At 39.0% G+C, this 138,333-nt stretch overlaps 21 protein-coding genes across 21 annotated transcripts in view; 9 read left to right on the top strand and 12 right to left on the bottom strand.

The window, feature by feature from the left end:
• LOC110061698 (phospholipid phosphatase 1-like) overlaps window positions 1-3,699 on the bottom strand; it is a 9,110-nt gene extending 5,411 nt beyond the window's left edge. Inside the window, exons 1-4 of the mRNA XM_089286249.1 lie at window positions 3,670-3,699; window positions 3,218-3,451; window positions 2,187-2,305; window positions 1,190-1,390 (exon numbers count right to left, since the gene is read on the bottom strand). Of these exons, the coding sequence (XP_089142375.1) occupies window positions 1,190-1,390; window positions 2,187-2,305; window positions 3,218-3,433 (536 nt within the window). The 5' untranslated portion in view covers window positions 3,434-3,451; window positions 3,670-3,699. The remainder of the gene's footprint in view (window positions 1-1,189; window positions 1,391-2,186; window positions 2,306-3,217; window positions 3,452-3,669) is intronic.
• Window positions 3,700-12,351: 8,652 nt separating this feature from the next.
• Window positions 12,352-16,699, bottom strand: LOC110050213 (uncharacterized). Its single transcript, XM_020756101.2, has one exon. It carries the CDS (start codon window positions 15,082-15,084, stop codon window positions 13,546-13,548), a length of 1,539 nt encoding a protein of 512 aa, XP_020611760.2. The 5' UTR covers window positions 15,085-16,699; the 3' UTR covers window positions 12,352-13,545.
• Window positions 16,700-18,302: 1,603 nt separating this feature from the next.
• LOC110050241 (carbohydrate sulfotransferase 3-like) lies at window positions 18,303-21,485 on the bottom strand. The gene is made up of 2 exons (XM_020756145.2): window positions 21,383-21,485; window positions 18,303-20,661 (listed from the first exon to the last, which is right to left on the bottom strand). The coding sequence occupies exon 2, from the start codon at window positions 20,624-20,626 to the stop codon at window positions 19,202-19,204; it is 1,425 nt and encodes a 474-aa protein (XP_020611804.2). The 5' UTR covers window positions 20,627-20,661; window positions 21,383-21,485; the 3' UTR covers window positions 18,303-19,201.
• Window positions 21,486-25,286: 3,801 nt separating this feature from the next.
• LOC110050382 (carbohydrate sulfotransferase 3-like) lies at window positions 25,287-29,437 on the bottom strand. The gene is made up of 2 exons (XM_020756302.2): window positions 29,154-29,437; window positions 25,287-27,665 (listed from the first exon to the last, which is right to left on the bottom strand). The coding sequence occupies exon 2, from the start codon at window positions 27,652-27,654 to the stop codon at window positions 26,434-26,436; it is 1,221 nt and encodes a 406-aa protein (XP_020611961.2). The 5' UTR covers window positions 27,655-27,665; window positions 29,154-29,437; the 3' UTR covers window positions 25,287-26,433.
• Window positions 29,438-30,860: 1,423 nt separating this feature from the next.
• On the bottom strand, window positions 30,861-33,462 carry LOC110050236 (carbohydrate sulfotransferase 3-like). Its single transcript, XM_020756138.2, has 2 exons — window positions 33,350-33,462; window positions 30,861-32,109 (listed from the first exon to the last, which is right to left on the bottom strand). Exon 2 carries the CDS (start codon window positions 32,087-32,089, stop codon window positions 30,893-30,895), a length of 1,197 nt encoding a protein of 398 aa, XP_020611797.2. The 5' UTR covers window positions 32,090-32,109; window positions 33,350-33,462; the 3' UTR covers window positions 30,861-30,892.
• A 12,141-nt stretch (window positions 33,463-45,603) lies between these two features.
• LOC149113682 (uncharacterized) lies at window positions 45,604-50,213 on the top strand. Its single transcript, XM_089286247.1, has one exon. It carries the CDS (start codon window positions 45,656-45,658, stop codon window positions 50,102-50,104), a length of 4,449 nt encoding a protein of 1,482 aa, XP_089142373.1. The 5' UTR covers window positions 45,604-45,655; the 3' UTR covers window positions 50,105-50,213.
• Window positions 50,214-52,036: 1,823 nt separating this feature from the next.
• LOC110050314 (histone H2B.1) lies at window positions 52,037-52,526 on the bottom strand. Its single transcript, XM_020756233.2, has one exon. It carries the CDS (start codon window positions 52,492-52,494, stop codon window positions 52,123-52,125), a length of 372 nt encoding a protein of 123 aa, XP_020611892.2. The 5' UTR covers window positions 52,495-52,526; the 3' UTR covers window positions 52,037-52,122.
• A 266-nt stretch (window positions 52,527-52,792) lies between these two features.
• LOC110050313 (histone H2A) lies at window positions 52,793-53,294 on the top strand. The gene has a single exon (XM_020756232.2). The coding sequence runs from the start codon at window positions 52,830-52,832 to the stop codon at window positions 53,208-53,210; it is 381 nt and encodes a 126-aa protein (XP_020611891.1). The 5' UTR covers window positions 52,793-52,829; the 3' UTR covers window positions 53,211-53,294.
• A 778-nt stretch (window positions 53,295-54,072) lies between these two features.
• On the bottom strand, window positions 54,073-54,622 carry LOC110050349 (histone H4). Its single transcript, XM_089286248.1, has one exon. The coding sequence runs from the start codon at window positions 54,563-54,565 to the stop codon at window positions 54,254-54,256; it is 312 nt and encodes a 103-aa protein (XP_089142374.1). The 5' UTR covers window positions 54,566-54,622; the 3' UTR covers window positions 54,073-54,253.
• Window positions 54,623-55,042: 420 nt separating this feature from the next.
• Window positions 55,043-55,566, top strand: LOC110050312 (histone H3). The gene has a single exon (XM_020756231.2). It carries the CDS (start codon window positions 55,070-55,072, stop codon window positions 55,478-55,480), a length of 411 nt encoding a protein of 136 aa, XP_020611890.2. The 5' UTR covers window positions 55,043-55,069; the 3' UTR covers window positions 55,481-55,566.
• A 1,491-nt stretch (window positions 55,567-57,057) lies between these two features.
• LOC110050259 (histone H1.0-like) lies at window positions 57,058-57,687 on the top strand. Its single transcript, XM_020756163.2, has one exon. It carries the CDS (start codon window positions 57,107-57,109, stop codon window positions 57,665-57,667), a length of 561 nt encoding a protein of 186 aa, XP_020611822.1. The 5' UTR covers window positions 57,058-57,106; the 3' UTR covers window positions 57,668-57,687.
• An 824-nt stretch (window positions 57,688-58,511) lies between these two features.
• On the top strand, window positions 58,512-69,885 carry LOC110050258 (V-type proton ATPase 21 kDa proteolipid subunit c''-like). Its single transcript, XM_020756162.2, has 10 exons — window positions 58,512-58,693; window positions 58,780-58,828; window positions 59,792-59,875; window positions 60,698-60,775; window positions 63,305-63,374; window positions 64,281-64,338; window positions 65,015-65,093; window positions 65,972-66,017; window positions 68,378-68,443; window positions 69,657-69,885. Exons 1-10 carry the CDS (start codon window positions 58,615-58,617, stop codon window positions 69,693-69,695), a joined length of 648 nt encoding a protein of 215 aa, XP_020611821.1. The 5' UTR covers window positions 58,512-58,614; the 3' UTR covers window positions 69,696-69,885.
• Window positions 69,886-71,403: 1,518 nt separating this feature from the next.
• On the bottom strand, window positions 71,404-72,370 carry LOC110050260 (uncharacterized). Its single transcript, XM_020756164.2, has one exon. The coding sequence runs from the start codon at window positions 72,243-72,245 to the stop codon at window positions 71,760-71,762; it is 486 nt and encodes a 161-aa protein (XP_020611823.1). The 5' UTR covers window positions 72,246-72,370; the 3' UTR covers window positions 71,404-71,759.
• A 3,331-nt stretch (window positions 72,371-75,701) lies between these two features.
• On the bottom strand, window positions 75,702-76,830 carry LOC110050348 (uncharacterized). The gene has a single exon (XM_020756265.2). The coding sequence runs from the start codon at window positions 76,644-76,646 to the stop codon at window positions 76,161-76,163; it is 486 nt and encodes a 161-aa protein (XP_020611924.1). The 5' UTR covers window positions 76,647-76,830; the 3' UTR covers window positions 75,702-76,160.
• A 6,685-nt stretch (window positions 76,831-83,515) lies between these two features.
• Window positions 83,516-85,167, top strand: LOC110050376 (uncharacterized). Its single transcript, XM_020756296.2, has one exon. The coding sequence runs from the start codon at window positions 83,826-83,828 to the stop codon at window positions 84,312-84,314; it is 489 nt and encodes a 162-aa protein (XP_020611955.2). The 5' UTR covers window positions 83,516-83,825; the 3' UTR covers window positions 84,315-85,167.
• A 748-nt stretch (window positions 85,168-85,915) lies between these two features.
• LOC110050193 (uncharacterized) lies at window positions 85,916-87,072 on the top strand. The gene has a single exon (XM_020756082.2). It carries the CDS (start codon window positions 86,015-86,017, stop codon window positions 86,501-86,503), a length of 489 nt encoding a protein of 162 aa, XP_020611741.1. The 5' UTR covers window positions 85,916-86,014; the 3' UTR covers window positions 86,504-87,072.
• Window positions 87,073-87,451: 379 nt separating this feature from the next.
• On the bottom strand, window positions 87,452-99,675 carry LOC110050271 (GPI ethanolamine phosphate transferase 2, catalytic subunit-like). The gene is made up of 8 exons (XM_089286244.1): window positions 99,190-99,675; window positions 98,333-98,381; window positions 97,360-97,569; window positions 95,921-96,339; window positions 94,325-94,815; window positions 91,785-92,955; window positions 88,975-89,214; window positions 87,452-88,772 (listed from the first exon to the last, which is right to left on the bottom strand). Exons 1-8 carry the CDS (start codon window positions 99,477-99,479, stop codon window positions 88,529-88,531), a joined length of 3,114 nt encoding a protein of 1,037 aa, XP_089142370.1. The 5' UTR covers window positions 99,480-99,675; the 3' UTR covers window positions 87,452-88,528.
• Window positions 99,676-99,691: 16 nt separating this feature from the next.
• Window positions 99,692-119,428, top strand: LOC110050345 (protein KRI1 homolog). Its single transcript, XM_089286245.1, has 23 exons — window positions 99,692-99,839; window positions 99,991-100,070; window positions 101,993-102,098; window positions 104,796-104,898; window positions 105,508-105,556; window positions 105,989-106,038; window positions 107,076-107,157; window positions 107,371-107,445; window positions 107,760-107,863; window positions 108,240-108,276; window positions 108,453-108,530; window positions 109,364-109,459; window positions 109,901-109,985; window positions 110,613-110,698; window positions 111,285-111,360; window positions 112,089-112,127; window positions 112,591-112,653; window positions 114,791-114,819; window positions 115,767-115,884; window positions 116,833-116,963; window positions 117,482-117,546; window positions 117,994-118,095; window positions 118,325-119,428. The coding sequence occupies exons 1-23, from the start codon at window positions 99,746-99,748 to the stop codon at window positions 118,761-118,763; spliced, it is 2,187 nt and encodes a 728-aa protein (XP_089142371.1). The 5' UTR covers window positions 99,692-99,745; the 3' UTR covers window positions 118,764-119,428.
• Window positions 119,429-119,558: 130 nt separating this feature from the next.
• LOC149113681 (uncharacterized) lies at window positions 119,559-121,124 on the top strand. The gene has a single exon (XM_089286246.1). It carries the CDS (start codon window positions 120,514-120,516, stop codon window positions 121,039-121,041), a length of 528 nt encoding a protein of 175 aa, XP_089142372.1. The 5' UTR covers window positions 119,559-120,513; the 3' UTR covers window positions 121,042-121,124.
• A 1,634-nt stretch (window positions 121,125-122,758) lies between these two features.
• Window positions 122,759-126,655, bottom strand: LOC110050299 (uncharacterized). Its single transcript, XM_020756212.2, has 4 exons — window positions 126,567-126,655; window positions 124,833-125,093; window positions 124,019-124,246; window positions 122,759-123,729 (listed from the first exon to the last, which is right to left on the bottom strand). Exons 2-4 carry the CDS (start codon window positions 124,862-124,864, stop codon window positions 123,633-123,635), a joined length of 357 nt encoding a protein of 118 aa, XP_020611871.2. The 5' UTR covers window positions 124,865-125,093; window positions 126,567-126,655; the 3' UTR covers window positions 122,759-123,632.
• Window positions 126,656-127,754: 1,099 nt separating this feature from the next.
• On the bottom strand, window positions 127,755-132,343 carry LOC110050244 (melanopsin-like). The gene is made up of 2 exons (XM_020756147.2): window positions 132,201-132,343; window positions 127,755-129,046 (listed from the first exon to the last, which is right to left on the bottom strand). Exon 2 carries the CDS (start codon window positions 129,009-129,011, stop codon window positions 128,034-128,036), a length of 978 nt encoding a protein of 325 aa, XP_020611806.2. The 5' UTR covers window positions 129,012-129,046; window positions 132,201-132,343; the 3' UTR covers window positions 127,755-128,033.
• Window positions 132,344-138,333: the final 5,990 nt, after the last annotated feature.

The raw sequence follows: 138,333 nt of genomic DNA, 5'->3' as shown, positions 1-138,333 counted from the left end.
TCAGTCCATGTTAAATAATATGTTGAAAGGATTTTTGGAAGGCAGTAAGAGACTTGTTTTTAAATGCAATTTCTTTTTGTATTTGTAATTTTTCTTCTAGAAGTATGAGAAAACTGTCGAAAGAGAGCTAAAAATAACAATGTTTCAATATAAGATAATACACAACATTCTTGCAACTAAAATGTCTCTTTTTAGAGCCAAAATGTCTGACAACGATGTACGTCCTCAATGCTTGGCTGATACACACTCCCTAGATCATATGTTCTTACGATGCTCTTCCGTTGTAGCCTTTTGGAAGACCTTTCAAAACTGGTGGACAAATAAAACGAAACAGCAACTAGCATTATCAAATAGTATCATTTTATACGTTGTTTTTGACAAAACGGAACATAGATACTCTTTGAACTATGCGCTTCTACTTGCAAAATTTTCTATATACTGCAGCTGCCTGCAAGATGAAAAGCTCTCTTTCGTAAAATACTTTAAATCATCTATAGCCTGTGAGGGCAGATGTATTTCCAGCTCTCAATTGTCACTGCCAAAAATGTCTATGTTTGCAGGCTAAATCATCTATTAAATTAATAAATCCTCCTAGTCTTCAGCTATGTTTTTCCATGTATCTTTAACAGAGCTTTAATACAAGGTCAACTGTCAAGGTTGGGGCTAATTTCAATAGAGACATCAATGTCCAGTAGAGGCACTGTACTCATCACAAATTTAATAAAAAAAACTTTTATTGTTGCCAGGTTCTGTGACATTTTAGGGAGCTTGAAAATTTATACCTTACTAAATCACCTGGACAGCCCTATTTTCAGATAAAGTTTGCTTAAAATTTAACACAGGTAAAAAAAAAATTGAGTTGTAAAGGACAAGCAAATTTGAATATCCTCACATGCAATATAATAATACAATAAATAAATTTATTATTATTTAACAAAATGTATATGTACTTGATGATATGATAAATGGCATGTGGGGAAAGGGACTTTTAGCAAGTAGGTGTTTTGTTTCAGCAAGTGGGTAAAAAATAAATTGGATTGTAAAGGACAAGCAAATTTAAATATTTTCACATGCAATATATACAATAAATAAATTTATTGTTAATTAACAAAATGCATACATAATGATATAATTTGGCATGTGGGAAAGGGACTTCTACCAAGTAGGTGTTTTGTATCAAGCTACAGACCTTGCCTCTAGAATGTCTTTGGGATCCCCAGTACAAATATCCTCAGTTATATAGCCTTGACTACAGTTCAGTAGGGTTTTATTAGGTTTGCAGATTGTAATGAAGTATGGTCGCAGCCTTCCAACGGTTGCTTTACCCATGTCAGTAAACAGATTTGTAACAAGTGCACCAAAGCCAAACATGAAGACACGGAAAATAGTTCTGAAAAATAAGCAGTACACAAAAAAGTTCTCTTTTCAATGTGAATTCACTGTGAATTCACTGTAATGAGCCAAGCCCTTCATCAGTGGAAAAGCCAAGCTGATTTGACTTTTCCACTGATGAAGGGCTAAGCCCGAAATGTTTGGAACTTTTTAAACATTGTGGCAATTAACACTTACGTGCTAGAACTTTAACTCACTTGTCTTGGTTATGAGTACAAGTGCCACAAAGTACATGGGAATTTTTCCGTTAATCAATAATGTTATAGAGAGACAGGTGATGAAAAAAATCATTAACTTATAAATATGATCAAGAAAACAAAAATGTCTGGACTTTTCCCTGACCAAAAATAATCTTGACTAATCATAGCTGTTTTTTGTCAAAAATACATGAAAAACAAAAACAAAAATCATTAAACTTTCAGTTTCTTTTGCCAAAAATAGATATTTTTTTTATTGGGAGGGGACTTTTGTTTTGTTTCAAGCTACTGACCTAACCCTGAAAACTCATATCATTTTAACATCAAAACCTGTCCTAACAATAAAATTTCCAGATCTATTTTCTTCAGTTTTTCACTTGAAGAAATTAGAAAAGACATTTAGAAATATTTCCCCAATGAGATAATAAACTCCCTGGCTTTGGATGAATTTTTTTCACAGGCTTTTTATCTGACTTCTGATGATCCCTTTTCTAATTAATTCTCTACTGTCTTCAAAAATATGTTTAGATCTGGTATATATGTACAGGTAATAAGATAATCTTGATGGCATACAATACATGAGAGAACTATAATCACCTTCTCTGCCATGGTGATGGATTCCATTTTAATGGCCCACATTTGACAGTGATCTTGCTGAGTTCTTTATCAGTTTTTCTTCTCTTGGATCTTGCATTTACTGCTTCACAAATAATCATCTAAAAAATAAATGAATACAGAAACAAATTAAAAAGTAGTTACACAAACAAGATATAAAATAAATAAAAATAAGTTATGTAGTTTTGTGCAATTCAAATATTAGAGTTATGGATCTGAAGTTTAGTAGACAATATCAAATCTTTCTTTCAAATCTTTTAACTCTTTTATAAATTAGATATTGACCAAATAAACAAGTAATTGGCTATTGTGTGCAGTCCATGCCATTCATTCTGTCATAGAATAATGATTTGAATAAATAATCAATATCTCAGTTACAGTGTAAAACTAATAAGCATGTTCCTGACCCTTTTAAAGATAGTAATTATTGTCTGGGGATATTATCTGGGGGGCTTGCAAGTAACTTTAAAACGTATGGAGAGTGTATGGGAGGGAAGAAAAGTTTGGGAGGAGGGTGCATGAACAGTTGTGAGTTTGCACAACAAAAGAAGCTCAGAACTTGTATTGTTTTAATAATGAAAAATACGTTGTCTACTTTAACAAAGAACGTACGATTACCACTTCACTGAACACGGCCCTAAACCTCTCATCTACGATACAAGCTTTCTATATATAAAGCACAACTTGTAGACAAGTAGTAAGAGTTTTCTGTTTTATATTCAAGCAAAATATATACAAACTTAGGCATTAACGCGAATGCCTCACTCGCAATTATTTTTCTTTATCGTGAAACGATTCGTATAGCTTAAGCGTAAATAAATTTCAGCTTAATTACTTCCTGAGGCATGGTTTGTTGAAATACTTTTTAATTTGTTTGTACAGGGCTATAAGCTTTAAATGACTTGGTAACTAGTAGATCTTGTTTCACGGGCTAAGTAAACCCACTTCAGTACGCAAATAGAAAATCAATTGAGCGGAGATCTAGTTAAATAAATTTAAGCTTTCTTTCTTACCACAGGAATCGTCACAAAAAACCCAACAATGATCGTGAGCCATGTTGGAATGGTTTCTTTCTGGAATGGCTTCTGCAAGCTTTTATCGTCACAAAAAAAACCCCTGTGAGATGGTTTTATAGGGATTACGTGAAACAACATGTCTGCAATCCCCAGTACGACAAGGCAAACAATATCCATGATCAAATGCCATCGTATTTGACGTGTGTTTGCCATTTCAAGCAGCGCGATGTACTGAAACAAAGAATTATCACGTTGAAAATTTTTGTGACAAGTCTGACAAGGTCGGACGAATTTGTAAGGTGACGTTCAAATGATTGGATCGTTATCTTTCCGTTTCTGTAGGACTTTAAACCGATGTTCTAAATTCATCCAGACGACTGGTTAAACAAGGATATGCTAATGTCGGACAATATTTGGATATTTTTCCATTTTTATGCAAAAACACTTACCAGCAAATTGCCGCCATTTCGTCTTTTGAAGACTAGTTCTCAAGCTCTTCGCAACTTAGGTTTGTACCCAGTCTTCCTTCTGCTCGAACACGATATTCCTTCTAATTCTTGTGGAAGGTTAGTCGTTTTATTTCCATCTCTAACGTGAGTATTTAATTACCTATATGTCTGTTTTACCCATTCTACTTGTACCATAGAAAAACAAGTGAAACTAGACTTCAAGGTCGATTCAAAAGTTACTCTTTGCATTAAGCCTTTTGACTCAGGAAAACTTGACATTTTGAGGAAACTAGTCCGGAAAAATTCAAATTCTAACACTGCTGATTTAACGGCGTCGACAAAATCTGGATCGGACCGGATCACGGATCGGATCACGGACTGGATCACAGAAAAAAAAAAGTTTTAAAGAAAAAAATCCCCCTAAGAAAATCAAATGAAATCGTTCATAAGATAATAATAAATAAAAAATAAAAGTGGAAAACTAAAATATGTTAAATTAAAATAAGAATCCCGAATTTGACGCAATGACATGTTAATTACAGAGAATGACAAGAGTTCATTTAAAAAGCCACATAAGCGCCTAATTTACGACGAATTTAAATTGTAATGAACAGGCAGATGTAGTTATGTTTGAACGTTAGTTGGCTCGAAGCTTGGGTGAACTCCCATTCTCGTTTTTGAAATTGTTGTTAGTATCAGTCGCTAATTCTCGGCTACATTTTCGTGTCAGATGTGAGCGTTACAGTTGGCGTTACAGTTAATGAGAGAACTTACGTATGGCTTGCTTTAAAGGAGCTACGTCACGATTTGCGTATCTTGAAAAAAAACTAGTCTAGTTTTTCAAGATCCTCATTCCGTTTAATTTGTTCTTGCCTCTTAAGAGCAGCTTCGCCTAAATATCAACTAGACTTGGAAATAGCGAAAAAATCGAATTTCTTCAAACTCGCCCAGAATGAAGCCCTACGGGCACTAGTTACAAAAATATCGTTTTAAGTTCGATAAATCAAAAAAATTTTTTTCCGCAATTTTTTCGTTTCGATGCCCCAAATCGGCCAAAATCCATCGAAAATGAGCGGCATATTCAGAGGCTCGTAAACTCAAAAGCAAAAATCTTCATTACAAACTGATTGCACGTCGTATTTGTACTTCCTTTCTTGTCTATTTAGAGCTAAATGACACCGCGGAAATGCGTTTTTTGGGGGGGCGATACAATATTTTGCTGGTCAGCGGTACACCTTAACAAATCTACAAAATGCCTGCAACTTTTAAATGGTTTTCGCAGCGAGTCTTATTGACAGTCAAAAAGATACAAAACTTAGAGCGCACACTGTAAACTTAGCTTTTAAACTCCGCTCATTTGTTGGATAGTTCTCAGTTAATATTATATATTATGCCAAAGCCAAACTGAACTTGCACACGGTGTGAAATTGTTGTTGTTTCGTGAGAGTTCATGCTCGCAAGCGGCGAGCCAGTGGCAATTTACGTTACGATGTGCGCTAAGGCGAAAACTAGGCAGCTTTTGTGTTGCTGTAACGGTGTTCTGAGGAAATCAACTGCTCAAGTTTGTCGAATTGATGGGCTTGAACCGTATGAATCGGTATGTCAACGGCATTTCGATCAAAATCGTCGGGAAGACATGCTCGTGTTCGTCCTCTTGTTCGATTGGGGGCACTCACGTAAGTAATCACGGTCATCCTGTCCTCACTCGGCATCACCGAATTATAGACCAAGTTGGCCGAAATCGAAGCAGTGCTTCGTATAAATCTTGGACACGTTGGTGTAACAAGTGTAGGACTGAGTCCCCAAAAGGGTTCAAAATCTGGCCTCAACTCGAGGAAGAATTCACCGAGGTATGTTTTCTCATAAAATATCCAATTTTAATTATACTGTACTTCAGAAAGCTTGAGGCTGGCGAAAATAAAATTTTAAATTTTCATGTTTATTATTGTTTCTTTGTTTCTTGTCATAATTTCGAATTGTTGCAGTTCTGTATTTTGCTTTTAGCGCCTCTAAAGTGTGAAAATTATTTTAAACTAGTTGCATAGCTGTTAGAGTTTAGAAAAAAAGCTATTTAGCTATTAAAAAAACCACAAGAAGTACATGACATCTGATTATCTTTAGATGGCAGAAGACATGGAATACAAAGCTGTTAAAAGTGTAATTAAAAATACATGCATACAAGACAATAAAATTATCATAAAATCTGGGTAATAACAACTTTCAGTTAAAACTCAATAAATGAATTTCATTTTTAGTTATAAATAGGCTATCCCCCCTGTATTCAAACAACAATCTTCTGATTATAAGGCCACCCAGATAATTTATGACCACATTACCTTAGACCCTGAGACTCTATAACTTTGTAACATTAATATTTGTTTACATATTACTATTATCTGGATTTCCCAATAGAAAACTTCTTCTATTGTACATTTTTTTCTATTTTGGCTCAGCAAAAATCCTTTTAGATACTGTCCATGGATGATTTCCACAACATCAATGCTGTAAAAACACCAACTGAGAGAACACTGACCAATGCTCTCCATATGGCAACTCCTCTCCTGAACATTCAGCCATCTGTTGATGGTGGGGAGAGGCAGGGGGCGGGAGCCCGGGAGAATAGGGGGTAGGAATCCGGAGAGAAATGCAAAATGCTAATTTTTGTCATTCATTAAGGCTTCAAATACTTTCAAAAACAAGAACTGAAAATGTTACTTGACTTTCATTTAGTGTCTTTAGAGACTTCTAGGCCGACGGGCAAAGAAAAATTCACCCTTGGGCTCAAAATGAGGCTCAAAATGAAACCCTTTGACAGTGGTTACGTCATAGGTCATTCACTTGAAAGACGGGTAAGAGTAGCAAGGCTGAAAACGAAGGAAAAAAGGAAAAGGAAATGCCTGAGGACTATGCAGCTAAATGACTAGGATGTGTTTTGAGTCTCTTAATTTACAGGGGACAGGAGCAGGATGAACAAGGTTGGGAGTCAAGAGATAGAGGTATGGGAAGTGGGAGAACAGGGTATGGGAAGTGGGAGGTTCTGACTCCGCTGTCCCTCCCCCCACTTGATGCAGTACCTTGTCCCTAAGTAAAACGTAAAGTCTGCATAGAGCCAAGTGGCCCATCAGGCCAGGCTTATCTCGGTTTCTGCACCATGAACCGACTAGGAGTATTTCTACTACCTCCTGGATAGGATGCTAGTCTATCACAGGGTTACCCCCAGCATTAAATTCACCAGTACCCATATGTACACCTTTGTGGAGAGAGGCACTGTGAGAGTAAAAGTGTCTTGCTCAAAAACACAACACAATGTCCTTGACCAGGGCTCAAACACGGACCGCTCGATCCATTGCTGAGCGCACTAACCACATGGCCACCGTACCTCCCACCTTGTCCCTTAGGCCTAACCTTAACCCTAAACCTAAAAAAAGGAGTCTGTAGATTTCAGTCAAGTTTACCTCTTATCACTTGCGTATTTGAGACAATTTCTAATTTCCTCGCTTTGCCATTCAGTTTACAGCACCAAAGCCTGACTTTAAGTGATTCGCAACTACTGACGGAACTTGTTTTTGCAACTTACAACTTCAGACTTTGCACAAAATTTCTCACTGGAGAAAAGCAATGTTGTAGAACTAAAGTGATGAACTAAATGCAATAAATATTAATTTGTAAGAAATGTATCTGTTCTTTAATACATGCTTTTGTGTCTAGTATCTGAGTTAGATGTAGCCAAGATATATTACCAATGGTTTGTAGACGACAGTAAGCCAATTCAGAGACACAGTGGCATAAACAAACCCACTTGTTAGCCAATTTATCACAGGAAAAAAATAAATACCTATAATAATATTATACATATATAATTTATTGCCATCAGGTGCTATTATGTCTTGTAATAAAGTGGTTACAAGTTAAGTAAGAATCTTACAGAAGGGAGGATGATACAATACTATTACTAAGGCGATCATAATTAATTTCATATTGTTTCAAAGCATGTGATATGTACATGTATGATTACAATGTAAAAATTATTTTGTAGTGATTGAGCAAAGCTCATCTGAATTAAATTAAATGAAAGGAAAAACAACAACAGTCAATTATTTATGAAAGTTGATACAATGCACATGTAAGATAGGGAAATAGAAATCGAAAAGCTTCAAATGACTGAGTAAACAAAATAAACTAGTGGGTTTCATTGAGGAGTTGATTACTGCCTCTCTGAAATGTTGAATGTCTTTTCAGCATCAAAAGAAGTGAAACATGACCACATCTCATAAGTGGAAGCGGTTTCGTGTAAACAAATACAGGTGTTTGGGCATTTTAAAATATTTAGTTACATGTGCATACATGTACAGGGAAACGGTCTTGAAAATTTCCATGTGCTATCAACATTTAATTGATGGAAACAAAAAAGACCTCAAAAAAGGAAAAATTGTCAATGAACCGAAGATATTGAGCGGTCTTAAATGTTTACAGTATTTCCAGCGTTCGCTGCGGCCAACAAATCATAATATTTTCGATTTCTACTCCCTTCGCAAACGCCACAATTATATAAATGTAGGCTTAAACAATCTTTAATGATAGAGAAATATCTTGTGAATGAAATGAACAAATGTTTTATTCTTACAGCAAACGGCAGGTACAAAAAAAAAATATTTCACCCGTTCCAAAAGGCGCAGAAAGTCAGAAAGGTGATAGACAAGCCAAAACGCCAGTCTTTAAAGACAAATTCTTATCAAAGTTTCTTTGACGCGTTGCATTGAACAAGCACCACATGTCGGCGCAAAGTGAGTGTGAATAAAACGGTCCCGACTTACATGTACCTTAACCATTTCGTGCAAATTACACTTTAAATCCAACCAGTCTTCAAAATCCTTGCAAAAGCTGCACACAGGACAAATTTTCTGCTTTGCTGGATACCCATCGTTGATTTTCACAATTCTGAGGCGAGGGCGGTTGAAGCAACACGATCCACGCTTCGTCCGCTCGAGCTGGCTCGAGTCAGCAAACTACACATTACTCCACACAAAATGACTCCCCTGTACCGCTATTCTTTACGAACATTGCTTGAGTATTAAAAACCCATTTCAGGATGTCAAACTCACCAATAACGAGAACTATCAAGGATATTTTCGACCTTAAAACAAAGCAAAATACCGATCTCAGAGACTGCTCGATCGAAGGACAGCACAGCCCGGTGATGACCACTGACCAGTTACTGTGACGTCAAAAAACGTATTTCCGCGGTGTCGAGCTAAATAGATCGTGATTTGATTACAACTTAAATATTTGACGAATTTTTTAAGTTAACGACCCAAGACAGCTTTACAAGAGGTCTACATTTAGACTATTTTCAAATGCTAAAAAGGCGTTCTGGTACACGGCTTTTCCCGAAATGACTAGTTTGGTTTGAAAGAGCATTGTTTCTTCTTCAAATTACTGAAATAAAATTTTTGGGTAAATAAAATCGTGAGCGCTGAGATAGCGAACTAAATGCAGCACTTCGTCCTGAAAACGTGACCTTTGACCCAAGCGTAACGAAACCAATTACTGCAAGAAAACCCGGAAGAAAAGCAAACGTTCCGTTATTTTGAAACAATTTCTAGTGATATCTCTCCGAAACCATGATTGCAAGAAACTATTTCCAGATATGAAATCTTGCAGGGTCAAAGACGGAGCTAAAGGGCGCATTTTGACACAATAACTTTGTTTGCTGAGAATTGAATTGCAGTCAATTCCAGTGAAATTTGCAAACTTGACGTATGTTAGCCGATACTTACCTGAATATTTATATTAATAGAAGAGTCGTCTTCTTGGATTAACCTTCAAAAGAAGCTGCATCCAGATTTGGAAACCTCTAAAAGAAGAAATGTTTAATGTTCCGTGAGCTGCCCGCTGCTATAAATTAGCTTAAATTCCATGCACATGCCGACCGCAGGTTTATCGTAAAACTCACTTAACTCCACTGACAGTTTCCATGGGCAACCCCAAAATAAACAATCCCCAAAAATGTAAAGTGAAATTGGCTGTCTTCATGAACAGTTAGAAGCTAGAGTCAAGTTCTATTACCTTTAAAAAGTACTTGATTTTATTTGTTTGCGTCGACTTTGTTTACTACTCTCACGTTCTAATGCCGCGAATCATACAATCGGTCACACCAAAACAGTGGAGATCGTGCAGACTGCAGACACTTGTTTGGGCTTTTCATTGTGACTCCTTCTTTTGGGTCTAGTTACAAAATAGTGTTAAATATATCTGAAAGTTTGTCATTTATCCACAGGCTACACAAGCGCAGTATTTGACTTTTGATTCAATAGACAAACGCGTACAAGACTTTGTATGGGAAACTTACTCAGTCTGCACGGTCCGCAGTGTTTTGGCGTGACCGATACTACGCAGTATTCGAACGTGACAGTAACGACTGAGTGAACAAAGGTAATGGAACTTGACTCTAGCATCTAACTGTTCATGAAGACAGCCAATTTCACTTTACATTTTTGGGGATTGTTTATTTTGGGGTTGCCCATGGAAACTGTCAGTGGAGTTCAGTTGGATTTACGACAAACATGCGGTTGGCATGTGCATGGAATCTATAGCATCGGGTAGGTCACGGAATATTAAAAATTTCTTCTTTTTGAGGTGTCCAAATCTGGATGCAGCTTCTTTTGAAGGTTAATCCAAGAAGACGACTCTTCTATTAATATAAATATTCAGGTAAGTATCGGCTAACATACGTCAAGTTTGCAAATTTCACTGGAATTGACTGCAATTCAATTCTCAGCAAACAAAGTTATTGTGTCAAAATGCGCCCTTTAGCTCCGTCTTTGACCCTGCAAGATTTCATATCTGGAAATAGTTTCTTGCAATCATGGTTTCGGAGAGATATCACTAGAAATTGTTTCAAAATAACGGAACGTTTGCTTTTCTTCCGGGTTTTCTTGCAGTAATTGGTTTCGTTACGCTTGGGTCAAAGGTCACGTTTTCAGGACGAAGTGCTGCATTTAGTTCGCTATCTCAGCGCTCACGATTTTATTTACCCAAAAATTTTATTTCAGTAATTTGAAGAAGAAACAATGCTCTTTCAAACCAAACTAGTCATTTCGGGAAAAGCCGTGTACCAGAACGCCTTTTTAGCATTTGAAAATAGGCTAAATGTAGACCTCTTGTAAAGCTGTCTTGGGTCGTTAACTTAAAAAATTCGTCAAATATTTAAGTTGTAATCAAATCACGATCTATTTAGCTCTAAATAGACAAGAAAGGAAGTACAAATACGACGTGCAATCAGTTTGTAATGAAGATTTTTGCTTTTGAGTTTACGAGCCTCTGAATATGCCGCTCATTTTCGATGGATTTTGGCCGATTTGGGGCATCGAAACGAAAAAATTGCGGAAAAAATTTTTTTTTGATTTATCGAACTTAAAACGATATTTTTGTAACTAGTGCCCGTAGGGCTTCATTCTGGGCGAGTTTGAAGAAATTCGATTTTTTCGCTATTTCCAAGTCTAGTTGATATTTAGGCGAAGCTGCTCTTAAGTGTTTTCTATCCTAGAACACGATCATGTTAAGGTTTTACTCTATGTAAAGGTAACTCTTTACGACCCTAAAAATGACTCTAAAAATCGTGACGTAACTCCTAAAATGTTGTTTATTCTCGGGTTGCGTTGTCGTTCACACTCTGGATGTTATTGTTATAATTTTTTGTAAAACAGCTGTATTTCCTTGAAATACAAATGGTTTGTATCGTTTTATTCCAGTGTGAAATGTCGTATTCCAAACTCGCATCTTGTAAAAGTATAGACTTATCTCAAAGACCGAAATTGTTTGAAATCATCAGGTGTTTAATTTGTTTAGTGTTTTTAGTTTTTGTGTTTCGATTCATACGTTCGGCCTATTATTACCATGCTGACTCGTTTTATGACAGTTTACCTTTGATGCAAGTGAATATACGAAATATCATTTATCTGAACTGCGGAGAAAGATATGAAGACATGATTGATCATCGCAATCAAAACCCAACAGCCTGAAAAAAATTCATCTGTGACCAGCTCCCGGTTGGCTTGATATTATAAAAGTATAAAGGAATATCAAGTTCTGCTCACAGTAGTCACTCTAGTGTAATTTGCACAACAAAATTTTGAATTTTGAATCTTCAATTTTGAATTTTGAATTTTTTTCCTTGATCTGATCCGTGATCCGATCCGTGATCCAGTCCGGTCCGGTCCGATCCTGGTTTTGTCAACGTCGGCTGATTTAACAACATTGAGGGCAGGAAGAAACATCTGAGGTCACTATGATCTCATCAGTGTTTTTCTTTCATAATGAAGAAGGCAAATTGTTGGAAACTTATCAGTCTTAAAAGAATGGGTGGAAAAGACAGCTATAACTGACATTTTGCAATTATTATATGCAGTGGCGGATCTAGGGGAGGGGCCCAGGGCCCCCCCCCCTTATTTTTGGTAAAAAAAAAATCACAACAGGAAGAAAAGCCAACAGGGTAAGCAAAAAAAACACCGGCCCCCGCTTAGCTTAAGGTCTGGATCCACCACTGATATGATCTGGGAAATTTTACTTTTATCAGGGAAAAGTCAGGGAATTTGAAAGGTTGTGTCTCTGGCAACCATGCCATGGCTTGTGGTCTTGCACCCAGACTGATTAATCAAGCATTGTTACTGAAATATGATAAAATATTGTAAATTTCCATTTATTTAAGTTACTTCTTTCCAGACATAGTTTTGCTTGATGCTCTTCTCAAAAGCACTTCAGAAAAGTTCTCTTAAGTTAAATAAATTTTCTTACATTATATGCAGTCTTTATTTTTATAGTTTACTCTGTGTTCCAGTTGCTCTTCTTGTTAATTTTTGAAAAATAAATAATTTTCTTCTGAAACTTCCTTCTGTGTTAAAAGCTATTCCCTAAGGAAAAAAATTGAATTATCTAGCAATATTAATATTTTTGTTTCTCTTAATTCTCTACCCTCCCAAGATGGAGGAAAGAAAACATCTAACCCACTGTCCATACCATTAAGAATTTTCGTCTTCTTATAATTTACTTTTCAGCGACCTGACATGAGAAACAGATCTGTATGCAATTTATGCAGTCTGAAATGAAACAAGAAATTTTTAAATTTTTTGTTTGATCCATGATCTAACTAACAATGTTAGTACTTTGTAGCAATGATTGTGTGTTTTATGATAGGCTGCAGCAATATTAAAAGGGATAGCATTTGTAGGGTGGTAATATTCAGGTTCAGACCCTTAAAACCAATAATTAATTTATAACATCCCTGAATATGTGATGAACTTTGGTTTCTCTACTCTAGGATGGATTAAACTAACTCTTGAAGTACAAGTAATAATTTATTATTCTGAACTCAAAACTACCCTTATCATGATACTGGGATCTCTTATGTTGAAAAAGAGTCATATGCTATCAACGGCCCTTTTAAATATGTAAATAATTTGCAGAAAACACAATTATTAATATGAGGGTATTTTTAAGGGAGTAGGTTGATTTTTGGAAGGAAAGTGCTAAATCCTCCAAAAAAACTTTGTTCAGAAGAAGTTAAGTGAAAGTATGAAAATAAGTAAGGAAAATATCGATACTTGTAATTGAACAGGAAAGATATTTAGAAACAACAACCGTAATCGTGTGACTACCATGCATGCTTGCAAAATATTGAATTTTGACTTGACCGAGGTTGCCGAAATAATCTTTGTTTTTGTCCTCTTAGGATTAAGCAATTATTTGACAGTTACGTCTTGTTACTTAGAATGCTGCTTCAAAGTACCCCTTTCTCATCCAACTACACCGACCTAGCCACCTTATTAGCAATATTAAAGTTAGTTATGCTGTTACCATGGTTACAGAATTTTGTAACAATCAGCTAGGGTTGTAGTTGTTATTCATCCTGTCTTCGGCTTTGTGGCAAATCCTTGTGACTGTCCAGTAGTTCTGCTTGTCAACACTCGACTTCTTCTCTATGAAAGCATCAACAATCCACTGTTGAAATGTCCCAGATCCAATAGTCAATAGGTGTGACCCCCCTATTAGGACATTCTTTTCTGTCAGTGCAACAACACCACTATCCATAACCACTGGATCATCTGATTTTGGATTGTATGTAGTGGGTTTTAAACTTTTTGATAAGAACCTCTGCATTTGTTTTATTTTGTTGGTCAGTGTAACGTTCTGCGCCGTTAACGAATGTAAGGTGTCCGAGCCAAAACGAGTAAAATCCGAAGAAAGGAAAACTTGCGTGATTTTGTACTTTTGCTTGAGCACTCCAACCTTTTCCACTAAGGTTTTGAGACATAGTGACAATCTTTCAAAACCATACCACTGTATTTGACGTTCAGAGCGAATATGGACCGAAATAAACTCCTCGCCAATCGAATCAACGATATTCCTAGCTCTTGAAATAACGAGTTCACTTGACGGTAACGAATATACCAACTTCCGGCTGCTCTGATCCACTTCCGGTTTGAAATGGTTTCTGTCCTTGCCAAGTCCTCGCCAATGAATAATAGCTACGCCCTTATCTCCTTTAAGAATTTCAGTTTTAAATAATTGAAGGCTCTTGACTTTCTCGGCATCTATGCAAATTTGCCTCCCAGCTTGAAAATTACCAATTCTGTCAGAAAAATCGAGACCACGATCAATAAAATTGCATTCACACCAACCAGATTTTTTCAAGGCCCCTTCAATCTTTCGATACACCATGGCCGATATCTTGTACCACTTTTTCATTTCGTCTTTTTTGCGATCATTGAACATAAAATGTAACAATGTAGTGTTTGCAACGCTTGATCGACACTCACGTTTAAAAGTTTCCAATTTTACCATCCGTGCATAGTGAGATTTTATGAGCAAATTGTTCATAAATTTTACATCGAAATAAATCGCCAGAGGATAAAATCTTCGGCTCTCAGTCCGTGGTTGTCCTGACCAACCGTAAGGCAAACCACACATTCTAGAATCTCGAACTAAAGGTTCCACAATCACACGGCCAATTTGTTTCGCAACCGCCGCTAACTGGAACAAATTTTCTGTGGTCTTCGTAAGTTGTTCGTAATGGTGTAAGACAAAGAGAAACTTCAGGTTATGTTTTGCTCCATCGGCGGAATAATTGATTATCGGCCGATTACTCAGATAAATATTGTTAGGTGCGCTCGTTGAAGACCGGTTCTTCACTCGACCAAAAAACTGCGAGGCTTTTTCGATGGCGGTACTGTGAAGGTTCGATGCTGGCAGTGATTGAAGCTTCTTTTGTATGATACCAGCTGAAGTTTGGCTGTCTTCAACATGATGTAGCAGATGATACATAATAAAAATACTCAAAACAACACAAATCTTTACGCCAAGCGTAATTCCACATTTCGACACTAGAGGTGACCTTCGCCGTCTCGCACACAGCCACATAAAGACTTCTACTCGGTTAGAATTAAATCGATATAGAACCAGTGTTGTTAATGAAGTTTTAAAGTGACGACAGCCTGATCAGCTCGATGATCGTTGAAAATCGAGTTTCGATTTCACCACACTCTGGACTAATATCACAGCACAATCCAGAAATATTTGACTGATCGTTGCAGCGTTGCATTCGTAAACTATGTTGATTAGTTGAGGCTAGAACACGTTGTTTCCGTTTTACATGTCAAGGATCCGCATTTTTTTTTTTTTTTTTTTATCGAATCGCATATTAATGAAGTTCTTTGGCTAGTTATATGATTGCTTACAGCTGTTGACAGTTTGACGGAACGATAACAAATTCGTTTCAAATTTATTACAAATTTTCCCCCGAACAGCTGCTTTACAGGCTTATGTATTGAGAATTGTTTAAAAATCAGCGAGGCAGGGAGAATATTTGACCTTGTAAATTTGGTATCATATTAAAATTGGTGGCTTGTCTATTTACAGCCCAGTATATTGTACACTGGCAGTATATACAGTGGCACTTTGTTGGGGTTATAGTTATTTGATCTGTTCAGGGAAAAAATTCTCGTACTGATTTTTATCACTAGCTAGATTCTCAGCAATACCAACACCGTAATGAGGTGGGTACGGCGGGGGATCGGTTGTAAGGTTTTGGTCATTTTTAGATTTTTTCAGTTACACTTAAAATATTCCGTTTTCGGTTTTCATGTCTGTTGCGGTTTTCGTTTTTCTCTTTTTTCCTAGTTTATATGCAACTTTTGGGAAAAATCTAGCAATCAACGAGTTTTTTTTTAGAAAAAATGATAAGCTAAAAAGTTTCTTTCTCGCGTGATCAATGTTGTGGTCACGCGATAAAGGAAAAGAACACGTAAGGCGAGACGGATTCAAGTTTGTGAATTTGCAGTTTTAATCATATTATGTCGTTGGCGGTTTCCGATTTTGAGTGGTTTTCCCGATTCATTTTATCGCGGTTTTCCGTTTGTTCCAAAGCCGAAGTTTTGAGCGCGGGTTTTCCGGTTTTCATGTCCGTTACTCCCGGAGGGATACCTGTTACCGCTGCTGGTTAGCAGAAAGCGGAACAAGAATACTCTTTCTAGTCAGTGAATTAAGTCGTAAATAATTTTTTTTTACGTTCAACGCTTGCTTCAATTCTTCTACTAAATTTTAGAATACACTTTCGAGTCAACTTAGCGTCGGGGCTTCAAGGTTAAGTCCTCCCTTCGTTGATCCCAGTCAGTTTCGTGATAAGAAGAAACAGAAAGTGTAGATGTTTGCTCGCGTCTTTCAGATTTTTTTCTTTACCAGAAAAAAAGACATTGCTATTTAACTCTCAATAATTCAATAATCTTTGATTACTACTAGTTCAATATGTTATGTTTCGTTATCATTTTATGACAAAAATGGCGCTCGCTTAAAAGAGTATTTTGACTATCTACCAATGCAGACAATGCGGTTTTCATGGAATCTGTTGTGGGCCAGAGAGTTACCGGGATATCCTGTTCAACCTTTCATATCTTTAACCTTCGTTTCTTATCTCGTACAGTTCTGAAATGGCAAAAATTCCTGGTACGCTTGTCTGATTTGGACATAGCGCTGAGTAAATCAGTTATTTTATTCAGCCATCGTAAAGTCCGCCGCCTGAAATGACGTAAGTATAATTGGAGTCAGAAGGTCACTACGCAGTAAAGGCTCCTGATGCGCATATCGAGTACACTGAACACCCAGCGATATTTGTACTCAAGTAGATTGGCTTGTCCTCTCAATTCCTGACCGCGTGAAAGCGTTTGTTCAAAGCCAGGGTTTGGAGAAAGAAATCGCGCTCAAGACGGTAAGAGTCGTGTAAAAATTCAGCGGGACTACATTTATTATCCTTCTGTGTAAACTAACGAAAAGCGGAGCGGATAAAGAAGGGAACAAATACATATTTTCCGCTGTTCGGAATTCTTTCTCCGATATTGATAAACATGAACGAGATAACAGAACTTGAAAGCCCCTTCTGTTCGAATAACGTTTTAGTGAGTTTCTTATCTCGTTCGATCCTGAAATTCTGAAAATCAAGAAATGCTATAAATTGAGGTAATCGCGGCTTATTGTAAGAAAACTTCTATGAGTTAGCCGGCTTAATGAGCTAATAGGCTTATATCAGTCAAAAATATCCATTAAGAGGTTATTGTTGAGGGACAAAGCTGCTTAGTCAAGTGCCTTCACAGTCTTAAACATATACCACTCAAATGAAATAGTTTTGGGAGTATTATAAACCAAATTTTCCGCGGTCCAAATTTGACCCAAGTTAGAACCCTTTTCATTTTTTTAACGTTTTAATTCTTTTTACATGTGTTTTATTCCTTATTTCGCCTGTATTTCTCTGATCAAGGCCGTTACTTTTCTTTCATTTATTTGAAGACTATTTCATCGTATCAGTGGTTTCGTGATCGCAAAGAGGCGTGCCACCCCACCCCCCCTTCCCCTACCCGGGATTTAACCCACATCCAATTTATTGAATAATTACATGGGCCTCTGATATCAGGAGCCCAAACTTAAGTGGAATGTATTATTTTACCCCTGATAATATTCATGATCATTAAACGACTGTTTAATCCATTTATTGCATTTTTCTCCTTTATCTTGAATGGAAGGACTTTGCGAGCACTACAAAGTTTGACAACCCCGCAAAAGTTTCGAATCAGTACGAGCGACATCTAGTCCCCGTCCACACTACGTTATTTCAACGGTCAGGCCTGCCATCCACACTAATCCGTCATGAAAACAAAAGTTTTCGAAAACGTTCTGCAAACCGGGCGATTTTTAAAACGCCGGCTTTTCGTTTTCGTGTGGACGGAAAAAATTTGACCACGGATCTTTTCGAAAGCGATGACGTCACGATAATCACGTGATTTCCCTGCCCGAGTTTTCCTCAAACACAAACCCAAAATGACCGGTAATTGTTGTGTTTTAAAATTTCTCCGGCGTTGTGTGGATGGAAAACCTTTGATGCGTTTTCAAAGTGAAATGTCCCTTTTCAAATTCCTCCGATCTCGACTTAGTGTAGATGGGGCCTAAGTTTGTTGTCAGGTTCAGGGGTGCCTGTTTCCGACCTGTTGCAAGCTGATAAGGACGAAGGTTCTGAGGACGCCGGCTTAAGCGCGTTGTCTGTGGTTTGCCTATCACAAAATGCAATATAAACTACTCAAGGGACGACTATAAGCAAATCGCAATAAGCGCAAAAAACGCTCTCTTTAATTGTCAACCCTTTATCACGTGACTATGCACTAGCCTATGAGAACATGCATTAGATCTAGTTTAACCATTGGAACTGCATCATTCACTATAACAGATACTGAATTTAACATACACTCCTTTTTTCATAAAAGTATATTTTATAAGAATATCGAGGCTGAAATTTACGAAATTTTAAGAATATTTTAAGAATAAACCCGAGGCTGAGATTTTGAAAAGGACACAATTTTGTGTGTGGAAAATTTGTAAACTGACAGTACAACTACATGTTTTCAATAAAGCGGCGTATAAAATTCTTCCTTTCTCTAAACGGCAGAACTAGCCAAAAAGCGAAAACAAAAAACAGCACTGGCTGTATGTTCAATGCTAATAACATTTCTGCAAGAAGCTATATGTGTGATATCAGGCTTCAGTGCCTGCAGGCTGGCTCCAAAATTATTTGAATACTATTTTGACAACAAATCATTCGAAAACAGAAATGTCATACGCTATAACCTAAGAATACTCGCAAGAATATTTCCAGCCTAGAATCGGCAGAAAAAATAAGAATATTCAGCCTCGGCTGGAAAAATATATTCTTATATATATATAAAAAAGAGTGTATCGTACAAACGTGCACAGCTCTAAAGAAATTGTCGTATATTTTTAACTATCAAAGACGCTTATTGATTAAGTACATTTTGCTCTCCGGTGACGAATATGAGAAAAAAAATATATTTGCGCTCATTGCTATGAAGTCGTTTTTATTCTTATATGTAATTTCCCGCTTAATAACATCCCCACCCCTCATTTCGTGTATCTAAATTCAGTGATGGTAATCCACACGTGAAATCTTCAAATTTTCAGATCAAATTTAATTGTCTATTTATGTCATTTTTGTTAGTCCTAAAAGATCTAGTGCTACTTTACAGTGTTCTTCAATTATCCGAATTCTACCTATTGGCGATTCTTTCTGCCATTTGTCAATATTTGCTGTAGAATTTCGAACAGAAGAAAATATATTTTTCTCTTGTTTCCGCAGTTCTTCCTTGCTTGGTGAAGTATTGCGAATAACCCAGTCACGAATGCTCTCTGGCATTTCAAATCCAGCAAACTTGTACATAGCTTGTGTCGTTTCCAGCGGCTTCCCAGCGAGATCTCTGTAGTGTACTTCGAGATATTTATCCTGCCACTGACCTAAGTTGCGCCCAAATTTGATGTTTTTTGCCAAGTTTGAACAAACTCTTCCAACGTTGTTAGGAAAACTCCAGTGATGAAAATCCACCATCCATCCCAATTTAATTCTTGAATCCATGCTCGCTCTAGGGTCGCGTATAAGCTGGATCACTCTGATATCCGTGTCTAAATTCTCTGTGAAAAGCATCGGGAGAAAAGATGAAATCAGATTGTCCGGTGTCCTAGGTTCACCTATTTTAGTAACACTGTGTTTGTACTTTGTTACGCAGACTTTGTCGGCGTAGTTGGGGTTTCTGGCAAGATCTCTGCATGTTCCGTTGGGGCAAAACGCGGAAGACTGAAACGCGTTGTTCACATACGCTCCACTCCACGTTTTCGTCGTTTGCGAAAGAAATTTTATACCCGCTGGACTCTCGGCGAATTTGCAACTCAAAATTCCTTTAAGAAGATCAAGGACATTTCTCTTCCAATTTTTGATCTGTGAACTGTCTTCTTTGTTCCATCTCTTTGTTATCCATAGTGGTTCATAAACCGTCATCAGCTGTGGATCTGCGGCAAACATTTTAGTTGTGAATGTTGTTCCCGAGCGATCGGCGCCATAGATTAGGAGACTTCGGCGGCGCTCGGCTGGGATCTTCGGTTGAACATCGGGGGACAATTTGGTGGACAAAGCAGCCTGACGTGACTTGGGAAAGGACGGTTTTTCTGTGTCGGGCTTCGGGCTTGAAACTCTTAGTAGCTTGGGTGAGTTTGATTGAATCTCGGGCAAAGATCGGTCTGTCGAGACCAGCTTCGGATTTGAATCCGTTTGAGCTTCGGATGACTTCGTATGAGACTCGGGGGAAGATCGGTCCACCAAGGTCAGCTTTGGCTTGAAATCTGCTTGAACTTCAGTAGACGTTCGTTTAGCCGGAATAGTTACGACAGTCACAAACGCAATTCGGTTTTGAGTCGGCACTGTTGACGTCACGTGATACTTGAGAGTCAGGTTCCTTGTCTCCCAGTTTTTGTAGAGCAGCGTCATTGAGGTAAACAGGCAAAGTACAAAGCAAGGTAAAAACAACTTTTGGCAGAGTTGATAGCTGATGCTAGCTACTGATTCTTTCTTTTTCATCTTTTTGTGGTCAATGGATCAAGAAAGCAATAACTCTGAAGGGCATAAACATGAATTGAGAGAATATATGGAAAATGATCACGAATGAGGTGGATCAACTTTGTGTTGGTTTAAGAAACATTTATATTAAAATTTATATATGCTCAAAAAACTTAGTCCATCTACTGATGTGAATCGCGGACAAAATATACATTTACTATTAAGTCGCTATCTTGAAGTTTTCAGGCACAGACTGAACGAAATTGTTCTCTATATTTGATTTATTCAGAAGAAAACCCTCTCTTTAAAGCTGGTGGTAATCGTTTATTTATCACAAATAAACAAATGGCTGCCAGTTCTAAATAATAAGAGAGTGGTTTTATCCTGAATAAAACAGCTTACTGAAACAGTTTACATTTCAGTCCATGAAATACTTCATCGTCCTATAATAAATAGCATGTGAAAGGGGGATTCAATATTTGCGTTAGGCATAACAAGTATAAACGGAAACTTTACGTCTGTGAGATCAGTCAGACACAAATTAAATATGCCATTCATATGCAATAATCAGCCGATATCGTATTTCATAAAGAAAATGTTCAAAAAAACTTCAGTTAGCTGTTTTAAACCGAGAATGAAACTGTAATCCAGAAACCCGAATCTCCCTTCATCTGCCGTGAAATTTTAATGTGAGGTTTTAAATGGCCTCTCTTCAAGTGCCTCACATTGAGCGCAGGGTGAAATTCAACGAAACAAGAAAACAAGAATAATACTCACCTGTGGTAGAGACAGAGACGTTCTATAATCACACATGAAAGCCTCTTCGAGCAAGAAATCTAAAGGGTTAATGACGCAATCTACGTGTTACAATTGCAATTGATGGTGCGGCTTCAATATGGTGCTAGGAAACGCCACATTGCTTTGAAACATTTGCAATTATGTCGACGCCATCTTGTGTAAACGTCCAGCGATTAATTTTTTCTGTACAGTGTTTTAATCATTTTGTAAGTTGGTCGACTTGAGTTTTTACTTTAACCTGGAAATTAGTGAAAGCCTCAAAGTGGATTTGTCTTTATTGGCTGCCGGCCGGGAGTTCTCCATAGCCATGTTTTTCATTTTCAAGCCAAGCTTGAAATTTGTATAGGTAATCATACGGTTTCGAGTTCAATTTGGAATTAATTTGCACAAGTGAGTTTTTCAAAAAGCTGAAATTGCACGAGCCGCTTCGGCGAGTGTAATTTCAGCTTTTTGAAAAACTCACAAGTGCAAATTAACTCCAAATTGAACGAGAAAAACCGTATGATTACTTATTAATAATATAGACATGAAAAAATTCGCGCGGAGGAAGTCCCGGAAGATCTTTCTTGGAGCCATGTTTTCTTATTTGAGAAAACTTTTTTCAAAGTTTCAACACAAAATTTTCGTCATCATTTTACCTGATATCATTTTCTTAGAAAAATTCCTATTATCTTTCAGTCAATCATAATCCAGAATTTTGATGTGTAATTTGCACTGGTGTTACACTTGAACTGCACTGCTCTTAGCCAATCAGAATCGAGTAATTTTTTCATGTGTATTATTAGTTTAAGTACTGCGATTTGTAATAGATAATTTATAATTTGCAATATCTAAATTGTAATTTGTAGTATGTAATATCAGAAGCATGATATGCTTCTGGTAATATGTAATGGTGGTTTCCATGTGAGCTTCGAAAAGTTATTGAATTTGATTTATTGCGCTACATCGTGACTGTCGTGAAAACTCGCGCCACTTTTCATCCAATCAGGAGTAAAACCAAAACCAATCGAGACTTTTTCACAAGCGTTTTCCCGCGCTTCACGTCAGCCACGTGTTATTACTTGGAGTTTTGATTGGTTCACTGGATTGTCTGTGTCCTTGGTGATTGGCTGAAGTGATGAATTACAGTGGTATTTCTGGTTTGCCTGTGGTCAGTTCACTCTGCAGGAGATTTCACTTGTCCAGTTGTGATTCTCTCTCTCTCTCTCTCTCTCTCTCTCTCTCTCTCTCTCTCTCTCTCTCTCTCTCTCTCTCTCTCTCTCTCTCTCTCTCTCTCTCTCTCTCTCTCTCTCTCTCTCTCTTTTTGCGCATATTGAAAAGTTTAGCCACAATTCTTCCAATTCGTCGTTTGTAATCCGTGTTACTCTTCTTCATCCTTAGCCATCCTTGTTCCTTTATGGTTTATCATTATGTCTTTGATGTTTTTCTATCTTATTAAACTGTTATTATCAGGTTTCCTACCATTTTAAGGTAATTTTGTACGTGGCCAAAATAACTCAAAATACCGTGACTGAGTTCCTTTAAATTACAGCATAATTTATATATAACACGAGTGTTTATTATTTGTTGACTTTGGGAGAGCTGGACCATCGTAGCAATAGCTTCTTAATTATTTTCGAAGTTACAAGTGTATCGCAGGACGGTGGGACTTGTAGGAAAAGGTGAACTTCTTATCAAGTACTGTGTGACAACGGGATGGTGAGACTGCGGGAGCAGAAGAATTTTGCCACGCAATCGTGGAGGGGTGTTGTGAGGAAGTTGTTCCTGCAATCAATCTATTATAAATGCTACTGAAGAACTGAAACTCAAGAATTTTTTTTTTCTTTTTTCTCTATGAAGTTGCGTTGTTCATTATTGTTATAAAAAAAGATTATTATACGTAAACAGAAATCAGGTTTTTCTGCAAATGCATTGAGTTGAAATTGGTACACTTTTCTTTATTGTTCTTATTATATATTGTTGACATGCTGAAAATTCGCACTCCAATGATTATCTGGAACTAATGATGCACAAATGGCAATACAAACTAACGGAAGGCACAAAAACTGAAAACTAAGGAATGTTATGCCAATATGTTAAGCCTGTAAGATTAAAGCTCTCAAAATGCTGGTTCAGTTTGGTCAGTGCGGTGCTGACTAATACATGGAAGGCGTGAACCAAAGCGTGAAAAATCTGATGCACAATTCAGCAAGAAGCAAAGCCGCCGAGCTGCGAAATGTAGCAAGAAGCACATGGCAGCTGCACAAGTGAACGACAAAGTTATCAGAAAAGGTGCTTAAAATATTCATCAAATTTTTGTGAGAATACGTCAAAGGCTGTGCGATTGAAATTGACAAAACGCTAATAAAATATTAGTGTGATTTTTTTTGCAAGACATGTCCGTCCACCAAAAGATCCGAAACTGCGAAAATTATCCAACATATGACAGACGACAATACTATCAGAAACGGCACTTTTAAGCTTACAGTGTAACTTGTTTACGGCGAACTTGACATTATCAACCTGTTTGCCGTAATATATATAATATACGAAAGATTCTGATGAAATCGTCATCATGCACAACAGAAGACTAACAGAGATTCCCCGTCACCTGAATGCCGCGGAGTCGAAAACTACGATGACAGTCCAGTCCGTGTTTTTATTGTTTTTGGTTCAAAGCGAGGCTCGACCAATGCGCAGTGCCTTCAGGTCTCTTGACCAGAAAAATTTGAAAAAGAGACTTGTTTAATTAATTCTAAAAACCCAGATTTTTTATATTTTTAAGATTCTTGTTCTTTGTAAAATATAAGGTTAGTTAAATTTTATTATGGCGGGTCCACGCCAGCCCTAAGGTTGCCATATTCAGACCTGCCTTATCAAAATGTATGTGTCTGTATGTATGTATAAATTTCAGTCAAAAAATCGCATTTGCTATAAAAAGTCTTGAATTACTGCAATTAGTTTGTTTTTTTATCTATCTTAGCAGTAGTTTACGTTTTTCTTTTGTGCCGGATTGGCATATTCATATCCTGGTCTAATTGTTGTTGAGTAATTAGCCGTTTACAACATTTTATCACAAGTTGAAGCCTTCTGTATTTTGCTGTCTGCATTATTTAGACTTTTCCTTTCTTTTATTATGTAATCGATTACATAACCTATCTTGGCACTAGTTTTGTATATACAAGTTTACATCTTGTAATTTCTTATGGCCGTATTTTTAAGTTTTTTACTGTAAAGCTTATTTTAACCCGAAGAAGGCTTCGCCTCATGGGCTATTGACTGCTTTACTGTCTGATGCATAGCTTGTGTGAAAAATGCTGAATTAAGGTTATTTCCCAGTATTGCATTGCGCATCCCTACTGCGCATAATTTCACGCGTGATTAGCGCGCGCATTAAAAAAATGGCGGCTTTTTCTTTACAGCTGGACCTTGCCATAGAGGTAAATCGTCATTTTCTCGCAAACGAGTATGGTGACCTATCATTTTTTTTCTGTTGTTTTGAATTGAGTAATAAATTTCTCTGTGTAAAATAAATTTGGACCAATTCTCAGTGTAGAACAAAAAGCAATCGTCGGAAACGTGAATTTAGCGAGCAATCCTGACTACAATCATGGTGCTATTATAAGGATTTATATAGGTATAACCAAGGTGCTGTTGCTCCTAAACGAACATGGGGACCCCTCATTTTTATTTCAAAATTTAAGTTCCCATAATATAAACAATCAATAGGCAAAGTTTCACAAAAATTTCAGTGCAGGTTCTATTTCAGTGGAATGACCATAAGACATTGAGCCAAAGAGGAAAATTTAAGGTGGTGTTGAACCCCATAAACAGAAAGGGTTTTTAGTAGGTCACACTGTTGCTATGGTAACTTATTGTGTCACGAAAATGATAACAACGTATCTACCAATGATTGGACAGTCTTTTAATACCATAATAGCAGCATCAACTGCTAAAGTGAGGTAACAATGATCCATCCAAATCTAAATCTTGAAAAGTGCTGGAAACTGCTTTGAGCCACCTAAATATAAAATTTCTTGCACAGATTATAGTACCGCAAATAGTTATCACTAGGCTGATTTAGCAAGAGAACGGAAACGTCACTTGACGACAGCGCGTGCACTACAAATACCCAAATATGGTCAAATTAGAACAGAATCCAGGTTATTCCGCGCGCCCCGCAGTCGTCATCTGACGTTCCCGTCCTGTTGCTAAATCAGCCTAATATTAACTGCAAGCGCTGAACTTAGAGTTTATTTTGACGCATCCTGTTTTGAACTTCCGGGCCTTGGATGGAATAGGGTTGAAACATTTCTGCCTTATTGTGCATTTATTACCCTTTTTGTTCCCTCTATATCTCTTCTTCTTATTATTAAGTCACAAAAACTATGTAATTTTTCACTTTACATCTCGACCTCCCGCCACCGAAAAAGAAAGCGGTTTCGCGACAAGTCAGATAATTGCGGCAAAGGCTAACTACATTTGATTAAAAAGTTGTAAAGTTTTCTATTATTATTATTATTATTAATATTGTTATTATTTTTATTACTGCTATCATTATTAGAGTGGTTTTCAATTGAGCGTTCTAAAACCAAAACCGAACCGATTACTTACTAATTACATTAAGATAAATTGAACAAAATAAATAAACAATCTTTATAAGAGGAAGCGCCCGTCACCTAAACACGTGGTTTTCCTGGAGGTCCTCCATAAAATAAAAAGTGCAAAACAAATATTCGGGGGAAAAATTAAAATGCAAATACTGAAAAAGGTACAAGGATAATAGAGATATAACAATGAAGATAAAACCAAGACCAACGTAAATGTTTCGACACTCAACTGAAAACCGCTCTTTTAGAGCTGTTTTCAAATGTGTTCACTGAACCAAAACCAAACCAATTACTTACCAATTCTGAGACTACTCAGCCAATTTCAAACAGTAGTAAACCAAAACCAAAGTAATTGCCTGGTTTCTTTCGACAATTATTATTATTGTTACTGTTACTAGCATCCTAGTTACTCGTCAATTTTCAAAAATATATATCCCCTCATCAGTTTTCAATTCCTAACAGTTGCATTAATTCCTTGCATTCACGTTCAATTATTCTGTTCTGCTCTGCTGGAGCACTGCGCCATTTTTCGACATTTGCAGTAGAATTGCGAACAGAGGAAAAGCTCTTGCCAGATTCCCTAGCCAGTGCCTCTTCACTTGGACTCGTGTTAAAAACAATCCATTTAATCAAATCCTCTGAGATCTGAAACCCGGCAAAGCTGTAGATTCGCATTGCAGTTTTAACAGGGCTCGTAGCTATGTCACGATAATACACTTCCATATATTTGTCTTGGTATTTCTCGGGCAGGTTTCTTCCGTATTTCACATTCTCCGCTATTTTCTCGCACGGATATCGTACCTGACGTACAAACCCGGGGGATGTGTGTTTTGGTAGCCATCCCAGTTGAATCCTGGAATTCAGGCTCCCACGTGGGTCTCTGAGTATTTGAATGACTTTGACGTCAGTATCCAGGTTATCTAAGAACACTTGCGGGACGATACTTGACAGCATCTTGTCAGGCACGCGAACTTGGGCCACCTTAGTGACACTATGTTTGTACATTGTAAGGCAACGTTCCTGGGCGAATTTTGGCATTTGTAAGAGGTTTGGGCACGAGAGTTGACCCGTGTCCGAGACGTTGCAAAAGTTTGCAGTCTGGAACGGGTTCTTAAAACGAGCGGCTGCCCAGTTTCTCGAAGTATGGCCAAGAAATAGTTTTGCCATGGGAAAATCTGGAAAATTGCAGCTAAGGATCCCATTCACCAACTCCAGCTCGCTTTTTGACCAGTCTGTCTCCGGCTCGGCCTTTCTCAATCGCTTGGTCACCCAGAGAGGCTCGTAGATCATGAATACCTGAGGATCTTCGCTAAACATTCGGCTGATAAACGTTGTTCCCGAGCGGTCGGCTCCGTAGATCAGCAAACTTCGTCTGCGATCGGAAGAATCCGACGAGGTCGTCGGTGTCGTTGGGAAATTATCCCGGCGGGTCTCGGTTGTTGAGGGGACATCTAAGTCAATAAAATCATCCTTATCCGAAAGAGGATCACTTTTCGTGGGTTCGTTTCCAGAATTCGATAAAAAGGAAGTTTGAAGAGTCTTGAAGGAATCTGTAACAATGGTTTGTTGTTGGTTTCCGTAAAGCAAATCCGCGACCAAGAAGACTGCGCAAGCAATAACCACGGCAAACAATAACCGCAGAGAGAAGCGAAAATGTCTCATCGTTTGGCACTCTGCAAAAAAGGCAAAGAAAAATTAATTGTTGTTTACCTTCTTCAGTTGAAGGGCTTTTAATTTTCAGATGTCAGAGTTATCAAACTTAAGATCGATGGCCCTTCAAAAACTAAGATTCGAAAGTGACAAAGAGAATAACTTCTGAAATGTAGTCTGGTAAAAACCTTTCATTGAACAATTCAATTCAATATGTTCCCAGGTTCATAGTCCTTTTGGTCAAAGATGTTGCTATGGTACCCTATTTTGTGATACTAGGGTTTTATTACTCGCCAGCGAAATTTGCAAATTGAATGTAAATTGAAAAAATTTTCTATTAGAAAAAAGGGAATATGTAGATGGTAACATGATCGTCGGTTTTTTTCACGTTCTGCTTTGAAAGTGCTGAAAGCATTGACCGCGCGTCTTGTAGGCTCTGCTGCCCAGTTTCACTCTCTCTCTCCCAAGTCTCAATAAATCTCACCAGTCTCTTCCCGGTCTCATTCACGCGCGCTAGCAAAAAATACTGTTTTGTAGTGTAGCGAATATGCGTCAAACGTCCTACTTTGTTTGTAAAGGTACAGGTGATGTACAGTCCTGATCAAAAAAAAGGTCTCTCAGTTGTCAGAAAGCGTACATCGTTAAGTTCCCAGTGGATCAGGCGCCGCTTCTTAGAACGAACGTTAAAAGAACGTCATGGCGACCAAAAAAACCGGAGAAGTCAAAATCCCGCTAGATATTAGCTTCAAAGTTATTCCATTCCGTCACTAACCGTTTAGATTTAAACGTTTGTTGAATTTTCGCGGTAATTGTTCATAAAATATAATCTTATCTAGAAAAATTTTGAGCGTTAATTTATTTGTGTGAATTTCGATGTTCCACATTTTAACCTCTAATAGTCGCTCACTACGCTTTCCAATTTCAACATCAAATACGTTCTACATTTAGTTCCCTGATTACATACTTATGGATACTAAAAGAGAGGATCTGTGATAAAAGCTACTTTAATTTATAGATCTTCTGACTGTCTTTTGTATGAATGATGATGGCGGTCGGCCCCCCCCCCCCCCCCCAGCTTACAATTCGCCTTTAAATTTTGCCAGATGAGAGCGTTCATAGAAAAGCTGATCCGAAAAAAATTTACGCCTATAAGGAGCCGGGAACTGCATGAAAATATTTAACTTTCTAATATCTTATTTTATTTAATTGTATGAAAGATAGTAATATTTACTACCGATGCCTTCAATAATGCTCGAATTTATTTATCATTTATTCATTGAAATGCTCGTCATTTTACCTTCATGTATTTGGTAAAAGTAAGTTTTTAATTAGCCGCATTTTTTTGATGATAGTTTTAAGGATGTTACAACGACAGTGTAAGTTTAAAAGCCAAGGAAATGTCGTTCATTCCTTGTTTCATGACTTCGCACGATGATTAATAACCCATTGATCATTCGAATGTCAAGAATTGACGGGAAACAAATTGGAAATTTACGAAAACTCGGGCTTACCTTTATTCGATATGCTTTCCACTCCGGCTTCAAGTTTACTCCTTCAATTCACAGCCATGGTCGTATAACTATATACCGCAGACCAACCTTTTTATGAAGTCTGAATTACAAACTAGGAAAACAAAACAAGTATCTAACTCAAAAGAATCTAGATCGTAAAATTCCTTAACGAGGAGAAAATTGTTAGCGAACCATTAAACGGAAGCAAGTGCTATTGAACTCTCTATAGGCAAATAGACCGAACTAAAATACACTATGCAGAGCACGAAATTTGTGTAAGAAAATCAATACAGCTGCATTTTTTCATCGATAGCTCCGTAGCTAAGAAACGGTGTCATATTTTGCAATGATAAATTTTTCTTACAGGTGGGAAACATTTTAAAATTAATTTTATTTAGAGCATACGTGTCTCGCTGTACACGAGGGATTTAAATGGCTTCATTTAATCTCGTTCAACTATTTTGAAATCTGTTTCAATATGCTCAATGTTATAAATAAATTATTTTTTAGGTAACTGGTTGTGTTTTCAGTTAGGTACCAAAATAAGACAAAAGAGAGCATATTAGTTGAAATACTGAATAAAGAACAAAACATTATACAATAACCGTCTAATTTCCCGCGCGCTGATTGGCTCATTTTTATCATCAATAAGAGTGCAGACGGATAAAATTTTAATTTATGCAAACTCTGAAGTTCAACTATCAGCTGTAAAACTGTCAACTTTTTAACCAATGAGTTTTTATGGACTTTTTTAAGTAGCCAATCAAAGAGCGAGGAACGCTATTGACAATGTTCGCGTCGTTTTGAATAAAATCCACTTATCTTTGTTTACGGCAAGTTTACGCGTCTTTTCCCCTCATTTATTCCAGGCATTTGACCAGTTTGGGGTCTTGTTATTGTAAAAAACAAATTGAGATCAGTTTTTATGCGTCTGTCCTCTTATTGATGATAAATTCCGTCATAACATTGTCAAAGTGGCTGTGGAACCACCAGTCGCAGGCGAGTGGTTCCGCAGTAAAGACAATGTTATGACGAAATTTATCATCAATAAGAGGACAAACGCATAAAAAAACTGACGTCAATTTGTCAATTCGATATCATTAATCGCACGTGTGCTGCGTGTGTGCCACATTTCGTAATTGATTTTTTCTGGGCTCTGGTACCTCTAGCCAATGTACGTGTGTCAGACTTAATTCTGGCTGGGAGAGACATTTTTTGTGAAGTTTGTTGTCATTCATTGTGGGGTTATGGGGGATTTCATCAGGTGCTCGAGTTTTCTTCATTTGCTAAACGGTCTAACTAGATCAGTCATCGAGCTGGGCTAAGTGAAGAAGGAGTGAATGAGCGTGTGCGTGTGCGTGTGCGTGTGCGTGTGCGTGTGCGTGTGCGTGTGCGTGTGCGTGTTGTGTACAACTGCATGGTCAAGACTATTTTTAGAACAATCATGGTCGCAGCAGCTGACCCGCCTTACTCTCCCCTCGGCCCTCCCCCATCAATATATCTCCTTTTTAGTATAAATCTACTAGTGTTCTATCATGAGTGCCACTCGCTGATTGGCTACTCTACCCACGGTCAATTCTGCTGCAGATAGTGAGTAGCCTAGCAGTGTGTGCTTGTTGACGAACTAGCGTCCGCTTCTTTGCGTTTTGAACTACTAGTAGATTCATACTAAAACAATTAGATTATGAGCTCGAGATTTCTATCGCGTTTAATAGAAAAAGTATCAGTGTTTTGATTTATTAAGTTAGTCTTTCCAGATGAAGAAGATCTAACAATTCGCCGCATTCTTGTTCAATAATGCGAGTCCTTTCTATAGGGGATTCCTGTCGCCATTTTTCAACATTCGCAGTGGAATTTCGAAACGATGAAAACGCTTTTTTGACCTCTTTGTCGAGAGTTTCTTTATTTGGATTTGTTGCGTGTATAATCCATCGAATCAAGCTCTCTTGCATCTCAAATCCAGCAAACTTATAAATCTTCATGGCAGTCAACACAGGCGAGAAAGCGATGTCCTTATATTTGACCAACATGTAGTTGTCCTTCAAGCTTCCTTCAAGACTCGCGCCAAATTTCACGTTCTGTATGATTCCTTGGCATGTGTCCTTTGGCCAGGCAGCGAAATTTTTTGCTTTGTCGACTTCTTTGATCCATCCAAGGTTAATCCTGGAGTTTATGGAACCTCTTGGGTCGCGAACAACGTGTAAAATCTTGATTTCAGTGTCTGGATTGTCATTAATTATCCTCGGAAAGATGTTTGATAGCTTCCTCTCTGGCACGCGAACAATGGCGAGTTTGGTGACACTGTGCTTATAATGACTTGAACAGGCCTCTTCTACACGTCTTGGCACCGTTTCAGGACTTGGGCAAGTTGTTTTTCCTTTCTCAGTCCCGTTACATATTGGAGGAGATTGAAACGGGTTTTTAAATAATCCTGGAGCCCATTTTCTGGAGGTGTGCGCGAGGAATTTCATAGCAGTCGGATTATCCACGAAGTGGCAGCTCATAAGCGCACTAACAACGTCAGTAACATCTTTCACTTGGTCTCTATCAGGCTCGGTCGCTCGCCATTTTCGAGTTATCCACAATGGTTCGTACACTGAAAAAATGTTTGAATCTTCGCTGAACATTCGTGTCAGAAGTGTAGTTCCTGAACGATCATCTCCGAAAATCACAAGACTTCGTCGTTTGGGTTTAGTCGTCGGGTTAAGTTCGGAACGCGTAACGTCTTCGTTAGACTGTCGGACATCTTCAGAGAGTATTCGCAGAGATGGGCTAATTGCGTCGATTGGTAATTTATCTTCATTGCTATGAGGTTCAAGTTTATTGACATAAGATTTATGGTTGGCTCGGAGCATCGTAAATGTTGATATGGTTACTATCAGCAAAAGAGTCGCGAAAAAGATACGGAAAATAAAACGAAAACGTAAAACGGCCATGTGGAATAGTTAACTGGAGTCTGAAAGTAAAACATAACGTAAAATGAAGTTAGTAACACCACTATAAGGGAAGATTGAAATCAGGATTTAGTTTACCTCTATATTAAATAATGGACTTTGGTTTGAACACAGCCTATGCAGGGATAATCAGTAAACTGATGAACGAGTTCAATACGAATTGAAATCTTTCACTTTGGAGTGTCGTAACCTTCACTGCGACCTCTTTCGCTATAGACTGATACAGATGGCGGAACATTTAAGAATTAGCCAGTGAACCCGGCTTTCGTTTAACGAAAACATCGAGACTATCAGTGAGATTTCTTTTTGTAGTTCAGTAGAGTGACGAAAACTAAAGCTTCTTTTCAGCTGTTATGTTAGGGACATTAAACTCTGTGAAGTACATCTTCCTATCTTTTGCTCAGTTGTAAAGCAAGGCTAGCGAGATCAGCCCACTCGACAAAGTCAATCTTTATACTAAATTACTTCCGATGATTGAAAAAATATAGGAGTTACATTTAAAATAAAGTAGAATAGTTGGCGCTGATTATTGTAATTGTGTTGCAGTGTACTTTCAAACGTGGCCGATTTTATTTCAACAAACAGCTTAATTAAATAAACTTAAAACGAAATTAAAACCTCTCAGTTTAAAATTGAGAATTTTACTGACGTTAGTTTAATTTTAAAACTGATTTTTCCCTGATCTGAGATATGATCGCACTTGAGAACTTGACTCACAAGCGCTAAATCCAGACGGAATATGAATTATAAACATATCTTAAATACTAAACAAGAAAACGTGCGAAATTGTTTCAACAGTGGGCTGTTTTATCGCAAGCACACTTCTTTGTTGTTTTTCAACATTGTATTACCTTTTTGCCTAAACACTGCAAGAACTACATATTAAGGTAAACATTTTCCTTCATATTCTCACACCAGCGAAGTCGAAGGGCCTTCTCTGCTCGCATGACATTCAGGTTTTAAATTAAAAATTGTGCCATTTTGGTTTTTGATGGTTAGTAACCTGATATGTTATCTCGCTCTTCCTAGAGGTCTATTGTCGGCAAGAGAAAATCAAACGGTTCGCCTCGGGTATTAATTTTCACTTCAAGGAGTTCAGTGTGCTTTAAAACCAAACTAAACGCAGAACTGACAATTTAAATACAAGATGTGTAATCAGTTTAGATGTAAAGAGCCTCCAAAACCCACTGAGGTTTGAATCGTTGTGTAACACTAATGTTAAGTCTACATTGCCAACTGTACCTTCTGCAAGTTTCGATTTAACTGCTCGGTGTTCTGCTTCGCTGATAATTCGCCAGTCGGACGGAGAGATTAAATCTACACAGATACAGACCTCCAGGAACTGAATAAGTAATTTTCCGTAAAGTGCTTGAAATTCGCCTCACACAGTATCAATAGAATCCATAGAAACGTGTATTAGCCATTCAAACCTCCATGTGTAATTTTTCCTTTATTTATTTCTATTTTTAATTACGCTTCTTGCTTTTGAAGCCGAAAACCTGTCTGACAGTGACCTTAGAGGTTAACTGAAAATATCAGAAGACCAATGAAACTATTTCATTAAAATTTCCGCCCGACTCTTCAACCTCTTTTGAAGCAATTTGAGCTCTGCTCTCTGACAGCCTGACAGTTTGAGCCAACGTCTAATTGTCCAGCAGGGTTGCTAGGAGCTTAGTTTGTGAGCATACGCCTGAATGGAGAAATGGAGAAAATGAAATGAAATGGAGAAATGGAGAAAATCCGTGTTCCCTGATTGGCTGACTGACAGGCCAGCTTTGTTCAGTAATTTTTAAAAGCATATTTTCCTTTATGACGTGCCGACGATCGGTTGCTATTGAGTTTTTGACTTGTACTGTTCATATGAATATTCTGATTAATTCACACTCAACACGTGAGGAAAATTAATTTCGCGCTTTTTTTTTGCTCTTTCGACGCTGCTGTAAGAATAAATTTCCCTAGTTTTTTTGTGCTAGTTAAAAATGTTCACCTTTCAGCAGGGGAATAGCGTGTATTTTCCCCGGAGCACGCACTGAAGAGAGAGTCATAGCGGGTCTGGCATTGTTATTTTTAGGAGCTCGAAAATGCCATTTCCCTCGCTTTCCAGGGAACAGTTTCATACATCAAAACATGGAAAAACATTGAGTCTTTAGTAACTTATGTTGTTTACATATCAACCTTCATTAATAAGAGAGACTAGAGACCGATTTTATTATGTACCGGTAATACGCTTTTCGTCAATAAATGTACTTTTCTGTATTTCTCAAGGTTGCAAGTCCGTACTTACGTAGGTAGCCGCTACTTCCTTGCTTTGTTGCTTTTAGCGTGAGGGTGTTATAAGAATATCGAGGCTGAAATTTGCGAAATTGGTAAATACAATACAATTGGTAAATACAATACAATTATATGTTTTTAACTAAACCGTATAAAATTCTTCCTATCTCTAAGCGGCAAAACTGGCCAAAAACCATCAAAAACAGCACTAGCCGTATGTTCGATTCTGATGTCGTTACGTTCAAGACGTTATGTGCGTGACATCAGGCTTAAAATTGGCTGCAGGCTGGCACCAACATTCAGACACCAAATTCACTCGGAAACAGAAATACCATATTCTATAATCTAAGAATATTCACAAGAATACTAAAATCGGAAGAATCGAACAGGAAAAATAAGAATATTGAACCTCGGCCGGAAAAAACAGTTTTCGTATTAAAAAAAGAGTGTCTATTGAATTAAACAGCGTTATTTCTTCAACAGAAGATTGACTAACACTGACCAAATTAAATACGCGACTTACCAAACGTGTCCTCGAACAATCACAAGTCAGTAATTTGTCAGTCCCTGTTTTTGACCTAGCTGGCATTAATTCCTCAGGCCCTTGCACATTGGGCAAGTGGGAATGAATCGTTACTTGCACAGCAGGAATACCTACTTGCCCTGGACAACCAGACAGCACTTTTTTGAGCCCTGTCAAGACACATGATGCCTTGTCTTCTTAATGTTGATCTTCAGGCCTAAATACCCTGCCTGCATGTCCTGGTATGGCGCAGAATCCTGGAAGAAGACCAAAACCATCAGCCACAAGCTAGAAGTCTTCCAGAACAAGTGCCTGCGCAGGATTCTCCGTATATACTGGCCCCAGACAATCTCAAAATATGAGTTGCGCAGAAGAACAGGAACAGAACCAATCACACAGCAAATCCGGCGAAAGAGAAGGAAATGGATTTGTCATGTGTTGCGCATGCCACCAGCAGCACTACCACGAGCTGCCCTGATGGCCGTAGAAAGAGAGGCAGATCGAAAGAAATATGGAGGAGGACGGTGGAGAAAGAGATGAAGGAGAACAGCTGGACATGGGGTCACCTGGAACGACGAGCACCGGACAGAAGCTAATGGCGCTCTTTGGCCGAGGCCTTATGTGTTTCGAAACACGAAGAGGATTAAGCAATTAAGTAAGACACAGCCTTTGCCTTAACACCTTTACTAACCTTCAAAGATTTTTAAATTCAATTAAGGTTTGATGCTAGTTCAAAACTGTGAGTATGTGGTTTGATCAACCACGGTGACTTTGATCAAAAAATTCCATAACATTGCACTTTTGTTCTTCCCAAAAGCCGTGAAATAATTACAACTAAGTTTTTTAAAATATCTTTATACAAGTTTACATCAATATATTAAATATGAATACGTTAAATATCTATAAACAAATCTTACAAGTTAAGTGTTATGCTAAAAGTCGATAAAGATATTGAGAGATTCTAATTTGTGTTTAAAACCTCTCATGGATTTTTCGTATTTCATTTCATCTGGTAATACATTCTAGATTTTTGCCCCAGTAAAATAATTTATTAGATTCTCGTCAATCTGGCTTTAGATCTCTCCACTCAGCAGTGACCGCTCTTCTTGATCTTACCAATCAGTGGTGTTTTAATATTGATAGGGGACTGACTGGTTAGTGGAATTTTATTCTTAGATCTCAAGAAAGCCTTTGACACAGTAGACCACAAGCTTTTACTAACGAAATTAGAGTATATTGGAATTCGCGGCCATGCCTTGGAATGGTTTAAATCCTATTTGTTAAACAGATTTTAAATCTTGCACACAAACGGAGTACTCTCCGAGAAAGCCATTCTAAGGTGTGGAGTTCCGCAGGGCTCGATTCTTGGGCCACTTTTGTTCCTAATATATATTAATGATCTTATCACTATAGCCGATTATGCTACCGTAAGAATATACGCAGATGATACTAATATGACTTTCACTGCTTGCAGCATCCCTGAGTTACAACACGATATGAATATGGATGTACAGTTTCTCCAAAATTGGCTAATAGCCAACAGACTATAACTTTAAATGTTTTTAAGACAGAATTTATGCTAGAAGGGTCAAGGCAAAGAATAGCGACTCTTACACAAGAACTTGATCGCCCCATAAACGGAATTTCGCTTAAAAGAGTAAATAGTAGCAAATGTCTTGGTGTAGAAATTAAACGAGTTTTTGACATGGGACGCTCATATTGTATCTAAAAAAGTATCATCTGGTATAGGAGTCATAAAGAAGATGAAGCCAGTTGTTCCTACCTCCAATCTGATAAGTGTTTACCAGTCAATTGTTGAACAATATTTAGATTACTGTAGCGTTGTATGGGATGACATCAGTGACCAACTCACTGACAAACTTCTAATATCACAAAATCATGCTGCACGAGGAATCACAGGTGCCAATTACCCGGGTATGGGGTATTAGGGTATAACAGTATTAGGGTATGGGGTATTAGGGTATAACAGTATTAGGGTATGGGGTATTAGGGTATAAGGGTATTAGGGTATTGGGGTATTAGGGTATAAGTGTATTAGGATAAGGTGTATTAGGGTATTAGGCTATGGGGTATTAGGGTGTAAGAGAATTAGAGTATTGGAATATTAGGGTATAAGGGTATTAGGGTATTGGGGTATTGGGGTATTAGGGTATAAGGGTATTAGGGTATGGGGTATTAGGGTATTAGGGTATTAGGGTATGGGGTATAAAGGTATTATATAATAATCAAATCAATGCGCGCGCTCTGATTGGTCAATCAGCTATTGTTTATTGTGCCAGTAAACTCATGGAAATTTCGCGTGTCTTCTGAATTATTATGTAAAAGCAATAGACCACAAGTTTTTTATGGTTTATAGGCTGATAAACTACGCTGGATGTTGGAAGAACACTCAAAGAATTCGTAAATCACTCGCCTGCGGCTCGCGATTTACGAATTCTTTGAGTGTTCTTCCAACATCCCAAGTGGTTTATCAGCCTATAAACCATAAAAAACTTGTGGTCTATTGCTTAATTAGGGTATAAGGGTATTAGGGTATAAGGGTAATAGGGTATTAGGGTATTAGGGTATTAGGGTATTAGGGTATTAGGGTATTAGGGTATTAGGGTATTAGGGTATTAGGGTATTAGGTTTATTAGGGTATAAGGGTATTAGGGTATTAGGTTTATTAGGGTATAAGGGTATAAGGGTATTAGGGTATTAGGTTTCTGAGGGTATTAGGGTATTAGGTTTATTAGGTATAAGGGTATTAGGGTGTTAGGGTATAAGGGTGTTAGGGTATTAGGGTATTAGGTTTATTAGGGTATTAGGGTATTAGGGTATTAGGGTATTAGGGTATTAGGGTTTTAAGGTCTTAAGGTATTAGGGTAATAGGGTGTTAGGGTTATTACTGGGTATTAGGGTATTAGAGTATTAGGGTAATAGGGTATTGTCGAGTTATTTGGGCTTACGATAGCCTTCAGTGAACAACACGTGCTTACTTCAAGACGCCATCTTTAGTAACCAACATGCATCTCGCACGTATCTAACTTGAACAATACTTCATGTAAGCTAACACAGCATCTCCCTCCATTATTCAAGGACATCTAGGGAACGAACAGAGCATGAGAAGACTGACAAACGATCTGTGGAATCTTATAACACAGCGTCATCTCAAGCCAAACCTAGATTCTCTCTAACTTTCAGCGATGGTTTTATAATTCTCTTAGGCCTAGTAGCAAGAATGGGTGTTACAGGGGGTACTTGAATGTCTCCCTTTGTAACGGGGATGTCCTTCCGAACAGGTGTTGCCGCTTTGTCGTCTGCGGGAACTTGGTTCACCATTGGTGTCGGTCGCTCATGTTGCTCCTGCTGATTTGGCAGTGGAGTAAGGTGAACACGTTTTCTTCTTATCGTGCTGGTCGGTGTTTCAACTTTATACGACCGAGATGTTGATGCTGCTTCAATGACTTTTCCTGACCGCTGAAGGTCCTTGACGAAAACTTCAGTACCCGGTGCAGTTGAAGGCAAGGGTTTGGCTTTGTGCCTGGTGTTGAACACTGTTTCCTGCTTCAATTTGCTCGTGCTCTCTCGTGCACGCAGGTTATCTACGTCAGGCCGCTATGGGTTCAGCTGGGTGTGGAATAACGTAACGCTGTTCCTAATCTGCCTTCCCATCAGCAACTGGGCAGGAGAGAACGTGCATGCTAGTGGTGTTGAGCAATAGCCTAGTAATGCTTTAGCAGGGTCGTTTTTTCTTTGTTAGAAGATTCTTCACAGTTCTAACTCCCCGCTCAACTTCTCCATTTGCTTAGGGAAATCGAGGACTACTTGTGCCATGCTTGAATCCCCATTCCTTAGCAAAGTAAGAGAATTTTGCACTGTCAAACTGAGGACCATTGTCAGATCGCACTTGCTCCGGGATCCCATGTGTGGCAAATATCGACTTAAGTGCTCTAATGACTTCATTTGACTTTGTAGTCTTCTGCATAGCTGCTACTTCCATGTATCTTGAGACGTAGTCTATAACAATAAGGTAGTCAACACTTTTCAGCTCGAAGAGGTCTGTGGCTACGATTCGCCAGGGACGGTCAGGAAAGGGTGTCGTGATAAGCGTTTCAGGCTTGTTGTCCCTTTGAAGAGCGCAAACTCTGCATTGTTGTACCAGATCCTGGATTTCTCGGCTGAGTCCTGGCCACCAAACAGAGTTTTTGGCCCGCTCACGGCATTTAGTGATTCCTTGGTGTCCTTCATGGATCTTATCCAGTATCACAAGACGCATGGAAGAAGGGATTACGATCCTGGATGCTTTGAGCAGAATGTTCTGCACCACAGACAGTTCACCCCTGCTTGACCAATAAAGTTTCATCGCATCATTTAATGAATACTTGTCAGGCCATCCCTCACAGCAGTGCACTTTGATCTGCCTGCAGACAGGATCGTCCTCCTGTGCTTTCATGATCTGCTGTAATCGTGCGTCCGAGGCAGGCATTGATGAGATCACGCTTCCAATGTGTGCCTGCATTTCGTCATCGTCAATTGCTGACTTCACTGTTTGGCTTCGGGTTTGGAGTCTGGAAAGCGCATCGACTATGTACACCTTATTTCCGGGAACATGCTTGATCTCCTTGAAGTGGAATCTCATCAGTCGCATTCTAAATCTTTGAATTCTTGGTGGACGTTGATCCAGTGTGTGAGTACTCAGGAGTGGCACCAGGGGTTTGTGATCTGTTTCCACAGAGATTGATTTTCCCGCGATGTACGCCTAGGATCGTTCGCATGCCCATGTGAGTGCTAGGGCTTCTTTTTCGATTTGTGCATATCTGGTTTCAGTGGGTGTCATCGCTCGTGATATGAATGAGACTGGTCGCCAGGAGTTGTCAGGTTGGAGTTGAAGAATTACCCCACCTAGACCAAAGGATGAAGCATCAGCTGCTACTTTGGTTTCCTTGTTTGGATCGTACAGAGCCAGTACTGGAGCTCGTGCGAGGTCGGATTTGATCTGCTCAAATGCTTTCTGTTGCTCACTTCCCCATGTACATTGGTTCCCTTTGTGAAGAAGGTCTCTGATGCTCTTTGTCTTGTCAGCGAAGTGCTCGGAAAACTTGCTTAGATGGTTCACCATGCCAAGAAATGTTCTCACTTCTTGCACGTTCCGAGATGGCGGTAGGTCTGCAATTGCTTGTAGCTTTTCAGGATCTTCCTCAATTCCACTGAAGCGTATAACGTGCCCAAAGGAACTTGACTCTGTCTGTGCTGAACTGGGATTTGTCTAGGTTGAGTGTCACGCCAGCTTCAACCAGACGCTTGAGTACTGCTTTTAACCTCTGATCGTGTTCAGTCTCATCTTTACCATGGACTAAAACGTCATCTATGTTGCATTCCACGCCATCTAATCCCTGGAGGATCTGACTCATATTCCTCTGGAATTTCTCGGAACCAGAACTGATTCCGAAGGGCAACACATTGAAACAGAAACGGCCCCATGAAATGATGAATGTTGTCAGTGGTCTTGATTCCCACTCTAGCTTTATCTGCCGGGGTACTTGTCTGCTTCTTTACTCTTGTAGTCATCACTGTTTAGGCTGTCAAGTCTGCTTATCAGCTTTAGAAGTCATTTCGATGGCGTGGGTTTGTATCCCACCGCTGCCACCACGTCGAGTTATTTGGGCTTACGATAGTCTTCAGTGAACAACACGTGTTTACTTCAAGACGCCATCTTTAATAACCAACATGCATCTCGCACGTAACTAACTTGAACAATACTTCAGGTAAGCTAACACAACAGGTATAAGGGTATTAGGGTATTAGGGTATTAGGGTATTAGGGTATTAGGGTATTAGGGTATTGGGGTATTAGGGTATTAGGGTATTAGGGTATTAGGGTATTAGGGTACAAGGGTATTAGGGTATAAGTGTATAAGGGTATGGGGTATTAGGGTATGGGGTAAAGGTAAAGGTAAAATCTTTATTCAGACACGGTATTTCCTTCAGGACTTAACAATACTGAATTAAATTAGTCTAACTACCTAACTAATAAATCACGAATTACTACTACAATAAAGGAAATGATAAAAAAACCTGCTTTACAAGGAAGCCGTGTATTAAAGCAAAATAAAACTTACATAAGACTACCATCAAAATCATAATTCTTCAACTTACAGATTTAAATTCATCAGGAGAGGGTGACTAACGAATATCCAAGGGTAGACTATTCCACAATACAGCTCTGCTGTATAGGACAGACTTCTTTTACAATAATTAGTACATCGCTGTGGAATGGCAAGCGAACAGTAACTATATCTTAAGGACGTTCTGGCTAATTGTTTCTGCGCAACCTTACTGCGCACACAAATTTACACGCCAAGTCTTGCATGAGAGCGCGCGCTAAGTAATAAAATGAACAATGATAGGGTAGATGGCCATTGCTATAGCTTTGCCTGGATTTAACGATCATGGACGTTTGGTGACCCCTACTTTTCTTTCCGGAAACAGATTTTATTTACAATTATCTCCACATTGTCCAAAAATGAACAAAAATCAATGTGGGAAGTTAAAACATTTTTCAAGATTTCTGTCCATGGGACATCGAATCCTGCCATCTTGCGGCTGCAAGGCGCGTGAAACTATGGTCGCTAAATGCGAACTTGTTCTTTAACGAACCTCACCAGTTGACTAAATTCACTTAATAGGTCCACTTAAACAATATTTGGCAGAGAACATGCAATAGTTTTCGGCTTAAAGACACTTCAGACCTTATTCGCTAACGAAGCCCGATTTTTTCAGATTTAGGATGTTCTTCGGGGCATGTTCCCTCCAAAACGAAGTCGGTGACCCCCCATTTTTTACATTTCTGACATAACTAACTCATCATCTTACAGTGATAGAAGTCTCAAAAAAAGATCAATGTTGGAAAATTTTCGCGGGAACGTCCTTAAGCCACGAAGTCCTTGTGAAGAACGACAAACAATTTGTATCGAATATTTACTCAATCTCTCTAGGTCACCTTCGCCGCGATGTTTTGACCATGTAATGATTCATTCCTGAGAAGCTTGAAATAAGGCTGCGTTTTAAATTAAATCGCGTCTTGCCGTTTTCAAATAGGTAAACTCCTTTGTCGTCTTCTCCTCGCGAATTTCCTTGAATGTGAACTGATAAATGGAGTTTACAACAGTAACCTCGGTCAAGATGACTATGTGATTTTGTGTGCTGAAGAATTAATGAGGAGTTTGTAAAACAAATAAGTCGTAGGCATAGAAGTGTTTACAAGAAAGGCTTATCTTCGATAAACCACAATGACGCAATTTATGGAACGAAAAAAAGCTCGAAAAAGTGGCTAGTTAGGAAATGTTAGTGCTCGCTTATGGAAGGTTACAAAATGTAGTGCCTGGATATGGCTAAGACCATAACTAAACGTCCGACTCGCAGAGGAGCTCGAGAACAGTAAGTTCTTCTACTGCATCAAGACTACAGCTTAAAAAAAAAATCATTAAAACCTCTTCCCAACGGCCTCTTGGGAAAACAAGTAAGTGCCTGTTGTAGAAAGCAGGCTGTTATGGGGAGGAGGGGGAGTAATATGGGCATTTCTCTTTTGAAGGAAGTACATCGTTTATTTCATAATTTTAACATTACATTGTGTTCTGTTACATTCAGCCCACAGGCAGGCTTCTCGTTTGTAATACGATCGACAGAGGCCACAAACAATCTAGAATTGCATCGAATTTACTTCGAGCTCTGTTATGAGAAAATTCGCTGTTGCGCAGTCTTTTCTTTATTATTTGGAAAATTACAGAAAAAACCAACAGTAGGCTCTTTTCAGTTGACGACCAGGTATTTAAATATTCTACTTTGTACATTACCGATTCTTTGAATACCTGTACATGTGCAACGCCGTTTCACTAACTTTCATTTAGTAGACAAAGAATTCGTTATCTTGTCCTTTTGAGTTTCGCTTCCGTATGTTAGTTTCCACGGAAGCCAGCCAGCTGAACTGTTTCTCAGTAATGAAGTTTAATTTCGTTTAACTAAGTATTTCACTTTTAACTTTGTTCTATCTTAATTTCAAGCTGTGAATGTTAACTCTCTATTTTAATTTTGAAAACTTCGTAGTGTTGATTAGAATTCGCTATCTTAATTAAAGTACTTTCCGCTCGTATTGTATGTTAGAAGTTGCATTATCATATTGTAAACACTTGACGTGTAAAGGATGATATATAAGCAAGTGCGTTTGTAAAGCTTTTTTGATTACATTGATTACAACGCCGATTACATACTCAACTTTATCAGAGTGCAGAATAAACTACTGTTTGACCAAGTTATGTCTCTTCCTTGACGTCCATAGTGAAGACCATTGAAGTAGATCCTCGTGTACCAGGAAATCGCGACGAATTTCCGTTCCCGTAGGCAAGCAGTGCTCTCCAGAGTTAGATTCCCCCAGTTGTCAGTTCAAGTGTCCGTTCAGTCCGAATTTTATAGTATTTGCAGGAAAAACCTATCGTCACAGCTTTAAGCAAATGAAATTATTTCCGACAACTTTGGCACATGATACTAATTGACTTAAAATTTATAGTTTATCTGACTGTCCTTGAAGACGAAGTGAAAAGACTGTAGACTTGACAAGATCTTGTCTTTGTGTCCTGTGTTATGTCGTGAAAATGAGCCTGATTCCTGCCAGAATCACTGCCGCCACATGATTATATTCAAATTTAGTTTCCATTTGAATTTAGTTTCCACGACGTTAACAATAATCAGCACGAAGTCTTGAGAGACTAACTTATGCTGTCCAAGTTAACCGAAGACACCTTTATGTAACATTTGACTGGAATGTAGTCCAATGGCTGAACTGGAAGTGCCCTGCTAATAAGCGACTTACCACTGAACGGTTTCGCACTGAGCAGTTTTCGGTAAAGGAGTAGATTTCAATTAATTTCCAACAGCACAATAATTGTAAAGCTAGTTCAATCAGTTTGTTATGCACCAGCTCTTAGAACATTTGAATAAGAAATGAACTTGTTTTGAGGATGTGAAAAGAAATATCCTTAGAATTTCCTTTATACGTTTAGTCTAGGTAAGTCAAAACTGAGTTGTCGAAATACTATTGCCTGCAACTTGATTATGACACTGGTTTTAATAATACTTTGAGTTCTGCGTGTAATCGAGTGAGTCAAGATCACCAGAAACACGGTGTTCCTTAATGATGTTTTGCAAATAAGAGATCCCAAAAAGAGGTAATACCTAAGGTCACATAAGCCACTTACCAAAGGTGTTTCCTATCAATCACAATACCGTCTGTTCCCGTTCTGGATCTGAATACGTATTTTTACAGTTAAGCCACGAAGTCCTTGTTAAGAACGACAAACAGTTACTCATAGAAAATTAATTGAATCTTGGTTACCCGCTATGGCGCGTTGTTTTGACAAATTATTCCTGAAATGGAAGTGCCACGAGAAAACACCACCTACTGTGTCCATCATTCAAGTCTGATAACTCAAAAAAAATTTTATTAAGGGAAGCTTTCCTTGGAATGATCACCACCACCACCACCACTGATTGTCGGAGACTTCGTGTTTCGTGCGTGTTTCTTTGTGTTTTTTATTATAAGTCTAGACATCATGTCAAGAGACAATGGACATTTAGTGACAGACTTTGATCAACCCGTTTTTCTGATTATCACCTAGCAACGACCAATCACATTGTCTAATGAAACAGTATAAAGAGAAACATTTATTTCGTGCATTCAGAGTAGCTATTACACGCCCGTTGTAACAGTGAAAGCTAAGAGAAGAGATTAAAACGTGTGTTAAAACCCAAACGACTTTATTGATTGGGGCCTAGTTAGATTACCGAGTGACTAACCCTAGTGAACTGGGCTAAGTTCGCGAAACGTGGCACCTCCGGCAACGCGACATACCGAGGAAGGATAAGGACAACTTTGTGAGTATTTTTTAGTCCTGATTTTCTGTTCGAACGTCTAAAAAAGAAATGAAAGCGACTGAGAAAGCGCTGGACATCAAGCTCACGCAGCTCAAAATGACTATCGGGAAGACGAACGCCGTCATCGAAGCAGGAAAGGCAGAGTCTATCGAGAGGCAGCTTTCGACTTTAAGGTCCATCACTGCCGAAATAAATCGTATGCGACTGGAAGTGGAAGCGAAGAAGATCGAAGCCAAAGAAGAGATGACCGAAATCGAGACATGGAACGCCGAGATTGACGCGCAGTTAGAGAAGGCAGACCTCGAAGTAGAGAAAGTGCTCAAATAGATCGAAGACCGAAAAAGAGAAGCACAAGCGCTCGTCCAGGAAGAACAGCTTAAGTTCCACAAAACGAAGCTAGAGATGCAGGCAGAAATCCAAACTGCGCCACACCCCCAACAAGCTGCGACGGCCAGCGACATGCAAGCAAAGTTACCGAAGCTTGTTATAACTAAATTTGACGGTAGCTTCATGGACTGGCCACGATTTTGGGGACAATTCTTAGAAACGATCGACAAAACAAGTGTGGCAGCGATAACCAAGTTTTCGTATTTAAGAGAACTCTTGGACACTAAGGCGAAGCGCACAGTCGAAGCACTCCCTTTCACGCCCGAAGGATACAATAGGGCGAAGAGTATCCTGCTGGAGAAGTTCGGGAAGGAGTCTGAGATAGTCAAGGCCTATACGAAGGAAATTTTAGATCTGCCTACACTGCCCAATAGAAATTCGAAGAAAATCTGCGAATTTGGCGAAAAGCTAACGTATTGCGTGCAGGCATTGCAGACAATGAACAAACTCGCGCAAGTCAATGGGATGGTTTCGATGACTCTAGACAAGTTGCCAGCAATTCGCGGAGATCTGGTCCGCAACGACCCGGAATGGGAGAAATGGGACTTCACACAACTGTCCGAGGCTATTCGTCTGTGGATAAGAAGAAATCCGGTGGATACAAGCCAACGCGAACGTGAACAAGAACAGCAAACAGTGAAATGGAACTTACGCCCATCAAGAATTTACCATGCGCGTCGCGACGCCCATTTGAAGCCCCGCTGTTGGCCTTGCGTTTACTGCGGTGAAGATCACAGGGCAGCAGAATGTACAAAAATAACAAGTGTCGCTGATCGCAGACAAATTCTCCTTAACAAGCGTCTATGCTTTAACTACACCACAGGAAACCATCGCGCCATCTATTGTAAAAGCAGTTCTGCCTGTCAACACTGCCACAAGCGTCACCACACGTCCATTTGTAATATGCCCGCCCAGGAATCTATTAACCAGCCAACGCCTGCGAGAGGAGTCGCCTTGACTACAAACCAAATTGGAGAAGGTTTATTCCCTGTCATCGTGATAGAAGTCAATGGCATTAAGTGTCGAGCGCTCATCGATTCTGGAGCCGGGAGCTCATACGTTTCCGCAAAACTGATCGAACTACTTCGCATAAAGCCCACTGATGTCCAGACAAAAACAATCGACATGCTAATGTCCTCAAAAGCTGCCAGACTCGAAACTTACGATCTAGAATTACAATCTGTCGACCATCAATTTTCGCTGTCAGTCAAAGCAACCAAAGTAAACAAGACAGAACTGTTGTCCATTGACAACCCTAATTATCGCGCGCTAATTGAGAAGTACTCACATCTGAAAGGCGTAAATGTCAACGACAATGATACGAAAGCGTCTCTTCCGGTCCACGTGATACTTGGCAGCGGAGAATACGCCAGGATTAAAACGGAAACCAGGCCCAGAATCGGACAAGACAACGACCCGATCGCAGAACTGACTAAGTTTGGATGGTTCCTAATGTCCCCAGGGAAAGAATTCGACAAAAACATTATGCTTTTCACCCAGACAAGTCAAAGTAACTACGAAGATCTGTGCAGATTAGACGTCTTGGGATTGCGTGACATGGCAGACCATGATCAGTCAATGGTGTTTGACGAGTTTAAGGAACGATTGATACGCTCGCCAGAGGGCTGGTATGAGACCACTCTCCCGTGGAAAGCTAACCACCCAGAACTGCCGTCGAACAAGGAAGGTAGCTTGAAACGACTAAAGAACCTAAGCAGAAAACTTCAGCGAGAGGGACTAACGGAGCAGTACGACGCGATAATCCAAGAACAACTGTCAGAAGATATTATCGAGAACGCCCCCCCTGTGTCACAGCCGCGGAAAGAATTCTACATCCCGCACAAGAGCGTGATACGCAAGTCCGCCGAAACTACAAAAATGCGCATCGTCTATGACGCCTCAGCCCGAGCGACACCTGATGTACCATCACTAACTGATTGCCTGTACCCAGGACCAGCACTACAGAACAAACTATGGGACGTACTTATTCAGCAGAGAGCCTACCCAGTAGTCTTAGCGGGGGATATTAAGAAAACCTTCTTACAAATCCGAATTCACGAGAGTGAACGAGATGCCCTTCGTTTCCACTGGCAAACTGATCTGAATTCAGATGTACAGACATATCGGTTCACGAGAGTTCTGTTTGGTCTCGCGCCATCACCATTTCTATTAGGCGGGGTTCTTGAATGCCAACTTGATACCTGGGCTGAAAAGTACCCGGAAGAAGCGGAGCGACTACGGCGAAGTTTCTATGTAGACGACCTGTTGACAGGCGGTCAAGACGTGCAGCAAGCACAAACACGAAAGAAGATAGCGCAAGAGATTATGAGTGACGCTACATTTGAGTTGCACAAATGGCACTCAAATCATCCACAGCTAGAAGATAACCCCCAGTCTGCATTGAGAGAAGACAGCGCCCAACCTGCATCAAGCGAAGATCAGACCTATGCCAAACAACAATTACTAGTCAAGACAAGTGAGTCCAAACTATTGGGCGTGAAGTGGGACAAGTTCCAAGACACGATCGCCGTGCAGTTCCCAAGTACAAGTGGCGCACCGACAAAACGTGAAGTCTTAGCCAAACTAGCGAAAGTCTACGACCCCCTCGGTCTGGCATCCCCTACTACACTACAAGGGAAGCAAATCTATCGAGAAGTGTGCGACTGCAAAGTACCATGGGACGCAGACATCCCAGAAAACCTTCGAACACGCTGGCAGAAATGGGAGCAATCACTTCCGGCGGAAGTAACCACAAGAAGACCATTAGCACCTTACCAGCAACCAGTTATCTCGGTTGAGTTGCATGCGTTTGGAGATGCGTCAGCGTACGGGGTCGGAGCGGCGGTTTATTCAGTCGTACGCCAAGAAGACGGAATCACTCAAACCCTGGTTGCGGCAAAAGCAAGATTAGCCAAGAGAGAACTTACCATCCCAAGGTTAGAGTTAGTCAGCGCGCACATGGCTACCAATTTAGTTGTCAACGTCCAAAACGCACTGAAGGATCTACCTGAGCCGACGGTTTACGCTTGGCTGGACAGCACCGTCGCCCTTCACTGGATTATAGGAAATGGCCAGTACCGACAGTTCGTCGCCAACCGCGTGCAGAAAATTAGACAACATCCACAGATCCAGTGGAGGTACGTACCCACTGTTGAAAACCCAGCAGACCTAGCGAGTCGAGGAGGCCAGGTGACTAACGCAGAGCTCTGGTGGAATGGCCCAACGTGGCTGCGGGATCCTAACGGTTGGGCAGAGAATCCAGTTACAGTGAAAACCCAAGCTTCCGAGGAAGAGGCGAAAGTTATTAGAGAAGTACTCAGCATGGCAAACGGAAAACCTAAACAAGAACGAAATGTATTCGACGAACTCCTCGAGCACTATGATCTACGTCGAACTCTGCGCATCCAAGCCTGGGTGCGCCGCTTCACCACCAATAGAGCGCGCAAGGGACCGCTAACTAGCGAAGACATACAAGAAACAAAGAATTGGTGGATAAGAAGAGTCCAGTCCCAAGAAGCGCAGAAGTCTCACTTTGAACAAACGAGACGTGAACTCAACCTCATCCCAAATGCCGACAAAGTGCTTGAATGCCATGGCAGAATCCAGGGACAGTACCCAGTTTATCTACCAGCTGACAGCCTATTCACCAGAAAGCTTGTACAGCGGATTCACGCAGAGACCTTACATGGAGGTGTGTCCCTCACGATGGCAGCGATTCGTGAAGAATACTGGATCCCGACCCTAAGACAGCTAGTAAAGGCTGTACGATCTGCGTGCTGGGGCTGTAAACGTTTCAGAGTCTCACCCGTAACAGTTCCACCCCCTGGACCGCTACCCACAGACCGTACCGTAACCCATGGCGGAGCAGCCTTTGAGGTCATTGGGACCGATTTCGCAGGACCAATATTGTACAAACTGACCCACAAACGCGAGGGAAAAGCATACTTGGTGATATTCTCGTGCAGCCTATCGAGAGCAGTACACCTAGAACTAGTTCCCAACTTAGCGACTAGTACGTTTATTCCGTGCCTCAAACGCCTGATAGCTAGACGAGGACGTCCAACTGTCATTTACTCTGATAATGGTAGCACGTTTGTCAAGGCAGCCAAGTGGTTACAGCAGGTTAGAAGGGACGAGCAATTACAAGGTTTCCTCGAGTCCCATGACGTAAGGTGGAAATTCAATCTGAGCCGCGCCCCTTGGTGGGGTGGCCAATTTGAACGCCTAATTGGAGTAGTAAAGAAAGCAATGCACAAGGTCATCGGGAAAGCCACCCTTTCCTGGAATGAATTGACCGAAGTACTCCTAGACGTGGAAACGCAGGTTAATCGTCGTCCACTCGGTTACGTTGAAGACGACGTAGAATTACCCATCCTGACACCAGCCAGCTTTATGTTCCAGCGAACCAATCAGCTTCCCGAACTGCAGACCTGGAGAATCGAGGATACAAATTTGCGAAAACGAACCAGATTTTTGCAGACTTGCAAAGATCAAATGTGGAATAGATGGCAACGTGAATATCTGACAGCCTTGAGAGAGCGTCACAACCTTGTCCACAAGACAGCTAACTACAAAGTCAGAGTTGGAGACATAGTGTTAGTACGATCTGATAACAAGAATCGAGGGAAGTGGCCACTCGCTTTCGTCCAGCAGATCTATCCAGGACGTGACGGCCATACTCGTGGAGTTCAGCTGAAAACCAGCAAAGGAGTGATAGAGCGTCCTGTTCAACACCTCTACCCCCTAGAGTTGCAGTGTGAACTTCCAGTAGGAGCTAGACAGCAATTGAACCCTGACGCGAAAACATTCAGACCAACAAGAGCCGCTGCGGCCGCGGCAACTGCAAGAATCAAAGAGATTACCACTAATGAAGAAATCGAACAATGATGAACTTAAATCGAGTGATCGTTGTAGAACGTTTCATTTAGCTTGAAATCGCCTAGTAGTTTTGTTTCAGTCTCCAAAGTAAATGCACCCTCGCATGCAATGCTGCATTGGGGGAGTGTGTCGGAGACTTCGTGTTTCGTGCGTGTTTCTTTGTGTTTTTTATTATAAGTCTAGACATCATGTCAAGAGACAATGGACATTTAGTGACAGACTTTGATCAACCCGTTTTTCTGATTATCACCTAGCAACGACCAATCACATTGTCTAATGAAACAGTATAAGGAGAAACATTTATTTCGTGCATTCAGAGTAGCTATTACACGCCCGTTGTAACAGTGAAAGCTAAGAGAAGAGATTAAAACGTGTGTTAAAACCCAAACGACTTTATTGATTGGGGCCTAGTTAGATTATCGAGTGACTAACCCTAGTGAACGGGGCTAAGTTCGCGAAATGATGCAGTTTTACAACAGGTTGATTTTACAGCATACCGCCGTTCAACTAGGCAATGCGTTCCCTCCCTTTTACTTTCAAAGTGAAATAAGTGCCCTGGTCCCAGTTGTTCGAGGGCTGGATATAGCGCTATCCACCGGATAAATCACCATCCAGTGGATAAGTGTTAACAATACAAACCACGCTATCCACTGGATAGTGATTTATCCGGTGGATAGCGTTATCCACCTTTCGAACAACCCTGGTCTGAGGCCCGTTTCTTGAAGATCCCGAAAAAGCCATAGCAAAACCTCAAACCTTATGACTACAAAGCTCTTTTGTTCACATATTTTTTAATGAACAGAGGTTCCCTTCATAAGAAGTTTCAGGCGTGTATACACACCTCTCTGTTTTTAGATACAGATGAACGAAAAATGGCTTTGCCGGCCCGAAAAGTATCCGGGGCTTTCGAGAAACGGGCCCCAGGGCGCTAAATCGAATCATTACGGGTAGAGCAGCTTGTAGTGTCTGTCTAAGGCCAGGGGAAACTGGTTGGTTCTATCGAAAACCTCGCTTTTGAATATTGCAGAAAAACAACTTGAAATATTGGTTATATCAAGGAGTTAAGTTGCTTAGCAGTTATTATGGTTATGTCGACTATGTCCGTACAGTACACTAAATATAGAGTATAGCCAAGGCACTGGAAAACTGTGCATGATGTATCATTTTCTGGTAGCACATACTTCTGGTACACATCTATCAACTGGGTTTCATTAGCCTGCGAGCAGACTCACGCTGGGGAGCACACGCGCTGTTCACCAGCCGAGACTCCTCCCGCTTTACTGCCGACCACTCTTCGCCGCTCGCGCCTGAGACACAAAAGTTAGCCGGGTCACAGGCTAGGGTATCTTGGGACGCGAGTTCTAGTCAGTCCATAAAACGAACACTATGCAACAGAAAACTACTAGTGCCAGAAAAATTTCTGGCTACCGTTATCACAAGAACTCTTCTAAAAACAAGAGGCAAAGAGGATAATGCAGATCTGTTATGATTTGTAACTATAATGAGCTGTCGATACCTATGGAACCTGTTTGTAGACTAATATTGAAATTCGTTTTTATATGAAGTTCTGTCCTATACGTTTTCCTAACTTTAGCCCGGCATCGTTCGTTATTTTGAAGTAAAGAGGGTTAAACCGAGGTACCGCTGTATATCTTAAGGGAAAGCATATAAAGGGAAATAGACTAGACTACGCGTAGCCCCTCTTTCGCTTAGTAAGGCGAGCGAGACCTTAAATAAATCGGCCGAGAGTAAAACAATGGCCGCCTGAAATCCTGGGTTTTCTCTCGCGTCACTCGCGACAGACTAGGCGAAAGAGGTAGTACTCGTAGTCTAGAAATAGTATTTGGACTGAAGAACTAATATCGCAAAAAATTCAGGAACTTCGATTGATAGTTTAAGTGTCAAGCGCTTCTCATTTCTGCGCTTTGAAATGAAAGAAGGTCAGTTGTAGTTGGTCATTGACTTTTGTATCATTTGGTGGCTCCTAAAGGAGCCGTTTGTTTTGGCGGGAAACCCACAAGGTGAGTTTACTTGCTGCTGGTGTACTTGGTAACAGCCTTGGTTCCTTCACTCACGGCGTGTTTGGCCAGTTCACCGGGCAGAAGCAGCCTGATGGCGGTCTGGATCTCGCGGGAGCTGATGGTTGATTTCTTGTTGTAGTGGGCAAGGCGGGAAGCTTCGGTGGCGATGCGCTCGAAGATGTCGTTGACGAACGAGTTCATGATGCCCATGGCTTTGCTGGAGATACCAGTGTCAGGGTGAACTTGCTTCAACACCTTGTAGATGTAGATAGCATAGCTTTCCTTTCTCTTTCCCCTTCTCTTCTTCTTTCCATCAGCGGCAGCCTTTGCCTTACCGGCTTTCTTCTCGCCTTTCTTTCCTGCAACTTTGGGTGCCATGTCTGTAGATCAGAATGGATTTGAATGAAGACTCAAGATGATGCATTTTGTATTTATAACAAAATTTAGAAAGGATCAATTACCATAAGGATCGAAATGCTCTATTCCTGATTGGTTATTTTAGCTTAACCGACCTTTTGAGGTCAAATTTTGCATGTGGTTTGTTTATAGCACATGGAGTCTTTGTTTTATATTGTCAAGTGCAAAGTTCTGATTGGTGCATTTCGATCCTATGCACTTGAATAACGGCAATTAAAATCCGGCGCGCTTTATCCTTTTCCTTATTCTCCAAGAAATTTATCTTCGTGAGTACTACGTATACTGTATTTTCAATCATGTCTGGTCGCGGTAAAGGAAAGGCAAAGGGCACAAAGTCCAAGAGCCGCTCATCCCGAGCAGGGCTTCAGTTCCCAGTTGGTCGTATCCACCGTCTTCTCCGCAAAGGCAACTATGCTGAGCGTGTTGGCGCCGGTGCTCCAGTGTACTTGGCTGCCGTGCTCGAGTATTTGAGCGCCGAGATCCTCGAGTTGGCGGGCAACGCGGCTCGTGACAACAAGAAGACAAGAATCATCCCCCGTCACCTTCAGCTGGCTGTCCGTAATGACGAGGAGTTGAACAAACTGCTCGCCGGTGTCACCATCGCACAGGGAGGTGTTCTTCCCAACATCCAGGCTGTACTTCTGCCTAAGAAGACCGAGAAGAAAGCCAAAGCTTAAATAAGCTTTGACTCACAAACAAACGGCTCCTTTAGGAGCCACCAAATGTTAGAAAAGTCACAATCAACAAAAATATTTCTTCCACTTTTAAGTTTATTTTCTTTAGATAAATGGGCCGAGCTTATATCAGACCCAAGCCCCAGTGATCAAGTATTTGTTTTGCGTTTTGTGAGTCAGCCAGTGAGCCTCAGCCACATAGCAGTGTGTTTTTTCGCTCTCAGGCTAGCCTGCAAAGCAAGCGTTCCCGTACGGGAACGTTTCATTGATACGCAGGCTACTCTCAGGCCAAAAGTCTTTCACGCTTTTCTACCGCAGGACATCCAAGCTAAACAATGCAAATTTAAATTTTATTAGCCTTTATTCTTTCATCATGCTAATATTTATATTTCATGCACCAAATGTGCACACGACATTATCGGGAAAAAGGCGCGTTTTTGAAAATCCTTTGAAGTTCATCAACAAACTTAAACACAGCAGTCTTCGTGAATTTTTTCCTCCTTCATCAAGAGGCTCATTTGTAACAGTGTTTTAATTTTTTTCAGTAGACTGATAGAGTGTGAGCAGTCTCTCTTTTGCTCGAAGCTCAAGAACACAAAACAAGTGAGCGTGACATGCGAGCGGCGGAGCCTCGAGCTGCGCTCGTTTACTTCTTTGCGTTCTTCCCAAGGGATTTTCGAGCAAAAGAGACTGCTCGCAGTAGACTGATGGTCAGCGACTATCTTTTGCCCAATTCAGTCTGCGCGTAAATTCATAAAAAAAGACCTTTTTATGTTAGGGGGGTTTCGTTATAATTGTGACATGAGAATCTTTTGTCAATTCGCATCGAGGTTTACAATCAGAACTCAAGTGAGCAATCTTTCAATTTGACAGAAAAATGTTCAGTTTTCGTGCGACGGTCTATCATACGAGAGATACCTGACGACTCATAAACACTTTCACTTCACTTAAATGCAATAACAAACTGTTTCACTCTTGGTCATGACTTTTGAGAGATTTGGTGGCTCCTAAAGGAGCCGTTTGTTTGTGTTGGCAGACTGTGCAATCTAACCGCCAAATCCGTACAGAGTACGGCCTTGTCGTTTCAGAGCGTACACCACATCCATGGCTGTCACAGTCTTTCTCTTGGCGTGTTCAGTGTATGTCACAGCATCACGGATCACGTTCTCAAGGAAAACTTTGAGAACACCACGAGTCTCCTCGTAGATCAGGCCAGAGATTCGCTTGACACCGCCACGGCGAGCAAGACGACGGATGGCTGGCTTGGTGATGCCTTGGATGTTGTCACGAAGGATCTTTCGGTGACGCTTGGCGCCTCCTTTTCCTAGACCTTTGCCTCCTTTACCGCGACCAGACATGTTGATTGCTACTTGTGTAACTGAATTGGCCCGTTTTGTCTCCGTTCTTCTATTTTATATGGTGAAGGAGGACCTCTCGGAAAACAATACCTTTTCTCCTATTGGATAAGAAAAGACAATAGAGCTAAGGGTCAGATGAACAGACTCATTTATCATTGTCGTATTCACAAGACACATGCCTTATCTTTTTGTACAGGGAATATGTCTTTGCCAATGAGAAAATTTAATTCTAACCCTAACATGACCTAACATCGGAAATTTTATAATTATGACAACGTTTTTAAACGATTTCATCGTACCAATGCAATCTTTCATGCCTTATAAAACATTCAATTCTACCTTGGATCGAAATATACTCACAGAACCGTGAAATTATTTACGTTTTTCGAAACAAATCAATGAAATCTTATAGTTTTCGACCAATCAGGAAGCGTCCCGCCAAGTATAAATCACTTGATAAAATTTGTGTTGGTATTTTTCGTTACAACGCGATCGTCTTTAGCTATGGCTCGTACAAAGCAAACCGCTCGTAAATCAACTGGTGGAAAAGCTCCACGCAAACAGCTCGCCACCAAGGCAGCTCGTAAGAGCGCTCCTGCCACCGGTGGAGTCAAGAAACCTCATCGTTACAGGCCTGGTACAGTCGCTCTTCGTGAGATCCGTCGTTACCAGAAATCCACCGAGCTGCTGATCCGCAAGCTGCCCTTCCAGCGTCTTGTGCGAGAAATCGCTCAGGATTTCAAGACCGATCTGCGTTTCCAGAGCTCCGCTGTCATGGCTCTTCAAGAAGCTAGCGAGGCTTACCTTGTTGGTCTGTTTGAAGACACCAACTTGTGCGCCATCCACGCCAAGCGCGTCACCATCATGCCCAAGGACATTCAGTTGGCCCGCCGAATCCGTGGAGAGCGAGCATAAGTGGATAACACCTTTATAGAACAAACGGCTCCTTTAGGAGCCACCACATGAATAAAAGCAATGACCAACACACACAAATGAAATTATAGACGCTTTCATGTTCAATTACCTTAGTTCCATGAGAAGAAACCGAACGTCCCTGAAATATTCGGTCCCTTCAGTTTTCATACCGAGATACGAATTCCCTTATCCAGTTTATTTTGGCAGTAGCATTTATATGAAAACTAAGATTTTGAAGAAAATTGAGACTGGTAAAATGAAAATTGTTCGATGAAAATCGTCTTGCACATACAAAGTTTCCAAACAACATTCATATTCCGCCATTTTGTTTCCGATCAACGGCGTCGTCTCGCTCATGTACATGGTTCGATTTCTTCCTCTTGAAATTTTGCCCGAATGTTTCTTCGTATCATTATACACTGAAACGAAAATAACAGAGTTTTACGTAGGATTTGACCTTTCGTAACGTCTGACTTCTGCTAGATCTAACAATCGTTAACTTCAATAAATTTTGGCGCCACTTTCCTTGAAGGTTCCAGTGGGTACGGGCGGTCTTCGCAATATCGATCTAAATTACTTATTGCAAGTGAGACAGAGAGCTAGGAGGAAATTTTTATTACTACTAAGATGTCTTTCGATCAACTCGTTGCACTTTTGAAGGTCATCCCCTAATAATATTAAACTCTATTAGGGCAAATAAACGGATTTTTGCGCTCTGATAATATAATAATTATATGCAAATGTTTCCGCTAGCACGTTTCGAGAAATTCGAAACTAGGATATATTTTCTACTGTATCTTTTGTCATATCATTGATTCCTACAGATCTGGAAATTTAAAATCACCTGTTTAAGCGCTTTTTAAGACCATAGAAACGTTTACAGGAGTGCAACAGATGTAGTAGAGCCGTCCTAGTCTGGGCCAACTGAATCTGCTCGAAGTCTGACTATATCAACAACGACATGTGTTGTTGAAATTCTGTTTCTGTAGTTAAGTGCATCACTAAATCGCTTTACATCAAATTTAAAGCCTGTAAATCATAATTCTAACTTCCGAGCAGTCTCTAATGGCTGGCATGCCCCTGAAAAACATCTGAGCTTCAACAAGTCGGATTCAGTCAATTATTTAACTGACGGGTTCCGAAGTCTGTATTTGTTGGTCAGAGGAAAGCGAAGTTTAGCTGCTGAAAATCAATAAGGAGACCCAATTTTCTAATTGTTATTTAAGCTCAAGGAGTTGTTCTTAATTAAGATGTTTGTTATTTTGAAAAATAGTGATTCTAACAAAAGTTAATTCGTTGTTATTACAAAATTTTGTTTAGAATCTTCTCACTTTACAAACTTCAAAGCTTTCAGTTCCATTCTTTGCCAGTCTTTTTCCTAACATGTTTTTCATCTTCAGCCTTAAAAACAACACAGCTACAATTTTTTAGGCTTAGGTAAGGAAAAACTTTTTAGAATACGATTTTATTTTACAAAACGTTGAGCAAAGTAGCACAAATTTTGATGACGGCATCTTTGCTTGCCTTGTTTCCTCGGTGGTCCGCATTCGGCGCATATACACTGCTTGCTCATTCGAATGGGTACATTTCGAGTCTTCAGTTCTGAAGTGGTTTCAACGTAGCAACATGTCCGCACCAACAAAATCCCCAGTCAAAAAGAAGCCAGCAGCGCCTAAAAAGCCAGCTGATCATCCACCTTATTTGGATATGATCAAGGCTGCCATTTCAGCGCTGAAGGAGCGAAGCGGTTCTTCTCGCCAAGCCATCGAGAAATACATCAAAGCCAACTACAAGGTTGGTGAGGTTGGCTCGCACTTGAAGATGGCTTTGAAGAGAGGCGCCTCAAGCGGAAAGCTTCTACATACCAAGGGAGTTGGTGCTTCAGGCTCCTTCAAGTTGCCGAAGGAGGAAAAGAAGGAGAAGAAGCCAAAGAAGAAGCCCGCTGCCAAGAAGAAGCCCGCCGCCAAACCGAAAAAGCCTGCAGCCAAGAAGGCAGCGAAGAAACCCGCGGCAAAGAAGTCTGCGAAGAAACCAGCAGCGAAAAAGCCAGCAGCAAAGAAACCCGCAGCTAAGAAACCAGCAGCAAAGAAGCTCGCAGCTAAAAAACCCGGCAAGAAAGCGGCCAAGAAACCCGCGGCAAAGAAGCCTGCCAAGAAGCCTGCCGCCAAGAAAACGGCTAAGAAGTGAAGTGCGACGATTCTACAATATTCTACGGCTCTTTTAGGAGCCACCACATACAAAAAAGTAATGATCAGTGAATGTATTGTATAGATCGATAACTTTTCAATATCATTTCTAAGCCAACTTGAAAGTTTGAAGTTAGCTCTGGTTACCCGTCATGCTTGACTATATCCTATTTCCTTTTTTCTTAATTCATTCGTTCACTTATTATCATTCCCGGGTATTATTATAATCATAGTTACAATGGATTAGTTATAATCCATGGCATGCAGGTTCAAAAAATATACATAATAACAAAACAAATATCAACGCTGGAATATACAAAGAGAAGTGAGAATTGAAAACAAAAGCATATAAAATAAATGTAATATAGTCTTCCCTCCTCTCAGTATAAAGGAAAGAAAGAAGCCCGTCCTCAAGCATCTTTAGCTCGTGTACCAGCGACACAAATCACTTCTCCATTGCCTTCTTTGAGGCATTTTAGTTGAGAAGGTGGTCTGTTTCGGAGGTCTTCAGAGAGTTGTCTCACAAAGGCCTTAACGGTACAGTAAAAAAGCGCGGAAAGGGTAAAAATAAGACTATAAAATAAGACTGGAATATAATTAGGGTAATGCTTTTTCTTTAACTACCTAAGCGCACTTGTTGAGGTATAAATAGCAAGCGAATTGCCGAAGGAGATGTAGTAAGATGTAGTAAGATGTAGAGGTCTAATCTCCTTGAAAACGATTTTTACAATTTTGAAACAAATTCTTTATGCTTTGCATAGGAGTGATACTTAGGTGATTGTCTGAAAGTCATACATGTATTTCCTTTACCTTACGGGCCGTGTGATACTGGGGCGAACTTTCAAATTGGGCCAGGCTACAAAGCTCAAGACTTGTCACATGAGAACCGAAATGAGAGGATAGAAAAACTCTCTACGAAAGTGTCTTTTTGAAGCTTTTAAACCAGATATGCCTTACGTTGCGAGCTCCAATTTAGGATACTACTCTGTAGTGTACTCTTTGACCCTTTTCCTGTTGATTTGTGTCGGTGAGTCACTAGAATTTGTGTTCTTTGGTGAGCATTCAAGATGGCGGCTGAATTTGTGAATTATGAATGTTTATATTTTCGCTCAGGGTTGTATTACAATCTCTCTGGTCTTGGAAGAAGATTTGATATAGGATGGTAAGTTTGCAAGTAGTTTCCTTTCTGGTTAGGACATAAGTTTTTCCGTTTAGATAACACATAGAAGACAGAAGAAACATCCCAATTTGCTCATCCCAAATTTGTGCATTTTTTTTTTATGAAAACAAAAGGTCGTGATTAGAACCAGACTGGTAATAATTTTGGTATGTTAAAGAGTTTCCACAGAAATTCTGTCATCGTCAGTGCCAAATTTATTGTGGTTAAATTTGAAATCCAATTTAAACATCTGTAATGAGCAATGCCTATTAAAACTAAATATCCTTTTCCTGATTCTTTTTAATCAGTTTTAGGTAACAGTGGTGGGTTATTTTTATAAGTTGGCCTTATTTCGAGGGTCTTTTGGAAATACAGCTAATTCAAAACAAGTTCCAAAATCATTTGTCAGTATTAGCTTCTGTAATTTTCAGAGTGGGAGTGAGATGATTTGAGGGAGCAGGGATGGCACAGTGGTGAGAGCGCTTGCCTCCCACCAGTGTGACCCAGGTTCAATTCTGGCCCCGTGCCATATGTGGGTTGAGTTTGTTGTTGGTTCACGCTTTGCTCTGAGGGTTTTTCTCCAAGTTCTTCAGTTTACCTCCCTTCACAAAAACCAACATTTCCAAATTCCAATTCGACCAGGATAGAGGACCTGCATGAAAATCGGCTAAGGCTGATGTGGCTTCCTCTCTAAATATTGTAATTTAATTTTCAAGGCGATATGAAAGTTATTTACATACCTAGTTGGCACAAAATACTGTTACAGTACTTTCTTAGGTGTGTTCATCAGATAATGATTTCTGTGGACGTCACATTTACATAGTGAAATAAAGAAATAGTGGAAAACAAATTATACAACCAAACTGCCAGAAAGAGATTTATTGAGTGCAAATAGCATTTATATGTTAGTCTCCTTCATTATAAGTATATGTATGATGAATTCTTTTTGGTCTAATTTTATGCTAGGTTCTTGGATAAAACTTCCCCATTTATGTGGGGATCTTTTGGCATAGGACTAGCTATATCTCTGTCTGTCGTTGGTGCTGCATGGTGAGTTCTTTATTAAATAAATTTTATTGTTAACCCTTTCAACCTCCACCGTGTTCAAGATCAAACTTTATAATATTAACTGAATGATCACAGAAATTTATGAACAGTTTGTATTACAGCATAATAAACAGTACCACATCATTGACAGTAATACTTAATGGCATTCATTTGAATGGTTACACACTAGGGTTTATCCATAGAGTAAAAGGTTAGAACCATCTTGTACAGTATGCAAAACACTACCACATGAAAGTACTGCTCAATAGCTTTCATTTGAATGGTCACACTCTAGGGTTTCATCCACAGACTTAAATGTAAGAACCACCTTGTACTGCATGATAAACAGTACCACATGAAAGTACTCCTCCATAGCTTTCATTTGAATGGTCACACTCTAGGGTTTCATCCACAGACTTAAAGGTAAGAACCACCTTGTACTGCATGATAAACAGTACCACATGAAAGAACTGCTCAATAGCTTTCATTTGAATGGTCACACACTAGGGTTTCGTCCACAAACCTATAAGTTACAAATACCTTGTACAGCATAATAAACATATCATTACTGTCCACTTGCTGACTTTCATTATGACTCATGAATTTTATGCTAATAAACACTTGCATTTCGTACTTTGTGTTTTGAGTATTTTTTTTGAGTGAAATTTCCTATTACATTGCAGAACTGGATTTGATTAGTGAAATTTTTTGTGACATTATGAATGTTATATTTGTAATGCCCAGAGCCTCTTCAATAATTATTACTATTAATGATTTAAGCTGTATTTTTCTGAGACTTTTATGTGTTATTCATTTCTTCTTTAGGGGAATTCTCATCACAGGTGCCAGTATTTGTGGAGGAGGTGTAAAGGCACCGAGAATTAAAACAAAAAATCTTATCAGGTGAATTGGAAGGAATTGTTTATTAGATTTTACTTTGTGTAAAAGTAATTACAGTTGAACCTGGTTAATCTGGTCACCAAGGGGCCATGAAAACTTGGCTGTAGATAATTGGTTGGCCATATTAATGAGGTAAGGTCAAACCTCATGACTGGTATAAATTGAGTGATGTCTTAACAGACATATCACCACTACACTTCTAAACAACTGTTCTCTAATAAACAGCTGGAATTCATGTTGGTGAAATTAAAAAAAAATGAAACTTCAATCAGTACATACAATATTAACGATGGAAAGAGTAACACAACTGGTTTAAGTGTCCGTGTAAAGGGGATAAAGTAATGAAGGATTATACACTCAGGTTGGGATTTCAGAATCTGTTTGTTGGCTGTATTAATGGGGTGGTTGCATTAAGCGGGTTTTCTTATAAGAAAATCTACAGGTGTTTTGCTGGCCCAAAAAAAAGTGGCCATAATAACAAGGTGACCATAAGGCAGGGTTCCACTGTACTGGCATCAGGGCTTCAATGCTGGGAGAGATTCCTTTGAATTTTTTCTAGCTTTCAGGGTTGACTGAAACTAGACAGTCTCCTTAATCAGACTTGTATTCAATGCACGGTAAAATGGTCCTAAAATGTAATCTCCCATTTGTTTTAAGAGTAGTTTCAACTTAAAATGTGAGTCTTAATTTTGGAACTCTGAGAATATCAGCACATGAATTCAGTGGAAATGTCTTCACAGCAGCTAAACTCGAAGGAACATTTTGTTGAGTTGAATCCCTCCACACAAAGGCCACCTCTCTAAGGCACAAATTAATTCTGACCATTATAGAGAGGTTCAGCGGTATCAATCGGCATGCAGTAGATACTGAGGCATTAGAATAAACTTGCATGTAGGGGTTGAAATGTTGCTTGGCTACCAGGTAATTTTAGGAAGTGACAGGTAAAAAATATTGATGTCTGTCGCTGGCGACAGGCAAGATGATCCTCAGTAATTCAGAATTTATTGATTTGAATATTAAATATTTTCATCCATTTTCCACCCACAGTCATGCACACTCGTGCAATTCTCTTATGGTAGTCAATAAAAGCAAGATGTGCAGTCTTTGCAGTGCACATGACAAAAACAACAAAATGTGACTTGCTTTATTCTTCGCGTTTTTTCGCCGATCAAGCGTGAGTGAGTTCAGTATTTCAGTTCACAATATGGATCGTTTTCTAACATGTAAACAATGTGCTAAAGAAGCAGAAGTTGAAGAAGTACACGTAGAAGAGAATTTTGAAACACTGACGACGAAATGTAATAATGTAAGAGTATTAAAGTTCAATGAGAAATGGAAAGATGGACACCTGTAGTTGTCAGCAGAGGATGGAAAGATGTTCTGTTCTAACTGCAAAGAGTTTGATAATGATAATAATAACTGCAAAGAGTTTGATGCACATAGAGAATGTCCGTTCACATGAAGCAAGCAATACTCATTAAACTAGCCACTCGGCATTCTTAAAATAATATTGTTCAAGTTGGCAGGGTCCGAAATTGCGCTTTCCTGGTCGCCAATGCGACTAAAAATTTTGCACTGGCGACCAGAATTTTACAACTGGTCGCCAGTGGGCGGTTAACTATTTCATGCTACGATAACTGCACAAACAAGAACTTTGATTTTCAGCCAAATCGATTAAAATAAAATTCAAAGCCGCCCGCCAATTGGTCACTTCCTTTTTACCTTGTCGCTGCTTTTGAAGTATAAAACCGATTTTCCTGTTATCATAAATCTACCACACGTTTCACAGCTGCGATCATGTTTTTTCAGCGGTTTCCCATAACATAATGTATTGCGGGAGCAAAGGAGGCCCCATGTGTTCTTTCGCCATGAATATTTATTCAGGTGATGTGGTGTCCAAAGATGTTCTGAAATCTTTCCGTAATTTATTACAAAGTGGAGACGGAACATCCGCGAAGAAATTAGATGAAGATTTAGATATTCTGTGGGCATCAAACAGTGGAAATGTAGATCTGTCAAAGTGGTCAAAAGATGATTTCAGCACTGGTTTGATTCCTGATCTGATTACATCAAATGCAAATATTTTGCCGGCAAGCCCGTGGCGACCAAAAATTTTGGTTTGTTTTTCGCTGCGAAGGAAAAATTTTATTGACCCTTTTTGGCGACCACATTTTTCCATATGGTGACTGCGAAAAAAATTTTAGTCGCCAGTTGGCGCCTGCCGAAAAAAGTTAATTTTGGACCCTGGTTGGATGGTGGTGTAGACAGGTGAAAAAATATTCTGCCTGTCACTAGACACAGGTAAACAGTGTGGGAACATTTTGACCCCTGTGCATGTATATCTTACTCTAGTTTCTTTAAATCCATCACTTCTTTGTTCCACTACACTGTCACAATCTCTTTTGCTTTGTAGTATTAACATAGTGAATGATCACATTTTTAGACCTGCACAATGAATGACTTTATTGTGGTGTGGAGAGCAAGGGTGCCCTTCTTTGTTTAATCAAATTTATTCCTTTATTTGATTCGCAGTATAATCTTCTGTGAAGCTGTTGCAATTTATGGAATCATCATGTCCATTGTTCTTAGCAACTTTGTGGCGGTAAGGAAATGACGGTGCCCTGACGAGACTGTTTTTTCCCACTCATAATGTACAGTGAACTAGCATCCTACCCAGAGGTGTTCTAATACTACAAGCCACTTACATACAGCTGTCAACAAAGATTGTCTTGTAAAAGCATAAAAAAGTAGTCGACAATTCTGGTTAATGTTATGGGTAGTGAAAGTTCATCATTGGTAGGTTGACGTTGACGTTCAGGGTGCCTTGCAAGAAGGAAGAAGAAAGCATGAATGCACATGTTCCTGCGGTCTCTGTCTATCTTGCTAAAACATCTTCAGCTTCAATCAAACAACTGTAAACTGCCATTGCCAATAATACATGTACCCTTTGACATGGTCACATACCCTTTTGAGTCAGTGGAAAACACAGACTGTAGACTAGGGGTAAAATGCAGACTAAGGATAAAATACAGACTGCAGACTGCAGACGTTTTGACTGAATTGTGTTTAACGTACCATTTCCATTATTGAGAGCTAGCTGTTCAGTCCAACTAGAGTGCTATTCAGGCTAACTGGAGTGCTGGACTTTCACTGCGATTACCCAGCCTGAATAACCTTGTTTACTGTTAGCACTCGATAATGGAAATAACACAATATAAACATGTACTTAAAAATTCTTTAGTCTGCAGTCTACGGTACATTTACCCTCAGTCTGCATTTTACGCCCAGTCTGCAGTTGGCAATCTGCATTTTACACAAACCAATGCTCTTTTATGCTTTTATAGGACAATCTTTTCAAAACAACAGTATAATTTATATAGCAACCCTGATCAAACACAATGGCTGCCTGTGTGTGCCTGCTAAACTCAGAATTATCTCATGTTACTTCATAAGACTTCATCGAATGAACATTGTGAAGATAATTTCTTCTTTTGTCTTTTGATCAAAGAATGTTGATGTGGATTCTCTCACAAAAGCTGAGGAAATTAGACATGTCCACAATTCAGGTAATTTACTACTAGTACTTGCAAAGTAGCAATCTAGTTTGCCTGTACTTAGACTGAGTTTAATCAAATGCCAAAGATAGTACAGACATGTGTTGTAAGGAGAGTCAAAAACAAAAAGTTTAATGATAATTTATTATAATTCCGATATTTAAGGACATTCATGCTCAAATATTCCCATGTTTAGATTTTAGTTACTGTAGTTAGATATGTATGGTTACCATACTTGTTTTTTGAGGTAATAAAAGCATTTTGAAGAGCTTACTTACTTGTAGAAGCTTTGGTCATGTAATGTGATATCCACTCCATTGCTTTCAGTGAAGAATTAACTGGAATGAATGTTTAGTTCAACAAAAACAGGCCTCAGTGTTTAAAATCAATATTTTCCAACTTATATCACTCCTCCACTTAATTTAACTCTACAATCTAGATCAGTCTACATATGGTACAACTCAATTGCGAGTAGAAAAAGGGAAGTATTTCTTAAATGAAACTTCTCTTGTTCATTTTGTGTTATTTGTAAAATGGTGAAAATCAGTAAAGGAAGTGATATATTGAAAGAAAGTAAGGGGTTACAGACCATTTAAAGAGTAAACTGCAGTCAGAGTTAGTGCAACTAGTATTTACAAGTGCTCCTGTACTGTGAATGATATCTTTAGGGTTTGATTATATTTTCCAGGCTTCATGCTGTTTGGTGCTGGTTTGACAGTTGGATTTTCAAACCTCTTCTGTGGTATTTGTGTGGGAATAGTCGGAAGGTGAGTTAGCCATGTGAAACCTTTCACCACTAAAAGTGCAAAATTATTTATTTGTTGTATAAATATAAATCATGTGTTAAGAAGTCCTGTGTAAACCTGTAACTTTGTTCTATGTTCTATTAATTTTAAAATTTTTAAATTAAGCTATAAATTGATTAGCCTAGTTTACCTGTAGTTGAACCCCACGATTCTGAACTCTCGGGTAAAATAAAAAAAAAGTCGAAATAGTGGGAGTTCAAAATAGCCGATAGTAAATGACTGAAGGGCAAATCCAAGGGAAACAGTTTTCAGTTCAAATATTGAGGAATTCGAAATAACCAAGTTTGAATTAGTGCAATCCAACAGTATAATGTCAGTTGAAGTTATTACATTTGCTCATGTAATTTCATTTTTTTCTGGATTTTTAGTTTTCTGTAACTAGGCTCATTAGCTGTTGAAGCTAGGGGCCTAACAAGCCCCAATTGCATGAGAAAAAAAATAAAGTATCACTATCAATTCTCACTAATCATTTTCAAGAAGTATTGTCAGTGTCTGAATTTACTGTTTAATGCAGATTTATTAACTGATTTCTTGGTTTGCCCTTTATGTGCAAGTTAATCAGTATTTTTGCCATAATGATTATTGTGCAGTTCCAGAAAATATCCATACCCACCCCAAGGAAGGTTAACAGAAATTCCAAGGGAGGGGGGGAGGGGGGTTGTGGAAGCCATAGTTTTCAAAGGAAAGGATGAAGCTAAACCTGAATTTCTGCAGGGGTGTGAACTTAAATTAAAAAACCTTCCATGGGCAGGGTATGGAAATTTTATGGGACAACACATTGTGATTTTCATTAACTAGACAACTCTTTACATGTAATATTGTTTATTTCCTCGTATTAGTGGTGCAGCTCTGGCTGATGCCCAGAATCCATCTTTGTTTGTCAAGGTATTGTCAATCACGATATTTGTTGTCTGTGTGATTCCTCTGATTTTATGACTGACAACTCCTACACTGTGATTGATCAAGAACATTTGGGTTTTTTCAGTATGCTGTAAAGTTCCAAAAGTAGCAAATCCCCTGAGATAGCAACCCACACCAAAGTTGTTGCCCATCCAAAACTGGCCTCTAATGTAGCTTCGCTCGTTTTGATTCTCAATGAAAATAACATATACAGTAAAAACCCGCATAAAAGAACACGTGGATTAAGAACACTCAGGCTAAAATTTGGTCAAAAAAGTACCATATACATAAGAACACATTCAGCCTGAAAGATGAAAATTGTTCTTATATAAAAAAAAAAATTGGCTGCCAGTTAGATTAGAGTAACCTACCAGGGTACAGCACTAAGTACAGTACTAAGTAGATCAATATGTGTGCTATACATTAATTAATTAGAATGTTGTGCTTGCACATTGATTTCATTTGTTGGTAGTCTATGCAGTATTTAATTTTTAGAAACAATTTTAAGAACCCTGTAAGAACATTTTCAGGCTGATGTTGCAGAAACCACCCGATATATAAGAACAAAATCAGCCTGAAACCCTAAAACATGTGTTCTTTTATGCGGGTTTTTACTGTATGCAATAAGCAGTGCCTTAGTGATCTCACAGGTGTTTTTATATTGCCCTTATTACAAAGACAATATTAACTACTTAATAACCGAGAGTGAGGTCGTTACGGGAAAATCTCAAACTGAGGCCTTGCCATATTGACCGAGCGATAGCGAGGTCAATACGGTAGGCCGAGGTTTGAGATTTTCCCGTAACGACCGAACGGTCGAGGTTATTAAGTTGTTTATTATATGGCTCATCAATAAAGAGAAAAATCATTTGAGCGGAAGTCGTCAATTTACATCCGGCGATGCGCGCGTTTACCGATTCATTCATCGTCTCAAACCCAGGGCAAAACTACACAGTCAGTGAATTTCACCACTGTATTACGTATTCCGTTAAAAACACTCATTTCTTTACGGAAAAGTCACTGTCACAGCCTCAAAAACGTATATTAGTATCGTGGTACCACAAGTTGATGGGGAAGTTTTTCCAACTTTTGGGGCGAAACGTCAACGCATATAGAAAAGACAGCAAGTGCTTCAAAATTGTCCAAACCAACCGTCTTTCGGTGAAAGAAAATACTAATGCTTCAGAACACACTGCTCAAAATAAGCTTAACTTGATCTTCGCATTCGCTTTCGACAACATATCTTCGCCTTCTTCATTCTGGGATTTATGGATGAACATTTCGAGCCTTGTGAACGTCTGCAGTTATCAGAAACACTGCTACTGACAGAAACCGCCTGATTGTTTACATCTGATGATCCTGGAAGCTGATTTACACTTGCTTGTGTCAAAGCGAGGGAATCTATTTGACGAGAACTTTGATGGAGTTCAATACTTCGGTAATTGCTGTGACTAAGATGATAACTTATAAGTTTCTTTGTGGTGTTCTGCTCAGGATGCATGGCAGATCTGCCAATGGTGTTTTTTACTTAGCGATTTTAGCTTTACTTAAGACTAGGCAAACTTCGATTGTTTTTCACTAGTGCCCGCCAAGGTTACCGACTGGTAAGTCATCTATATAAATTTTATTAAAGAAATATCTCTAAACTTTTAGCTACTGATATTCTCGTACTGATTTTAATCGGCTTTCATTGCTTCAATGCGCTTGAATTTTCAGAACCGGGCTCTTCCTAATTTGCATAATCCGTAATCGGCCCGTGGGCATTACGGGAGAATAATGCCCTACAATTCAGTGACAATTAACCAATCAGAGTGCGCGTCATATCGGCCACAAGCCAAAGCCATGTAATAAATATACGTTTTAGATTGGCTGAAATTATTACTGTGCTTGTTTTTGCTACTTGAAAGTAGCAAATCCTGTAAAGTAGCATAGAGAAAAACTGCTAAATCCAAAAGTGATGTGAGTTGTACTCGTTACTTTTGGAACTTTACTCTTTAACTTTACTTTTCTTTTTTTTCTTTACTTTACTCTCTTTTGATGGAGTGCCTATAAAGAAAAATCCATCCTCTAACTGTAAAAATTATGTGAAGATGGCTAAAATATCCTGCAAACACAATTCATGATCAACTTTACAAAAATTCCCTGTTTTCACAAACACTCACACTTGTCTTTAAGAGTTTTATTAGCATTACATTCCTTGTTTCTTTTGACCTTTGAAGGAGCCAATACAGTGTACATGTATGTGGTCTGTTGTTTTACGCTAGTGACTCTGCATAGATTAATTACACAAGATTGCTTTTGTGTACTAACCATTTTTTTGATGCTTTTTGTGTTGTGATTTAAAGGTTTTGATTGTGGAGATCTTTGGAAGTGCTATTGGATTGTTTGGTGTTATCATAGCCATTATACAGGTGGGTACAGTCAAGTCATCGATTGTGGTTTCTGCGAAAAATATTAACAAAAGAGTGTTTTAAATTCTGGAAAAGTTTGGAATTGAATTTCTTGTTACTGATGGGGGGGGGGGGGGTTGTCTTGATTTTAACAATGTTTTTGACATCATAAAGTAACTTCATGTTTTGATAGTACATTATATAACTGAGTTTCCACTTAAAAGAGGTGTCTATTTACATTGTGTCACCTTTGATTTGTTTGTTTGTTTATTTATTTATTTATTCATTCATTTATTTATACAGATTATGTATGTTTATTTATTTTTTTGGGGGGGAGAGGTTGGGATTGTTTTTGCCGTACTATGGGGTGGTTACAGCACATTAATCTACAGAATAGAAGAAAGTGAATATTCAATTTTATTGTGGCACATAAAGTTGTCTTTAGTTGAAATGAAACCTCCACATGAATACTGACATTTCCTTGAAAAATAATGGAGGAACAATACTTGTTGTTAAGTTAGAGTGGTTATAAGTAAGTTTACTAACTCACTCTTTGTCAGTTTTGGTCAATAATTTATTGTATGTAGGTAGATTTTGTCACAAAATAGTTTTTAATAATTCTCAGAGCCCTTTTCTTTTGCACTGTAAAACAAAGGTTTAATCTCTAGCTTGTGATTGAAGACAGTTATCTGGTTGTTGTTCGATGTAATAAAATAGCAGCTGGTACTACATCTGCATTCACAGGATAACTGCTTGCAAGACCACAAGCTTATTAATATTTCCATCATCACATGATCAACTTTTTTACAACACACAAGCATATAGCTTAAAATACCACCAGACTTCAACTCATTTACTTGAAAAATTGCTCCACTACTTTTTACTTTTATTTTATTATGTGACACTTATTCCAGAGCAACATTTAAATACTCAAAGAAACATAACATCTTTTAATTCAAAAAGAAAAAAATTCATGATAGTGACAACAAACAAATCTCTGTCTCTTGATCAGAGTGTTACAAGCCTCATTCTTCTTAAGTCCTCTATGCACTTCCTTGTATAATTATATATTTTTTTCCTTGATAAGCTTAAAATGAAACTGAGTCTAGAAGCAGTTTCAGAATTTAAGCCTCCTTGAAAAAGTGCTATGTACACTTTGATGGGCTGCTCTTATTTGGATTAACATCATATCAGAAAAATATCCTTTGTTAATGTGAAATTGTTTCTTCTACAGTCCAGTAAAGCACAGATGGCTATCAAATCATCAGAGTGATGTGTACAAACACTTCTGTTTTGTGCCAGGAATTACAGTAGTTGTCAGATAAGAAATTTTTGATGTATAGTCTTCAAGAATTGCAGTCATTGTAGAATTGATGGGATAAATCTGACTGTTTGCCCTATTGCTGTGAAATATTAATTATTTACTCATTATTATTAAAAATGAATTTCCTACACACCAATAATTTTCATGTAAATGGATATGCTGTTACACTGTATGACCGGCCAAACAAAATGGCTGTGTTTGTTTGCTTCACGTCATGAAATAATAATTTTAAAAAAAATGGAACACAGAGAGATTAGCTTGTTATACTTAAATGGTAATGTTTCCTGTTGTGATACAGTGAAGATTTATGTACTGTTGCCATTGGGCAAAGTTTCTGGTTACATTTTGACAACGTTTTGACATTTTTTAATGTTGACAACTTTCTGATGGCTTCTAGTGGATAAAATTACAAGAACTATGGGGATACAGAGATGTCAGTTGCAAGAGCGCGAATGCAGAGCTTGACAGTAATTCTGCATGTTATCTAGCTCTGGCTTAAATTTTGATTAGCCATATGAAACGAAAGCAGTATTAGAAAGTTGTCATAAAGATGTCAACAACTTGTCAAGAATTAATCCAAAAAGTTTGTTGATTAGTATGTTGATCTTCACTGTGAATTGCTTAAAAGGTGATATATTTTATTTTATATTTTTGGAAATGGTAAGGATAAAAAACAACTGCACAAATGTTTGTTTTACTGCTATTTTTTGTTGAATTTAGATGTGTGGTATTTTTGGTACTCATTGCCAAAAATAAATTTACTTGTTTAGTCAGCTTCAGGTTACTGAAATACCAGAGAATATTATTTGTAATATAATTATACAGCATTCTTGTGTAATCTTGATCCAATGTTATTGGACATTTTATCATTAGTTAAATGACAGCAATTAGAACAGTTCATACATGTCTTCTGATGTAAACACACACACCCTCTTTAAACCATGTTGCTGAAAAAATAAAACAATATGTAACTGGCAAATAAATAAATCTACCATTGAAGTGTGCAAACTGAACGTGGTGTAAGGCTTTTATTGAGTGCACGTTGTCAGCTGGTGATATAGTCTTGCTGTCTCATGTTTCATGCCAGGGCCGTAGCCAGAAAAACATTATGACTGAGACAATGTTCATAGTTAAATTCTCTTCCTAGGTATTTAGGGTGTTTATGATAACTATAAACAACAAAAACAACAACAAAAAATGACTGAGGCAAGTGCCTCGGTTTGCCTGTTAAGTTACATGTAGCTGTGGCCCTGTATGTCGGGTAATATTTTGGTTTCTATGGCACCATACAAACACATGGCATCAAACAAACACTTGCAAACTAGAAATATTGATTTAAAGTACTGGTTATGGGAACACTTTCCCAAAATAACTGATTTACTGATTTAAAAGATGTAGGTAACTACTGTCAAAGCCCAAAGTAATTTTGTATGTTGCAACCATGAAACCATACATAACAAACAGTTTTCAACAATTTTCTGGTGTAAATCTTGCTGTAACAACAAATTCATTCTAAATCATTTTAAATTTATTTCTAAGTGATTTTTATGCTAAGAATGATGTTGATATAGCTGCCTTGAATAGCAAATGAAGATTACTTAACAGTACCCAAAATAATGTTTGTGTGTGACAGTAATAATCCAAATTATTAAAATAACTATTACTTTCAAGTGCTCTTTATTTGAAAACCGTCTAACTATATGGCAATTGGTACTTTTTCATTTAGATTTTTAGACAAAAAAATGCATTTATGGGTTTAGTCTGTTGCATAATGTGGTTATGATTTCTTATTGCAGCCATATTGCTTACAACTTTTATACACATAATTTAGTTATCTGTGATGCCTTAACAACATCCCCACCGAATCATGTTTAAATTACATAAAATGTGGAACGTAATTCTGTAAAAGTTTACTTATAAGTCCAAACAATTGGAATCCGACTTGCTCCTGAAGTGCTGTTGCCGAGGTTAGGAGTACAAACAATTATTAATTTGTATTTTATTGTTTGGAGTTCAACTGACTGGAACCCAGTTTAGCCACTTCATTAGCTCCCAGAATGAAATCTTTCCATTCTTGTGTTCATCCAGGTATTCGAAAAACCTCTCCACATCTACTCCCTGATATCCAAGGGAATCAAGCAAATGCTTAAATTCGTCTTTGCTTAGGTTATTGCTGTTGTCTGCATCATAAGTTTTGAATAACTCCACCGCTTTGCACAGTTTGTGGAATCTCGATTTGTCTTGAATAACCTTGAACCGTTCTCCGCTATGAAGCCAGTCGAGAAATTCTTCAAACGAAATGGTCTGATCTCCATCTTTGTCCAACAACATGGAATAAACTTTCGCTTGCTCCTTCGAAAATCCTAAATCGTTCTGCAAAAGATCATTGATCTCGCCATAATTAAGCCGACCGGAGCCATCTTTGTCGTACTTGTCGAAGAGACTTCGTATCACGATTGATGGCGTGTTCTCATTGAAAAAACTTGTTCCCGCTTGCATGGCAAATCAAATATAGAAAGCGATGGTCGATGGCTGGGAAAGGCTATTCTCTTGACTGTTGTAGTGCTGAAAAAAGGTAAACAGGTGGCTTTTATAGCATGTATAAGCTGGTGATTAGAAATTGATTTCTGCCCTCATAAAAATAAACTTCACGTCACACTTGGACACGCTTGAACTATGATCGCTGCGTGACGCAGCACCGCATTGGTATCAATTAAAGAAATACAAACATTCGTTTTATTGAAGTTTTGAGAATCTACGGGAAAATTTTCGAATAGCGGTTTCTATATTATAATTTGGTTTTCCGATAATTTTTGTTTTCGTAGTTTTAAAAAGAAAGTTTATTTAACGGGTGTTGTATATATAGTAATTATTTACCTTGACGTCATCAGCATTCAACGGCGGAGGAAGTTGCTTATTTTAATTTCGTGCGTCATAATGTCGAGAGACCGTTGCATTGTTGTGCTAAACTGTTAGGGAAGCGGGTTTTTACTTTTCGTTCCGCATGCTGTTGACGCCACAGGGAAAAAAGTGCTTTTAATACAACGTAAGGCAAAACTGTTCATCAGTACAGTAGCCTGCGAGAGCAACGAAAAAACCAGATGCTCTCGCAGTCTATTCAGTACTAGCCTGCAGATACAGCCGCTTCTCATTCGCTCCCGCTACCACGTGCGAAACGCGGTTCGCACGTAGTAGCGGGAGCGAATGAGACGCGGCTGTATTCGCAGGCTAATTCAGTACAGTTTCCCATGACAGCTTCCTTCACAAGTTTATTCCCTCATGTATTAAAGGCAATGATTAAAAGAGCTCCCTTGAGTCACGGAGTTCTGTTTGTACAGCGTATTTTTCCAAAACGTCATCATATAGAGGACGTAATTCCTTGACTTGGCGTATCGACCTTTTCACGCAAGCAAGGTTTCCGCTTGACAAGTTCTTCCTTAAACGAGGTTTCCTGTTTCAAAGTGCTTAAATGAAGACTTGTCAGTCTTGTCAGCTGAAAACTTGCTCATGGGTAAGTAGCAGAAGTAACAAAACCAATAATTCAAAAAAACCCGAAATAAGTTTTTCTTTAAACCGTAATTTTCTCCACAGTACAATTTCCCAAGATTTTCATCCTGAGCTTTCTGCTACTGGCCGAGCTGTTTTCCTTTCTCCTGTTCAATTTTTAATCTGTAAGCACATGGTTTGTCCAAAAACCAACTCTCGTCAGTGGCGGATCCAGAACTTGAGCTAAGGGGAGGGGTGGGGGTCGTTTTGTTTTTGCTTGCCCCACCGGCTTTCCTTTCTTCTGCGACTTTTTTTTAACCCAAAATAAGGCGGAGAGGGGTTGGGGGAAGGCGGCGGGCCCCTTCCCTAGATCCGACACTACTTGTAGGCAGAGATGCCAACGTAAAGAAAACGAAATATTCCGGGAGAGTAATATGATTTCGTTGCTAAAAGTAGAGCTACACCGATTCAGCCACAAAACGTCGAAACCGGTCAAAGTAAGTGTGATAAAGCGATTTCCTTCGTATCTGGGAGATTTGGCGACCCGTACGGGAGACCGGAGATCCGCTGTGTATCCAGGAGATTCCGGAGAGCTGCTATGGATGCGCATGGGTAACAAGGAGACAAGCTTTTCGTATTTGTTTTCGCATACAAAAGTAAATAAAACTTAGCATTTGACAACTATGAAAAAGACTGAAAGCTTGCTTTCGTATGAAATCTTTGACTGAATCCCAACAGTGAGTTATCTTAACCTCAGTTTTAAGTCTTGGGATCCGCGCGCACCTATGATATGGGACAATTTTTCTATTTTTAGAACAAATTGCGCCATCCTGACGTCATATATCCGCGCGGATCCGCGCACGTGACGGGGGCTCTCGCATGGATGTTGTCACATTGAGTGATCAAATCGAGCTGCGAGATTCTCTTGCAGATTTTTCACAGCGATGGCAGGGAATAAGGCAGGGAATAAGAACCAGGACTCTTATATGTAGTTTTATGCTCTGAGCTAATGGAAAAGTTGAGTTTTTGTTTTTTTTCGCGCTGTGAATGAATAATATCTTCTCGCGCTAGTTGTACGCGTAAGTTTTTCGTTTGTTCTGTGAAGAAAAGTTATGTAAGAAACCTCTTTACTCTGGTATCGAGTTGATTTGTGAGTTTCCCAAAAAATGCTTAATCATAACCAAACCCTGTTTTTGATAGTTTCTTACGGTTTCTGTCTGTTTGGCGAGTTTGCAAAAGTTTTTGAAAGGAAAGTCTGACGCGTACATTCAGTAGCTCATTTGCATAGTGCAGCGCGCGCTCTTTCAAGTCCGAGTCGGTGTTTTCAATTGTCAACAAACCTTGACAAAGATTTATTTCGTGGTCTTCTGTGCCGAGATGCTGCAACAGTTTTCACGAACGCCAAAAGGCTACTAATATCATGGGTGTTTCTTTAACATAGTGAAATTTTACGCGGCGAAAATAAAACAAACAAGGAGTTTTGATAACTCGATCAAGAAAATCGAAATCGTTATTCGAAGTTGATTAAAGAAAGCGTCATTGTAACTTTGCTGATTATTTCTGCTGTATTCACATATTTTCAGCTAAGCTTTTAATATGTTCTCAAACATTTATCAACCTTAAACATATTTAAAAACTAGAGATATTATATGAGTTCGATGTACGTTTTCACAAAAGTGGGGAAGTCCAATTCGTCATGTTTTACTGACTGTACAAAACACGCATCGGCGGGCGCTCTTATTCATCGACAACAGACAATTATTTTTACACAAACAAAACTGAGCAGCATCTACAGACATAAACTTTATTGTCACTTATTGGGCCTTGATAAAACATCAAGCGTTGCTTACAATTCAGGCGAAACTCGAACTTGCAATTATTTTTTTTTGTTTTACTTTTCGGTCGAGATAGACACTGGCGAAATCCTCGCAAGCCTGTGGCAAGAGGAGGGAAACTTTGAAGTCCTGAAACGCTGGTATATCCAAATATACCCAACTAGTTTTTTGCCGTGGTTTCGAAGAGCTGTTAATCTTCAACATATGTGAAATTTAGAGTGGAGTAATGTACAGCTCATTTAAAAGAAGCATCCGTCGGAACACAACTTGGTCAGCGATATGATATCTAAGCTTAAAGCGGAACATACCTAAATTCGATACTGTCTTACTTCACTCAAACTGGAGCAGCTTACGACGAAAATACTTAGCAAAATTCCAACAGACGTAAACGCGTTGAGTTGTAGGCCAAAAACATGACAAAATTTCGGGAATTTCGGACGCCATTTCCCCCGCGCGACATCCGCAAAAATCCTCGCAGCATGTACGCGCGTGTGCCTTAGGCGATGGCGCAATTTGTTCTAAAAATAGAATTATTGTCCCATATCATGGGGACAACCCCAATACTAGAAATGGCGCGCGCTTACGGTCTCCGTCCCCGATTATGGCTCCTGGACAAATTCAAGAAGGGACGTAGTGAGAATTAACTGTTTAATCTTCTCTAAGTGATCTCGAGTTAATCCAAAAGCAACATATCTCGAACAGAGCACAGAGTAGTAAGGGCACAAATGGTTGTAAAGGAACAATAATTTACCATACAATCTTGGAGAAACGTAACATAATATTTTTATCTTAGCATGTTTGTACTTTGAGAGCGAGCTTCAAGCTCCTAGACATTTTTACTTCGTTTCATATATTTATAGTTTTAAGTTACACACTCTTAATATTAATAATGCTCACAGTTTTCCTAATGATCTCGTTCATATGTCTGTTATTTTTCCTGCCGAAATTTGACCGCCGAAAGAATTACAATGAATTCTCCACAATATTTTAAAATGCACGACCACAGCATCGTCAAAGTCTTTCACCACCCACGGTACGCCAATCGCACGCGAACTCAAGAGACGCTTCTTATCGTCCCGAAAAACTCACTGGACTATTCAATGGGAGCCCAGTTCAACCATATCATGAATTCCCAGAAGGAGAGTTTTCCATTGTTGTGTCTGTTCATTTTTGCGAAGACCTTATCCATGTCAAGGTGATGGTGGCCGAGGTATTTCATCATCAATTCAAACTGGCTTCTGTCCAGCGTACCACTGTTATCGGTGTCAAATGTTTTGAAATATTCGTACGCCATGCAGACGCGCTGAAATTTGGAGCGATCGTCCAATCTTTGGAATCTTTCCCCGCTCCGAAGCCAGTCCTTGAATTCTTCATACGAGATTCCTTGGTCACCGTCTTTGTCCAGGAGGAAGAAGTAAATTTCCGACTGATGAAAGTCGAGACCCAGCGCTTCCTCCAGGAAAGATTTCATCTCTCTTTCGTCGAGTTTTCCGTCTCTTCTTATATCATATTTATCAAAAAGACTGTGGATAGCGATCGATGGAACGTTTCGATCGAAATAACTAAATCCGCCAGACATCTTTAACTTAGAATCGTTTGCGAAGAGTTGATCATTCAGTCGCTGCTTGAGACGTTTTTATGCAGACAGTGGATAGGGTTTCCTTTTTATAGCGGTGGTTTGGTGTAATTACTAATTTTAGAACGAATTGCGAATTAAATTTCTCAATTCTTGGAAACTAATTGATTTAGCACGTTCCTGACACGAGCGCAAACAAACGTGAGGAACCTGTGACTTCACCGTACTTCCGGGGTTGTCAGAATGGCAAACAAACATCCATTCTCAGCTACTCCTGCTCTTGTGCCAAATATTTAATGCAGAACTGCTGACTTGTGCAGTGACACGCATAACACAAGCACTCATATTTAGATAGACTTTCTTCTTAGCATGGAACACAAGCAAAATGGAATAAGGACTTTGTACAGAAAACATATACAGACAGATAACCTTTCAGACTACCCCTCCATTACTGTACCTTACACCATAGTTGTGACGTCATTTCCGCTGATCAAAAGCACGCGACAGAAGGTTTTTTTTTTTAAAAAAGTAGATCTAAAGTATAAATGGTGGTGGAAAATCTTTTCTACTACCGTTCTATAACAAAAACTGCAAACGGTAAAACCATGTCGAGTCGGTTTTTCGCAAGAGCAGCATAAATAATTAAATTTCACCACCACCTTCAGGACGAAAAACCAAAACACGCGCAACGTTCCCTGAAAAGTCTAACAGGAAAAAGTTATGTTTGTCAAACAGTAATTTAGGCGAGGCAGAAATGATTGATATCCGTCAATTTCAAGAAAGAGAGGAAGAGATTATTAAATAGACCTAGCGGGGTGGTGGTGTGGGGTTTTGGTCAGTTCAGCTGTCATTACCAGGTCTTTTTCCGGCGCTGAAATTTTAGTTCAGGGCCAGTCCTAGGCTGTTTCCATCAGCAAAATTTTCTTATATTTGAAACATAAACAACAACAACAACAACAACAACAACAACAATAATAATAATAATAATAATAATAATAATAACAAATTTTATTGAGTACTTTTCATACAAACTTGAATCTCACATGTAACTGGTATAAAATTCAGAAATTCTGTTGTTCCTTAAGTTTTTTCCCAAAATAATCTCTGTAAAACAATTTCAATAGCCTACCTATATAATTATACTCTGTAAGCATTTACAAGCATTAATTAAGTGGCTATGTACACAAGTAAAGGTAAATTATAATAATAACAATTATTATGAGATAAAACTCGAATCTTATATTACATACATGTGGTAAAAATAATTCAGAAATTCTGTTGTTCGTTAAATTTTTTCCCTAAAATAATTTCTGTAATTATAATAATAATAATAATAATAATAAGTATAATAATAATAATATTAATGATGATGATGATGATGATGATGATGATGATAAAATTCGAAATGGAAAATCGATCACCTTACACAACATTATACCCGGAATTCTTAAATCATATCTTGACGCTAAATAGCTACTCGTGACATTGTACGGCATTGTCGAAGACCGGCAGCTGAAACCAATAGAGCTCATAACTTTGGATATAACGTAATTAAGCGAACAGGGGACAACCCTTTACACTGACGTTCTGACGCTTCTATTGTTTTGCGTAGAGAAGAGTACATTTTGTCAGTGTTTCATTTTGAAAATTTGTGGCCAAGTATTTGACCTTGTTATGGAATCAACTGCCTCTTATCATCAGGCAACCGTCTTTGATGGTAATACAGCCTTTCATATCATGAAATTCTCCGCTTTTTTAGCATAAGAAATAATACTAAAAATATTTTTATAGTGTCAAATCCACTAATTGTCTTTACATTAAAGATTATTAAAATTAAAAGCTAAAAGAAAAGGGAGAAAAGGAAAAAAAATGATCGGAATAAACTTAGTTATGGCTAAGATCATTCTCGACGACCCAATTGTTAGCGCGTTGGGGTTCCCGATTGAGGGGTCGACCGAGTTCAAGTGTTCCTCGGCAAAACTGCCTTTAAAGGTTTGTAAAAGTATACCGGGATATTTAACGCTATAGGTTGACTAGTATCCCATCCAGGGGGCATTAGAAATATCCCTAGTTGCTTCATACCGGGATAAATTCCGATGGTATGGGTCACTTGGCCCGACGTAGACTTCCCTTGCCTTTTTGCTTTTTTAATACTCTTTTCAGGGGCCAGTTGTTCAAAGGGTGGATGACGCTATCCACTTGATAGTTATGATCTGTTATCCAGCCTTTTAATAACTGGCTTCGATCTCTGAACTCTAACTTTTTGAAACATCATTGTGTCTGTAAGCAGTCTCTAGTTCCCTTCGTAACTGAAAAGAAGCCAGTCTGAATAATGCGGACTTTGCCGGAAACCAATATATAGCATGTTCATCTCTGTTATGCACACGTCTTTTGAGCGCTTCAGTTTGTCGATAGTCTAGAACGTGGTTTCCATTCGGAGAGTACAAAGGAGCGTTAGGGAAATTTGGGGAGGGGGTACTGAATAGAACAATGACAAACACCTGTCTGCGCCCCGGGGGGGACTCCCATATGAAAAAGAGTGGGGTGGTCGTCGGAAATTTTGAAAAAGACCCATAAGGGACCGTTCATTTTTTATAAGGTAGGGGGGGCTGGTGGGATTTGGGGGGGGGGCCATGCGAAAAAAAATGGCTTTCGAGGGGGGGCCATCCCAAAAAAATAAGGGAAAAAGGGGGGGTCACGTGAAATAGTTTAGTAAAACTGTAAAATGGCATAACGTTTGAATATCAAAAAAATTGCTATAGAATAAACATAGAAGGCAGGATACAAATTTATTACAAACTTTCCTTCTGCTTTAAAAAAACGTTTGGCCACAAAAAGCATTTGTAGCTACTGAAAAGAAGTATTTAACACTGTTATTTTCGAATGCAACTTTCACTGGCACTCATCTTCATCTTCGCTGTCATCGAGTTCTTCGTCGCCGCTTGTGCTGCTATGGGAGTCTCTTTCACCAATGCTGCAAGAAGCAGCAATGCTTTCCGTCAGAGTGTACTCTTCAGGGTACATGAAGGTGTAAACATAATCTCTGACTTCCTGCTCAAGGTTTGTGGTGAAATAATTCCCTTCCAAGAGCTGTGCGATGTATGGCCCATCTCTTCTAAATAACGACGTGGCAACATCCTCAACTTTAATACACTCTTCCGGGACGGCCGTTCTAGGAGGGTACACAAGGCATTGTGGAAGATCATTTCCTAGCGGGTTTCCAACACAGATTCCATAAACTCGTTGGACGTTGTTTTCAGTCCGCTTCCTCTTTCTTTCATTTGACTTTCTGCGGTTTTCTTTTTTCCTTCTCCTTTTGTTGATGTGCTGTTTGAGTGTGCCCTTGAATATGCTGTTATAATTGCTCTTCTTATTTTCTAGTGCTTCCATGTCCTGCGTGACCTTCGTCAACTTAGCTTCTATACATTTGATCTGTTTGACATTAAAACTGTGGGCAAATTCTTCGCCCTGCTTTAAAGCAAGCCCATTGGACTGAAAGAGTGTGGAATCATGTTCCTTTACATCTTTCAATATGACATTCAACTTTTCCACAATTGCTCTGAGCTCTTTGATGGAGAAGTTCAGTTTTCTTCCATCACTGGACTTCAACTGGTACCCTGGCACGGAAAATTCACCCACCCTTTCTGAACAGCCATCCGCACTTAGAAAGATTGCTTCTTTTGCTTGTAAGATGTCAAACTGCCTGGATCGTTCAGCTGTAAACCTTTTCTTAAACGACTCGTCGCTTTCGCCATTATTGCGCATTTTGGAATTTTGCGCATTTAAAAAGCAGCAAGAGTGAGAAAGTAAAGGCAATTGTAAGACATTCATGCTTGCAGCAGTAGAGTCCTCTCAGAGCTGGCCAACCAACACTGAGAAATGCCAGGACATTGACACAAAATGACAACAGGGCAAGTGCTGACAGCAGTGAAACAGATGAAAGTGACAATGATGAGTATGACAGTGATGCCATTGACTCTGGGGGAGAAGGTGACTCAAATGACGTCATTCTTGCATTCATCAATTCAGAGGAGGAAGATGCCAATGAGAGGCCAAATGCCACACGCTCAGGGCGAGCCATAACTAGGAGATCCGAAATTGACTACTCTTTCTTTTGATTTGTTTTTTAAACAACAGCTCTCTGTCGTATAGGGATTGTAAATATTGTCTTCATAGTGAGCACAATAACGTGAAGTAGGGGGATAATAGAGAAATATTTAAAAAGTTGAAATCTAAATATTGTTTGTTCAATTTTTTTTTTTTGGGGGGGGGTCATCCCAAAAAATGACCGCTATAAAGGGGGGGCCATGTGAAAAAATTGGTAAGCTGAGGGGGGGTCATGCGATTTTTAAATGGTGCTTCCCAAATCCCACCAGCCCCCCCTCCCTCATAAAAAATGAACGGTCCCTAAGGGGCACGAAGATCTTGTTTTGTGGACGTGGCTTGATTTTTTTTCTCCCCTAAGAGGTACCAATTCTTACACAACACATTATCTCCCAGTGTCATGTTTTTTTTCGGCTCAATACCTTAAATTTAAAAGGTACTGCAAAAGCTCCTGCTGTGGACCTTCTGAGGCCAAATACCCTTAGAGGTACCAAAACCGCGATTTTTACCCCTGAAAGATACGACGAGTGCCCCCGTCATTTTTATATGGAAGTCATCCCTCGGGGTCTGCGCCCCTTTTTTCGCGCACCAAGATTCTAATTCACTTTGCATCTGCTCTCATGCGCTTAAATCACGGCTAGCAAGGAGTCCTAGGTAAATGAAAAGCACGGACAACTTGTAGTCTTACGTTAGTTTCGAGCTGTCTTATTTTAGGACAGTTTCTTTTCCTTCATGTCCTGTGTAAGGTAGTTTAATAGACTGAATGACTTATATATCGAACTTTTCGCTCTCAACTGATGTCTCAAAAATAAATTGTGTCCGCGAATTAATAAGTTTGTAAGGAATGTATATAGATGGAATCTCCAAAATTTGGGCTCCGATCACGACAGTAGAGCCGTCATGTTGGGGATGCGGTTTTCGTAGCGTAACAAGCGCACTCTTTGATTTACTACTGCGGGTTCTGGAAGGAAGTGTTGTTAGCTTGTTGTTGACAGGAATTACGTGCACCCGTTCCGATGATGTCATACGATCCATTTAGGTACATATTTGTACACACTTTCCGGAAACCTGTACTTGCCAAAACTACAAATTTCAGTTGGGTTTGTTCAGTGAGAATGTGGCGACTTTGAATTTCTTTGCGCCTTCTTAAAAGAGAAGAAAAACTTCACATTGTGTCGTCTTTCTATGTCCTTATAGAACAAGTGTACCTCGGCATTCCAACCATGAAGCGCAGAAGAACAGCAATTTCTTTGCTGAGTTAGTTTTGGTCCTAAATTGCCATATTTTTCGTTAAATAAGACAATTCGGGGAGTGTTTAAAACACGAAATGACCAAATGGCACCACGGGTGAGAGTCAATGTGGGCTAAAGGTGTCTGTAAGGGTTAATCCTTAAAATTATTGACAGCGAAACACTGTCGAGTTAGTGATATCTAGGCTAATTTGAGCGCTATTTAGTCTAACCATAATGAAATTTCGTCATTTCATCATTTAGAGTCTTTTCCAAAAGTACTGACTTGGTTTCGTTAGTCTTCTCTGAGTTTCGGTGTTGACCTCTCGGGCCGGTCACACAAGGGAAGCATCGGCAACAGGGGTACAAACTGTATCAAGCGTCCAAGGTCAGTTTGTCGAAAGTCAATCTTTAACTTGCTCATTGAACTAGCATAATATTTTAGAGAACACATTTTCAGATTTATTCTCGAATATTTGACGCGCAACTTTTGAGTCGCCTCTTGCTCTCTGAAGTACCCAATGGCCAAATTCCGGCGCACCAAACTCGAAAACGATTTACAATAAATTTTCAAATCCTGGCTATTGAAATAAGTTAGATTGACTGTGGACTTCGAGGTGGTTTTAGGCTGCGATCATGAAAATGCAAATTCTAGCAGCCGACGTTAATCTGATAATCTTGTCTCTGTAGAGTACGATTTGTCGCCGCCGAATATTAATCAGCTTATCAACTGGAAAACATACCGTGATATGGGACATAGGCTCTTATATGGGATCAATGTCCTGAGAAAAGCCACCGTGTGCATCTGATTGTATCTATCTCGTGTAGCCTGCATTCCAGTTTGTTTTGTCACTAGAAATTGTATTGAGCGAGGGAAGCTCCGTACGTAGTCAAGTCTAGTTCTATGAAGCGCCGATCTCGGTCTATTCGCGCTGTGTGTATGACGTCACAAGCGTGACGGCGAAAATTGCAGCGTAAAAGTCATGAAAAATCCAGTTTCGAATTCCTGGAAGAGGACATTGGAGTAAGGGAAGCCTAAAGTAATGAAACACGCTCGTAGCTAGTAGATTTTACGAAGTGTGTTTTGTTGCGGCTGTATCTGAGGTTGATAACAGGAAACTTGGACGACAACCGCCCGCTGAGTAATTTCCTTAGTAACTGTTGTTTGTATAATTTTGTAAATATGATTTGTGGTTAAACAAAGGCTTATGAAAAACAATTAACACCAACATTTTACGTGACCTTCTTTCCAGTTAAGATGGAGTGATACTGAATAAATTGACTTAGCATACATAAGAGAAACGAACAGCCATGAATGAGAAAAACTTAGTTAATTTTGTGAAACGCTCTGTCAGAGTGCAGTGCAAGTGATTGCTACAGCCTGTGTTTCGAACTGACAAGTTGCACGTGAGACAAACAACAAATTCGCCACTTAAACGTACATCCTCTTTCATGACATTGTCCAGTAAACAACAGGATATCTCGCGGTCTCGTAGAAAGACTACGAGCACCGATTTTACAGTTATTTTATCCATTTATGGTCAATGACGTCACGTCGCCGCCGGGAAGCACGTCTACTGGGCGTTAAAATTTCGCGTTTTGAAGTAAACAAGTCGGGCCTCGTCAATACTGAACCAGGCTTAAGTCACACAGTGTCGACATAATGGACATTTCCTTTGCCGAAAATCGACAACAAGATGAAGGTTACGTGTGGGTGTATTTTTAGACGCGACCTGGATTACGAAATGCTATATAAACGAGCAGGTACACTTCTTCCAACAAAAACAGAAGAACAGAATAACTTCTAGCTGGAAGCTGAACATTTAAACAGTGAAAAATTCTGTCAACAATGCAAGCCGGACTCAGTTTCTTCGACAAAAAGGCTCCAACAGTTGTGGTACGAAGCCTCTTCGATAAATATGACTCCAATGGAAACGGTAAATTGGAAGAAAAAGAGATGCAAACTTTGTTAGAAGGAGATTTGGGCCTCGACCATGAAAAATCCTGGGTGTACTTTCTGCTGTTAGACAAGAACGGAGACCACCGCATTTCCTTTGAAGAATTCAGTGACTGGCTTCGTAGCGAGGAAAATTTCGAAGTTTTAAACGACAAAGAAAAATTTGACAGCTTGTGCAAAGCGTTCGACTATTTCAAGAGTTTTGACACAGATGACAGCGATACGCTCGACCGAGCTGAGTTTGAACGGATGATGAAGTTCTTTGGTTATGAAACCATCAACATGGATAAAGCCTTCGCGAAAATGGACAAAGATGAAAATGGAAAAGTGTCTTTCTGGGAGTTCATGGTGTGGTTAAAATGGATACCGGTTTTCAACTAACTAACGAAACACTGAAGAGTAGATAACGAATTGTTAACAAGCTATCGTAGACGCGTGATATGACGAGAAAAATTGCCTCTGTTACATCTGTGACATGGTCAACGAATTGAACCACTTCAGTGCAGCTTATAACTCAGTCAGACTATGCAATGTAAAATTTACTCTAACTTAACTTATTTTATAGCAAGCGTTATTTATTGAAGATGTACATAATATTCAATTACATAACATGTACATAGTTCTCGGTGAATGCAATTTTGTTTTTGTAAAATATTTATACCAATTTCACGCGATATGGACTTGTTCAAGAAGTGTTATTTATTGATGTCATGTTGCTCATACAAAATGGAAAGATTAGTAAACTAAACCTCGTGTAAGGATTGTATTTAATTGGTTTTTACCACTGAAACATGATAAGGGACGAATCATTATTTTTTAGAGAGGGGTGGGCAACTTATTGAGGCATGAAATTTTTGTCTCACCTTTAGGTTGTGCACGAGTTTTTGGTGGGCAATAGCTTGTGCAAGAATTTCTTTTCACATCAAAAATAGGACCTGGAAAGAAAGCACTTGCTCGATATTTGGCCCATGGCTCCCCTTGCACGACTATTTTCCAGCAGTTTTTGTTGGCAGGAATCTTTTTTGGAAATTGCACCCCCCCCCTCAAAAAAATATTGTTCCGTCCCTAAATCTGACGACCTGAATTTTAATTTTCCCGCTTATGTTGATCTGTACGTGACCCCGCGCTTTAGAGAAATAAAGTTTTGTGGTTACTTGCGACTTCCGATCTTATTATCAAAACAAACCCTCTTACATGTATGTTAACTGATGGAAATAAAACGTGTGCTTAGTAATCCGTGTTTATTACGACGTTCCTTTCACAACATTACTTAATTGATAACGGTCAATCAAATCGTGTTCCGTCGGTGTACGTTTCAGCGGTGTGACGTCATTCTTCAGGGGAAACCCATTCAGCAAATCTGTCACGCGAATTGCCTGAAGTTCAGACATTTGATGAAAAAGGGAATCAGATGTTCAATGTTTGGGTACATCGTTTCAATTTAATCATTCTCTCTCGCCAGACACCTATAAAATCGACAACAGTTTGCTCGTTTTACAAAACAGGAAAGAAAACCCGAGATCACAAGAAATTATTTCGAAATTCAAAATGTAGGCGAGTGGATACACCTGTTTTTACTGCGTCATTAAAAAAAAATATTTTGAAAGGAAGACCAAGAAAGGCCTTAGCTGATTTTATTTAGTCGTGAAACAGCATCTAAGAATTTGTATCAAATTGAAAACAATGAAATCATAGTGGTATAAACTTTTCACGGGCGAAGTAAAATCACTCTAATGAAAGAATAACATACATGCAAATCACTTTTTGTAGAGAGACGGATTTTAGCGAATCGCAGCACGCAATTTTTACACACAGAGATGATTATGAATGAGTGTTTTGAAAATAGACAGTGACAGATGACACAGGTTTTTGGTGCATATGTAATGATGCTGATGACCGTGTCAGTAAGCATGCATTTTTCAAATCACGTATGTTACGCGCCACTAAATTAAGAAATGACGGTTGCTTCTATTTTTAGCATCCGGCTGTATAAAAACAAATGCGTAATACGTTACACAAGTAATTAAAAAAGGCTACAAAGATTTTACATCTGAAGGAAAGTTTCAAGTTGAACTTTGAAAATGCAAGCAGGGAATTCTTACTTCTTTCGCGACGCTCCAGAAATCGCCATTCACAGTCTGTTTGATAAATACGACCATGAGAGAAATGGCAAGCTTGATAGGTCAGAACTGAAGGATTTATTAGAGGGTGACCTTGGGTTAAACCCTGAACAAGCCTGTATTTATATGTTGCTGTTGGACCAAACTGGAGAACACAGTGTGTCATTCGAAGAGTTTTTCAACTGGCTGAGAAGCGGTGAACGATTTCAAAATATTAACGATAAATCAAGATTTGGTAAATTATGCCAAGCTGTGGAGATGTTCAAGAGTTTTGATACAGATGACAGCGATACGCTGGACAAAACGCAGTTTAAAAATCTAATTACCGCCATTGGATACGCTAATGTGGATTCGGGAAAACTTTTTAAAGAGTTGGACAGTCACCGCAATGGCAAACTGTCGTTCGTGGAATTCATGAAATGGCTGAATTGGGTGCCAATTGAAATGTAACGACAGACAGTTTAATAATCAGCAACTCACAGTATTAAATCCACAAGAAATATCTTTAATACATGCTTTTGTGAAGTATGTTGCTCAGCCCTAGAAATAGTTCAGGTTACACGTAATGTAGTGTTGGTTTTGTACGAGTGTCGACGAATGTGTGAGCTCGAAACAAACTTGAAATTATATAACTATGCGAAATTTGCAACATTAATCTATGTGAGCTATAGAGATACTGTTAAGTTATTTATCTACACGTTATTCGGCGAATCCGTTGAAAATTGAATTTTGAACTTTTATCTGTTAAGAGAACGCTTATTTTTCCTTTAGCATAGAAACTTAGATTGATTGTATTCTACTGAGCGCCATGTCGTCTTCTGAATCAATATTGGTAAGCCTACTTCCTGTTATTTATATGAAAAGATAAACAAACTTCACTGTGGAAACAAAAGAATCATATGTATTCGTTTTATTGTAGTGAAGTTGTTAAACAATGGCAAACGTGTTGTTTGTACGAAATCGAAAAGAAACACAATGAGGCATGAATAAAGAAAATTGTGTCCCGTATTGAATTAAAATGACTGGAAACTGACTGTTTTTTCATCATCGATTCAGGAAGTAAAATTGCCATAGCAGTAGACCTTGCTTCTGGTGAAAAGGTATATTCAGAGGGTGGTAGGGAGGGGTGGTCTAGATCAGATCACGTTTCAGGGAAAATGGAAAAGTTTTTTCACAATTCACAGAAAACAAAATAGACATTTCACGCAACACGAAAAAAAGGGACATTTTTCACTCAAGCCTGCAAAATTAATGAGATTTTGAAAGTTAATGTCCAAAGACTAGCCTTGTTCTTTTCTCGACAAGAGGCAAAAGGAAAACCACGTTCCACTGAAGACTAATGCAGAGGGAACGAACAGATTGCCTTTACTTCGAAAATAATGGACACCATAATCAAAATTACACGACGAATTGAAAGTTTAATTCTCATTTCATTTTCAAAAATCATGGTTCACGGTTACTAACAAAATCACGATTCACGAGAAAAAACTAACTAACTAAATGTGCTACGTGGCACATAGGGTCGCAAAAAACTAGCCATTTCAGATATTACGGGGGAAAAAATAAGGCTATTCACGAATCACGAAAAAAAAACCACTCTTTTGAACTTAAGACTGCGAGCTCAAGGTTCGAGCCGCCAATCAAAGTCTGTAGAAACCGAAAACTAGCAAATTAAATCTATTACACAAAGAATATCGATAAAACTGACTGAAATAGAATTATTGAGGGTTTTATAAACACTTATCGGCCGTAATATCGTGCGTGAAACCACACACTGACATTCTTTAACTGCAATTCTCTATTTCTTCCTACTCTAGTTGTTTAAAATTGTTGTACTTGAATAGGAAGTGGAAGAATATATGAATAAATAATACATAAATAAACTGCGAGGTCCTTTTAGCGATCGCAGGAGATGCTTTTAGGTTTATCAGTTGAGTAAGACGCGACGAAAGTGTGGTGACCAGGTTTTACGGTTCAACTAGTGTTGCTGTCATGGGCAACTGGCTCCGCTTCCAGTGGCAACTTGTTGGCCTTTGATGTCATTGGCAGCAAAGCGCGCGAAATTGTAGGCCACGATATCGTTATCATTGAAAACGAGGAAAGCTACCCGTAGCAACACCGTAATTTTAAGTCCAAAACTTCGTCACCTAAACTCCGTCATGCCTCACTCAACTGATAATCGTAGTAATTTACACTGTTCTTCAATGGATCCATCTTCTCGATAACAATTAATGATGTGAAGTATATATGAAATAATTCATATTTGAACTGCGGTTGTAAATGAAAGTGAAGAATGATCACCGCAGTAAATTTTCCAAATTAAGCTATTGGAAAGAAGAAGCCTGAAAAAATCAGCGCCCTGATTTTTTTCAGGCTTCTTCTTTCCAATTGCTTAAATTGGAAAATTTACTGCGATGATCATTCTTCACTTACAATTAATGATGTACGAGCAAACGGGTCCTAATGACGAATTCCTTATTCGGATTTCTCGGCTTCAGTTCCTTTCATTCTCACTACAAAACTCATCAAGCAAAGAACAAGAAAAACAAACAAAGATAACAGAAATGTTCTACATGCTTCATACAACAACTTGGGTGAGAAAACACTCCAAACGAACAGGTGATACCTCTGACCAAATACCAACGTACAGTAAACGCACAAGACCAAAGCCTGGCAAAGGGTGATGACGTAACAAGCTTGGTAGAGAGAATTCTGCAACCTGAACAAAATGAATTGGAAATAGAGTAGAATATTAAAATCAAGGTTAAGAACACTATCAAGTCTCTTATAAAATTTGGTAAAAAGAGGGTGGACTGCAGTGTAGGAGAGTCTTGGCGGCAGTCACAGACCCCCTGTCCATTCTATAAGGTGTTTATAACATGCCCTTAATGAAGGTAAAAGATCTGCAACCGCAGTCTTACCTTATAATATCTCGGGCGTCTCGGATGATAGACAACACGGCAGCAATAAGCCACAAAATAGGTCCACAGTATGTGGCTACATACATGAGGGGGCCCACAACGCAAGGCACATAATCCTCTAATCCCACATAGCCCGCTGAAACATCGACCGATGCCAGGCTGTTGGAGTTCCCCAGAGAAAAGTACATGGCATGACCCATCCACAAGGAACTGAGAAAAATGATCCACGTCTTCTCCTGACTTAAAACAAAATAATAAAAAAAATGTGACAGCAGAATGAATATTGAAATGAAAGGGTTGTGAGGGAAATTAGAAAAGCGATAGCTTGAGAAAACAACATCCATCTTCATGTACGCTATTCACCCCCGCCCCTTCCCAGGACCGTTGGGGACTCGTAGCAAAAAATTCCAAAGTGACGACGTAAGCATGCGAATCCGTGTTTTCTCTGTGATTGGTTGATGCTGCTTTTTTTAACTTCTCTGAAGCCGGGCGAAATGACTAACTGTAAGCGAATGAACAATGATAACTTCGTAGCAAATTCTTTTTTAGGATTCAAATCGAACAAAGTTATTAAAGTGAGGACCATGAACACTTTTCGTACATTATTTTTTTATCACTATCCAGTGAGGCCCACTCATATGAACCAAGGCCGGATAAGCATTCTGTTTATATGACAATCCCTCATTGGATAATCATAAAAAGAAAAACATGTTCATGTCATGTTCATGCTCAGTGCAAATGGTTCGAGTGTCTTCACTGTAATTCTTTCCTGCATATCAAGTAAATTTTCGTTGCCTTTTAATTATTAGATTTTAGTGTCGAAAAGACCGATGTTAACCACTATCGATAGCATGTTAGGTTCTATCAGGAGCCATAATCGGGGACGGAGACCGTAAGCGCGCGCCATTTCTAGCATTGGGGTTGTCCCCATGTTATGGGACAATAATTCTATTTTTAGAACAAATTGCGCCATCGCCTGCGACACACGCGCGTACATGCTGAGAGGATTTTTGCGGATGTCGCGCAGGGGAAATGGCGTCCGAAATTCCCGAAATTTTTCATGTTTTTGGCCCAAAACTCAACGCGTTTACGTCTGTTGGAATTTTGCTTAAGTATTTTCGTCGTAAGCTGCTCCAGTTTGAGCGAAGTAAGACCATGTCGAATTTAGGTATGTTCTGCTGTAAGCTTATATATATCGCTGACCAAGTTGTGTTCCGACGGATGCTTCTTTTACATGAGCTGTGCACAACTCCACTTTAAATTTCACATATGTTGAAGGTTAACAGCTTTTCCATTACACAGCAAAAAACTAGCTGGATATATTTAGATATAGCAGAGCTTCAGGACTTCATAGTTTCCTAACTCCTTTTGCCACACGCTTGCGAGGAATTTGTCAGTCTATCGCGACCGAAAAGTAAAACAAAATAATTGCTAGTTTGAGTTTCGCTTGAATTGTAAGCAACGCTTGATGTTTCATCAAGGCCCAATAACTTTACCTCCGTAGATACTGCTCAGTTTTATTCGTGTAAAAAATCCAGTAAATTTTCTGTTGTCGATGAATGAGAGCGCCCGCCGATGCGTGTTTTGTACAGTCAGTAAACATGACAAATTGTACTTCCGCGGCACTTTCGTGTGAAAGCGTACATCGAACTCAAACAATAACTCTATAGTTTTTAAACATGTTTAAGATTGATAAATGTTTGAGAACATATTAAAAGCTAAGCTGAAAATATGTGAATAAAGCAGAAATAATCAGCAAAATTACGATGACGCTTTCTTTAATCAACTTGGAATAACGATTTCGATTTTGTTGATCGAGTTATCAAAACTCCTTGTCCATTTTCATTTTCGCAGTGTAAAACTTCACTATGCTTATGTTGAAGAAACACACATGATGTTAGTAGCCTTTTTTGCGTTCGTGAAATTTGTTACAGCATCCCAGCACAAAAGATAACGAAAGAAATCTTTGTCAAGATTTGTTGACAATTGAAAACACCGACTCGGACTTGAAAGTGCACGAGCTGCGCTATGCAAATGAGCTAATTGTACGCGTCAGTCTTTCCTTTCAAAAACTTTTGCAAACTCACCAAACAAGCAGAAACAATAAGAAACCATCAAAACAGGTTTTTGTTATGATGAACCATTGTCTGAGAAATTCATAAATTAACTCGATACCAGAGTAGAGAGTTTTCTTGCTATATTCTTAAATCAGAACAAACGAAACATACGCGTAAGCTCACAACTAGCGCGAGCAGATCTTATTATTCATTCCCAGCGCGAGATTGAAGTCTTGTTTTCGACCCTGAAAAACCCACCTTTTCCGTTAGCTCAGGGCATAAAACTACATATAAGCGCCCTGGTTCGTATTCCCTGCCTTATTTCCTGCCATCGCTGTGAAAAATACGCAAGAGAATCTCTCACAATTTGATCACGCAACGTGACAACATCCACGCGAGAGCCCCGACATGTGCGTGAATCCGCGCGGATATATGACGTCAGGATGGCGCAATTTGTTCTAAAAATAGAAAAATTGTCCCATATCATAGGTGCGCGCGAATCCCGAGACTTACGGTCTCCGTCCCCGATTATGGCTCCTGGTTCTATATACATTTCGCCGATAAAAGTAAAATATAAAACTATAAGGTAAAAAGCTGTTAAAACAGTGAGTCTAAACGCTTTCGATCTGTTTGATCATCATCAGATCGAAAACGTTTAGACTCATAATTTTAACAGCTTTTTACCTTACGTTTTATATTTTTCATATTAGGTTCATTTAAGCAAACAATACGTTTTCTGTTTTTCTTGCTTACCTTTTCCAGAATATTTTGCTCAAGACATGTTCTTGAAGAACAAATACAGCTAGAACTGTAACATTATGAGGTCTCTGAAGAAGAATTTCCAGTAACAACACGCCAGATAAAAGTCCCTCTAGCGAACCGCATATCTCGCAAATGTACTTCTGGAAATTCCTTCTTCTTTCGCTGATTCTGCTAGCTTTGTATAAAAGAAACAAGTTCCACATCACCGTGGCTAAAACGCAACAATAAGTGAAGCGTGCCGCACGGATTCCTTTTGTGACTGGTTCATTTGGTATCCATGGTAACCGGAGACTCCCCGTGACAGTCCTGTAAACATAAGCATTCGCAGCGCCGATGATAAAGACAAATGAAGTTACAGCATTTTGACGATTGTAACGAAATCCGGCAATGGCAATTAGAGATATAAAGTAGCAAATAGACAAGACTGTTCTGTTTTCGGGCTTTACGAGCCAATCTCCGATGTCAGGCCTATCAGCCCATTTTATTCCAGTTTGGTTCCAACCTCTGGATAATCTTCCTGAACCAAGCAGTGCTAAAACAGCCAAAAGATACGACAAAAAGCCATTTTGATGGGTCATTTCAGCCTTATTCCTGGCTGACACTGGCCGTGAGAGATCTTCGACGGCATTTTCACCCTCTGACAAAACACCATCCACATTTATCCCACTGCTTTTGGAATAGCTGTGATCATTATGAAGGTTCGCGTTCCTAACTTCATTGCTATGATCAAATACTTTTTCACTGCTACATTTTTGAGACTTTTTGTCTTTCGAGATTTCTACCTGCCTTGGTACCGTTTCTGGTTTCTCCGAATCCTTGTGATTCTTTCCCCTACGAAACAACGTGCTTTTCTCAAGGAATATCATCACGAACAAACCTGACGTGAAAAAGTACCATGTTTGATGCTCTTCTTCCACAAAACTACTCGATAGAAGACTCAGAGCGTGAAGTAAAACTCCTATTGCAAGAATACAACACGTCGAGCTTTGCAATAGAGATGAAAAAGCCGGGAAAAGCGATACGCGAGGAGTCTGATGGCTAAGAATGTTGCGATTAAGGCAAAACATGATGGATACAAGAGTGACTCCTGATTGCAAGGCAAATACCAAACTGTAAAGAATGGATTCGGCAGTGTTTGTTGAGCACAAGATGTCGCTTCCGCCTGGAAAAGAAAGAAGAAACACACTAATTAGGGAACCTTGATATTTCTTTCTTTCTTCTTCTTTTTTTCAGGCCTTATTTGACACTTCCGCAGTGTCCACGCTACGCAGGAGAAGTTTGAAAGCGCAGCTTTCTTTTCACGGTTAGGCCTACCGTCCACACTAATCCGTCACGAAAACGCTCTTCAAAGCGGAGCAATTTGAAAACGCCGGCTTTTCGTTTTCGTGTGGACAGAAAACATTTCAAAAACAGAGCTTTTCGAAGATAATCATGTGATTTCTCTGACCGAGTTTTTTATAAACACAAGTCCAAAATGACCGGTGATTGTTGCGTTTTTAAATACCTCCGGCGAAGTGGACGGAAAACATTTGATGCGTTTTCAGAGTGAAACCTCCGTTTTCAAATTTCTCCGACGTCGTGTGGACGTGGCCTTGGTCACAAAAGAAGAGGGTGGCAAGAAACGTATTTCATTTTCAGTTCGATACAGTGAAACACGCCTAAGTCAGTGCTACTCATCAACACAAAGACTACCGGCATTTTGTGACGATTTTCTCCTGGTATTGTTTAAGTTCTCAACCATTTATGGCATTGCTGAGTTCTCCTCCTTCCAATCCAGAGTAACCTTGCTTGCTACTAGCCATTAAACAGCACAACCAGACTGAGATTTTTGCTGTCCAGCATAACAGAAAAACATGTCAGGCTTATGTAAACAGGAAGTGTAAATCTCTTAAGCATGCTTGGTAACTGCTGTGAAAGTGTGAAGATAACGTTTTATTTTCTTTCCAAGAGGACACGCTAACGAATCCCGCTATCTGATTGGCAACTCAGTCGAATTTTCCTCTCTCTGCCCACGGTCACGGTAACGCTTTCGTGAGTTTTTGTCCTTGAATTTTTATGATTTGAGAGAAAAAGAGAACTAAAAAAAGTTATTTACCGGCTTAGGGTCTGTCCGAATAGTGAAAAACTGTGACCTCAAACCATCAGCATTTTCAAGAGCTCGGTCACAGTTTTGCCACGTTACCTTCCTTCCAGCCGGCAAATAACATATATATCTTAAATTTTTCACACGCCCATGTATATTTGTATGGCCTGATGCAAACACGGGAGAGCCTGAAAGATTCCGGTTAACTCGCCCTCATCGTCATCGTCATGCACGACCCCATAAAATACTTAAATAAAGGTTGTCTGTCTGTCTTTCTGTCTGTCTATCTGTCTGTGTGTCTGTCTGTCTGTCTGTCATCATCATCAGCTGCAACCCCTGTACATTTTATAACTGTTTTATTGCAGCATTGTGAAAGTTTGATGTAAAACTAGGATCGTTCCATTATTATTTAAACAGATCAGCGCTAGGCACGTATTTATTTTCTTACCAATCACTGTACTGGAACAAGTAGACAGATGAAGAACTGCAACAAGCAAAACAGTGCCACTCACAACAAAAATACTTGTTACAGAAACGTTCAGCCAGTCCTCTCTTTTGTTCTGAAAATAAAGTTGAAGTAATCCAGAGATGACCCAGTACAGCGTTTGAACCAAAACAGCTATACCACAAACCATTGCATGCAGGTCATAGCTTGAAAGCGAGGCAGACACGTGACTGCTCATTTTCTGAAGTGCCAGGATGTACTGCTTAGCAACCTTGCCTGCCATAGTCTCTAGGTTCTTGGTATTGTGACTAACTGCTGCTGATTTCAGCCAATCAGAGTGCAGCTTATGTGCATGTTGAGGTTCCCACATATCATCAACTGAATGGCCATTTGCAGTAAGTACTTGAGACAGTTGGTAAGTGTTCAGCTGTAGGGCTCTAAGCATCTCCCTTGGCTCATGGAAGTTGAAGAGGTTAGGAAGGGCAATTCCTATGCTAAAAAGACAAAAAGACAGGATGAAAGAGACATGATGAGATTGAAAAAGACATTGACATTTGTTTTGGTTCTGTCAAGAGTCTTGCATTGATGGCGATGTTTTCTTGGGTGGAGGGGAGGGTCATAGCTAGTAACAGGTGAACCGAGGTAGTCGCCTCAGCAAAAATATTTCAGCATCCCATAAGAGGCTATACATCAAAATAAAAGCAGATTTGAAAGAAATGTCTTCTTTTTTCACATAGAAAGACCTTAAGTTAGTTTAGCTGCTTTGAAGTATTTTAGCGGAGCTCCGGCGGCCCCAAGGGCCGCCAAGCGGAGCCCCATACTCATATAGGAATGAAAAGGAAACCCATGAGTTGATTTTCTCATGGTTATCATGGCTAGCGGTATTGCTCGTGGGCGCGTACGCACGACGGCGACGACGACGACGACGACGGAGTCGCGCAACATGGCCGCCATACTCCAAATAATAGGTTGACAGAGACATGCAGCCTTGGTTTACCGTGTACTTCTTTGATATTGGACATCCATGTTACGATCAATTGACACCTGTCAAAACAAGGTATCCGCTGACCAGTATCACGTGACCATATCGCGGGCTCAAGTTTACAGCTTATTGAGGTCGCGTGTTTTTTCTAAGTTGACCGCAGACCAACTGCTGGTTTTCGATTGGATCGCGGGCTCATCTCAGGTTAACTTGTTGAAAACAGGGCAGGATTGTTTGGAAGCCGGTTAACGCTAACCCAGGATTAAAAGTTAACCGAATTATAACTTTTTCTTCTATACAAATGTTTTTTGCTGCTTTGTTTTGTGTTTATAGTGATTATTAAAACTCAAAACAGAAGGCCAAACAATATACAGAAAACCTCGCCGCAAAGTTATAAATTCAACTCAAAATTCTACCTTTTCCTGGGTTATTTGGCTCTGAACAACCCGGCCCAGGAGCTACGCTTTTAGGCTGGCCTAAATCTATATTAACCTGCTATGACCAGGCATTCTTTGTTGGGGGGTGAGTGCCCACCCTCCAGAAAAGAGTGCCTGAGCACAGGTAGAGGTATTTGAAGAGCAAATCTCATAATTTAATACAGTTTATTTGTGCTCTACCTGTTTTGAGGAATAGGAAGTCCCAAAAGAAGACTCAACGTTGGTACAAGATCTATTTGTTGAACTTGTTTCTTGGAAAACTCTTCACCTCCACTGTGTTCAAATAAAGGGCTCATAAACACAAGGGGTGTGCTGGTCTCGGCAGAAGATGCACCTCCATGACTCCCTGCATCACTCATTCCATGATCACCACACAGCACCAGCAGGGAAGGAGCCTTTCCTCCTCGATCCCATTTAAGCATTGCTTTGTAAATGTCATTAACAACATGGTCCATTTCTAGAAGTTTTGGCCCCACCAAGGGGCTGGATGGTCCGGCAATATGTCCTATATGATCCAGACCCAGGTAGTGAAGTATCATCACGTCCCAGTCATCACTACTCAGCTCTTTGTCAATGTGTCTGGTGACATTGTTATCAACCTAACAGCAGTTAAAACAGTTATTGATAAATATATGTTGAACCTCTCGTGGCCATCCTAGGGCAGAATTAACTGGCCTGATAGTCTGTGTAGCAAGTGTTCCTGTACGAGTTGAATGAAATTGGGCCACATGAAAGAGCTTTTTCACATTTTGGGCTGCAAGAATAATGGAGCAAGAGCATTTCAGGCTGTGCAAAAAGTGGAACGAGAGCAAAAAGGTGGAAGAAGCTGATCGGCTTCCTTCAACCTCTTTGCTCTCACCCCATTTTTTGTGCAGCCTGAATGAGAAAAAGCTCTTTCATGCAGCCCGATGTCATTTGGCCCATACAGAAATACTTGCTACGCAGGCTAAACTTGCCACTGCAGGGTGATACCGACAAGTCATAACATGTATGGATTGGCTCATGGTTGGGACAAAGTACACAATGACAAAAATTGTAGAGGTGACTGTTTAGAGAGGTAGGCATCCCTGTTAAAAATCTTACTGGATCTTTGTGCATCTTGATAATGATCTTTCAAAGATTCTTAAAAGATCTTTGAAAGATCTTGCAAAGGTCCTCAAATGAAAGATCTTGAAAAATATATTAATTTTGAAAAGATCCTTTAAGATCTCTAAAGATCTTGGCAAGATCTTTGAGCAAAATCTTTGAAGATCCTTGGCGAAACTGGCAAGAAAGTTGATAATCCTTGAATATCCTTACAGATCCTTTTTAAAGATCCAGGCAGTTGGCAATAATTTTCTTAGTTTATGAATATCCTTAAAGATCCTTGTTCAGATATCTTCGAAAGATTTTTACCAGGATTAGTTTAAGTTCATCTGTGTTTCAGGTTCGAAATAAATGCTTAATACCTTTTAGATAGCAGTATTGATGAGACCATATATTTTCAATCTCAATGAGCAGATATGAAATTGCACTGGGTTGAAGAACAAAACTGATGAATTCAGAACTGACGCGAGTGACCATGTGCTGTCATTTTACAACGAAAATTTATTTGAAAAGACAGAACTATTTTTCTGCACCTCAGTGTAATCTGTGACAAAAAATGAAGTTGTTCCATCTGTTCGGGCAAAGTGTCCAGGAAATAGCTTCATCCATGTGTCATCACCATAGAATACAAGCTTCTTGTTGGCAGTCTTCATCTGACTAATCAAATTGTCTTCTTGCAAAGATTTTGAATCGAAGTTGAAGACAACATCAATAAATCCTGGGATCCCACCTGTTGTAAGTGCCTGCAAGAGAAAAAGATATGCTCCAGTCTATGTTTTGGACCCTTACATACTTCTCCTCCCCAAGACTTTGCTACAGGCAAATGTTAGTAATTAAAAGTAAGGCTTTTCTTAGAGTTTAGAGTCAGGTTAACAGAGAGACAAAGAAAGCAGGAGCCCACATGAATGTTGAGTCACTACTAGAGGTATGTTTTCAGGACATGGGTAAAAAGTTAATGGGGTAAAGGATATTAAGTGAGAAAATTAATGAAATATGGGATATTTATTTCAGATAAAATGGGAACTCGAGTAGGAAAATCATTAATATTTGGAAATTGGAATCAATGGGATGCAGGATATTTAGACAACAATTAACAGTTTTATTTGTCTCACCTTAACTGTTGTTGGGTTACCAGACAATGTTACTCGAAAAGCTTACAACTTAAAAATAGTTTTCTGGTATGCAAATTAATTCCCAAGTGGAGAGCCTCATCACAGTCTACTTAAAAAGCTGAAGGCATTGCCATTTAATTTTAAAACAAGCATTTTAAATTAATCTTTCTTGAAATAGTTTACACCAAGATAATAACACATTATGATGTGAAGTTTATATGAAATAAAATAGAAAATTAACTGCGATGATCATTCTTCACTTTCATAATAACACATTGTTAATGATTTTTTCATATTTGTCACTAGTCTTATTAAAATGCATTATTAATTGATATGAGGAAACTAGATATCAAAGAACAAAAAGATCTTTTAGAATTTTATACACTTTACTTACCTTTATTCTAGGCATGGTGACTGTTGGTGGGTGCGCCTTTGCCAAAAAACTGAGAAAAAGACAACATAAAGATGAATTATAAGGAAGCATTTTTCTTGGACCATTAATATTGCTGGTATCATATATAACAGCAGAAGTTGAGCATTAGTATATCTTCACAGTAGGATGCATACATGCGATGCACCCTGGGTGTATACCTGCCAACTTTTTTTTCGGGGGGGTGGGGGGAAGGTAACAGGTGTGATGTTTTTATCCAGGAAGACCTGGCAATACCATAGATGTCCGAAGATTTCTAAAGATTTCCAACATTTCTCAGTCACAGTCCCAGGATTTGCTTTGTCAAACACAATTCTGGTGCAACTAACTTTTCCCTCTTAAATCAGAGAATACGGGAAAGTGCATCATCATCATGATCAATTCTCATTTGCCATGGTTCAAAGTTATGTATTTGCCGAGATTAGGTCAGGTAACTCAATTTTTCAGCTGTGCACGAGAAACTGTTTAGCAGGCATCAAGGGCATGAGGTCACAGTGTGATGTGAGTTGGCAGCTATATAGGTACCATTACCCATATGAGGAGCTCTCCTTTGGTACATTCCATTTTTTATCCACACTCCCTTTATAGAGGGCAACCCCTGGCACAGAAAAGTTTTAAGGGGCAGGCAAAATTTTGAACGCCTCACATGCAAACTTCAAAGGTACGGACAGTGAAAAAATAGGTTGTCGCGTCATGTCGTAATCTACCCTCCATAGGCAGGTGGGGGTGGGGGGGGGGGGGGGAGGGGTGCAGATAAAAAATAGAATGTCCACTTACCCCACCCAGCCTCAGCCAAAAAAAAAGATTTTTTTAATTGTTACCTGAAAGTTCTGTTACGTTTGATCATTTCTTGCGTAAAAGGTATCTTGGTTTGTTCACTGAAAACAAAATCTGCTCTTAAAGCGTCAATTAACATAATGACCACTCGTTCAAACTTTGGAGGCAAAGGATGTCTTGTTCCTTCAACAGACGGCTCTGGTGGCAGGTTCTCATTTGTTGCCGTTCCGTGGATAGCTTTCTTCAGTGGGAAGAAGCCTCTCAAAAACAGCATTAAGCCCACGATTTGACAAAATAAAAGAAGAACTATAAAAGCGCCATGACCACAAGGCATTTTGAACTCGAATGAATGAATGAAAACGTCTTTCGCTTGAAAGCTATCATCAAAGTAGTCGATCCTTAACAAAAGACATATTTCTTGATTTTGAAAATCAACAATCCTTAAAGATCGCAGACAAACATTCAGAAATAAATCCAATTTGTTTACTGAACTAACATGTTTTCAACGCGTCCGCCATTTTGAAAAATGCCACCACGATATGAGTGGCTTGCGGTACAAAACTGGGAGCATATTCAATAGGGTAAATTGGGTAATTCAATATGGCGGACGGCATGGAGAACTTGAAGCTGACTGTGAACGAGGACTTTGCCAAGAAACTCCACAAACAAAAAGAAAGAGCAGAACTAGATCAATGTAAGTACTGCAAAGCCTTTCGTAAAGGTCTGAAAGAAAAATTTACCAGGGCGCTTAGTTATTGGGGGAAATCTTGCACGTGTTTTACAAAGCTAACTTACATGCAGGGCTTCAGTCCCGTTCTAAATGATGTTTTCTGTGTTGCTTCCAGTAAAACAGAAATTTGGTGACAAGGACCTTGACAGTGAATCAGATTCAAGCTCCTCCGAATCTGAAGATGACGATGCACGGGTGAGTTTGATGTCTGTTTAATGTTTAGTTTGCACATACGGGTAGCTTTTACTGTGGCCTGTAAACATTCTTCCGGGTATCCAGTCACTTCTTTCCATGGTCACCTCGTTCCAAATCACTTCGTTCCATCCATTGGTCACTTCGTTTCATCAAAGAGTCACTTTGTTCCAAGGAATAGTCACTTCGTTCCAAGGGGAAAGTAAGCAAGTAAACTCCTAATCTTTCTTACAAACTAAGCAAGTGAACTTCTTATCTTACAAAGCTACTAAACACCTTAAGAGACACTACACAGGGAGGTGTCGGAGTCACTTCTCGAGTTTGGCGACTACATATCCAGCACTTGGATCCACATAAGCACCTGGAGCCCAAAAGATTGGACTTGCTACATGCAGGCTGTCAGAACCAACAACGATGTTGAGGGTTGGCACCATGGCCTAAATCGATGAGCATCCGGACGAGGACAGGTTCCCATGTACCTGCTGATCCATCTTCTTCACAGGGAAGCTAAGCTTACATCATTTCAGATCCGACTGGTGTCCAAAAGGAAGCTGAGGAGAATCCAATGACGAAAATACAGAGACCTCAAGCAGAAAATCTTTGAGCTTTGGGACCAGTTCGAAGGCAAGGAAAGATTAGCAAGACGGCTATTGAAGGCCTGCTGTCATCTTAAGTAATGGACCACTTGAAATGTGAAGACAAGTTAATAAAGTACACCAAACCAAAAAAAAGGCTCCTTTAGAAGCCACCAAATAAATGAAAGCAATGACCAACACAAGAAACCTATTTTAAAGTACATAATTAATGACATTTATTAAAGATATAAACAATGAAAACACTAACGCGGGAAAGACTGGGCTCCACAACAATCCAAGATGGCGGAGTAACTTTTTTGTAAACAAAGATTCAAAACAGACCAAGCATTCGTTAACTTCGAATTTTCAGAAAATCTATTGAAAATAAAAGTTTTATAGCTTAGTTTACTTGTGGAACAAAGTAACTACATGTATGAGGTGGAACAAAGTGACTCTGATGGAACAAAGTGACTCTTTGATGGAATGAAGTGGTTGGAATGAAGTGACTGTAAACCTTCTCCCTCCGAGGGCAGAAAAAATTTGGTGAGTAAAGCAAGCTGACAAGCATAAAAGAAAAAATCGGGCAATTTGTGATTAGCTTGTTACAAATCAGTAAAGAAGGTAGTTAGGCTTTGCTCACCAAATTCATTTTTTCACACTCATCGACATCCTTTGCACACCAATTTTTTTTCCACCCACACCTGGAGCCTGTTCACAGACTTGCTTGAAAACCATGAATGGGAGACTAATAGGTTTTGGGTCGTAGTACAAGATGTCTTCTAAAATTTCCCACATTGAAATCTTTAGCGGACAATTGAGAAACCCTTGTTGTTTTTCATTTCCCTTCCTCAACAGGCTTTTCTGCATATTGCCCTTCACTGCCATCAAAATTTGTTGTGATTTCCCAATTTGACTTTCACGCACCTTCCCCTCCTCATTCCCGCAATGCAGACAAAACCTGTTAACAGATTGTCAAAATGTGCAGAGGGACAGTAATCAAAAAGGCAGCAAATCCAGGCAGGCAGTTTTTTCATTTTTCCGTCTAAGCAACTTAACTTGCGGCTTCACAACTCATTTTTGCAGATCATGCTCTATACAAGCCTATGATTATTTCAACCTACTAAACCACCAGCTATGCAGGCTAGATTCAGAGGAGATTTAGGTTGTGTTGTTCCACTAAAATTCTCTATCTCTTCTACAGAAGGCTTTTTACTTTGATCCCCCCCAATCCTTGGCAGTTTTAGTCAGAAATAAAATAAAAACATTTTAATTTTTTTAATATAATTTGTGTTGAATTGCAAAACTTTCAGTTCCTGACCATGAATATTTTTGCATTCTTTTCAATTGTAGGAACTCACATCACAGAAAGAAAAGGATTTTCTGACAGTCTTGTCCATGATAAAGAATAAAGACCCTAAGATTTACAGCAAGGATTCTAAATTTTATCATGAAGATGGTATGAGAAATTATCTTTACTTGTAACTGTGTAACTCTTTAATTCCCTGGAATGATGGAAATTTAACTCCTCCTTATAATATTAATTCAATGTCAAGTTGACAGGTAACGACAATCAAGATCAAAGTGCTCTATGAGCAAACCCGTCAATTTCCCAGTGGATGATGATTGACATGTGTGGCTTATGGGTTATTCTAGTTATACGAATTGCCATATTGACTTCTGGCTATACTAGTTATAACAGCAGTCTTTTTTAAAAAAAAAAAAGACTAACTTTTCGTGCATACTACGTGAAGTACAAGAACTGGCAAACCTCCACTACATGAGCTGCATTGTTCCAATCGATTTACTTATTCTGGATTGATCCACTCTATCTTGTAAACTTCTCAATTCTCGTCGCCTTGCCCAAAATATTTTTCTTCCCACCTGAAGACGAAAGTGTATTCTACTTCACGTGACTTGGCACCGTTAGATCGAAAGAGAATAGGTTGCGAATAAGATTGAAGTGACTCTCCTTGCAGGGTAGCTGAGATTTTTTACTATGAAAATGCACAACATCTGAACCATCGGATGCAATTTGCAGTCAATTATGCAAAACAGCAAGGTTGTGTAACGTCAGAAACCGTTTTCTCATCAGTTCCAGCTTGAAATAAGTACATGTAGCCACTTGTGGATGTTCTCCACCAAAACAAGGGTTGAACAAGAAAAGAAAAAGACCAGTGGCTTAAAAAAACAAACGGAAAAGAGCCAACAAATTCCGGAATCTAACTAAGGTCCACTAAATTGGAACGGGGGTGCTAACCGTAGTAACATGTAAGAAACCTTGCCTCAAGGGGGAAAGATACAAAATACTTCAGCTTTATCTTGAATTGGCTAGCAAATATGTGGCATATAGTCTCTTAAACTGCAAACTTCTCCGATGCTGACGTTTAGTGTGGCTAGTACACAGGGAAGAGAGGAGTCCTATTTGACCTTTTTCCAGTTTAATTCGCCGTGCAATTGTAGTGCGAATCGACTTTCTGTTGATTCAAATTACCTCAAAATCAAACTGTACACATCCGATCATATTGCGATGATTAAATCCACTATAAATAGACATGTTAAGCTTTTCATGAGAGCTGGCATTCTCCCAAAACAAAAACAAATCCAAAATGACCTGTGAGTGTTGCGTTTCAAGTTCCTCCGGCGTAGTGTGGATGGATGTTCTTCACCAAAAAAGGGTTCAAGGAGAAAAGAAAAAGACTAGTGACTTAAAAAAACAAACGGAAAAAAGCCGACGAATCCCACAGTCTAACTCAGGTCCACTAGATTGGAACGTGGGTGCTAACCATAGTAACACAAAAGAAACCTTGCTTCAAGGGGGAAAGATACAAAGTACTTCAGCCTTATCTAAAATTGGCTAGCAAACATGCGAATTAGGTAACAGATATGTGACATGAAGTCTCTTAAAGTGGGAACTTCTCGGAGCCTTATGTTTAGTGTGGGTAGTACCTTATCCTTTTTTCCAGTTAAATTCGCAATACAATTGTAGCATAAATCGATTTTTTTGTTGATTCAAATGACCTCAAAATCAAACTGTACACATGCAATTGTGTTGTGCACAATGATTAAATTTACTGTAAATAGACATATAAAGCTTTTTGGGAGAGCTGTTGTGTGACTTTGTGTTATGATAGCTCATCAGCCTATTCAAGTGTCAAAATGTATCAGCTTGAACAAGCCCCCAAATTTTTGTCTATATGCATAATTTTAATGCTCGGATTGCATTTCAGTTCCTGAAGTTCTATCTAGTTCTCCTCACTCCTGCTATGCAGGATTTGTCTTCCAATGTGACTTATGTGAGTTTGTCCTCAAGACTGAGCAGGATTTTCTCGTGGTGGATTCCACGCCTGCGGTTGAAACTTATAATCTGGCTTAATCATGAGCCTTTTAGAGGCTTGCAAGACCGCGGTGTTCTTTACTAGAGACTTTTTCAACAAATGCTACGGTGGCCTCAATGAAACTGTGCGCTTTGATTTCGAAAATTTAATTTCAGGAGCTCAACCCTCCAGTAGTAGTACCATGGATATGTAGAGAGGATTTCTTCTTGTAAATCTTTACTAAACTTCAAACTTCGAAGCAGAAATTTACAATAGCAGCTTCCAGCAACTTCACCACTGTCGTCAAAAACGTTCCCAATGTGTATTACAAAAGCCAACAATTGGTCTTATTTAGAGTTATCTGTTAATTTAAGATTAAAATTGTAATAGAAATGTTAAATGAACTATGCCCAGGAAGCAAACAAAATAAGTTTTCATTTTTAGTGCAACAATTGCAGCTAGACCTAGTAATGTAAAACAATACTCATGCCTGCAATATTGACCAATACAGTGATTTCAGGAGCTTTATCTACTGGTCAGCAGAATTACTCCAAGAGGTTTACAGATGATGGAAGGACATCATTTGCATATCATGTGCATAATCCGCACCACCACTAAAACCCTTTAGATTGCTTATGCAATCTCCAGGTTAAAAATTGTCGCCTTTGGGGCATTCTCATGATAAACCAATAAATTCTGAAAATTCATATTAATAAATTGCATTGCATTCTTTGTAGGGAATAAATGCTTTAATCTTGACACATTGAATGTTTTTATTGTCAAAGTAAGTTGACACTGTCTAACTTCTGAGTGTTGCTTATGTTGCTATTTAAAACCAGAAAAAAGAGCTTCCTCAGAAGAGGATAACAAGCAGCACGACAAGCCTAAGAAGCCAATGTTTTTGAAAGACTATGAAAGAAAGGAGTTGCTAGAAAAAGGGAGGTTAGTGTAAAATGGACCTGGGTGGAACTTGCCTTGGGTAAAATTGGGAAGAGTTTACTTTGTCAACCAGAAAATCTTAATAGGCACCATCATTGACATTGTCTGGCCTCAAAGTAGGACTTTTTACAAGCAACAAATGTGAAATACTTCTTTGCGATAAAGTTGTCAATAAAGGTAGTAGTGCTGACAAATTTATTCCCTTTACTTTTCACCCTACTGCTATGTCTAGTTATGAATTCAGCCAATTTTTGGCTGAACGCTATAGTTGAATGGGAGATATCCTGCATAGCAAGCGTTTCCGTGGGGTTCGGGAGCAAAGACACCCAGAATCCCATTCCTTGATCTTTCTTTGCTCCCCAACCCCATGGAAATGCTTGCTATGCAGGCTATATGGGAGCACACCTCTAGAAAGGTAATGGTCATGCAAGAGCGATAAATGTGTCGATCAGAATGAAGATGTGCAGTAGTTACACAATTTTCCACTGCCACCTGGGCCTGCTTGCTTTATTCAGTTAATTATAATTATTAAGGAGTTAAAAACTAACAGAACATTGTGCAGTGATCCATTCTGTTCCTCCCTGATCAACTTTGTTTCATTGCACTTGTCAGCAAAGCATTTCTAAGTGATGAAGAAAGTGATGATGAGGAAACAAATCAGGTAAGCTAAAAGTAAGGATGCAGTCAGTAGAAAAAACATCATGAATTTTAGAATTTAAAGATATCGCCTAATTTCACTGCTGCAATTGTATTTTTACAAAATGTTGGTAGATACATCTTTGGCTTTAAATCTAAAACTACCATCAACTGATTTATTTGAGTACAATGCAAATAGAGAGGTTTTCAAGTGAGTGTCATAAAACCAAAACGAAACTAATTACGCTATTCAGCCAGTCTCCAACCGTGGTAAAACCAAAAAATTAATTGCCTGATTACTTTAGACACTCAATTGAAAAGTGCTCTATCAACCACCAATCAATTATATTACATAAAACCCTGATACTTCAAAGGCTAGTTGTATATTCCCAAAGCCTTTGGTTAAAGGCAAAAATAGATTTTGTTTCAACTCTTATGTGTTGTATTTTCTATTTAGGGTAGAGCATCCCCTACCTTTGTGGAAGAGCAAAAACAAATCAAGGAAAGGTAAGTTTTTGTCAGTGGTGACTTATATTAAATGCTAGTTCACAAGTTATTTGTAACCAGATCCCAACAACTAGTTTCACCTTGCAAACCACTTGCTCCTAATTTTGAATTAGCATTGAACCTTTATCAAATTTAATCTTTAGAGATAGAGGTATTAATTAAAGGTAAAGGCTGTGTCTTCATAGGCCTTGAAAAAAGTGTTGTCCAGTTGTCCAGGACAAATAGATATTCTTGCTGGGCAAGTAACTTTTCATTCTCACTTGCCTGATGGGCAAGGGTCCAGGGAATTGTCTGCCAACTAAGTGAAAAAAAGTAAACTAAGACTTGTCCAGGGCAATCAAAATTTGAGAGCTACTTTCGGAAGGACAAGCTGGGATTCAATTTTTTGCGAGCCCTGCTTCATACTTCATACTGCTGGTGATTGTTCCAGGTTTTGTAGCATTCTGCTGCCAGGAGTATTTCTACTCCCCCTAGATGGGATGCTGGTCATTCAGAGGGTTACCCCCGGCATTAGATTCACGGGGACTAAGTTGTACACCGGCCTGAGTGGAGAGAGACCCTGTGAGAGTAGTGTCTTGCCTGAGAACATAATGACCCTGATCAGGGCTCAAACTGAGTCCTTCTTATCGCATTTGAAATAATGGATAGTTTGTGGTTCAAACAATTAATTACAATGTATCTTCCCATGTAATATCTTCTTTTGTGGCTAACAAGTTGTCACGAGAAATTTAATTAAAATGTAGGAATTGTTACATGTACATTTAGCAGTACATTGTAATTATAATAATTAAATAGACCAGTTATTGGTAGTGATCTTTCATGGATGTCTATGATTTCTATCAATAGCCATTTCACAACTGAAAAAAGGAAATTGCCAATACAGTGGAATCTTGATTTCCCAAACCCTCATTTTTTCAAACCTCCCCTCCCTATCCAAATTTTTGAACCAATTTTCGTTTCTCTTGGAGGTTTGAAAAATCGGGATTCCAGTTGTGTTTGTCACTACTACATATTCAATTCCTTGTGATATTTGTCAGTTTTAAGGAAGCCATTCAAGACAGTGACAATGATAATGATGATGACTTCCTGAAAGTCCGAGAAAAAACCTCCGAAGAAAAGGTGATTGAGATATCAATATTCTCCTCTTTGATGTTGTGACAGTTAATGAATACGGATTAAATTGCACAAGGGATTATGAATAATTATGCTTAGTTTTCAACTCTTTCTTTTCTGGTCACTATTTTTTCTTCCATTTCTTTTACATTGGCCCATTCTGGTTGTAGTTGTAGTTTGACATGAATTATTTGAGTAAATTGTGTTTCCTTATCACAGATGGAGGAGGAAAGAGCTTATGTTGAATGGTTAAAGGGACAAAAGAGTAAAGAAACCAAACCTGCTAAGGAAATGGTAAGTTGTATCTCCTGAATGTATAGAACTGGGCCATGTACTTCCATGAGAATTCTAAAATCCTTGCTCCGACTGTGTTACATTTCTTGCCGTAATGTTAATGCTTAGAATAACTATAAGTCAGGCTTTTAGCCAGATGAGTATCCAGGTGTCCTTTGGATGGTCACTCATTTAAGAAAATCATCTCATTTTCATATGTTGCCTTATAAATTGTTCATTTGAACAGGCCCTAAAGCACATTTTGGACGCCCACTTTTCAAATCCTGGCTAGAAGCCCGTTCTAAGTCAATTACTCTTACGAACTGTGTTTATAGGAGGCATTGCGACATTACTGGATGGATCCAAGCTTGGACGAAGGTGAACAGTTCTTGAGAGATTACATTCTTGACAGAAATTACATTGAGAAAGATTCAGAAAGGTATAGCCTGTATTGTCTCTTCGTTCAAGTCATTTAAACTGTAACTTGTGCAACAAAATGTATACCCCATTCATTAAATGAATTCTCTGTATGACCAATGACTGCTGGCAAAGTCTACATGAGTCTTTCAGCCAATGCCATCATGGCTAACTGAACAATCACTTTCAATGAACCAGACTAATAACATCATTGACAGACAAACACCATTCACTTGACTCTGAAGATGACTTCGCTCAGGTTGTCAAAACGTCAGTCTCCAACAACAGTTCTTTTCAGAACTATCCTCACCTGGATGATCACACAAGACGAACTACTGATACTCCTGGGTTCAAACCATAAATATTTTACTATGAATTCTCTGGTTTTTTTTTTTCAGAATTCCTAGTTATGATGAAATTGTAGGTGATGATGAGGTACTAGTAATTTCACCAGTTAATTGTTACAGAGGAGTTTAAACAGTACTTTAATTTGCAAGTTGAATTCTAGTTTATTGTAATTATCTTCCTTGCAGTGATATTGCTTTTAATTAACTGCTTGTAGTGTACAGCTTTCTGTAGTTGAACTGATTAGATATTTTGTGTTGCTCTAGGATGAGTCAGAAGTTGAAAAGCAGGAAGAATTTGAACGGAAATTTAATTTCAGATTTGAGGAACCAGATGCAGAGTTTGTAAGTGTCATAAACTTGTCCCAACTCGTCATTTTAATTTTCAGTTATTGCAGAGGCTCAGAATGTGTCTTCTGCGATACCGCTTAGAAACTTAAGTCAGGTGCTGCTACTGTTCTTGTGTTGTGTTCTTAGAAATGACACTCTACTCTTATGGTGGAAAAGTGTAGGGGAAAACAGTCATTTACAGATGCAACACATGGCTTATTCATCCAAATGCTATAAAGGGTTACTGAGTTGGGATGCAGTGTGTCTACTTTAGATATGTGAATGGCTACAGGTACCATTTTCTAGGAAAGGGTGACCTTTTCTTTCAAAAGACTACTTGAATACAGTTTTGCCCTGAAGCCTCCCCTTGTTAGGTACCCCTCCTCCCCCACCCCACCCCACCCAAAGGGAACCTGACAAATGCTTGTGGATAACCTGCAAGCAAATCCTGTCGCAGAAACCAGGGCTGGGATTTTCAAATCGCGATTAAGCTTACCCAGGAATGGCGAGAATTTTGATTTCAGTTTTGTAACTTTTTGGTGAGGTTTTCTGTTTATAATTTGTTTGTCCTTCATTTTTGAATTTAAGTAATCTCAAGCCACACAAAACATAAGCAGTGTAAAACATTTTTACACAAGAAAAATCAATACTTCACTTAGTCCAGGGTTAGCGTTAACTTGCATTCAAACAAGCCGGCCCAGACTTTCAAGGTTGGCAATGATGACCCATTAACAACTCCTCTAGATTTCAATCTTGGGGAGATTTTCCTTGGAGAGAAAAGTGATAAGATTGTGAAGACAGCAGGTGACCAGTTTTCTGTATTTCTTTTTTTCCTTTTTCAACTTTAGATCAAAACATATCCTCGCACCATACAAGGATCAGTGCGAAAAACAAATGAACGTCGAAAAGAAAAAAGAAAACAAAGGGATTTGAAAAAGGAAAAGGTCAGGATGTGTACTTCATGCAATTTTGTATTGTCTTTGTATAACCTGTGGGAGGTGCGGTGGCCTCATGGTTAGTGTGCTTGTCTCCGGATCGAGCAGTCCAGGTTTGAACCCTGACTGGGGACTTTGTGTTGTGTTCCTGGGCAAAACACTTAACTCTTACAGTGCCCCTCTCCACCCAGGTGTATAAATGGGTACCAGCGAATTTAACGCTGAGGGGGTAACCCTGTTATGAACCAGCATCCCATCCAGGGGGAGTAGAAATACTCCTGGTCGCTTCATGCTACGGAAACCAGGATAAGCTCCAGCCTGATGGGCCACTTGGCTCGTATGCAGACTTTACCTACCTTTGTTTAACCTGAAGTATATCCAGGTTTTGTTCTGATTCAGTTTTGTACATGTAGCTTTTTAATATATGTTTTTTTTTCTTTGCTAATCCAGGAGAAAGAACAGAAACGAGAGGAACTTAAAAGATTAAAAAACCTCAAGAGAAAAGAGATAATGGAGAAACTTGAAAAGTTAAAAGGTCAAGATTTGAATTTTATTAGTTGTAGTTAGGTTTTTCAGAACTTACTTTATTACATTTCAGGACTTGCTTTATTAGTCTAAAAATAATTATAATGTGTGGATTTGAATTGCTTTTTTTGGCAGAGTAACTCAAACAAAAAACTTGTACAGTAAAGTTTAGTGGCAAACTTTTGACATTTATTTGTGATGATGGTATGCTTGTGATGAGCAATGATGATAAAATATTTCATCCGCCGAAATGAACATGACTGATTAAACTACATAATGTACTGTATTTCCAAGCTCTCACAGGAAATGCCAAATAAAAAAATAGGTGTGTAAATTAAAATTACTTCTGGGATGTTGTGTACATTGTGTGATTATTTTGTCAGTGATTAATAATATTATTTGTTCTAAAAGCTTTGTGAAAGAGCAAACAATCTTGTATGGTGGAAGTTTGTAAATTACTTTGTAATAATTTAATTTAACATGGGATTTTAATTTGACTTTTAAGTAATGGGTAGTACATGTATTATAAACAACCTTTTGTAAGATCAATAATCTTCCAAACATGTTATTGGCTTCAGAGTAAAAGTGATGAATATTCAACATTCTTTCTCAATAATTCATTCATTCCTAATTATAGAAATCACTGGAAACCCTAATGTTGGTTTTAAAGAGGAAGATATAGAAGGTGACTTTGATCCCAAGAAATATGACGAGGCAATGCAGGTATTTTGAAACAAATGAATGTCAAATCAAAATTGCTTTTAATTAAAAATAAATTAGAAACCAAAAATAACTTCTAGGCACACCCAGTTAGGTGTATTATGAACCATTCAGATTCTAGCCAAGTATTTTTATAATAGATGCATTTCCACATTTTGGTCCTAGTTATTATATTTTCTTATTTGCCACATTAAAGAAGTTACAAAATGTAAAAAAAAACTTAAACTAAACTGGGAAGGAGACCTAAAATAAACTGCAAAAAATGTGGGTGATCAGGCCTCTTCAAGTTATGTACAGTTATAGTAAAATAGTTACGGTAATTACAAGGTGCAAATATGGAAATTGAGGCAAGTGCAAAAACTAGGAGAAAGGGACTGAGGGGGAAAGAGAAGAGAGATGCCTCCCCCTGTCCCTTTAAATCTTCATATGGGCCAATGCGTTACTCTCAGAGGAATGTTTGCTAGGCAGGCTATAATAGACATGATTCAACTGTACATGTAAGTCTAAAAAAGTATGATTATTTTAGCTGTCTTGGTTTAAATGCAGTGATTGACCCACAATTCTTTCTTTGTGTTTGGAACCATCGCAGAAAGCATTCAATGAGCAGTTTTATGAAGAAGATGAAAATGAAAAGCCTGTATTTGAAGATGATTTGGACGATATTGGTGAGTGTTTTATCAGAACTGTGTGCATCATGCACAATACATTGTCAAAGTTATTTTTTTTTGTGGTGATGGTAAGGCTGTGATGAGCAGTGATGAAAAAGTATTTCATTCACCATAATGACCATTACCTGATTAAACCACATATTACTGAGTTCTCACGGAAAACACCAATGTACGGTAAAATAGGTGTGTATACGTAAAAACTCAAAATCCAACAAATTTAAGTGAAGCTAGACAGGTTAAAAGCATCACCAAAAGAACTTCCACACATTAACAGAGAGTTTTGTCTTGACCACCCATGCCTCCCTAAACCAAAACGGTGAACAGAGCTGTAAAATGTCCCTGATTAAGAGGATAGTCTCTTTGTGATGAACACCAAGCTCTCTAAACTTTAAAAGAAATATACAATACAAGGGAGCAGGGCTGGGGCAGTGCTGAGAGTGTGGCCTGGATTCAGTTCCAGCCCAGTGTCATGTGAGCTGAGTTTGTGGTTGGTTCTTTCCTTGCTCCAAAAGTCTTTCTCTTGGTACTGGTTTTCTTTCGCCCTAAAAAACCAACATCTCCAAATTCCAATTCGACCAGGATAGAGGACCTGCATGAAAACCAGCTATGGCCAATGTGGCTTCCTCTCTAAATAATTATTGTAATTAGTTTATTAATTTAAAGTAAGGAGAATTTATGTAGTTATTAAGAGCATAAAACAGACTTCTTTTTTTGTTTCTTTATAGAGAACTGGGATGAGTGGCAAGGGGATTTGGATGGTACAGGTGAGTGTTGTGTCAGAACTGTGTACATTGTGCACAGTACACCTGTTAAGATTGGTTTTATTTATGATGATGGTATGCATGTGATGAGCAATGATGAATAACATTTCATTCGCCGTAATGAATGTGACTGATTAAACCACATACTGTATAATTTCTGAGCTCTCACAGAAAATGCCAAGAATGAAATAAATAGGTGTGTATATGACTGAGTGTAAAAGATATTTATTTTTAACACACTGATTTTTATGCGCATCAAAATCCAAGTGTAGTTAGACAGGGGCAAAGCACATTCAAAAGATCTTTCACCTGTTTACAGTGGTTTTGTCTTGTCCACCCCACCTCCACCTCCCAAAACCAAAATTCTCCAATTTTCCAAACTTTGAAGGAAATGCACGTTAAAAGTAAGGAGAATTTAAAAAATATTATAATAGCATGAGACGGAGTGCATTTTGTTCCTTTACAGAAAACTGGAATGAGTGGGAAAGTGATCATTGCGAAATTGGACAGCAAGGAAATGCAACATTCGGTAAATTATCTATACAGTAGAACCCTGCCATCTTGAATGGTCAAGGAAGCGAAAGATTGTTTGAGATTGTAGGGCTCAAGATGACCAATATTGAATCACTGGGATAGCGTATCCAAGAGAAAATGACTTGTGTTGGAGATGAAATGGGTTTGAGCTAACTGAGTCCCAGATACCAAGATTTAACAGTACCACTCTAAATTAATGTTTATTTTGACATGGCTTTTTTCTTGTCTTTTTTGTCAAGGATAACATATAAAGGTTCTATGCATACACATTGCACGCCTTGTTCTTCCGCAAGAGAGGAAAAGCGACTGTTACGCCACAAAATGTAATAGTAACGCAAAGTGTAATAACTTTTGCCACAAAATGTAATAGTAACGCAAAATGTAATAATTTTCGACGCAAAATGTAATAACGTCGGTAACGCAAAATGTAACAACTTTTGACGCAAAATGTAATGCATAAAAGTAACGCTAAATGTAATAGCACAAAATGTAATAATGTTTTGGTTGGTATATGTTTGTTCGAAATATAAGGAATTACATGTGGGTAAGGGACAGAACATCTGTCTTTTTTTAAAACTGGCGGACGCCACGAGTTTTTCCAAAAGGCTACTTTGATTTTTCCAGGGGAAAAGGGGTGAATAGGTGAATTCTCGTGAAATTCCTGTAGAAAAGTGTTTTTTCATACAAAAAAGCCCTCCAAATAACACATGCCTTTCTTTATTTTGAAATTAAGGTACAAAAACTACGATTTGTAATGGTATATATGCTAACTTTATATAGCAACAATGAAATATCAATCAATTCTTTATCCGTTATATTGTCACACTAATTAACGTACTAACAAACAAGCGACTTTGTCCAATTTAACGTCTTGCAATGTCACGCTAGAAGCGAGTCAGCTCCTTTTTTTTAAATAAAAATTGGTAAAAGAATTATGCATATATATTTTAAATTGATGAAAATCTTATTTCAAACGAAATCTAACTGCAACTCTGAGGAAGGAAAAATGAAACTTGAAAATGTAAACTGAAACTTAAACTTTAAACTATTTCAGGGCTCTTTTAATTGCGGGTTCTCCAGTAGATCTTGGAGACACCGTACCATCCATAGCTGTAAGCTACTAAGCGAACCCAGGCGTTTGTCCAGTTCTTAGCATTAATTATGTGTTTTAGAGCGATTACTGCTCCACTGTTCTTTCCCTTTATGTTTATTATTTTTCGTATGCTTAGCTGGTGTATGTCGGCAACATCTGCTAGCTCTGGAAGGTAAATTTGTGGAAGAGGTACGTTGTCGACGATCCGTTTGAAAAACCTCGAAACAGCTCTCAGGGTCTGCCGCATCTGTGGATATCTCCCCACTGTTGTTTCTATAATGTTCTCCAAAGCATCTGGATTAAGGAAAGTTTGTCATACATGGATGGAAAGTTGCGTTTCCTGCCACATAAAACAATTAACGTTAACAAAATGGCAATGTTGCTCTAACATTGTCTTAAGCAGATATATTTTAGATATATTTATATCCCTTACCCTACATTGATAAAATGGCATATTCTTTTATATTCTTGTACAAGCCATCCCTTACTTCCAATTATTTTCCGAGTTATCATTTATGTATAAAATCAGGTTCTTTAAGATCTTAGTGTACAGCTTAATTTAAAGATGTGCATGGGAATTCAATCATTTTAAGTGGGAAGATTTTGCTATCAATTGTGCCTTGATGTTGAAACTCTTGCCTAGAGCAAGTCTCTGATGGGTGCCTATTACGATCTTAATAAATAAAAAATAATAATTAAAAAATAAATAAATGAATATTTCCAACAAACATATACCAACCAAAACATTATTACATTTTGTGCTATTACATTTAGCGTTACTTTTATGTATTACATTTTGCGTCAAAAGTTGTTACATTTTGCGTTACCGACGTTATTACATTTTGCGTCGAAAGTTATTACATTTTGCGTTACTATTACATTTTGTGGCAAAAGTTATTACATTTTGCGTTACTATTACATTTCGTGTCAGTTATTACATATTGTGGCGTAACAGCGACCCTTGTCATGTACATCACTTTTCAGCACTAGGTATTATTGTGAAATCAAATTAATCCAGTTCTTATTTTGTTTTTTTTAGAACCTCACAGTGAAGATCCCAGTTTTAATGTAGGTATTATTATTACAATCAACTCCTTAGTCAGCTGTACATAATTTACATGCAGAAAAAAACATCAGGATTTGAACAGTGCTCAGCAAATAGTTGCTCATCTCCTGTTTTCACTAATGTTGTTGTCAGACATGTAGATAAAAGTCTGCTACAGGATTTTCATCATAGCTCGTTGAACCCCTGAAATCCAAAAATCAGAGAGACCCTTCAGATGATAACTGTTGAGTAGTACATTGACCTTTTTGGGGAGATGCGATTACATTATGATTAGTGTTCTGTACTCCGGATTGAGCAGTGTAGTTCAAACCCCGGCCAGGGTCATTGCATTGTGTTTTTTAGCAAGACACTTTACTCTTACAGTGCCTCCTTCCACCCAGGCCTATAAATGGGTACTGGTGAATTTTATGCTGGGGGTAACCCTGCGATAGACTTCACATCCCATCCAGGGGGGAGTAGAAATACTCCCAGTCCTTTTACGCTACAGGAGCTGGGATAAGTTCCTTTGGCATGGAGCACTTGACCCAATGCAGACTTGCACCTTTACATTAACCATTTTGTGACGCTGTATGTAAGAGTTAAAATTTGATTTATTTGTCAGTGATAAAGTATCCCTGCTGTACAGCTGTGTGTTCACTTTCGAATAATTCATTTCGCTCCGTGGTTTGACCGCTCCAAGTCAGTTTGCTCCAGCCGAACGTTAGATCGCTCCGCACAAGCCGAGTCCGCTACCTCGGCTAACCGAGTTTGGCTTGGCAGTGGATGAAAGAACAAGGAATAATCCATCTGCGTATTGGAACAAACTGACTTGCAGCGATCTAACCATGGACTGAAGTGACCGGATACCTCACTTTCTTATCCTTTGTCCCCATCCAAGTTAAGAGGTTTCAGATGAAGGAGATTTTATGGCTTCTGCTGTCGTTCACAAACCGTGTTTCGTTCCTTCTAGATGGATGCAGACTACCACGAAAATGAAAATGATCCAAACATGTTTGGAGGAAGGAAAAGAAAAGGAAGATCACGATTCGCTCGCGTTGTTGCACAGAAAAAACCTGTGTTTGATCCAAGTAAGTCATCTATTAAAAAAGAGACTGTGTTTCAACACATTTCCAGTCACTGTGAGGAGAGCTGAAATTTTTTTGGTGTTTGGAAATACAGTGAAACTGTAAGAAGAGTTTTAATCGAAACTAAACCAAAGGAGAAAACTGAGAGGTACAAATTGATATTTTGCTAAGCTTGCGATCTCGACGAACTCAAGACACAATAGAGGGTCTGCGGAATGACTAATTAAGATCTGACATCCAAACCATGGTATATGGCCACACAGTCATTCTCCCTTTATTCGCGTTTTTGGAGCGGGAAATAGCCTTGTTTGAGTGGCTACGCGACTGCTTGGCCGAGCGGCATGGCTACATGTATGCTGCTGCGCGGCCATCTTGCTACATGGTGGGATGTTTTAGCCAGTCCTTGTGGGAGCAGCTGGTTAACTGGTTAACCAACAAAGCTGCTGTTTTTTAGCTCTATTTGTAGCCGTGAAGCCACTGTTTTGTAGAGGTACAACGTCACAGCCGCGTAGCGATATTGTCACCATTTCAGGAGGAGTGTTTTGGAGTGCCATTGTGCAGTGAAGCCCCGACTCAATCAATGTCCAGCCAGCAATGAGAAAGCCAACTTAAATATCTCTAAAATAAATCCTGAAAACTTGCTCTATTGACGAAACGTGAAGAACGTGAAAAGAGTTCTGTACGCATAATTCAGTTATGTATCTCGCAGTGCTGTTCATGTTTATCTTATCTATACAAAAGCCTTGTTAACAAAGTTTTTATCATTATTTTTTTTTATTTATTTATTGCAACAATAACGTTACTAAGAATACAAATATTACCTACGTTAGTAACCTTACTTACAATTGCAAAATAGGTTACAAAACCCTAACATAACTTGCGATAGTCACTCTACTTATAGTACTAACATAACATACAATTTAACAAGGTATTTTTTTTTTATTTCCATAGACGAGAAGACCTTTGAAGACTACTTTGACGAGTATTACAAACTGGATTATGAGGACATTATCGGCGATATGCCTTGTAGATTCAAATACCGACAAGTTGTACCTAACGACTACGGGCTCACAACAGAAGAGGTATCTATCAAGCATGCGTTGACATAACTGCCAGAAGACAATAAGCTTACATATCAGTTTTCAGTGGTGGTTTTCAATAAGACTCTAGATAAAAACCGTGAGCTTGCCATGCTTTGAGAATTACAGGTGTCTTTTGAGTGAAATGACATTTGAGCATTTAGAAACTAAAGAAATTATACTAAAACTGAGTCAATATCTAGAATTTTTATCTTTCTAGGTAGGGTTGTTTTGCTTAAAGGAGCTAGGTCACGGTTTGTGCATCTTGAAAAGTTAAGCCTAAATTTTTCGAGATCGTCGTTTGTAATCCGTGTTAATCTTCTCCATCCTTAACCATCTTTGTTACTTTATGGTTCATTTTTATCTCTTTGGTGTTTTTCTATCTTAGTAAACTATTATTTTCAAGTTCCCTTCAATTTAAAGGTGGTTTTGTACGTGGACAAAATAACTAAAAATAACTAAAAATACTGAGACTGAGCTCTTTTAAGAGTAACAAACATCATCTTCTTCTATATCCCTAGATTTTATCATGTCCTGACAGAGAACTAAACCAATGGGCCTCAGTCAAAAAGATGTCTCAGTACAGGTGAACCACTATAGATTTTACAGACTTTCCTACTTGTCGTACTTGTGATTACCGAGTGATTTATCTTGATACCACACGTACGATATCTTTACTTCTCGTCAACTCAGCTTTAAAAACAAATTTAACACCCTTAAAGGCACATTTTTCTTCCTTAGAGGCTGTGCTTCGTTTATTCAGGGCCAAGAATCACGACCGACCCTTAGCCGCGTCCAATGTTTTGAACATGCGCAGAATACTCGATTTGTATTCTCAGCGAGAATTGCGGAGTTCCGGTGCTGGCCCCGTCCCCCTCCCTCAGCGTCGCGATTCTTGCAGCTGACCAAAAGGAGCAGAATAGCAACTAAAATACAATTTTCAAACATACTCGCAAAAACCTCTCGTGGAGAAACACAAATTTATTTCACAAATAACACAGTCAAAGTCAACTTGTTTTCATTTACACTGTAGAGCTGAGAGTGAAGAGTACCAAGATATCAAAAAATACCGCAAGCGAGGGAGAGATCTGCAGCGAAAGAAAAAGATTCTTACTTCACTTGCCGAGACAGAAAGGTCTGTTATACAATAAATATACAAAATACGTTATTATTTCCTTCTTTGGAGATGTGATTATCGTTTGTCAAGGCTGGTAACTATTGTATAAAGTATAACATTTTTTTCAGTTTAACCTACGTAACAGGCGACATGTTTGCTCCCTTGTAAAAGTTGCACCATGTTTAAGCTCTGTTTTTCTTTTTTGCTGGTTGTGGCTTATTTATCAATGTTTCTGTTTTTTTTACAGAGAAAATGAAGGAAATTTCAAGAAGAAAAAGCTCTTCAGGGACAGTTTAACGAAAAAGGTTAAAACGCCTGAAAACATTGTTAATAGTAATGGAACACCTGAACAAAATGACGGTAGAACTAAAGCGAAGAATGTCCCCAGGAAAACAATAAACGGCAGTGAAGGGGGGAATAAAAACAGTCAGGTTTCACAAGAACAAAATCGTCCAATGGAACAAGGACAGAAATGTTTAAAGGACAAAGAAGAATCGAAAAAAGGGAAACAAAAGCAAGAAAATCCAAAGCGAAGGAGACTAACATTTAAGGAGATGAAAGAACTTGCAGTGAAAAAACGATTGCAAAGACAGTTCAGAGGGGCAAAGAAAGAACGGCTGAGTAATCTATCGGCTGCTAGGCTGGCCTCTTATGGATTGACTAAGAAGAAAAAGAAGAAATCGTAGTGTATTGTAATCAGCTGTTATGTGGATAGTGACAATTGGGTCTGTCAAGGATGTTTGGGATGAGACTGCCCACATCTCCCCACTGAGTCCTACGGTTTCACTCTCTTTACCCTACCATACACAGGCCTCTGTTGCATTCCTATTTTACAGAAACAAAAACAATGTAACGGGGCTAGGATTGTTGTTTAGAGAGAAAGTTGATTCTCGTAAATGGTTTCGAAGAAGAGGTTATTAGGCCGATTTAACAGGAGAACGGGAACGTCACTTGACGACGGCGCGCGCAGTACAAATACCCAAATATGGTCAAATTAGAACAGAATCCAGGTTATTCCGCACGCCCTGCAGTCGTCATCTGACGTTCCCGTCCTGTTGCTAAATCAGCCTACTGGCTAACCACTGCCATGAAATTAATGCCAAATCTCATCAATTGTTCTTTCTTATTTAACAGGGAGAGGTTTTTTTATAAATTTATTTTAGTTTGTGCCATAACACCTGCGTCCTTCCCCCCTCCCCCCCCCCCCACGTCCCCCCGCAAAAAATCTCAAAGAATCATAAGAACACAGGGTTCAGTGATAATTCTTATAATCTTGCTTCAAGGAAAGAAAATTTCTGGACGAGTGAAACATGAATTTGTACATAATTAAATCGTAGTTTGGTATTGCAAAGCGTTACCAGCAAACTTTTATTTCAGGTCGAGGAAAATGTAAATAACCATATTTAAACCTTTCGTCATCGAAAATGTACGTACTTGATGAACAGCCGCAAGCGAGCGATCAGAGCTGGCTGTATTCACAGGCTCAAGAACAAACTAAATCGTGCGCGCGCACTGCTTTGTGTCGCGAAAGTCGTTACACTTCATGTTCAATATGCTTGGGAAAGAATACTCTCGATCGTTTTTTCATTAATTATTTGTGCTTCCTAGCCTTATATTAGATTGCAGCACACTACTAGCAGGGCAGTCAGATTAGTTATTGAAACATTTCACTTTGAAGATATTCGTCAGTTGAGAACGCGTTTACTTAAAGGTTTCGCCAGACCTGCAAGATACAACGATAAAAAAGGTAACAGGTGAAAACGGGGAGCGTTCTTGTGCAAAGGCTTTCGAAAGCAGCGACTGTCATATACGGCGTTTGATATGGTATAGGAGGTTAGATCCCAAGTTAGAGAATTGATCACGGGCACTTCACTTTGGTTCATGTACAACCTAGTCCATTCAAGCCAAGGCCTTCGCGTCCTCGTGAAAAGTAATTTATTTTAATTTAATTGAGTTTAATGTGAACAGACGAGTTGCACGAGCGAGCGAGTTTACACCTTTTGACTAGTAGTGGGAATCTACAATTACAGCGGAAGCAGTAACCAGTAATATTGTAGGAACACAACTAACCTCGTACGGACAAGAGCAAAACCATTGACTTAATCGACTGTAATGAAGACAATAAAGAAGCCGCTATGACGTCATTATTGCAACCTGTCATTCAACCTCGTTCCCAGGCTCTCTTTCCTCTGCCTCCCACGTCGTTGGAAGAAAAGCAAGTGAGGCAGAGGAGAGCCTGGGAACGAGGTTGACTCTCAACGACGTGAACGAATAAACGAGTTACGTCATAATAATTCTCTCGAATGGCATTTATCTAGATTCTTTAGAACAGTTTGAATGCATTCGTTCATGTTTGGTTCGGTTGCATCTTAGTTTTTTACCGTGAAATCTTTCGAGTGAATGAAAACAAAGTCCGCATAGACATGGACGCTTGCAATGTATAAATCTGACTATAACGAAGAGTTGGACGGTCGTTCTTCCGATGAAGAAATTTTTTATCCGACAAGTAACGAACCCTCTCGAGAAGATATCGATCTGCCACAAAGAATTCGCCAAGGGTCTCAAGAGCCCGAACCAAACCGTGACCACCGCAGCTTGCCACGAGGACCGAAGCGTGACTTACTTATACGTGGTCGCCGTGACAGTCGTGACGAATACAGCCAGCAACTCCTCGACTCTTTGGATCGACAAGAAAAGGAAATCAAAGATCTTGAAACCAAGGTACGGTCCTTGAGAAAAGAGGTTCGTGAAGGTTTCTCGAATTTGGAACAAAAACTGTCTTGTTTTGAAGAGAAAGTAGACTTAATCGTAAACTTGCTTTCGTCGTGGTTTCAGCATCCTTCTAGCGATCGCAGATGTCGAGGAATGTGTACCAAACATGTCCGTACTGATAAGTGTTTGTGTCGCGGTTTGAAAGAACCGCACCGATGCTGTGGCGGTATTAGTGGAGTTTGCGACTGTTGACATTCTACGATCAAGGAAGAAATCCTCCCCACCGGTTCAAATACATTTCTTATTAAACCAGTTGGGAGAAATTATTTAAATGTCGCAAAAAAAAATTAGTCTAAGTGATCACTTTGTTAAATCTCACAGGCTGTTCTCTTGATTATCCATCGATAGTGTGGAGAAAATCGCTCAACGCATCTTTTCTGTTGTAAGGATGTTTGTGAGAATGCGCAGACGTGGTCCTGTGTTAATATCTTTGCACACAAAAAGGCAAATATAAAGACTTAAAATTTCATCAAGGCGGATAATTCACCCATTGCCTTAATTTGTTCATTTTAATTGCTTGTTCATACCATATACAATACACACTTCTGCACGAGACCTTACACATTGTTAATTATATGCATAACAGCCTACCTCCTCGTTCAGTTGGCGTGTATTTTTAAAATTAAACGGCGCATCGCTTGAGTTCGGGCAGGGCGGAAAAAGGTCTACATATGAGCACCCTGGTTCGAGAGTCTAGCCTCTCTGTCCTTAGGGTGATTGAGTTGTTACAGGTATTCTCTTTTCGCATTCTGATTGATAATATAGTGTCGTCGGTCAATGAAAAGCCATTGCACGCATGAGCAGTTTCAAAGTGCGCACGCGCGCAGTTTTCATCGCCATTACTACTACTACTTAGCTTCTTTGTGCCTCGTGGCACGTAAGGCCTCGCCATTACCGAAAAATATTAGCTGTTGATACCCTGCCATTCCTTTTTACGTGTGAGCGTAGTAGAACCATAACTGGATATTCGACTATAACGTGCTTTCTATTTAACAATTAGATTTTTCGCTCTCCATTTCTATGAGGTGATAGTTGATGACGCCGAATTGTTTTAGTAGAATTCTTTCTAAAATTTACTTCAAATAACGGTTTCCAATTGTTTCTTGACGTACTTTGCGCCTGAAAAAGATCGCTCGGATTGAATTGTCATTTCAAATTGAAGTTGTGTGTGCACGCGCATCAGCTTTTTCAATAATTTCAACGTTTTTAAAAGTCAAGACACCGTAAATGTCTTTCGTTTAGACTTCTCAGGAATTTAACTACTATTTACATCAAAATTTTCCTCCAAATCTTTGGAAAAACGAAAAAAACGTCGCCATTTCCTAGACGCCCTCCAGCCACCGCACACTAATTAACAATTATTCCATGAAACCGCGTTGGATATGAAGTGATAAATAACCAACGAGCGCGTAGCGCGAGTTGGTTATGATCACTTCATATCCAACAAGGTCGAATGGAATAATTGTTTTAGTATATTCTTAATCGGGTTTTTGCCGCCGATTTTTATTTCAACAATTTTACAGAGCGGAAAATTTTTAAACTTGGCGCACTGTTTTCCATATAAGGTAAAACTCCGACTAATGGCTCATAGTCGGAGTTTTTGAGCCAATCAGAGAGCTAGAAATGCAATAGTCGGAGCTGAGAATATACTAATGGCTGATAGTGTTCAATGGCTCAGCCAATCAGATTACTGCATTTGCATTAGTATACTAGTAGAATTCTACTAAAATGAAGTAAGAGTGAGTCAGTTTTATCGATATTCGAAGACTTATCAATCAGGCTCGATGTTTGTGCTAAAACAGTCATATGACTGTTCGCTCTCGGTTTCCGTCGGCTTTGGTCGATAGCTAGCTAATCGGGCTTCAGTGGCCTGCGGCGTAAATTGTCACATCAAAATTGCAGTACAACATTTTATGAGAATCGATTTTATTACCTCTTTCACAACATAACACCGAAGCACAGAGTTCTTTCTCAAATCTCGTTCCTTTCATGTGCGAGTAGACTGGTAAAAAAAAATTCAAAAACTTACAAATAATCTTTGCTGCAAGCTTGTCATACAAACCAGCCGGTTAACTCGTAATGAAATGTTCTGTTTCTCTGCTCTCAGACAGAAATTGATGAACACACATCAAAACAAACAGTTTAAACTTTTTGCCGCTTGTTTATCATTAATCATCGTGTTTTCTAAAACTGGAACTAAAGACTTTCTCTCTCCTACATTCTGCGCTTGTATCGTAATGGAAAGGTAATATGATTCTTTCCAGGTAAACAAAGAAACAAAATAACAATGGTAAAAAGAAACTACTTCATTTTGAAGACTTTAAATAAGTATCCTATCCTATCCTTGAATCAAAAATCTAATTTAAGTATTTGTTTCTATTCAAAGCACGGTTTTCAACTGACTGTCTAAGAAAGTGCTTCAACCAATCAGTTACAAGATTCTGTTTTATTTTAACCAATCAGGGGGTGACTAATAGTGGCTTGGCGCGTGCTTTTTCCCGCGCTTGGTGCGGGTTGCAGGCTTTTGCTTCAGAGATCTGATTCCCTCATTACGTTTCTATTAGTGATGAGCCAAAAGTTTTGATTCCACGACAATCAGCTGAAAAACGCTTTAGAACAAGTTTGTAAACACTAAAATCAGGTTCTCAATTTACTTTAAGTTATCAAGTACAAGTTATTTCTAATGGGATATAACTAACAGCAGCAATTACGTTCAGTTATTATGATATTTAATTTAGCTTTCAAATGAAAAACCCTACAAAATTTATTTCTACGGATGTGAACTACTGTGGAGCGGAATTTGTCTCGTCTTGAGGTTGAGGTGTTGGCGCTAGTTTGTTGCATTGCGGACACTTGTTGTAGGCCTTTGAGATGATTTTCCTGTTGAAAAAAAATACGGATGTTATCCGGATAGAAGCTGCGGACGTCCCACCTTTCCCTCAGAGAATTAAGAAAGTAGTAAGTGTTACGAGCAATGTAACTCGGCAATTAAAAATTTACTTTCACGCAAGTTCATGGCAGCGCAGAACTCTCCGTTACTTGATATCCGGTAAACTATAGCCTCCAACGAGGACGCCCTTTTGCGCCCGTCACGCAATCCTGGTAGAGGAAGATTGCGTGATGAGCCCAAAGAGCGTCTGCGTGGGAGACTAGTAAACTAAGGACTTACCATTCATTCTCCACTTCCGAAGGATCTAACGGCACCAATGGAAACAGCTGCAGCTCCCCCACCCGACTACCGCAGCGGTTATAAACAAATATGCCACTTGTCTGGTGATCGAAGATGGCAGATAACAGACCAGGCTGATGTTCCTCGAAAATGTCATCAGTTTGATTCCATGTGTCCGAGAAAACATTTTGGCCAACAACTGTCATGAACACCATGCCGGTCATGTTGCTAAAGCAAAAAAAATTCAAATAAGTTGGAATATCAACAATTCACCAATTAAATCAGAGCTAGGAACTGAAAGAAGGAACAAATTATAGGAAAGAAAGAACGAATTAGGACTTAAGACGATCAAAGATGGCGTGGAAATCGATTGATTTCAATGAGAACTAACTTGAAAGATACGAAACACTTGTTCAAGTTTGGCTTGGACTCCTCTGAAATATTGCAAACCACTTGTTGCAGCTTTGATTTTGTTTTTACAGAAAATTCTTTTTATACTGCTAGTACGACTTCAAAAAGCCAATTTTCATTGCAACCATTACAATCATTTCGGCGTGAATCTTTTATACTTTTGTCGCAGCTGTTCCCTTCGAATAAGCAAGGTTTCGTTTCCGAGAAATTGGGCCCCGAATGTGCGACTGGAGGAGAAGGGTCAATCAATCAATCAATCAATCAATCAGTCAGTCAGATACATAGGCCCATAACCGGGGAGTCTTATAAGCGGTAGTTTTACGGTATTATTATTGTGCGCATGAGTAGCCTACCTACCTAGTCGTAAATAAAGTTTGTAAGTATAGCAGAAAATTCTATGTACCTGGCATCAGCGTCTTGTCGCATCTGGTCCATTTTCTCGATGGCCTTGACGCGACAATCGGCTTGTCATCAGATGTTCTGATGTCATCCTGAGTTTATCATCCCCAGGACTACCACGGCCCCATCTGCCCGGTCGTTGGGTACTGGACCCAAGTCTGGCAGTTGTCATTGTCACTGTCAGTTATGATGGGAATTTGACAACGTCACAGCAAGGAGTGCGACGACGAGAAATTTCAATATTCCCGTCGCCATGCTAAACTCTCTGCAATGATTAAAAGCAACATGAATGTCAAGAAAACAAAATTACTTCAGATGAAAAACCACTCCCCAACTTGGAGCTTGTAGGAGACACTAGACTGGGTTTGCCTAGTTCCTAGCAATAGTAGGCCTCGATATTTCACCTTGGTCAATCGTTTTCGGGTCGCATGGTCTCGAATACGTCACCAAAATCGATTGACTGTGAAGGCCTAGGAGAAAGCCGTACAGGAACTAGGAAAACACTGCGTTACAATTTGCTGGAATGTGTGACATGAAGTTTTGTTGTCACGCTCTTCACTGCGTTTGCAATAAAAAAAATTTGGGGGCGTTTTTCACAGCTGACTACGACCGAGAACTCAAAGCAAGCAAAATAACATTTCGTTAGAATTACACATTATATAGAAGACCGCTTCGGTTGACGATTTCTTTGAGCTGTCAAGTAAATCTGTCAAGTCTTCAGTGCGCGTTGTGCAAGGACGTATAACGCATGCACTTCGTGTTGGGCACGTGATTTGCGTTGGGTTCCACACGCAATCGTTTAGTCCGGATTTTCACGTAACACTGAACTTTCCACATTTGGTGACAAGAAACCGGTGAACTGCTTCAGGAAAGATTTAACGCACAACTTTCACTGAACAAAATTTCAGTTGGTGTTAGTGGAATCTGCATTGATCGTCAGATCAAAGCAGAGTCAATGGTCACTTTGTGATGATCATGTGCTCAGTATTTGGAAGAATGCCATAAACTTTGATTGTACAACAAGGACGACGGCAAAAGACTGCAAAATAAATTTGTAAACTTATGGGTTTTGCCACAGCTTGGCAGTCTTGAACGCGAACACTCATGTGATTTTTTCCGTTCCCCCGAATCAAAACTACAATGACTTTGTTACCTTATTGAATTAGAAAAATTCTTCTTTTACGACATGTCATGTGCCCATGCAATGAGCGTATCAAATGACGAAGGCTTGTCTCTTGTACCAAAGCAGCGCGAGGAAAAAAGGGTATGATTTATCTGTATTCTACGTAGTTTTCAGGGATATTTTAAGAAAATCTAACAATCTGGATATTTGGTTTTGTGATCTTTCCGTTGGTCCATGGAACGACCAGAGTCAAGGCAGAAAGTTCTGTTTAGGCATGCATGTAGTAGATCGATCTGTTCATGGGGTTTCATCAGAGGGATTTCATAAAACTAGACTACGTTTAGCGTAGTTTCTCTGCCTAGGGATAGTGTCTTAAGTGTCTTTCTCATTACCCAGAGCTACACGAGATCACACTAGTACGAAACGAATGAATAGAAACTAAACAAGAGATCGAGCGATAGGGATCCTCGGATCAGTTGCCTAGAGGAAGTTGTTACTACATTATTCTCTTACGCTAACTCTTTCGATCAATCTATGGTTAAAACAAAATGCGGAAGTCAAAAATGATTTATGTTAAGTGGTTCCCTGTAGATTCTGTGCAATGATTGTACTTACCGCGTCGCCCGTGCTTGCTAACTGTCCTTGGCAAACACTAACAATAATGCTTTGCTCTGTGAGGTTTCTCTTTAGGGTCTCCGATTTCGTTCTAGGGGTCATGTTATTTCTGTATCCAGTTACAATGATAATACCAAGCCGATTGCGCAACGACGTGCCTAAACTACAAAAGGACGCCCGCTGGGAAGCGAGCTTTCCAAAAGTTAGAGGGGAGGGAGAGGAAAAGGAAATGAAAAGGGAAAAGCTTCTCTCCTCCTCCCGTCTCCCCTCCCCTTAGGAAGGCCTGAGACTCAGGCCATCTGCTGAGAGAATGTAGTGTCAAGCTCAAAATAGAAAACCTCTCGTCAATAATTGTTTCGATTGATTAATGTTTCGTTTGAAGTTAGTTAGGGGAACTTGTTGCCTTCATACGTTTGCTGAGGTGCCCAGACCATAATTTACTTCCAAGTAGGCCTGTAAACTATCAGTGATCATCACAAATTCGGTTTTCTTAGTCCGTCGAGCGTGGCGCGAAAAAACGCTCGTAAAAAATGGCCAAGAAATGGCCGTGCGCGCGAGGTCCATCTCACCCTCGCGCGCGCAACTCATAGTCTACATAGGACTTGGGGTTACGAAAAGAACTTCCAGAAGATCACAATTGCTTTACGTACAAGGTATTTTGTTCTAGCTGTGGAATAACTGTAAGATCCTTTCTGGAGGATGTACTTAAAATCAAAAGGATATTATATTTTTGGCTTTCTATAGGTCTTATAGATTTTCTCCAGTCTTGTCCGCGTGACTTACATAAACACTGTTAATTATCATGGAATAATAGAAACATATGTTTTCGTTCTTGTTGTTCATACGCAAACGCATTATTTATTATTCATATAAATCACAGTCCAAAATCTACCAGGACTAAACATAAAAAATTTTACCGTAAACGTTACATCGACGAAAATCTAGATAAGAAGTCCATAGTGAATCGCCTTTTATTATTCGTCAACTTACATGTTACAGAAGATTTTTCATTAAGATTAGCATAAAGCAATGCCTGTCATACAGACGGTTCAGGGGCGCATTCAGGCGGGGGGGAGGGGGTGGGGGTTGGATTGGGTGGCTAGCCAACCCCTTTTTGCAGAACCAAAACTCAAAAAGAAAAAAATTGAAAAAGCTTGTGAATATTATGGCAGAAATAAAGGCAAAGACTCTGGTCAGGTAGCTCATTGTAATTTCTAATTCTATTTCTCAGATTGCAACATTTTGGGAACATACCCCATTAATTCTGCAACCCCAAGATACCAGCTACCCCCCTTGAAAAATCCTGGTTGTCAACGGAGGCTTGAGTGCTGGCACTGGGGGCGCGCGAGAAAAGGCAAAGGGTTGGGCTACGTTTAAGCGTAATACCCAGACTGCGCAAAGTCCACAGTTTCACAAGCTTAATAATGCAATCTTATCATCTCAGTAAGCTCGAAACGTCTACATATGTTACAGGTGGTCCACAGCACCCGAGTCTTGGCAACATGACGATCGCAATGCCTGCCCTATGCTATCTCGGAATTTCTTATACAACAGGAAGTAAATAATTGGGTTATAGCACACTGATGTTTTAGCAAACATAGAGGGTATGGTGGCTACAAATGGGGAGATATTTTGCGGCGTAGTTATGATACTGTACAACGAAACCACCGCATACGGCGTCCATGCAAAAACGAAACAAATTGACATAATGAAAGCCATGCGAGCTGTCTTCTTCTCGGCTTGTATGGCTTCTACTGTGGGAGCAGCGCGCTTCCCCCATATGACATGCGCATTTTGGGTCAATTTCTTCAAGCTGTGGTAAATCGAAGAGTACGCAGTTATCATGGCAACGATGGGAATGAAAAAGAAGAAGAAAAATAAACATACTACGAAAACCATATCAAGTAGATCGGACGATTGCCAGCGAACTGAGCAGTATACGCCTGCGCCCTCAGGAACGTATGCTGACCAACCAAACAGCGGGCAAAGGCTCCAAAGCAAAGCAAAGGTCCAGAGTCCACTGATAACAAGGTTGATTTTTCCTTTAATGGAGATCCAGGCCTGGCAGTAATTAATTGTGATGGCTCTCTCGATTGAGAAGGCAGCATGGTGAAGAATGACGCCGAGCGATAGAAAACACGTGATGAAGGCGTACCACGTGCAACTCGCACCTACCATGTGCCGACTTTGTGACGTATTGCTGACAATTCCCAAGGGATAAGCCAGCAGCGAGTGTAACCAATCACCGGTGGCTATGCTAAGAATCAGCCTGTTGGAAGACGTACGAAGGCTGCGGTCCCTCACGAATGCGACAATAACGAGTGTGTTCAGACTGATTCCTGTGACAGCGAGAAGAGCGTACACACCAGCGATGACGTAATAAACCGGTTTACTGAAGACCTCCCCAGGTTCCAGTCCTTCGCTCTTGTTTTTGAGGTCCGACATTCCTTTTTTTTTCGGTGGAATATTAACGTCGAGTTCTAAAGGATCAAGAGAGAAAGAGTTAATTAAAAAAATTGGGGCAAGTTTCCGGCTCATTTTAAAAGAGAATCGAAGCAATGAATGGAGTTAGTATTGTGAAAACGGGTTTTGTCGTTCTGAAATCTAAATGGGGGGAGCAGGTATTGAAAGGCCTAACTGGCTGGAAACTTGTGCGCTTGACTCTAGGAAATTAACTTGACTCGAGAATTAGCTCGGAGCAACTCGCTTGCTGCGGGAGAGAACTTGTCACGGGTTGCAAAGTACCCGGTCGGATCTGCTACAGCTGGAAATAAGGACACTCAGAGAACTTGGACTTCACGCGCTTATTCTTCTTTTTTCAACTTCAACGAAAATCGTGTATGAAAATCGTATTACGAGAATAATAGAGCACTGAATCTAAATACACTTTCAGCAAATTAAACTTTAGATCATCCACCTGGATAAATAACAATTTGCATGCACCGTGCGGGTTAAATAGAATCATCTTAACTATGACAGAATAGATGTATTTGTCGCTGAACGAACTGAAATGATTCAGCGAAGGAAACTCAATTGACTTAACACAGCTTTCTAGGCAGGCTATTTGTACGAAAGATAACTTCTAAAACACCAAAAGTCCCACATATACTTTTTTATTATATGGAGAAGAGTGTTTTACTGGGAACTAAACCACTCGTAGATTCCATACGCCACTTCATCCGGGACCCGAGTGGCGTATTTTCCGTATGTCATCTTTGTGAGTGTCGTATCGTTCAATGACGTCACGATTCCCGCCTTTTGCTTTTGTTGAATTGGTTTCAATATTTAGTCTCCATATAATAAAAAGAACATTACACGTTGGCTCGAAGATATGAATTTTATGTTCTCGTGGCAATATCTCACGAGTGAGCGAAGCTCACTCGTGAGATATTGTTCTTGCCACGAGAACATAAAATTCGTATCTTCGAGCCACCGTGTAATATCCTCTATATATTATTGCAGTCTGTGGGAACATTAAATTGAACTTATAATTCCCCTTAACCTTTGCTCATTCACAAGAATTTATGTAAAATTTTGTATCCAGTTAACCTAAACATTAACGAGACACACTTTTTCTGGCAGAAACTATTTTACATCAGCATATTGACGCTGAGACTGGCGAAATTTTTAGTAGACCTTAGTAGAGACAGGTACAGCTTATGAGCTTGTCATAATTACCTGTGACTAGACAAGTTAAGCATGATCATTCAATAACAGAAACACAAATCTGTGATCTAAGAATGTTTTAACACTATTCACAGTCCGCAGTTTCCAGCCTAAGCTGAAAGAAAAAAAATTATACAGTCTAGGAACGAAAAATAAACACTCTTACAAAATCGTGTATGCGATTGCCTTGTAAATAACGACAATAACTGTTTCTTCTATGTGTACTTACAAATAAATTTTGGCTCGTCTCGGCTGAGAATCGAAAAGTTCGGTTGCGCTTTGTTGTCCAGCTTATTATGAAATATTGGTACACTCTTTGAGTCTGAATACGAAATTTGAACCAGATGCCACCAAGAATTCAGTCTTACAGTCCCATAAACGGAATAACTGAACTGATAACCCCAACGCAATGTCCGAAAACAGACCAAGCAGCGAAGAAACCTTAACCCTTGTCTTACAAAGGGCAAAAGGGTATGTAAATTTTTCCAGTTTATTTTGCAAATTATAATATTTGGCGGTGACCTGTGAGTTGTCTATTAAAGGTGATAATAATCGAACAGGACTCAAAGCATATTAGCCTTTGTGCTCTTTATCAAATGAACACAAAACGTTTAATAAGTAGTGAAGCCGTTGGGGCTTTTCTGGTTCCATTAACATGATATTTTTTTTCATCGAAACTAATTTTCAGTTTTTCCAACGTCAGTACATGTCATTCATCTCTCACCTTTAAAATGTCAGCGTGATCGTCACGTGCACTGGCCCCTTACCTCCTCTCATCCAGTCCCCTCTCTCACAGAAGGATCACATGTTGATCACTAGCGCTCATTGAAGAACCTACATTTATGTAACTACTGTCTCAGCTAAGTTGATGTAGTCAAAGTTCTAACAAGTTGAACCATTGGGAAATAATCCCTCGCAAATATTGTATGAAGCTTCAGGGTATTTTGAGATTGGCACTTTTATCAGTGAACAATACAAACTACTTCGATTTTCCTTCAGTTTCTTTCGGCAGAGTTTTGAATGTAATCAAAACAGGCAGACCTTGATGTTTAGTTTGCACTTTGGACTTTATACTGAAAAGGTTGAACCCTGACAAATCAAACACGGGAAGTGACCCTCGAGCGTGTACAAATGAGCTGAAGTAGTTTTGGCTCTCTAATGGTTATAGACTGTGCAGCGAATAATTACATCCGTTAGCGGGGACCTGGGACATCACTGTTGACCTTTTGTCAAGCTAAACATTTTTCTACTAATTAGAAAATCACGTTTTTCTCTTTTGTTTTTGAAACAAGGCACGTTTTTGCTGTTCAAACCTTGCAACAGTTTTTGTCGAAGGGTTTTCTCAGTCGTCCTTTTAATCATGCATCTTGTTTTGGTGACATAAATTAATTTTCTACTCAAACACTTGCTCTGAATTATTTAATACACCAAGATGACCTAATCCTCGTAAATCTCTTTCAGTGAAAAACTTTTTGTCTGTGACTTATCTGATAAAACAGCATTTACTGCTAATCCCTTTAACTGACACTAAAGAACACGCATGAACAGGGAAATAACAAATCTTTTTGCGCGATGCTGAAAAATAAAACGACTTCGCCATGTGAAACCTGATCTTGTCGCTCATTCCATTGCTCTATGGTGAGCTGCCTTATATCAGGCACTGTTCTGAGATATTTTAGTACTTTAGTTCTCCCTTTCAAACAGGCACAAACTCTTGTTTCCTTCGTCATTTAGACTGAACGGTCTTGTCAAATTAAGCAAACTGCAAGCGCTAGTAAGAATAGATTGTCACCGCCCTTGAAAACTTATGGTGAAGAAGCGTTAAAAAGGGATTGTTAGTAGCAGGAGCTTGGTGGAAATTTTGCTGATGCAGAGCTGGAGGGATCTTTAAGCAACATTAAAAAAAACATTTTCTGTTTGTGGATGGTCATCAGTCAGTATAGACTTGAAAGAGAAGAAAAATCTTACCAAGGCACTTCGTCAGAGGTAAAGCAATGCCAAAGCCAAAGGTTATCGCATGAGATTCAAACAATGTTGATATCTTCTCAGACCCGCAGTGCACCGATAGCAAAAGCACCAGCTCTCAGCGTAAGGCAACGAAAGCTTCGAAAACAGTCAAGCGGCGCATGTCAGCCAAGGTAATAAAAATTTTATTATATTTGCATTGAATTTGCCAAGACAGGAAAAACAGGAGATAACGAGTTAAAAGGGGCTATAGTTCACAGTACTTAAGCTAAATCTACTTATTTTGTCAACTATGAATTCTAAATTTCAAATTAGCTGCACAACAGTCTCTCATTGCGAATGTCTCGGGCACACATCATTTCAGACGCATTATAAATAATAAATATTATACAAATTATAATCCTTTGTAATCTTCTCCACGGTTTTGCTCATCCGTGACTTTTTTTTTTTCTGCGTTTCTTTTGAGTTCTTCAACAATTTTGAACCATTGTTGAGATATTTTCAGTTAATCAGTCTATGACTAGTTTGTAAGAGCTGAAATTGCCAAAAATTGGTTCACCTAGCTCTCGTTCAAGTCATGTGTAGGTCGCGAAAATGGTGTGGTGAAGCATTGTGTCAGCAGTTACTGTAGTACAAAACAACGCATGAGAAGATTGCTGTTGACTCCGGAGTTTTTCTGAACTAATTCTGACTTACACCCAAATTAAAAGAGAGGTATTCCCTTTTAAAGGAGATCAGTCAAGTAATTTTGAGTTATTTTGACCGCGTACAAAATCGCCTTTAATTGAAGGAAACCTGAAAATAATAGTTAACTAAGATAGAAAACGTCCATGAAATAATTATAAACCACTGAAAGAAACAAGGATAATGAAGATTAACACGAATTACAAATCCAGAGGACGGTACTGGAGGACGCATGTCTCTGTATGAGACCTTCTAAAAAAGTTGCTTTTATGTCTTCATATCAGTTCGATTTAGGAATGGTTGGTGATTTCGTTTCGACTGCATCGATGAGTAATCAATGGCATTAGAAACTACCCATTGCGATCAATAACTAATCTATGACTGCAAATTTTGTGGCCCATCTATTAATTATCGATTACTCTTTGGTCATCGACAATAATCTATGACTAATCAACTGATTTCCATCGATTGCTGACTGATTTGACAACACTGACATAAAATACGACTTGGGGCTTCGTTCACCCTACGCGGAGAAATTTGAAAACACAGCTTTATTTCTACGGTTAGGCCTACCGTCCATACTAATCCGTCACAAAAACGGAACTTTTCGAAAACGTTCTTCAAACTTGAGGAATTTGAAAACGTCGGTTTTTCGTTTTCGTGTGGTCGGAAAAAATTTTGAAAACGGAGCTTTTCGAAAGCGCTCTTCAAACCGGAGGAATTTCAAAAAACGCCGGCTTTTCGTTTTCGTGTGGTTGGAAAACATTTTGAAAACGGAGCTTTTTGAAAACGATGGCGTTACGATAATCACGTGATTTCCCTGACCGAGTTTTCCTCAAACACAAATCCAAAATGACCGGTGATTGTTGGCTTTGGAGGATCGCGGAAGCTCCATTGGTTCGTAGACCGGCAACATTCTGCCCTTCTTCTCTGTACTACTACATTCAAATAGTTATTAGAGTTTTACCCAAAAAATAATATCCAAACACTGTTTGAATAGCACTTCCTTAAAAAATCACCTCAAGTGTGAAGATGGTAGTTAGAACTTGATAGTTTGTCTGCCTTTTGCTATTCAATCCAATGGTAGTTGATTTATCCGTTTTGCAAAACACTCGCTAAGACAAACACCTTTTACTCAAGTCTCGGAGCGCGAGTTTTGTCATATAAAATGTCATTTAAATTACCGTTTCAGTTCAACAAAGCTTCTGTAAAGCAAAGATTACGAAATAAGTCAAGGTGTTCAAAGATCTTCTAAGACCTACAGCAATCGGAGAAACAAAATACACAGCGGTTGCATTACTTAGAGCTGTATACAATTTCCTTGGTATTAACATATATCCACTCAGCAAAGTAGACTGATCACCAACCATGTCTTGTTTATTCTGCTTATTACAGAGAATAATTACATCCCACATCCATTGGCAGGTAACTGGGTCATCACCATATATTAACCTTTCGAGACTAAATAAACACTTCTATTAATTATAATCACGTTTTTCGCTTTTATTTTTGAAGGAGACACGTTTTTAGACACGTTTTTTAGCTTTCTCCTTGTAGTCTTCATCGAAGTTTCGGCTTGCTTTAATTCCTTTTATGGATGAAAATCGTGCTTCTTCGATATAGAGCTATAATTTTGTTTAATGAACTTCAGTGTTCTGGATATTTAATACTCTCTGATTACTGGGTTAGTGAAAAACTAACAGAATTTCTGAATAAAGCCCAGTAAAATGGCTACATTACGTTTAGCAACAGTTAGCAACAAATAGCTTTAAATTCGGCATTTGTTTTAAAGCGAAACGCAAATCAGTGAAACGTGATCTGAGGTTCAAAAATAATCGAAAAAAAGAATAATAATAAAAACACGGTGGTTGTATTGCAAGGAACTGAATTCAATGATTTCAAGCTACTAAGAACTCCAGTGAAAAATATTTGTTACCAATCATTTCTTGCTTAGTACCATGTAAAAAAAAATCGCGCCAGATTATATTACGGCAAACTACAGCGACTGTCAAAGGTAAACTGCCTGACCTGTTATCACATTGACCTGAAAAGAACCTCTGTGAAAAGATTCACCGGAATCAAATATTGCGTGGGAGAGAATTTTTCTTTCTAATTTATCATAATTTTCAGTGCTGAATAAGCGGGAATAAGTCTGGAGTCTCACCGCATACGTGGTATGCCAAAATTTTCTTCGTTTGGCCAACAGAAATTAGAAAATGCTAGAGATGGTAACTGAGGTGTACTATTTTCCTGTATTACCGTGCATTAAAGCTGTTATGAGATGGAATAGAATGGTAGCTTACCTTCAATTGATTCTCATTCGCGCTAAGGGAGGTTACTTGAAGACGTGCGGGAAATTTGAACTATTGCCACATTTGACACTATATATCGATTCAAACCTGTAAGCGATGCTCCGAATCAAAAATTAAAACTGAATTCTATCTGAGATGCGAAACCACAGACACAATATTAAACACATTGTAGCGTTGCAGCTGCGTTAGACGGATATGAATTATATTGTCTTTTCCATGGGAGATTTCTTTCTCAATTTTAATAGACCTTCGATAATTAAATTGATTTTGATGTACAAATAGTCTCCTGCCATACCATTCGTTGAAACAATGATAATATAAACCAATAAAGTGACTGTTCCTGCGTTCTATAAAGCATTGACAGGGTTTCTTCGGTTTTAAAGTAGCTTCCACATTTAGTTTCCAAACATTAGTGTAATTCGTGTAATTTGTATTGAACTGAAAAATTAAATATAAAGCTATTTTGCGTTTTGTTTTATAGACAGTTTGTAGGGTGCTATTTCTTTTGTAATCGCATGCTATTTCTCTGAAAGTTTTCATTATTGTGGTTTTTTTTCTTTGTCGCAACCAGTTTCTTCAACATAACAAAACAGCATTACACCAAAGAGATTTAGTTTTGCATGGCTGTGAAAACAGCGTCGGATCGGAGAGATCACGCAAAAAAATGTTTCACAATTTAGATCCAGTTAGTACATCCCCTTGCTGTTAAAATTTAGCTTATTGCTTTAAAGCAAACTGTTTAAAAGGGAAATTACTTTCAACTTGTCTCACCATACCCACATGACAACCTTGAATGACGTGCGAATTACTTTGTCAAGTCTGTTTTTGCTATGCAGTCTGCCGCATTAGGACTTCGTCAGCAATTTCCGGTTGCGGTTTGTCATCAAGAATACTCAGGGTCTTATAATAATCTTACTTTTGTCTTTCATATAAATAAGTTTATGTAATTCATTGCAATTGTTCAAGTAAAAGTGAAAAACAGCGAGGACATTTCTCGATGGTTTATTGAATTATTTATTTGATCAGTTTATTAATTAATTATCAGAACCACAAACCGCAAGGGAGCAAAACTGTATGTCAAACCAAAGGCATAAGTCACGGAAAATGGGAAATCCTCAATTTAATTTCAATTGCTTTGTAGTTAGAATATGACGAACTAGGTGTGACATTTCAGAGACAGCATTTTGAAGATTTTTACATTATTGGAACTTCTCTTTTATCATAGCTTGAGTTTTCTAGAATTAAGTTTTTAAAAAATTTTCCAAACAAATACTGGCTTTGACGTGTCTTCGAAGCGAACAAAATCGGATGGCGTGGCCGCCAAAATCGTGACAAATAATACTAAAAGAATTCAAGTCTTTATGAAAGCAAAGTTTCTATCTTTGTTAGAAAGGGGTTTATTCAAGATTCTATCTTTAGTATATCTTTCAAATTACTGTTTTTCACACGAAAACATGCAAGAAAAACACTGTCAAATCATGCATTGTGGAATTGAAAAAGGAAAACAAAATTGATTGTTTTAGTGAGATTGGAACCCATGTGGAAAGTTGTACCAGTTGTGGTCCAAACTTAGATTTCGACCAAGTGTTTACAAATTTATACACTATTATAAACTTCTGACACTGTACATTTTTATAAGAATGCCCATTTTGAGGCCTTTGGCTGAACGTTCTGAGTTTCTAGATGATCCCAAAAGGTTCTTATCTTCTCATTAACAGCAAGGTTTTATTGAAGTAAACTCACTCCGATACGAACTCAGATTGTACAAATATCAGTACATTAAAGTCACTAATAGGGTTATCGCAAGGTTTTTTAAGCTGAATTTACACAAAAGTGGCGAAGGACAACTGAAAATCCCTTTGAGAAATGGAATATTCTGTATACTCACCTTCGCAAATCACGGCAGTTCTGTAAATTACAAAGATTTCTGAACGACTGCAGACTGTACTGAATCCACAACGAATATTAACTTATCCTGCCAGCTGGCTCTGTATTTGTCCCTTTGGTGGAATGGCGGCATGCAAGAAAGAACTATTTAAAGGCTCATGTTGAGAAAATATTCGCTTTGTAAATATTTTATGTATTTTCGTTAACGATGACTGGATTTCCCTCAAATCCTTTGCCCCTTTCTCCGAGCCGATGATGGATATCATGGGCTGAAACCGCAGCGACAACCAAAAGTCTTTGCATTACCTTACACCTGACATTTCGTTTTACACCCCGCTGTCCAAAATATGAGGCAGAATTGTCATAAGAATCTGCGGTAGGGATACCTGTAACAAATAATCGGTTTAAAATCTTTCGAGGAAAGTATGTGTTCTCCTATTTGAGATGTCAGTACTAATTTATTTGAATCAGATTACGGAATGATTAGCAATCAGTTCATTAGATTTCACTCAATCAAACTCAAACATGCCGCCACGCAGCCAAATAAACAGTACATTTGTGGTCGCCAACTTTCGGGAAACAGGGCGGGGTACTATACATTGTTTAAATTTGTCATACAGTTCATGCTCCTTAGGAGCTCAAGATCCGTAAAAGCTGGCTATCACCCACGCAACATCATTATCATAAGGAAAATACACACAGGCAGCAAGCTGCTGTTAAATGACGTCTTTTGCTTGAGAATTTTTCTGACAAAAGGCGCTAGTTATCAGTTGTCTCCCTTATGCTACCTACTTATGCTTAAGCTTTACGGGTTCCCGTAAAAACTAGTCCTAATTAAAGGTTCAACGTAATTTGTATGAGCTGAACCGCAGATAAAAAAAAACACAAATCAGTGCGGTAAATTGATCGATCTTCTACAATTGTAGAAGACCTTTACCTTTACCTTTGTATCCTTTGGGTACCTGCTCTTCGATCCTAGACTGAACAGAGTTAAATTTGGAAAAGCTCAGAAGACTTAAGAGCGCTAAGTGCTTTTGCTAATTACAGACAGGTTTAGTTTGGTCTAGTTCCTGAATACCTGTTTGATCTCGGAGCTTAATACTATCGGTCTGGCACACAGTGTGTTATCATGTCATTTCTTCTCAGACTCATTAATAATTCAAAAATACTCCGCTTCAACTCTCTTCTCGGTGTTTGGAGATGTGGTCAAACACGGTATTTCGTGTTTGATATACCTTTTAAACACATGTTCG

The sequence above is a fragment of the Orbicella faveolata genome, unplaced genomic scaffold (genome assembly GCF_042242905.1).
Source record: "Orbicella faveolata isolate gen_17 unplaced genomic scaffold, um_ofav_v1 contig_14, whole genome shotgun sequence".
Lineage (NCBI taxonomy): Eukaryota > Metazoa > Cnidaria > Anthozoa > Scleractinia > Merulinidae > Orbicella > Orbicella faveolata.
This window is presented reverse-complemented; position numbering and strand designations above follow the sequence as displayed.

Bases quoted from the DNA above. Each gene is read 5' to 3' on its own strand.
- LOC110050213 (XM_020756101.2), bottom strand. From the start codon at position 15,084: ATGTGGCTGTGTGCGAGACGGCGAAGGTCACCTCTAGTGTCGAAATGT.
- LOC110050241 (XM_020756145.2), bottom strand. From the start codon at position 20,626: ATGAAAAAGAAAGAATCAGTAGCTAGCATCAGCTATCAACTCTGCCAA.
- LOC110050382 (XM_020756302.2), bottom strand. From the start codon at position 27,654: ATGAGACATTTTCGCTTCTCTCTGCGGTTATTGTTTGCCGTGGTTATT.
- LOC110050236 (XM_020756138.2), bottom strand. From the start codon at position 32,089: ATGGCCGTTTTACGTTTTCGTTTTATTTTCCGTATCTTTTTCGCGACT.
- LOC149113682 (XM_089286247.1), top strand. From the start codon at position 45,656: ATGAACAAACTCGCGCAAGTCAATGGGATGGTTTCGATGACTCTAGAC.
- LOC110050314 (XM_020756233.2), bottom strand. From the start codon at position 52,494: ATGGCACCCAAAGTTGCAGGAAAGAAAGGCGAGAAGAAAGCCGGTAAG.
- LOC110050313 (XM_020756232.2), top strand. From the start codon at position 52,830: ATGTCTGGTCGCGGTAAAGGAAAGGCAAAGGGCACAAAGTCCAAGAGC.
- LOC110050349 (XM_089286248.1), bottom strand. From the start codon at position 54,565: ATGTCTGGTCGCGGTAAAGGAGGCAAAGGTCTAGGAAAAGGAGGCGCC.
- LOC110050312 (XM_020756231.2), top strand. From the start codon at position 55,070: ATGGCTCGTACAAAGCAAACCGCTCGTAAATCAACTGGTGGAAAAGCT.
- LOC110050259 (XM_020756163.2), top strand. From the start codon at position 57,107: ATGTCCGCACCAACAAAATCCCCAGTCAAAAAGAAGCCAGCAGCGCCT.
- LOC110050258 (XM_020756162.2), top strand. From the start codon at position 58,615: ATGCCTTACGTTGCGAGCTCCAATTTAGGATACTACTCTGTAGTGTAC. The intron at 64,339-65,014 runs GTAATTTACTAC...TATATTTTCCAG, and splicing joins TAGACATGTCCACAATTCAG to GCTTCATGCTGTTTGGTGCT. The intron at 66,018-68,377 runs GTATTGTCAATC...TGTGATTTAAAG, and splicing joins ATCCATCTTTGTTTGTCAAG to GTTTTGATTGTGGAGATCTT.
- LOC110050260 (XM_020756164.2), bottom strand. From the start codon at position 72,245: ATGCAAGCGGGAACAAGTTTTTTCAATGAGAACACGCCATCAATCGTG.
- LOC110050348 (XM_020756265.2), bottom strand. From the start codon at position 76,646: ATGTCTGGCGGATTTAGTTATTTCGATCGAAACGTTCCATCGATCGCT.
- LOC110050376 (XM_020756296.2), top strand. From the start codon at position 83,826: ATGCAAGCCGGACTCAGTTTCTTCGACAAAAAGGCTCCAACAGTTGTG.
- LOC110050193 (XM_020756082.2), top strand. From the start codon at position 86,015: ATGCAAGCAGGGAATTCTTACTTCTTTCGCGACGCTCCAGAAATCGCC.
- LOC110050271 (XM_089286244.1), bottom strand. From the start codon at position 99,479: ATGCCTTGTGGTCATGGCGCTTTTATAGTTCTTCTTTTATTTTGTCAA. The intron at 98,382-99,189 runs GTAACAATTAAA...TCTTTTTCTCAG, and splicing joins AAACGTAACAGAACTTTCAG to TTTTTTGGCAAAGGCGCACC. The intron at 92,956-94,324 runs GTAAGAAAATAA...TTTCTTTTCCAG, and splicing joins TTGTTCCAGTACAGTGATTG to GCGGAAGCGACATCTTGTGC.
- LOC110050345 (XM_089286245.1), top strand. From the start codon at position 99,746: ATGGCGGACGGCATGGAGAACTTGAAGCTGACTGTGAACGAGGACTTT. The intron at 108,531-109,363 runs GTAAGTGTCATA...TTTCAACTTTAG, and splicing joins AGGAACCAGATGCAGAGTTT to ATCAAAACATATCCTCGCAC. The intron at 112,654-114,790 runs GTAAATTATCTA...TGTTTTTTTTAG, and splicing joins GCAAGGAAATGCAACATTCG to AACCTCACAGTGAAGATCCC.
- LOC149113681 (XM_089286246.1), top strand. From the start codon at position 120,514: ATGTATAAATCTGACTATAACGAAGAGTTGGACGGTCGTTCTTCCGAT.
- LOC110050299 (XM_020756212.2), bottom strand. From the start codon at position 124,864: ATGGACCAGATGCGACAAGACGCTGATGCCAG. The intron at 124,247-124,832 runs GTACATAGAATT...TTTTTGCTTTAG, and splicing joins CGACAAGACGCTGATGCCAG to CAACATGACCGGCATGGTGT. The intron at 123,730-124,018 runs GTAAGTCCTTAG...TTTTTTCAACAG, and splicing joins TCGGAAGTGGAGAATGAATG to GAAAATCATCTCAAAGGCCT.
- LOC110050244 (XM_020756147.2), bottom strand. From the start codon at position 129,011: ATGTCGGACCTCAAAAACAAGAGCGAAGGACTGGAACCTGGGGAGGTC.